General features: G+C 43.2%; 20 protein-coding genes across 20 annotated transcripts; all 20 read right to left on the minus strand.

Annotated features, from left to right (window-relative positions):
- Positions 1-15,803: 15,803 nt before the first annotated feature.
- Positions 15,804-19,699, minus strand: LOC115121599 (protocadherin alpha-3-like). Its single transcript, XM_065018182.1, has 2 exons — positions 17,336-19,699; positions 15,804-15,857 (listed from the first exon to the last, which is right to left on the minus strand). Exons 1-2 carry the CDS (start codon positions 19,697-19,699, stop codon positions 15,804-15,806), a joined length of 2,418 nt encoding a protein of 805 aa, XP_064874254.1.
- A 920-nt stretch (positions 19,700-20,619) lies between these two features.
- LOC115121598 (protocadherin alpha-3-like) lies at positions 20,620-23,125 on the minus strand. Its single transcript, XM_029650707.2, has one exon. The coding sequence runs from the start codon at positions 22,993-22,995 to the stop codon at positions 20,620-20,622; it is 2,376 nt and encodes a 791-aa protein (XP_029506567.1). The 5' UTR covers positions 22,996-23,125.
- A 651-nt stretch (positions 23,126-23,776) lies between these two features.
- On the minus strand, positions 23,777-26,315 carry LOC115121597 (protocadherin alpha-3-like). Its single transcript, XM_029650706.2, has one exon. The coding sequence runs from the start codon at positions 26,150-26,152 to the stop codon at positions 23,777-23,779; it is 2,376 nt and encodes a 791-aa protein (XP_029506566.2). The 5' UTR covers positions 26,153-26,315.
- Positions 26,316-26,874: 559 nt separating this feature from the next.
- Positions 26,875-29,346, minus strand: LOC115121596 (protocadherin alpha-8-like). The gene has a single exon (XM_029650704.2). The coding sequence runs from the start codon at positions 29,344-29,346 to the stop codon at positions 26,875-26,877; it is 2,472 nt and encodes an 823-aa protein (XP_029506564.2).
- A 7,351-nt stretch (positions 29,347-36,697) lies between these two features.
- LOC115121595 (protocadherin alpha-8-like) lies at positions 36,698-39,118 on the minus strand. Its single transcript, XM_029650703.2, has one exon. The coding sequence runs from the start codon at positions 39,095-39,097 to the stop codon at positions 36,698-36,700; it is 2,400 nt and encodes a 799-aa protein (XP_029506563.2). The 5' UTR covers positions 39,098-39,118.
- Positions 39,119-41,125: 2,007 nt separating this feature from the next.
- Positions 41,126-43,553, minus strand: LOC115121594 (protocadherin alpha-8-like). Its single transcript, XM_029650702.2, has one exon. The coding sequence runs from the start codon at positions 43,499-43,501 to the stop codon at positions 41,126-41,128; it is 2,376 nt and encodes a 791-aa protein (XP_029506562.1). The 5' UTR covers positions 43,502-43,553.
- Positions 43,554-44,408: 855 nt separating this feature from the next.
- LOC115121593 (protocadherin alpha-7-like) lies at positions 44,409-46,790 on the minus strand. The gene has a single exon (XM_065018222.1). The coding sequence runs from the start codon at positions 46,773-46,775 to the stop codon at positions 44,409-44,411; it is 2,367 nt and encodes a 788-aa protein (XP_064874294.1). The 5' UTR covers positions 46,776-46,790.
- Positions 46,791-47,309: 519 nt separating this feature from the next.
- LOC135571687 (protocadherin alpha-3-like) lies at positions 47,310-49,712 on the minus strand. Its single transcript, XM_065018183.1, has one exon. It carries the CDS (start codon positions 49,710-49,712, stop codon positions 47,310-47,312), a length of 2,403 nt encoding a protein of 800 aa, XP_064874255.1.
- A 687-nt stretch (positions 49,713-50,399) lies between these two features.
- Positions 50,400-52,784, minus strand: LOC135571688 (protocadherin alpha-3-like). Its single transcript, XM_065018184.1, has one exon. It carries the CDS (start codon positions 52,782-52,784, stop codon positions 50,400-50,402), a length of 2,385 nt encoding a protein of 794 aa, XP_064874256.1.
- A 765-nt stretch (positions 52,785-53,549) lies between these two features.
- Positions 53,550-55,925, minus strand: LOC135571726 (protocadherin alpha-3-like). Its single transcript, XM_065018223.1, has one exon. It carries the CDS (start codon positions 55,923-55,925, stop codon positions 53,550-53,552), a length of 2,376 nt encoding a protein of 791 aa, XP_064874295.1.
- A 953-nt stretch (positions 55,926-56,878) lies between these two features.
- On the minus strand, positions 56,879-59,263 carry LOC115121592 (protocadherin alpha-8-like). The gene has a single exon (XM_065018185.1). The coding sequence runs from the start codon at positions 59,261-59,263 to the stop codon at positions 56,879-56,881; it is 2,385 nt and encodes a 794-aa protein (XP_064874257.1).
- A 542-nt stretch (positions 59,264-59,805) lies between these two features.
- Positions 59,806-62,199, minus strand: LOC115121600 (protocadherin alpha-3-like). Its single transcript, XM_029650709.2, has one exon. It carries the CDS (start codon positions 62,197-62,199, stop codon positions 59,806-59,808), a length of 2,394 nt encoding a protein of 797 aa, XP_029506569.2.
- Positions 62,200-62,793: 594 nt separating this feature from the next.
- LOC135571727 (protocadherin alpha-8-like) lies at positions 62,794-65,217 on the minus strand. Its single transcript, XM_065018224.1, has one exon. The coding sequence runs from the start codon at positions 65,215-65,217 to the stop codon at positions 62,794-62,796; it is 2,424 nt and encodes an 807-aa protein (XP_064874296.1).
- A 16,711-nt stretch (positions 65,218-81,928) lies between these two features.
- LOC115121591 (protocadherin alpha-C2-like) lies at positions 81,929-98,777 on the minus strand. Its single transcript, XM_029650701.2, has 2 exons — positions 96,076-98,777; positions 81,929-83,667 (listed from the first exon to the last, which is right to left on the minus strand). The coding sequence occupies exons 1-2, from the start codon at positions 98,485-98,487 to the stop codon at positions 83,629-83,631; spliced, it is 2,451 nt and encodes an 816-aa protein (XP_029506561.2). The 5' UTR covers positions 98,488-98,777; the 3' UTR covers positions 81,929-83,628.
- Positions 98,778-98,994: 217 nt separating this feature from the next.
- LOC115121590 (protocadherin alpha-C2-like) lies at positions 98,995-101,578 on the minus strand. The gene has a single exon (XM_065018225.1). It carries the CDS (start codon positions 101,431-101,433, stop codon positions 98,995-98,997), a length of 2,439 nt encoding a protein of 812 aa, XP_064874297.1. The 5' UTR covers positions 101,434-101,578.
- Positions 101,579-101,866: 288 nt separating this feature from the next.
- LOC115121589 (protocadherin beta-16-like) lies at positions 101,867-104,490 on the minus strand. The gene has a single exon (XM_065018226.1). The coding sequence runs from the start codon at positions 104,357-104,359 to the stop codon at positions 101,867-101,869; it is 2,493 nt and encodes an 830-aa protein (XP_064874298.1). The 5' UTR covers positions 104,360-104,490.
- Positions 104,491-104,998: 508 nt separating this feature from the next.
- On the minus strand, positions 104,999-107,568 carry LOC135571728 (protocadherin alpha-C2-like). Its single transcript, XM_065018227.1, has one exon. It carries the CDS (start codon positions 107,423-107,425, stop codon positions 104,999-105,001), a length of 2,427 nt encoding a protein of 808 aa, XP_064874299.1. The 5' UTR covers positions 107,426-107,568.
- Positions 107,569-108,055: 487 nt separating this feature from the next.
- Positions 108,056-110,574, minus strand: LOC135571689 (protocadherin beta-16-like). The gene has a single exon (XM_065018186.1). It carries the CDS (start codon positions 110,516-110,518, stop codon positions 108,056-108,058), a length of 2,463 nt encoding a protein of 820 aa, XP_064874258.1. The 5' UTR covers positions 110,519-110,574.
- Positions 110,575-111,157: 583 nt separating this feature from the next.
- On the minus strand, positions 111,158-113,686 carry LOC115116363 (protocadherin alpha-C2-like). The gene has a single exon (XM_029644846.2). The coding sequence runs from the start codon at positions 113,564-113,566 to the stop codon at positions 111,158-111,160; it is 2,409 nt and encodes an 802-aa protein (XP_029500706.2). The 5' UTR covers positions 113,567-113,686.
- Positions 113,687-126,962: 13,276 nt separating this feature from the next.
- On the minus strand, positions 126,963-135,386 carry LOC115124720 (protocadherin beta-15-like). Its single transcript, XM_029654185.2, has 4 exons — positions 132,506-135,386; positions 128,546-128,604; positions 128,286-128,401; positions 126,963-127,896 (listed from the first exon to the last, which is right to left on the minus strand). Exons 1-4 carry the CDS (start codon positions 135,032-135,034, stop codon positions 127,523-127,525), a joined length of 3,078 nt encoding a protein of 1,025 aa, XP_029510045.2. The 5' UTR covers positions 135,035-135,386; the 3' UTR covers positions 126,963-127,522.
- Positions 135,387-142,442: the final 7,056 nt, after the last annotated feature.

Raw genomic sequence — 142,442 nt, forward strand, 5'->3', positions numbered from 1 at the left:
GAGGAGAGGATGGGGTGAGGAGAAGAGAGGACTGTCCCCATTGAGAGAGGAGAGGATGGGGTGAGGAGAAGAGAGGACTGTCCCCATTGAGAGAGGGGAGGATGGGGTGAGGAGAAGAGAGGACTGTCCTCACTGAGAGAGGAGAGGATGGGGTGAGGAGAGGAGAGGACTGTCCCCACTGAGAGAAGAGAGGATGGGGTGAGGAGAGGAGAGGACTGTCCCCACTGAGAGAAGAGAGGATGGGGTGAGGAGAAGAGAGGACTGTCCCCATTGAGAGAGGAGAGGATGGGGTGAGGAGAAGAGAGGACTGTCCCCACTGAGAGAACAGAGGATGGGGTGAGGAGAAGAGAGGACTGTCCCCATTGAGAGAGGAGAGGATGGGGTGAGGAGAAGAGAGGACTGTCCTCACTGAGAGAGGAGAGGATGGGGTGAGGAGAGGAGAGGACTGTCCCCACTGAGAGAAGAGAGGATGGGGTGAGGAGAGGAGAGGACTGTCCCCACTGAGAGATGAGAGGATGGGGTGAGGAGAAGAGAGGACTGTCCCCATTGAGAGAGGAGAGGATGGGGTGAGGAGAAGAGAGGACTGTCCTCACTGAGAGAGGAGAGGATGGGGTGAGGAGAGGACTGTCCCCACTGAGAGAGGAGAGGATGGGGTGAGGAGAAGAGAGGACTGTCTTCACGGAGAGAGGAGAGGATGGGGTGAGGAGAGGACTGTCCCCACTGAGAGAAGAGAGGATGGGGTGAGGAGAGGAGCGGACTGTCCCCACTGAGAGATGAGAGGATGGGGTGAGGAGAAGAGAGGACTGTCCCCACAGAGAGAAGAGATGATGGGGTTTGGTGAAGAGAGGACTGTCCCCACTGAGAGAGGAGAGGATGGGGTGAGGAGAGGAGAGGACTCTCCCCACTGAGAGAAGAGAGGATGGGGTGTGGAGAAGAGAGGACTGTCCCCACAGAAAGAAGAGAGGATGGGGTGAGGAGAGGAGAGGACTGTCCCCAAAGAGGAACAGAGAATGAGACTGGGTAGAAGGGAGGAGAGGGGAGGAGAGGGGAACTCCCACCATAGACAAACAGACAGACTGACAGGAATATAGATTTGGAAAAGTGAGGATGGGGTGAAGACTGTCCCTACAGACAAAGAGACAGACTGACTGAGACTTGGTAGGAAAGAGGAAAGGAAAGGACAAGAAAGATAAGAAAATAAAAGGAAAGGAAAAGGGACAGAAATGAGAGCAGATAGTGGGGCAATAAATTGAAGGAGGACAATGAAACAGAAAAGGGGAGAATATAGGAGAGGAGGAACCAATGGAGCAGACACAGGGAGAAAGGTGTCAGCCATTTTACATCAGACTGCACTCACACTAGGAGACAGAGGGGGGCATAAGAGAGAGAGAAGGATCGAGGGAGAAACAGGATGTGTGGGAGGAGGTGGAGATAGCAAGATCAGCTCTGTGTGAGAGAGAAGGGAAGATGGAGTGAGAGAAAGTAAGAAGCACAAACTAAGGAGAGAGCAAGTGGGAAATAGCTAAGAAACAGAGTGGCTGTTAGAATAAGGGAGAGGGGGGAGAGAAGGAGAGAAATGGGGAGAGAAGGATGAGAGAAGGGGGAGAGGGGGAGATAATCTTGGAGGGGAGAGAAGGAGGGAGGGGGAGAGAGTAGGAGGTTGAGGGGGAGAGAAGGATGGAGAGGGGAAGAGAAGAAGGGAGAGGGAGAGGGGAAGAGAAGGAAGGAGAGGGGGAAAAATTAGGGAGAGGGGGAAGGTGGGAGAAGGGGGGAGAAGGAGGGAGAAGGGGAGAGGAAGAGAGAAGGAGGGAGGGATGCGAGAAGGAGAGATAGGGGAGTGATGGAGAGAGAGGGGGAGAGATGGAGGGAAAGGGGGAGAGATGGAGGGAGAGGGGGAGAGATGGAAGGAGAGGGGGAGAGAAGGAGGGAGAGGGGGAGAGAAGGAGGGAGAGGGGGAGAGATGGGGGAGAGAAGGAGGGAGAGGGGGAGAGATGGATGGAGAGATGTAAGGAGAGGGGGAGAAGAAGGGAGAGGGGGAGAGATGGAAGGAGAGGGGGAGAGATGGAAGGAGAGGGGGAGAGATGGAGGGAGAGGGGGTAGAGAAGGAGGGAGAGGGGGATAGATGGGGAGAAGAGAGAGAGGGCTGTCTGAGTAATTTAGTCTCATAGCGTAATATTCCTCCATTACACCAACATCACACTGTTAATTCATACAGGACGCCCACTAGATAAGATGGTGGGAAAGAGAGTAGAGGAGAGCATTGACTGACAGAGGCAGAGGAACAACACACACACACACACACACACACACACACACACACACACAGCAAAGAAGGGTGGATAAATAGGTTTGACAGGCAAAGCTTGAGCAGGTCTGCCTCGCTGTGCAGATGGTTGTCTCACTGACGTTAAGCTATTATAATGCAGTTATTACCCACAATGCCCAAATCTCTGAAAAATCTTCTTTATGGCAGATGGTCTCCCTAAAAATAAACAGCCCACAGACAGAAACAGAGAGGGACATAAAAAACTACATGTGGGCTAGATGAGTCACTCACTGTCCAGGCCTCAAGTACTCTCAATCGTGGGCAGTTATTTCCAGGAAAGCAGGGCTCAAAATGTATCAAAGAGAGATTGCCAGCAAGGCTGGAACCCTTAAAAAGACACAGTTAGATAAAAGCAGCAAACACAGGAGCATCATCCTCCCATTAACCTGTGAATATAGAGTTGTAAACATATGTACAGGGAATAGAGAGAACAGTGGTCTTCTGAGACCTGGCCTGTTCACATATGAATGGAAATACACCGGTCAAGACGCATGCATTAACCAATGGTGTGTGTATGTGTGTGTGTGTGTGTGTGTGTGTGTGTGTGTGTGTGTGTGTGTGTGTGTGTGTGTGTGTGTGTGTGTGTGTGTGTGTGTGTGTGTGTGTGTGTGTGTGTGTGTGTGTGTGTGTGTGTGTGTGTGTGTAGCCTACGTGTGGGGGATCATGCAGGACGTCAACCCACCTGGGACATTTAATACACAACTGAAATCTCTCATAACGGGCACAGCCTTACCCAGGATGTGAACACACCAGGAAGGGCAAATGGCCACAGGGGAATCAAAACCCTGCAGTTGGTGACTCTGCTCTGCTATCTCCAACAGCCAGAAAAACACTTTCCATTCAGTCTTCTATCGGTGGATAAACGTCAACATTAAATGGATTTGTCAGTGAGGTGTCCATCAGCAACTGTGGCCACATTCAAGTGTAGGCGTCTTACATCTAGTCAGCCTGCAGTGGGCGTCGTTACAGTGTGTATGGACAGGCAGCTTAACAGGGCTGAGTTCAACATGATGAAAACATTTTGCAGTGTGGCACAAACATTTGTACAATCTTGAATGAAAGGTCACAGTAACATGGAAATATTCCTTTTCTTCAGCCATCATTCTGCAAGTGGACGTTCAACAAATGTGTTTAGGTCGTATAACTCTATACTGTGTGGCTCTTCTGGCTCAGTGACTTGGATGACCTCCTAGTGACGTCTATGGGAATACACAGGCTCCACAAGACTGGATAAGAGTACAGACAGAGTACTGTAAGATAAGAGGACTTGCTACTGTAAGATAAGAGTACTTGCTACTGTAAGATAAGAGTACTTGCTACTATAAGATAAGAGTATAGAGGACGGTAAGATGAGAGTATAGACTACTGTAAGATAAGAGTATAGACTACTGTAAGATAAGAGTATAGACTACTCTAAGATAAGAGAATTTGAAAATGTAAGATAAGAGTATAGACCACTGTAAGAGTATAGACTACTGTAAGAAAAGAGTATAGACTACTGTAAGATAAGAGTATAGACTACTGTAAGATAAGAGTATAGACTACTGTAAGATAAGAGTATAGACTACTCTAAGATAAGAGAATTTGAAAATGTAAGATAAGAGTATAGACCACTGTAAGAGTATAGACTACTGTAAGATAAGAGTATAGATTACTGTAAGATAAGAGTATAGACTACTGTAAGATAAGAGTATAGACTACTGTATAAGAGATAACTACTGTAAGAAAAGAGTATAGACTACTGTAAGATGAGAGTATAGACGACTGTAAGATAAGAGTATAGACTACTGTAAGAAAATAGTATAGACTACTGTAAGAGTATAGACTACAGTAAGATAAGAGTATAGACTACTGTAAGAATATAGACTACTGTAAGATAAGAGTATAGATTACTGTAAGATAAGAGTATAGACTACTGTAAGATAAGAGTATAGACTACTGTAAGATAAGAGTATAGACTACTGTAAGATAAGAGTATAGACTACTGTAAGAAAAGAGTATAGACTACGGTAAGATGAGAGTATAGACGACTGTAAATAAGAGTATAGACTACTGTAAGATAAGAGTATAGACTACTGTAGGATAAGAGTATAGACTACTGTAAGATAAGAGTATAGACTACACTAAGATAAGATAATTTGAAACTGTAAGATAAGAGTATAGACTACTGTAAGATAAGAGTACTTGCTACTGTAAGATAATAGTATAGACTACTGTAAGATAAGAGTATAGACTACTGTAAGAGTATAGACTACTATAAGATAAGAGTATTTGAAACTGTAAGATAAGAGTATAGATGACTGTAAGATAAGAGTACTTGCTACTGTAAGATAAGAGTACTTGCTACTTTAAGATAAGAGTATAGAGGACGGTAAGATGAGAGTATAGACTACTGTAAGATAAGAGCATAGACTACTGTAAGAAAAGAGTATAGACTAATGTAAGATAAGAGTACTTGCTACTGTAAGATAAGAGTACTTGCTACTATAAGATAAGAGTATAGACTACGGTAAGATAAGAGTATAGACTAATGTAAGATAAGAGTACAGACTACACTAAGATAAGAGAATTTGAAACTGTAAGATAAGAGTATAGACTACTGTAAGATACGAGTACTTGCTACTGTAAGATAATAGTATAGACTACTGTGAGATAAGAGTATAGACTACTGTAAGAGTATAGACTACTGTAAGATAAGAGTATAGACTACTCTAAGATAAGAGAATTTGAAACTGTAAGATAAGAGTATAGACCACTGTAAGAGTATAGACTACTGTAAGAAAAGAGTATAGACTACTGTAAGATAAGAGTATAGACTACTGTAAGATAAGAGTATAGACTACTGTAAGAGTATAGACTACAGTAAGATAAGAGTATAGACTACTTTAAGAATATAGACTACTGTAAGATAAGAGTATAGACTACTGTAAGATAAGAGTATAGACTACTGTAAGATAAGAGTATAGACTACTGTAGGATAAGAGTATAGACTACTGTAAGATAAGAGTATAGACTACTGTAAGAAAAGAGTATAGACTACGGTAAGATGAGAGTATAGACGACTGTAAGATAAGAGTATAGACTACTGTAAGATAAGAGTATAGACTACTGTAAGATAAGAGTATTGACTACTGTAAGATAAGAGTATAGACTACACTAAGATAAGATCATTTGAAACTGTAAGATAAGAGTATAGACTACTGTAAGATAAGAGTACTTGCTACTATAAGATAATAGTATAGACTACTGTAAGAGTATAGACTACTGTAAGAAAAGTGTATAGACTACTGTAAGATAATAGTATAGACTACTGTAAGATAAGAGTATAGACTACTGTAAGAGTATAGACTACTATAAGATAAGAGTATTTGAAACTGTAAGATAAGAGTATAGACTACTGTAAGATAAGAGTATAGACTACTGTAAGAGTATAGACTACTATAAGATAAGAGTATTTGAAACTGTAAGATAAGAGTAAAGATGACTGTAAGATAAGAGTGTAGACTACTGTAAGATAAGAGTATAGACTACTGTAAGATAAGAGTATAGACTACTGTAAGATAAGTTCATTTGAAACTGTAAGATAAGAGCATAGACTACTGTAAGAAAAGAGCATATACTACTGTAAGAAAAAAGTATAGACTACGGTAAGATGAGAGTATAGACTACTGTAAGAGTATAGACTACTGTAAGATAAGAGTACTTGCTAATGTAAGATAAGAGTATAGACTACTGTAAGATAAGAGTATAGACTACTGTAAGATATAGACTACTATAAGATCAGAGTATTTGAAACTGTAAGATAAGAGTATAGATGACTGTAAGATAAGAGTACTTGCTAATGTAAGATAAGATCATTTGAAACTGTAAGATAAGAGCATAGACTACTGTAAGATGAGAGTATAGACTACTGTGAGATAGGAGTATAGACTACTGTAAGATAAGAGTACTTGCTACTGTAAGAAAAGAGTACTTGCTACTGTAAGATAAGAGTATTGACTACGGTAAGATGAGAGTATCGACTACTGTAAGATAAGAGCATATACTACCGTAAGAAAAGAGTATAGACTACGGTAAGATGAGAGTATAGACTACTGTAAGATAAGAGTATAGACTACTGTAAGATAAGAGTATAGACTACTCTAAGATAAGAGTATAGACTACTCTAAGATAAGAGAATTTGAAACTGTAAGATAAGAGTATAGACCACTGTAAGAGTATAGACTACTGTAAGATAAGAGTACTTGCTACTGTAAGATAGGAGTATAGACTACTGTAAGAGTATAGACTACTATAAGATAAGAGTATTTGAAACTGTAAGATAAGAGTATAGATGACTGTAAGATAAGAGTACTTGCTACTGTAAGATAGGAGTATAGACTACTGTAAGAGTATAGACTACTATAAGATAAGAGTATTTGAAACTGTAAGATAAGAGTATAGATGACTGTAAGATAAGAGTACTTGCTACTGTAAGATAAGATCATTTGAAACTGTAAGATAAGAGCATAGACTACTGTAAGAAAAGAGTATAGACTAATGTAAGATAAGAGTATAGACTACTGTAAGATAAGAGTATAGACTACTGTTAGATAAGAGCATATACTACCGTAAGAAAAGAGTATAGACTACGGTAAGATGAGAGTATAGACTACTGTAAGATAAGAGTATAGACTACTGTAAGATAAGAGTATAGACTACCGTAAGATAAGAGTATAGACTACTCTGAGATAAGAGAATAGAAACTGTAAGATAAGAGTATAGACCACTGTAAGATAAGTATAGACTACTCTAAGATAAGAGACTTTGAAACTGTAAGATAAGAGTATAGACTACTGTAAGAGTATAGACTACTATAAGATAAGAGTATTTGAAACTGTAAGATAAGAGTATAGATGACTGTAAGATAAGAGTACTTGCTACTGTAAGATAGGAGTATAGACTACTGTAAGAGTATAGACTACTATAAGATAAGAGTATTTGAAACTGTAAGATAAGAGTATAGATGACTGTAAGATAAGAGTACTTGCTACTGTAAGATAAGATCATTTGAAACTGTAAGATAAGAGACTACTATAAGAAAAGAGTATTTGAAACTGTAAGATAAAGTATAGATGACTGTAAGATAAGAGTACTTGCTACTGTAAGATAAGAGTACTTGCTACTGTAAGATAAGAGTACTTGCTACTATAAGATAAGAATATAGAGGATGGTAAGATGAGAGTATAGACTACTGTAAGATAAGAGCATAGACTACTGTAAGAAAAGAGTATAGACTACTGTAAGATAAGAGTACTTGCTACTGTAAGATAAGAGTACTTGCTACTGTATGATAAGAGTATAGAGGACGGTAAGATTAGAGTATAGACTACTGTAACATAAGAGCATAGACTACTGTAAGAAAAGAGTATAGACTACTGTAAGATAAGAGTATAGACTACAGTAAGAAAATAGTATAGACTACAGTAAAGTAAGAGTATAGACTACAGTAAGATAAGAGTATAGACTACAGTAAGATAAGAGTATAGACTACAGTAGGAAAATAGTATAGAGTACTGTAAGATAAGAGTATAGACTACAGTAAGAAAAGAGTATAGACTACTATAAGAGTATAGACTACTGTAAGAGTATATACTACTGTAAGATAAGAGTATTTGCTACTGTAAGATAAGAGTATAGACTACTGTAAGATAAGAGTATAGACCACTGTAAGAGTATAGACTACTGTAAGAAAAGAGTATAGACTACTCTAAGATAAGAGCATTTGAAACTGTAAGATTAGAGTATAGACCATGTAATGGCTGATACTGTGTATCCACACTGACATTCCTCCCCCTTAAGAGCTCAAAATAGACAGCTGATTCAGAAAACCTTATGTTGTGCATGCGAAACTGTACAGTGCATTCAGAAAGGATTCAGACCCCTTGACTTTTTCCACATTTTGTTACGTTACAGCCTTATTCTAAAATGGATTCAATAAAATTAATTAATCTACACACAATACCCCATAATCAAATCAAAGTTTATTTGCCACGTGCGCCGAATACAAAAGGTGTAGACCTTACAGTGAAATGCTTACTTACAAGCCCTTAACCAACAATGCAGTTTTTAAGTAAATAATAAGTATTAGGTAAACAATAGATAAGTTAAGGAGGGGGGGGGGGGGGGGACGACGACACAATGTATAGTCCGGGGAGACATTTGATTAGCTTTTCAAAGTTGAAACAGCTGACAAAGCGAAAACAGGTTTTTATACATTTTTGCACATTTATACTTTTTTTTTAAATACCTTATTTACATAAGTATTCAGACCCTTTGCTATGAGACTCGAAATTCTACAACTTGATTGGAGTCCACCCGTGGTCAATTCTATTGGTTGGACATGATTTGGAAAGGCACACACCTGTCTATATAAGGTCCCACAGTTGACAGTGCATGTCAGAGAAAAAAACAAGCCATGAGGTTGAAGGAATTGCCCGTAGAGCTCCGAGACAGGATTGTTTCGAGGCACAGATCTGGGGAAGGGTACCAAAAAATGTCTGCAGCATTGAAGGTCAACAAGAACAGTGACCTCCATCATTCTTTAGTGGAATACGTTTGGAACCACCAAGACTCTTCCTAGAGCTGGTCAAACTGAACAATCAGGGGAGAAGAGCCTCGGTCAGGGAGGTGACCAAGAACCCAATGATCACTCTGACAGAGCTCCAGAGTTCCTGTGTGGAGATGGGAGAACCTCACAGAAGGACAACTCCACCAATCAGACCTTCATGGTAGAGTGGACAGACGGATGCCACTCCTGAGTAAAAGAGTTTGACAAAAGGCACCTAAAGGACTGTCAGACCATGAGAAACAAGATTCTCTGATCTGATTAAATTAATATTGATCTCTTTGGCTTGAATGCCAAGTGTCACATCTGGAGGAAACCTGGTAGCATCCCTACGGTGAAGCATGGTGGTGGAAGCATCATGCTGTGGGGATGTTTTTCAGCGGCAGGGACTGGGAAACTAGTCAGGATTGAAGGAAAGATGAACGGAGCAAAGTAACCTGATCCAGAGTGCTCAGGATCTCAGACTGGGGCAAAGATTCACCTTCCAACAGGACAATGACCCTATGCACACATCCAAGACAACACAGGAGTGTTCGGGACAAGTCTCTGAATGTCCTTGAGTGGCCCAGCCAAAGCCCAGACTTGAACCCGATTGAACATCTCTGGAGACACCTGGAAATAGTTATGCGGCGATGCTCCCCATCCAGCCTGACAGATCTTGAGAGGATCTGCAGAGAAGAATGGGAGAAACAGCTGTGCCAAGTTTGTACCATCATACCTAAGAAGATTCAAAGGTGATTTGAGAGAGAGAGAGAGAAAGAGATAGAGATCAGAGGGACAGAGTCAGAGAGAAAAGACCTGGAAAGGATCAGAGGGTCAGTGGAATGGATGAAAGGAGAGAGAAACAGGCAATATACTGATTAACAAGAGAAATGAGAGCAAGAGAGATCCAGAGATAATGATACCGTGAGAAAATGAGAGAAAGGAAGATATATAGATTGGAAAGAGGGACAGAGAGAAAGAAAGAGAGAGAGAGAGAGAGAGAGAGAGAGAGAGAGAGAGAGAGAGAGAGAGAGGAAGTTTGAGAGAGGGGGATAGAGAAAGAGAGACAGAGTCAGAGAGAAAATAACCTACAGAGTAGACCTATCCTCTGGGTGTAGGCTAACTGCAGAGAGAAAACAGGGTCAGGGCTCACTGGACTGGGACACAACCAGAACTGACATGACACTTCACAGCAGAACCAACCATGCCAGATAGAACCAGAACTAACTGGATGCGACCTACCCACTCTGAACCAAAGCAAAGGACATGGCATAAAAACGGCTTAATGGATCCCCTGGCCAACTGTAATCACTGAGATAATGAACCAACAATGATAATAAACCAACTCCGTTATTTATACTTAGCGTTTAACGCTCTTCCTTGTTGAGTCAGTGCCCAATACAATGTCAATGCAAGTCAAATCAAATGTTCTAATCAAATCAAATGGTATTTGTCACATTCGCCGAACATAACAGGTGTAGTAGAGTGTATCATGAAATGCTTACTTGCAAGCCCTTAACCAACAGTGCAGTTCAAGAAAATATAGTGAAGGAAAGATTTACTACGTAAATTAAAGTAACACAAGAAAATAACAACGAGGCTATATACAGGGGGTACCAGTACCAAGTCAATGTGCAGGGGTGCAGGTTAGTCAAGGTCATTTTTACATAGATAATAAGAAGCAAGTAGCAGCAGTGTAAAAACAAAGGGGGGTCAATGCAAATTGTCCGCACGGCCATTTGATTAATTGTTCAGCAGTCCTCACATATTGAGTGACATCCAGCTGTACTCGCTCTGTGTTCACAGTGAAGATGAATGCCTAGAGACAATACTAGTCCCCCATGACTGCGGTAGGGAACAACACACACACAGGGTCTGAGGGCCAACACCTAGCTCTGCCGCAGTTTCCATCTACGTCTGCTGACGTTAACACTAATACAGCCTGCTGATCCACTGTTGCCCACATCACCTGGATAGGACCATGATGTGCTGACTCTCACAGTAGCAGCCAGGGCGCCCTCAGAACTCCCTGTTCTCTCTGTGCCTGGCCTAACTCCAGACTCCACACCAACGTCCCCCCCCGGGACCGCTGCGCTAAAATAAATACCAGCCTACACAGACACAAGACTGAACTTCACTCAATTCTTTAGAGGTTAAGAGCGTGGGGCCAGAAACCAAAAGGTATCTGGATTGAATCCCCAAGCGGACAAGGTTAAAAAATCTGCCTCTCTGCCTTTGAGCAAGGCAGTTAATCCGAAACAACAACTGCTTCCAGGGCGCCGATGACGTGGATTAAGGCAGACCCCCCCCCCCCCACCTCTCTCTCTGGTTCAGTGGGTACAGCCATTTTCACAATGTTCAAGTTTGTACTCGGCAGACCTGAAATTTGCTCAGTGCTGAAGAAGATTTTAGGGAACATTGGTCCAGACACACTCACAGTGCCATTACCAAACCACATGCAAAGTTTTCCCTATAGCACCACAGCCACACCGAGATAGGTCTTATGTTACTAACGGTGGTGAAAACACCTTGTTAAATAAACTGGGACTTTGTGCGCTTACTAATGAGCTCAACAGACTGTGACAGACAGAGACAGAGATGGGGAGGAGAGGCAGACAGCAGTAGACAGATTGAAGGATGCTGAAGAGAGAAGAAGGACAGAGAAAACAGAGGACGATGCCACAGCAGATGAGATGAACATCTTGCAGAGGCACTCTGTGCAAAATCCCCTGATACGTGAGAAGGACAGAGTGGAATAAGCAGTCCTGATTCCAGTACCTGGCAGCTCCTCAGATACACTCAGATCTCGCTTCCCATAATCTGTCCTAGAGGATCAGGGGGAGGCAAGGGGGAGACAGGGGGAATCAATCTTTTCTTGGATTTTTTGGCTGGATGTGTCTTAATTTGGCATTAGGGTTGTTGCGTAACCTCCCCTCTGTCTCTCTGTGTGTGTGAGGCAGTGGGTTGTCTCAGAGGGTCTGTCTTTATTTAGATGGGTTCTCTGGTGCCGCGCAGAATGACTGAACAGCTGAGGGAGTGACGCTGGTGAGTGTGTGTGTGTGTGTGTGTGTGTGTGTGTGTGTGTGTGTGTGTGTGTGTGTGTGTGTGTGTGTGTGTGTGTGTGTGTGTGTGTGTACCTAGTGTGAGTGCTTGTGTATAAATTGGATGAACCTAATCATTGTAATGCATTTGTGAGTGTGTGTGTGCCTCTCTGAACAACACAGGACAGGAGTGTTTTGTCGTACACTGCTCTGGGTGGCTGTGTGTGTGTGTGTGTGTGTGTGTGTGTGTGTGTGTGTGTGTGTGTGTGTGTGTGTGTGTGTGTGTGTGTGTGTGTGTGTGTGTGTGTGTGTGTGTGTGTGTGTGTGTGTGTGTTTGTGTGTGTGTAAATTAGATTACCCTCACAGCTCTGACCTGGATGTGAGTGACGCTGTGTCCTACAAAGAGCAGCACAGAACGTGTGCCTTCCTGACACACAGCAGCTTCAACCACATACAGAGCAACATCCCCATTCACAGCCACAAGCACAACCCCACAGGGATAGCAGAGAGAAAGAGAGAGAGAGAGAGAGAGAGAGAGAGAGAGAGAGAGGGGCTGTGGAGGGAGGGAGAGGAACAGTAAATGGAGAAGGAGTGTGAGGAGAGATGGAGAGAAAGAGGACAGAAAGACAGTGGTAGAGAGGGAGAGGAGAAAGGGAGAGGTAGAAGACAGGAAGAGAGGGGAAGGGGACAGGAAGGGGGAAAAGAGGGTTAAGGGATGCAGGGAAAGTAGAGCAAATAGGAGAGGGTTTAACATACAGAAAAGAGTGGAGGGAGCTGAGCAAAAGGGATAGGCCATTGAATACCAAAGACGAAGCAGCAGGAACAAAAAAAGGGAGACAGAGAGAAAGAGAAAGGTAAAGAAGGGGTTGAAAAGGGGAGGTGAAACAGAGGAGAACCGAGTGCAGGGAACACAAATGAGGACAAAGACAGAGGATTCTGGGTAAAAAATTTAACAGAGATGAAGCAAAAGACCAGCGCTGAGAGAGAGAGAGAGAGAGAGAGAGAGAGAGAGAGAGAGAAAGGAAGGAAGATATATAGATTGGAAAGAGGGACAGAGGAAGAGAGAGAAGAGAGAGAGAGAGAGAGAGAGAGAGAGAGAGAGAGAGAGAGAGAGAGAGAGAGCAAGGGAAGAGGGAAGGGAAGGGAAGGGAAGGGAAGGGAAGGGAAGGGAAGGGAAGGGAAGGAAAGGAAAGGAAAGGAAAGGGAAGGGAAAAGGAAGTGGAGTTGGGGTGAAAGAAGGCGGTGTGTGTGCAGCCATCTAAAATTAGGCCCATTCTCCTCCTGTTGGAATTGGGTACAACACTGCTTAAAAGCTTTGGTGTCTGATTGTAATACTCATGCCTGTCTGCAGTCTCCCTGTGGCACTGAAGGCACACTGACAGAGAGAACCCTCTCACACAATTACTAAAGACAACTGACACACTGTCTGACACATCAGACCACAAAGGTGCATTACAGTGTGAGCAGTTCTGATCTCAGACACTTGGCAAGCTAACACAATTACACAGACTAACCAAGCACACACAAAGAGCCACTATAGCAAAGATAAACCACACCCTGAAAATGCAACAAACACTATGATTGAAGAACAAACGGTGCTATGATGAAAGAGGTTACACACTCAGACACATACTGTTGTGAATTTAGTACGGTTGCTTGCATATTTTCACAAGCACAGCCTTCTGTTCTAAAGATGACCTTGCCAAACACAGTCCCAATAGGTAAATGTACATGCAACGATAGTCCCCGAATACCTACACCACACAGACTAGGGATGAAGGGAGCAAATGTGGCCCAGTGTGTCAAGAGGGCCTGCAGAACACCAATGTGACCCACTGAAGTCATGACATCACTTGTTGGCTTAATGAGACACATACTGTCCAAGCACTCTCTTTCTACATCTACTCTCTCTCCATCTACTCTCTCTCCATCTACTCTCTCTCTATCTCTAAATCTACTCTCTATCATGACATCACTTGTTGGCTTAATGAGACACATACTGTCCAAGCACGCTTGGCATTGACCCTGTGCACGCACTGAAACACACAGAGACTGACACATTTTAATGGAGCACTTTACTGCTTTTCTATTCTCCTTCTACTCTCCATCTACTCTCTATCTACTCTCCATATATCTATCTCTCCATCTACTCTCTATCTACTCTCCATATATCTATCTCTCCATATACTCTCTATCTACTCTCCATATATCTCTCTCCATATACTCTCTATCTACTCTCCATATATCTATCTCTCCATATACTCTCTATCTACTCTCCATATATCTATCTCTCCATCTACTCTCTATCTACTCTCCATATATCTATCTCTCCATATACTCTCTATCTACTCTCCATATATCGATCTCTCCATCTACTCTCTATGTACTCTCTATATATCTATCTCTCCATCTACTCTCCATCTACCTTTCTCTCCATCTACTCTATATCTACTCTCCATATATCTATCTCTCCATCTTCTCTCTATCTACTCTCCATCTATCTATCTCTCCATCTACTCTATCTCTCCATCTACACTCCATCTACCTATCTCTCCATCTACTCTCCATCTCTCTATCTCTCCATCTACTATCCATCTATCTCTCTCCATCTACTCTCTATCTCTAAATCTACATCTACTCTATCTCCATCTACTCTCCGTCTCTCAATCTCTGACTTCCCCCCATATCAGTAATTGCAGTACTGATATCTACCTCTCTCTTCATCCTTGACTATCCCACCATCTCTCTTTGTCCATCTTCTGCATTGTTTCACATTCCTCTCAACCAATGTGTATACATGTCACTGAATAGGAATAACGTAGCAGTGCACTGCTGTTTTAACTAACCTCAGTCATACTATTACTGGCCTATAGAATTACCAAAGTGTGAAATCTGAAGTGACCTAGTAGAGTAAAATAGAAAATGAACACAATTCAATATATTTAACAACGTGTTGATGATGTATGTTCACATGTACTATTGCTTCTCTGTTGACACCATCAGTTGACCAACTTACAATGAGGATTGCGTTAACATAATCCATGGGTTCACAAAAACATGAACCAATTTTCATTAAATAATGTGCGAGAAGGCATAGCCCTAGAAAAGCCATCCCCTCCCCCTCCACTTCCACCTGCTCCCTCCCTTTCCCTCTCTCTCTCGTTGCTGAGACCGCTGCACTGCACGCGAGGCTCACCGACATGCTGTGGAAAACCAGCGAGGTAATTCTGCCAGTGTGTTGCTAGGGCAACACCACCATCCCCTAGACTCGACCTGGTTCAGCCACGCTCTCATAGCTAATGAGACACAACATCTGTGTTAGCTAATAGCATGAGACCATTTTTTGAAAATCAAAACAAAGGCCCATTACTATTTCAACCACACTGCATTAGAACACAGACTACGGGAACAGGGAAGGAACATTCGTCACTGGTTGTGTTCCAAGCCCCATGTAAATAATGAATGGCAGCTCCCTCGGGAAGCCAAGCAGCGCACCCCCACCCCAACCTACCCGGCTGGCTAGCAGTGCGCCAGAGGCGGGCAGCTCTCTCTCTCCCAGCCACAGGCACAGCTTCAGCAGCGCACGGCCCACATAATCAGTTACCACCACGGAGAGCAGGCCTTCAGACACATTCTCATTCAGACAAACAAGGAGGTGGAGTGGGTTCACACTCCAAAATATGTCGCTTAAAGTTTACTTCATTGTTCAATGTTTTAAATGTTTTACTACATCCGGGAGAGCGTACACAGATTGTTTTGTCTTAACATCCTTCTTCAGTGTGTAGGTACGATGTTCTTTCATTCAAAACAGTATTTGTGAAGAACAACAGATGGGCAGCAGGTGCTTCTAATCGGGGTTGTCACTCATCTGCCAATCAGAGACGCGGCCCCTCTGGTCTACCTGCTAACACATTTGTCACAAAAGAATACAGAATTATAGGGGATGGGAGCGGGCACGAAGGGCCCCTCACAAATCAATGGCCCCAGGTGTCCGCTCAGTCATACTCATTCACTCACACGCACACACACACCACTGTTGTCTTACGAAGTCACATGCCACATGATAAGACAGACTACTAACCCATCTTATTAAAACAACACACCACTGTTGTCTTACGAAGTCGCACGCCACATGATAAGACAGGCTACTAACCCATCTTATTAAAACAACACACCACTGTTGTCTTACGACGTCACATGCCACATGATAAGACAGTCTACTAACCCATCTTATTAAAACAACACACCACTGTTGTCTTACGAAGTCACATGCCACATGATAAGACAGGCTACTAACCCATCTTATTAAAACAACACACCACTGTTGTCTTACCACATGCCACATGATAAGACAGGCTACTAACCCATCTTATTAAAACAACACACCACTGTTGTCTTACGAAGTCACATGCCACATGATAAGACAGGCTACTAACCCATCTTATTAAAACAACACACCACTGTTGTCTTACGAAGTCACATGCCACATGATAAGACAGGCTACTAACCCATCTTATTAAAACAACACACCACTGTTGTCTTACGAAGTCACATGCCACATGATAAGACAGGCTACTAACCCATCTTATTAAAACAACACAACAACTGTCACATTGTTAGAAAGCAAAACAAGTGTCTGGAAAAGGGGCCGATATGATAGTGTCCTAGGTTTCAAGGCTGCGTTAGATCTCCAGTAGACTCTCTTTCTGAGGGGTCGTAGCCCCACATATGGATTATGAAAAGCCTTTGATTGCTGAAATAGCTCCATTCAAGGCAACAACACAAGCTGAAGACGGAAATGTGTGGACCAAGGACCTGTAAATGAGGCTCAACGTACGACTCTGTAAGTATGAGGCTGAAGTTAGCCCCATCCACTGACCTACAGCCAACATTATATTTGACCTATTTATAGTCGAAATAGTTATTGGCCCACATGTTGGCCTGAGCAGGTTCACTAATCTATGAATTACATGGATATTTTCTCTTGTTTTATTAACAAGTATCAATACAATAACAAGCCCAGGCTGACCCTCCTGAACAAGCAGACTGGAACCACCATGTATACCTGAGAAAACCATCCTCTTTCCTGCTCACCTCTAACCGTATAGGACCAGAGCAGCCTACACATCCAAAGTGAGTTGTTTAGTGAAAACAGATGGGTAGGTAATGGGCTGTCAGGTGACATGTCCAACTAAATAAAGTCTTATACTCCTTTACGTCTCATGTTACAGCATGACAGCCGTGTCACCAAAATATTACATAGGCCCGTCCACTCCGTAACACAGTCAGCTCGTTGAGATATCCATGACAGGACAAAACAGGCTATATTAGGCCACCCATAGCAGATTTTAATATATTTTAGATTGATGACCTCCTTACCTCTCCAGAAGCTCTCCTGCTGTGTTCAGGTACCACTAGAGTATTCCCATTGCTGCCCGGGACTATAGTAGAACCTATACTCATTCTGGGTCCAACTAACATGTACCGTTTGTCTCCGGATCGGTACTGGATGCTGTGGCACAGTGTCCCGTCGTAATTCACATCTTGTAAATACTTGGAGGAATCGACTGGGGCTTTGGAGCACTGCATTACAATCAACACGATGATACTGATGATAAAAAGTGCTGAAACTGACCCCAAAGTTACGATCAAATAAAATGTAATGCTGTTCTCCTCCTCGTCTTTTACTGCGCTTTTAACATCAGAAGCTGCAAAAGCCTCTTTGGGCTCCACAACGTTGATAATCACAGTAGCTGTTGCTGAGAGGGAAACGTTCCCATTGTCTTTTACCAGTATGACCAGTTTGTGCTCAGCCTCGTCTGTCTCTGTGAATGACCGAAGTGTCCTTATCTGTCCTGTATAACGGTCCAAAGCAAAGAGACTGTGGTCAGTAACTTCCTGCAGTGAAAATAATAACCAGCCGTTATATCCTATATCAGCGTCATAGGCTCTCACTTTAGTCACCAAATGGCCTGCGTTCACATTGCGGGGAATCTCCTCCACACCTTCAGCGGAACCATTAGCGCTGACTGGATACAAGATCACTGGAGCGTTGTCGTTCTGATCCAGGATGAACACATTCACTGTGACGTTGATGCTTAGTGATGGAGCTCCAGAGTCTGTAGCTACAACTTGGAATTTAAATGTTTTTAATGTTTCAAAGTCAAAGCTTTTTAGGGCCAAAATGTTTCCATTTTCTGAATTTATGTTGAGGAAAGATGCCCATTTATTATTGTCACCAACGTCTCTCAGAATATGATATGAAATAAGTGCGTTTTCATCTATGTCACGATCAGATGCACTCACACAAAATACTGAGGCGCCTGGTTCGTTATTCTCAGTGACATAGAAAGTATAGGGGCTCAGTGAAAACTCTGGACTGTTGTCATTCACATCTGATACTGCAACACTAATAGTCTTTACAGATGACAGAGATGGCTGGCCTTGGTCTGTGGCTACTATTGTTAGATCATATTGAGATACATTCTCTCTATCCAGAGGTGACTTGGTGACTACCGAGTACATGTTGTCATGTAGAGATGGCAATAGCGTGAAAGGTACGTCTTCCAATACATGGCAGAGAACTTTCCCATTGAGACCAGAGTCCAAATCAGTAACACTGATCAGTGCCACCGTGGTTCCGGGCCTAGAATCTTCGGGAATTGCCTTAGAAAATGACGTCACCTCTATCTCAGGTGCATTGTCGTTGAGGTCAACGATTTTAATTTTGAGGCTTTTGTCTGTTGTCAGAGGAAGTTGTCCTTGATCTGATGCCTGTATGTCAAGCAGATAACTGTCCCTTTCCTCAAAATCTATTGGCCCTTTTACAGTTATTTCACCTGTAATGGTGTCTACATCAAAACGTTTCCTTAACTTGCTGTTAATGTCATTGCCAAATGAGTAAATGACATTCCCATTCTGGCCACTATCTAAATCGGTGGCATTTACCTTGATGACCATAGTTCCCAAAGGAGCGTTTTCATTTACACTTACAGAATATATATCTTTAGTGAACACAGGACTATTGTCATTAACATCCAGTACATCCACTGATATTTCGAGAGTTCCAGATCTGGGTGGTTTTCCACCATCAATGGCAGTGAGGAGGAGTTTATGGCTTCTTACAGCTTCTCTATCTAACTGCTTCTGTAAAACCAACAACGGGATTTTACCGTCCTCACCTCGATCTTTAACCTCCAAACGAAAATGGTCATTATGACTCAGTTTGTATTGTTGAACGGAGAATGGACCTTCATCTGGGTCACGCGCTGCTTGTAGCTGAAATCGCGCCCCCGGTAACCTGGACTCTGAAATCTCTAACCGTTTCTCTTTCTCGGGAAAGCTGGGAGAATGGTCGTTAACATCTAACACCTCCACTGAGACATAATGGATCTCCAGCGGGTTCTCTAGAACGGTTTTCAGGTTGATCAAACACACGCTGCTCCGTTCACACACCTCCTCTCGGTCTATTTTTCGGTTCACGTATAAGATGCCGTTATTCTGGTTTAGCTGGAAAAGGGGCTCGGTCGAGCCAGACACGATTCGAAATCCCCTCTCCTTTAAGGTGCTGAGATCTATTCCCAAATCCTTAGCTATATTCCCCAGGACAGTTCCTTCCTTAAGCTCTTCAGAGATGGAGTATCTTATCTGTGCAGATGCCACGGTCCAAAAAAAAAACATAGCAACCATGAAAACGACCCTCTGCCGTCGCTCCCGCCATTCCCCGCATCCTCTTTGTTCCATGTTTTTAAGGTTAAAGAGAAATTCAGAGCAGTTTCACTGCGCCTCTGCCGGCAACGTCATCTTATTCACTGCACTCCCAAATATAATCACAGCTCGGTATCTTACAATACGTCAGCGTTGAAAGGTTTCAAATGACAATTTATCCTCGAAGCTCACGGCTGTAGTCTGCTAGCGACGAAATACCAAACCAGCTATAAAAGGAGGACTCAAAAGTATGACCAATAGAGTTATTTCATAACCCTTCTTCGACTTGCGCACTGACACCATGCGTTTCAGCCTCATATTGCAGGATCGAGTATAATTGGACCCTTTACGATATTTTACTACACGAATACCGAGTGCTATTTCGAAACAAAACATTGTACAAGAAAAAACAACATTACAAACCATGGTACGGGTTAGGCAAAGATGGGACATGCATGGGGAAGATCCTCATGAGACGTCAGGGTGTGCATGTTGGTTGATGTTTAGAAGTTTGCAACAAGTGTCCTACATAGAACTACATGGTTTGGACCATATGTCAATAAAGACTGAAAAGGCTTCTTCTATAGCCCAAGTGAAACTACAAAGCGTCTTAAACCATCTCAAGAGAGTTTTGTCACAACGAAGATGCCGAATGAACTCCACCAGGTTTCAGCACCATGGACAGCGGAAGTCCCTAGTACAGCGTCTTTTGACAAGAAAACCCCCGTGGGACAGCGCCCTCTGAGGTATACACAATATTTTTAATCGACCGATTCAGAAAACAACACAAACAAATGCGCGCTTTTGACACCTACAATGGTGGCTATCATATGTGCCACCCCATAGACAACTCATACATTCAGTCCCTGGGGCACGGATTCTGTAACCATCAGAAATAGTACTTAGATTGAAAATACTGAGAACTAACGAATAGTTAGTTCCTCATGACAATGGGGTCAACTTCTTACCTCTCCAGAAGCACTCCTCCTGTGGTCCGGTACCACGAGAGTATTCCCGTTGCTACCCGGGACTATAGTAGAACCTATACTCATTCTGGGTCCAACTAACATGTACCGTTTGTCTCCGGATCGGTACTGGATGCTGTGGCACAGTGTCCCGTCATAATTCACATCTTGTAAATACTTGGAGGAATCGACTGGGGCTTTGGAGCACTGCATTACAATCAACACGATGATACTGATGATAAAAAGTGCTGAAACTGACATCAATGTTATGATCAAATAAAATGTAACGCTGTTCTCCTCCTCGTCTTTTACTGCGCTTTTAACATCAGAAGCTGCAAAAGCCTCTTTGGGCTCCACAACGTTGATAATCACAGTAGCTGTTGTTGAGAGTGAAACGTTCCCATTGTCTTTCACCAGTATGACCAGTTTGTGCACAGCCTCGTCTGTCTCTGTGAATGACCGAAGTGTCCTTATCTGTCCTGTATAACGGTCCAAGGCAAAGAGACTGTGGTCAGTAACTTCCTGCAGTGAAAATAATAACCAGCCGTTATATCCTATATCAGCGTCATAGGCTCTCACTTTAGTCACCAAATGGCCTGCGTTCACATTGCGGGAAATCTCCTCCACACCTTCAGTGGAACCGTTAGTACTAACTAGATACAAGATCACTGGAGCGTTGTCATTCTGATCCAGAATGAACACATTCACTGTGACGTTGCTGCTTTGTGACGGAGTTCCAGAGTCTGTAGCTACAACTTGGAATTTGAATGTTTTTAAAGTTTCAAAGTCAAAGCTTTTTAGCGCCAAAATGTTTCCATTTTCTGAATTTATGTTGAGGAAAGATGCCCATTTTTTATCGTCACCACCGTCTCTCAGAATATGATATGAAATAATAGCGTTTTCATTTATGTCACGATCAGACGCACTCACACAAAATACTGAGGCGCCTGGGTGGTTATTCTCAGTGACATAGAAATTATAGGGGCTCAGTGAAAACTCTGGACTGTTATCATTCACATCTGATACCACAACACTAATAGTCTTTACAGATGACAGGGACGGCTGGCCTGCATCTTTCGCAACGATTGTTAGATCATATTCAGACTGTTTTTCCCTATCCAGAGGTGACTTGGTGACTACAGAATACATGTTATCCTGTAAAGACGGCGTTAGAGTGAACGGGACGCCATCGCTTATAGAACAGAGAAGTTTCCCATTGAGACCAGAGTCCTCATCACTGACACTGATTAGTGCTACAGTGGTACCGGGTCTAGAATCCTCGGGGATTGCGTTAGAAAAGGACGTCACCTCTATCTCGGGTGCATTATCATTCAGGTCAACTATCTTTACTGTTACGCTTTTGTCTGCTGTCAAGGGAGCAGATCCCTTATCCGATGCCTGTATGTCAATCTCATAGCTGTCCTCTATTTCAAAATCGATCCATCCTTTGACAATTAGCTCACCTGAGATAGCATCTACTTCAAAAAGTTCTCGTAACTTACTGTTCACATTACTACCAAAAGAATAAATGATTTCACCGTTTGAACCTTCATCCAAATCTGTAGCGTTGACTTGTATGACCGTTGTGCCAATAGGAGAATTTTCATTTAGCGTCACAGAGTATAACTCTTTAGTGAAAACAGGCATATTATCATTAACATCTAAAACGTCCACTAATATTTCTATAGTACCAGACTTGGGAGGTTTGTCTCCGTCAATGGCTGTGAGCAGTAATGTATGCCTTTTCAAAGCTTCTCTGTCTAGTGGTTTCTGGAGATTTAAGATAGGGATTTTACCATCCTTTCCACGATCTTTTACTTCTAAACGGAAATGATCGCTTTGGCTGAGTTTATATTGTTGAACAGAATATATTCCACCGTCTGGGTCCCGAGCAGGTTGTAGCTGAAATCGCGCCCCTGGTAAGGCTGACTCAAATATCTCTAACCGTTTCTCTTTCTCGGGAAAGCTGGGAGAATGGTCGTTAACATCTAACACCTCCACTGAGACATAATGGATCTCCAGCGGGTTCTCCAGAACGGTTTTCATGTTGATCAAACACACGCTGCTCCGTTCACACGCCTCCTCTCGGTCTATTTTTCGGTGCAAATACAAGATGCCGTCATTCTGGTTCACCTGGAAAGGGGGCTCGGTCGAGCCCGACACGATTCGAAATCCCCTCTCCTTCAAGGTACTCAGATCTATTCCCAAATCCTTAGCTATATTCCCCACGACAGTTCCTTCCTTAAGCTCTTCAGAGATGGAGTATCTTAACTGTGCCGACGCCCCGCTCCAAAAGAGAACCAAAGCAACCATGAAGACGACCCACTGCCGTCGCTGCCTCCATGCCCCGAATCCTCTTTGTTCCATGATTTCCAGATAAGTAAAAGCTGTACACAGTACTTCCGCTATGCCTCAATCTGGGGAAACGATCTATCCATTACATTCGTGACTATAACTTCAGCTAATTATCCAAAGTTATATTTATTCTGGCAATGTAAGATATTATTCTCCCCACGATGCTGCATGACTAAATTCCGCCATCAACTGAATAATCTACGAAACCAACAAGGGGGCGGACTCAAAATATGACGGGAGAAAATGTATCAGGAGTGTTATTCTAGTTGAGTACTGACACCTTGCGATACTACGTCACATTACAATATCATTTCAGAGTTTACATATTTATATTTCAATACTGAAAACTACCATGGCACAATACACAATTGACAAAACGTTACTGCAAAATGTGTATAGATATGGGAGTTCTGGTTGAATATGACATATCATGATGTATTTACAAGAACTAAAGCGTTACGCAAGAATGCAACAAGTGACGCACAAGGAAATAAAATTGAGAAACATTTACAGAGAAAAGGGGAGAGTTTATGTCATCACCTTTTGTCAAGCATTCATCAAATAGCGCTTTGAAGTGCCCAACTTTTCAGCACCACTGTGGCGATCAGCGCCCAGTGAGCAGCGGCTGTAAATGAATGAGCAACTTCTGTTGTGAGATCATGTGAGAATCAACAACCCTCTTACGTCAAAACAAAACAGGCCTATTTAAAATACTCAGAAATGGCTAAAAAATTATACTCGAAAATCAGCCTCAATAGAGGGTACGTGATGACAGTGAAATACAAGGTTGTTTTCAACTTCTTACCTCTCCCGAAACTCTCCTCGTGTGTTCAGGTACCACTAGAGTATTCCCATTGCTGCCCGGGACTATAGTAGAACCTATACTCATTCTGGGTCCAACTAACATGTACCGTTTGTCTCCGGATCGGTACTGGATGCTGTGGCACAGTGTCCCGTCATAATTCACATCTTGTAAATACTTGGAGGAATCGACTGGGGCTTTGGAGCACTGCATTACAATCAACACGATGATACTGATGATAAAAAGTGCTGAAACTGACCCCAGAGTTATGATCAAATAAAATGTAACGCTGTTCTCCTCCTCGTCTTTTACTGCGCTTTTAACATCAGAAGCTGCAAAAGCCTCTTTGGGCTCCACAACGTTGATAATCACAGTAGCTGTTGCTGAGAGTGAAACGTTCCCATTGTCTTTTACCAGTATGACCAGTTTATGCTCAATCTCGTCTGTCTCTGTGAACGACCGAAGTGTCCTTATCTGTCCTGTATAGCGATCCAAAGCAAAGAGACTATGGTCAGTAACTTCCTGCAGTGAAAATAATAACCAGCCGTTATATCCTATATCAGCGTCATAGGATCTCACTTTAGTCACCAAATGGCCTGCGTTCACATTGCGGGGAATCTCCTCCACACCTTCAGCGGAACCGTTAGCGCTGACTGGATACAAGATCACTGGAGCGTTGTCGTTCTGATCCAGAATGAACACGTCTATTGTGACGTTGCTGCTTAATGACGGAATTCCAGAGTCTGTAGCTACAACTTGGAATTTGAATGTTTTTAAAGTTTCAAAGTCAAAGCTTTTTAGCGCCAAAATGTTTCCATTTTCTGAATTTATGTTGAGGAAAGATGCCCATTTATTATCGTCACCAACGTCTCTCAGAATATGATATGAAATAAGTGCGTTTTCATTCATGTCACGATCAGATGCACTTACTGAAAATACTGAGGCGCCTGGGTGGTTATTCTCAGTGACATAGAAAGTATAGGGGCTCAGTGAAAACTCTGGACTGTTGTCATTCACATCTGATACTACAACACTAATAGTCTTTACAGATGAAAGGGACGGCTGGCCTGCGTCTTTAGCAACTATTGTTAGATCATATTCGGACTGTTTTTCCCTATCCAGAGGTGACTTAGTGACTACAGAGTACATGTTTTCTTGTAAAGACGACGTTAATTTGAAAGGATTGTCCTCGGTTAGAAGACAGACAACTTTCCCATTGAGACCAGAGTCCAAATCATTAACACTGATTAGTGCTACAGTGGTACCGGGTCTAGAATCCTCTGATATTGATTCAGAGAATGATGTCACCTCAATCTCAGGTGCATTATCGTTGACATCCACAATTTTAATAATTACAGTTTTGTATGTTGTCAAAGTAGCTGCCCCTTTGTCTGACGCTTGTATATCGATCTCAAACTTGTTATTTTCTTCAAAATCAATAAGTCCTGTTACAATTATTTCGCCAGTAATCGGGTCTAAATGAAAACATTCCAGGACCTCTCCTTCCACGTCACTACCAAATGAATAGACAACTTCACCATTAGAACCCTCGTCCAGATCAGTGGCGTTTACCTGTATGACTGTTGTTCCTATATTAGCGTTTTCATTCAGCAATACAGAGTATGAATCTACAGTAAAAACCGGGGGGTTATCATTGACATCGGATACATCTACAGTTATTCTCATGTCTCCAGATCTTGGAGGTTTTCCTCCATCAATAGCTGTGAGCAGCAATATATGGCTCTTTACAGCCTCTCTATCCAGTGGTTTCTGTAAAATAAGACTCGGGGTTTTACGGTCCTCACCTCGATCTTTAACCTCTAAACGGAAATTATCATTTTGACTGAGTTTATATTGTTGAACGGAATATATCCCACCGTCTGGGTCACGAGCTGCTTGTAGCTGAAATCGCGCCCCAGGTAACGCAGATTCTGAAATCTCTAACCTTTTCTCTTTCTCGGGAAAGCTGGGAGAATGGTCGTTAACATCTAACACCTCCACAGCGACATAATGGATCTCGAGCGGGTTCTCAAGAACGGTTTTCAGATTGATCAAACACACACTGCTCCGTTCACACACCTCCTCTCGGTCTATTTTTCGGTTCACGTACAAGATGCCATCATTCTGGTTTAGCTGGAAAAGGGGCTCCTTCGAGCCAGACACGATTCGAAATCGCCTCTCCTTCAAGGTGCTCAGATCTATTGTCAAATCCTTAGCTACATTCCCGATGACAGTTCCTTCTTTAAGCTCTTCAGAGATGGAGTATCTTATCTGAGCTGAAGCTCCGATCCAAAAGAAAACCAAAGCAACTATGTAGGTGACCCACTGCCGTGGATCTCGCCATGCCCTGCATCCTCTTTGTTCCATGTTTTAGAATAAATAACGAGAATTCACAGCACTTCCGCTATTCCTTCATTGGTGACAGTTGTCCATCCATTATATTAGCAAATATGACAAATGCTCATGATCCAATAGTGTTTTAAGAATGTCAATTCTAGACATGATTCTCCCCACGATCCTGCATAACTGCATTCCTCCAGCGACGGAATCATCTAAACAGCAAGTGGGCGGAGTCAAACGCATTATGGTAATTATTTCTATCAAGGTCGTTATTGTAGTTGGGTACTGACATCATGCGATTCTACCTGACATTACACTATCGTTGAAACTTAGTAATGGAATCTTGACACGATACATATCAGATAAAACATTACTGCAAAAGTTGTATTTTTTTTTAAGGAGGTATACAGGTTACAATACATTATGTACAATGCTTATTTTTGCTAACAAAAGCAACATTTACCCTACTCATGTATGCAACACGTGTCTGACATGGAAAAATAATGTTGAAGGATAAAATATCCACTATAAGAGCATGTATACGTCGTCACTTTCACCAGTTAAACAGCACATTAAACTGGTCAGCGTTTCAGCACCACAGTTGTGGACAGCGACCTGTCCTGAGAGCAGTGTCACTTTCAGCGATCATTTAACAGCTAACAAACCTCTTTAGCCTAATTAAAAACCTAAAATGGTTCATACATTCACACATACCCATTTCTTGGTCAATGAAATAACAGACAGACATTCTAACAAACATAATGAGAATAGTACGCCATCATCAAACTCATGCACAGGCTCACAGCACTGCATTGGTCAGTAGGAGATTCCTGAACGGGTCGTTTTAAACTCCTTACCTCTCCAGAAGCACTTCTCCTGTGGTCAGGTACCACTAGACTATTCCCATTGCTGCCCGGGACAATAGTAGAACCTATACTCATTCTGGGTCCAACTAACATGTACCGTTTGTCTCCGGATCGGTACTGGATGCTGTGGCACAGTGTCCCGTCGTAATTCACATCTTGTAAATACTTGGAGGAATCGACTGGGGCTTTGGAGCACTGCATTACAATCAACACGATGATACTGATGATAAAAAGTGCTGAAACTGACCCCAAAGTTATGATCAAATGAAATGTAACGCTGTTCTCCTCCTCGTCTTTTACTGCGCTTTTAACATCAGAAGCTGCAAAAGCCTCTTTGGGCTCCACAACGTTGATAATCACAGTAACTGTTGCTGAGAGTGAAACGTTCCCATTGTCTTTTACCAGTATGACCAGTTTGTGCTCAGCCTCGTCTGTCTCTGTGAACGACCGAAGTGTCCTTATCTGTCCTGTATAGCGGTCCAAGGCAAAGAGACTGTGGTCAGTAACTTCCTGCAGTGAAAATAATAACCAGCCGTTATATCCTATATCAGCGTCATAGGCTCTCACTTTAGTCACCAAATGGCCTGCGTTCACATTGCGGGGAATCTCCTCCACACCTGCAGCGGAACCATTAGCGCTGACTGGATACAAGATCACTGGAGCGTTGTCGTTCTGATCCAGGATGAACACATTCACTGTGACGTTGCTGCTTAGTGACGGAATTCCAGAGTCTGTAGCTACAACTTGGAATTTAAATGTTTTGAGGGTTTCAAAATCAAAGCTTTTAAGCGCAACAATGTTCCCATTTTCTAAATTTAGGTTGAGGAAAGATGCCCATTTGTTCTCCTCGCCACTGTCTCTAAGAATATGATATGAAATAAAGGCGTTTTCATCTATGTCACGATCTGAAGCACTCACAGAAAATACTGAGGCGCCTGGTACGTTATTCTCCGTGACATAGAAAGTATAGGGGCTCAGTGAAAACTCTGGACTGTTGTCATTCACATCTGATACTACAACACTAATAGTCTTTACAGATGACAGAGGCGGATGGCCTTGGTCTGTGGCTACTATTGTTAGATCATATTGAGATACTTTCTCTCTATCCAGAGGTGACTTGGTGACTACAGAATACATGTTATCCTGTAAAGACGACATTAGCTTGAAAGGCAAGTCTTCCATTACAGAACATAAAACTTTCCCATTGAGACCAGAGTCTAAATCATTAACACTGATTAGTGCTACAGTGGTACCGGGTCTGGAATCTTCGGGGATTGCCTTCGAAAATGATGTCACTTCTATTTCTGGCGCATTATCGTTCACGTCAATAATCTTTACAATTACGCTTTTGTCTGTTGTCAATGGAACGGGTCCCTTATCAGATGCCTGTATATCAATGTCGTAAATATTGTTTACCTCATAATCTATCAGACCTTTTACGGTTAGTTCACCAGTATTCGGATCCAATCCAAATAGTCGCAGTAACTTGTCATCTACTCCATTACCAAATGAATATATAATTTCACCGTTTGCATCTTCGTCTAAATCGGTTGCTTTTACTTGAATGACAGTTGCACCGACAGGAGAATTTTCACCAAGCATTACAGAGTATACGTCTTTAGTGAAGACAGGTGAATTATCATTAACATCCAATACCTCAACGATTATTTCGATAGTCCCAGACCTCGCTGGTTTTCCTCCATCAATGGCTGTAAGCAGTAATCTATGATTCTTAGCAGACTCCCTATCTAACTGCTTTTGTAAAATCAAAATAGGCATTTTACGGTCCTCACCTCTATCTTTAACTTCTATACGAAAATGATCATTGTTTTTCAGTTTATATTGTTGAACAGAGTATGGGCCACTATCTGGGTCACGCGCAGCTTGTAGCTGAAAACGTGCCCCAGGTAACGCTGACTCAAACATCTCTAACCGTTTATCTTTCTCGGGAAAGCTGGGAGAATGGTCGTTAACATCTAACACCTCCACCGCGACATAATGGATCTCCAGCGGATTCTCTAGAACGGTTTTCAGGTTGATCAAACACACCGTGATCCGATCGCACACCTCCTCTCGGTCTATTTTTCGGGTCACATACAAGATACCGTCATTCTGGTTTAGCTGGAAAAGTGGCTCGTTCGAGCCAGACACGATTCGTAAACCCCTTTCCTTCAAGGTACTCAGATCTATTCCCAAATCCTTAGCTATATTCCCCACGACAGTTCCTTCCTTAAGCTCTTCAGAGATGGAGTATCTTATCTGGGCTGATGCTCCGCTCCAAAAGAGAACCAAAGCAACCATGTAGGTGACCGACCGCTGTCGCTCGCGCCATGCCCTGCATCCTCTTTGTTCCATGTTTAAGAATAAATAACGAGAATCAACAGAATTTCACTATTCCTCAATTTGTGTCAGTTGTCTGTCCATTATATGAGCAAATATGACCCATGGTGACTATCCAATAGCGTTTTATTAAGAATATACATTTAGATCGTATCCTCCATGGATGGCTGTATTCCTCTAGTGATTGAATCAGCTGAGCAGCAAGGGGGGCGGACTCAAAAGTATGACGTGGTGAAAACTACCAGGAGCAGAATTCTAGTTGTGTACTGACACCCAGGGGCGAAAATCTGATATCAACCTTGAAGGGGACAATTACATGACATTTTCTCAAGAGCAATTCCCGAGGGGGACACCAAAAGTAGAGCTGTAACACTGCCTACGTTGTAATATGTTAAATGTATATTGTGGAACCATAATTACTACAACTGGATAAATCATAGGTACAGCAGTTAACTGAAGAGTTTTCCCAACTTGTTCAAATTTTTAAATCATAATAAATTTACTACTAATAATAGTTATTGCAGTGTTCCTTATCAGTCCTATATGTATGCAGGTATTTGTATTTACAACCAGCAATACCAAGCAAGGCCAGTAGGTGGTAATGGTACTGTACACTGTATGGGTGCAGGTTTCATAAATACAATGAACATGGTGTGATCTCGTCTAAAATAATCTCCATTGAGAACCATCGAAGTTGGTCTCCGCATTGAATTTACCTTTTTATTTGACTTTTTCTGATTAATTTTATATAATCATTAAATATGTGCCACTGGTTTGAGTCTATTACAACATCTTTACAAGCACAAAACACTCAGAATAAGTACAGTTCTAAAATCAAGATAACTACTTCAATGAAGAACCCAAACAAATCAACCAAAATATCCTTCAGAAATACTTAGTTATTGTTCAGTCAGTGTCTCAACTCTTCAAATAACAGCTATGGACAAGTATGTCACACAAAGTATGCCATTTTAAATTAAATAAATAATTAGTAAGTGTACTGTCATGTACTAAAAACTACTAAACAAAATAACATATATCATACTATACAGCAGGGGGTCTCAAACAGGGTAGGTGGAGCCCTAGGGGTCCCTGGTGTAATGGCAAGGGGTCCATGAAATAAAAAAGTGTAATGAACGTATTCAGCAGCACAAGGATTCCAGTAACTTTACATATAATATAGAGGGGTGGAGGTCCCTGAGGACCACTCAAAACCTTGCCTCATAATATGCAGGGGTTCCAGTACCTTTACATATATTATAGAGGGGTGGAGGTCCCTGAGGACCACTCAAAACCTTGCCTCATAATATGCAGGGGTTCCAGTACCTTTACATATAATATAGAGGGGTGGAGGTCCCTGAGGACCACTCAAAACCTTGCCTCATAATATGTAGGGGTTCCAGTACCTTTACATATAATATAGAGGGGTGGAGGTCCCTGAGGACCACTCAAAACCTTGCCTCATAATATGTAGGGGTTCCAGTACCTTTACATATAATATAGAGGGGTGGAGGTCCCTGAGGACCACTCAAAACCTTGCCTCATAATATGCAGGGGTTCCAGTACCTTTACATATATTATAGAGGGGTGGAGGTCCCTGAGGACCACTCAAAACCTTGCCTCATAATATGCAGGGGTTCCAGTAACTTTACATATAATATAGAGGGGGTGGAGGTCCCTGAGGACCACTCAAAACCTTGCCTCATAATATGCAGGGGTTCCAGTACCTTTACATATATTATAGAGGGGTGGAGGTCCCTGAGGACCACTCAAAACCTTGCCTCATAATATGCAGGGGTTCCAGTAACTTTACATATAATATAGAGGGGGTGGAGGTCCCTGAGGACCACTCAAAACCTTGCCTCATAATATGCAGGGGTTCCAGTACCTTTACATATATTATAGAGGGGTGGAGGTCCCTGAGGACCACTCAAAACCTTGCCTCATAATATGCAGGGGTTCCAGTACCTTTACATATATTATAGAGGGGTGGAGGTCCCTGAGGACCACTCAAAACCTTGCCTCATAATATGCAGGGGTTCCAGTACCTTTACATATATTATAGAGGGGTGGAGGTCCCTGAGGACCACTCAAAACCTTGCCTCATAATATGCAGGGGTTCCAGTACCTTTACATATATTATAGAGGGGTGGAGGTCCCTGAGGACCACTCAAAACCTTGCCTCATAATATGCAGGGGTTCCAGTACCTTTACATATAATATAGAGGGGTGGAGGTCCCTGAGGACCACTCAAAACCTTGCCTCATAATATGCAGGGGTTCCAGTACCTTTACATATATTATAGAGGGGTGGAGGTCCCTGAGGACCACTCAAAACCTTGCCTCATAATATGCAGGGGTTCCAGTAACTTTACATATAATATAGAGGGGGTGGAGGTCCCTGAGGACCACTCAAAACCTTGCCTCATAATATGCAGGGGTTCCAGTAACTTTACATATAATATAGAGGGGGTGGAGGTCCCTGAGGACCACTCAAAACCTTGCCTCAAAATATGCAGGGGTTCCAGTACTGAAAAAAGGTTGAGAACCACTGCTATACACACTACTGAACAAAACAACTGAACATATGTTTGAGGGTTTCAATGGATCCAACAAATTGCTGGCAGATATTTCCCTCAAGACTGTCCAGCCTGTCTTTATGTACATTACAGACAACTATGCCGTTCAGTCTCTCTTGGCCCATGCAAGCCCGTAAACAAGTCTTTAACCTGCGGAGTGCACTGAAACTCCTCTCAGCCTCACATGAAGACACTGGCACCACAAACAAAATTCTGATCAGCACCTCAACTTGGTCAACCAACTCCCGCACCTCCACTGGAAGCCTCCTGAGGACCTCTGCTGCCTCTCAACTGCTGCTACAGGGGTATTTGTTGCGAAAGAGATGCAACTGCACTGAAAGAGAATCTATGTTCAGCTCAGGGTACTGATCTAGAGACTCATCCAACTCCCCCGTGAGAAGTGCTCTTTCCAACTTTTGCAGGACGTTTAGACTGTCCTGGTCAAAACGGTTGCCAAACAACCTCCACACCATCCAACACTTAAAAACATTCTGCCCTATAGTGATGCACTGCTTTGCCAGCAAATCATCTTGAGTGTCTTTCAATGGAGTCAATCAATGTTGTTGCTTTCTCATACAGTGCAAGGTAGCTTTTGTCATTTCGTCACTGCTGTTTACCCCAAGCACTGGATAACTGGGGACTGATTGGATTTATCTGGTGTGCTGTTACAGTTACACAGTGGCGGTGGGTTTGGCAGTTTTGAATTTTTCAATGGCTTTTCTCCAGTTCCTAAATCCTGCACTAATGAAGGCAGCATCTGCTCTTTGGCCAAAAGATGGCTGGCTTGAAAACCCTTGGCTACAGTGAAAACACAACACTCCTTTTATTGATGGATTATAATGTAGCCAGGGGAAATCACCAAACCATCTCTCTTGAAACGTCAACACTCTGTTGGCAAGAGTTTACAGTTCTATAAATTGTGGGTGTGGCTGATATGTTTTTGTGCCATCACTGAGGTAACTGGACAATGCTGTGCCACTGTCCCCTATACTGGTGCTGCTGGCAACAAGGTTGACAGCTGGTCCTGCCGTGGCTGTGACACTGTCCCCTATACTGGTGCTGCTGGCAACAAGGTTGACACCTGGTCCTGCCGTGGCTGTGACACTGTCCCCTATACTGGTGCTGCTGGCAACAATGTTGACACCTGGTCCTGCCGTGGCTGTGCCACTGTCCCCTGTACTGGTGCTGCTGGCAACAAGGTTGACACCTGGTCCTGCCGTGGCTGTGACACTGTCCCCTATACTGGTGCTGCTGGCAACAAGGTTGACACCTGGTCCTGCCGTGGCTGTGCCACTGTCCCCTATACTGGTGCTGCTGGCAACAAGGTTGACAGCGGGTCCTGCCGTGGCTGTGCCACTGTCCCCTATACCGGTGCTGCTGGCAACAAGGTTGACACCTGGTCCTGCCGTGGCTGTGACACTGTCCCCTATACTGGTGCTGCTGGCAACAAGGTTGACACCTGGTCCTGCCGTGGCTGTGACACTGTCCCCTATACTGGTGCTGCTGGCAACAAGGTTGACACCTGGTCCTGCCGTGGCTGTGACACTGTCCCCTATACCGGTGCTAGTGGCAACAAGGTTGACACCTGGTCCTGCCGTGGCTGTGACACTGTCCCCTATACCGGTGCTAGTGGCAACAAGGTTGACACCTGGTGCTGCCGTGGCTGTGACACTGTCCCCTATACTGGTCCTGCCGTGGCTGTGACACTGTCCCCTATACTGGTCCTGCCGTGGCTGTGACACTGTCCTCTGAAGTCTCTCCCTGGCTCTTTCCCTTTCACCACCCTCACTGACTCACAGTTTGTCTCCTAGAAAATAAATAGTTGTTTGCTGTACTCCTAAATACCAGTACCCAAAACTACACAATTAATCACAACAGCAACACCATTGCCTTAAACAAATCTTAGTTCAGTCACTAGTTTAAGTTGAGAGTGGGGGAATCCATGGCATTTTCCAATTATGTCCCTATTTTACAAGTCTAAAAAAGAGAGAACCTTTCATAATGTTGCCAAACAAAGACTCAACAAACTTACCTGAGACTCCCTGTCTCTGCCAGTCTGTCCCTGCCTATCAGTCTCTGCCAGTCTGTCCCTGCCTATCAGTCTCTGCCAGTCTGTCCCTGCCTATCAGTCTCTGCCAGTCTGTCCCTGCCTATCAGTCTCTGTCAGTCTGTCCCTGCCTATCAGTCTCTGTCAGTCTGTCCCTGCCTATCAGTCTCTGTCAGTCTGTCCCTGCCTATCAGTCTCTGTCAGTCTGTCCCTGCCTATCAGTCTCTGTCAGTCTGTCCCTGTCTATCAGTCTCTGTCAGTCTGTCCCTGCCTATCAGTCTCTGTCAGTCTGTCCCTGCCTATCAGTCTCTGCCAGTCTGTCCCTGCCTATCAGTCTCTGTCAGTCTGTCCCTGCCCATCTGACCCCAGCTCTGCTGTCTGTGTGACATCTGTCCCCAGCTCTGCTGTCTGTGTGACATCTGTCCCCAGCTCTGCTGTCTGTGTGACATCTGTCCCCAGCTCTGCTGTCTGTGTGACATCTGTCCCCAGCTCTGCTGTCTGTGTGACATCTGTCCCCAGCTCTGCTGTCTGTATGACATCTGTCCCCAGCTCTGCTGTCTGTGTGACATCTGTCCCCAGCTCTGCTGTCTGTGTGGCATCTGTCCCCAGCTCTGCTGTCTGTGTGACATCTGTTGCCTGATCTGCCTAATGACATCATTGTGAAACGTTTTCATTATCATTTCACTTCTTTCTAATGAACATTTTATCAACTAGTCTTTGAGATATTAGGCTACTAGGGTTCTTACTTTGCGTTTTGGTGTACTGAAAAATACTCTGATATTAGTCTTTTTTCTGCCATTTTTCTACCTGGCTGGCTGGCTACAGACACACATAGTGTGCAGGTTATTTACAGTAGGAGATGGGCTTCTATCATCTATAATCTTCTACCATTCTATATGGGCTTCGATCTAGAAGGTAGGTAGCGAGTCAGATGTGAAACAGATTTGACAGCTGTGTGAGTTCACCATTTACACAACGTATGCTGCAAACTTTTGTCATTGTAATATAGTTTATGTTTTATATTGGTTGGCTTTCAACAATAGCTGAATTTGCCGAGCTAGCGAGCACCAATTCCGTTTCTGTGGTTTTTGCTATTATCTTTGCTATCGTCAGTTTACTCCAAGATCGGCAAACAGGTGCCTCAAAGTCCCCTAGCGAAAATGTAGCTTTTTGCAACGAGACCATTAAATATTTTTAATACAACGGTAGAAGAGAGTGTAGTTCTGTTCAGTTGGGAGTTCAGTGTATCTCTAACATGATCACAGGGACTTTGAAGCACTACAGCTGCATGCTGATCTTGGAATAAACTGACCATAGCAATGATTCCATTATTGACGACGCCACATAAATGGAATAGGTACTAGCTAGCTTGCTAATGTTTGCTTTGGTTTGAGCGCTAGCTCTGCAAATTCAGCTATTGTGTATGTGAACGCTGCCAACATAAAACAGCATCGCTATGGCGCGATTGACTGGATTAACCTCACGTTAGTTATGTGCATTGAGTGCTTTTCAGACGGTAGACACTAACCCTCTGTTACCTTGCCAGCTAAGGAACACTACATTGCATTGCTAGCTGCTTCTCTCATTGACTCAAATTCAAATAGCTGCAAACACTGGTTGATGTTACTGTAGCTAGCTAGCAAACATCAGCTAACCGCTAGCTAACATAGAGTGATATTAAATTTAATGAAGCGAAAATGAAGACTGGTGACGGTTATAAATGTGTTTTCTTGTATTGAGGGGTAGAAGTAAAGAAATGTCTAACATATCCTTTGTTTGAACAACTTACTGGAGGTCAGCCACCAACAACAGACTCTGTCAGATTCCCACACATGCACAGTACCTGCATCATGTGCCACTGCTGGGGGGTGGGAGGCAGTGGATCAAACCATTGTGAGACAAAGGGAGGGAGGTCGCACTCTTTTGGAACTTAAAAACGCGCTATTAAGTGTCTATAATCAGCACAAGTGCTTTCATTGCGTATTATTAATATTATTGAAATGACATAGTTATGTTTACAGTGATATATTGGGGGTCGTGTACCCCCTGTCCTCCCTGGGATGTCCGCCTATGCAAACACCACGTGATTCTACCCTTCATTACCCTATCCTTGAAGCTTTTTAGAGGCATCTTGACACAATATATCAGTAAAAATGTTATCAGTGAAGCAACATCTCAAGACATCAGGTTAAAGCTCGGTCACAAATGGGTCTTCCAAATGGACGTTGACCCCAAGCATACTTCCAAAGGTGTGGCAAAACGGATTAAGAAAAAAAATGGTCTTGGTATTGGAGTGGCCATCACAAAACCCTGACCTCAATCCCATAGAACATTTGTGGGCAGAACTGAAAAAGTATGTGCGAGCAAGGAGGCCTACAAACCTGACTCAGTTACACCAGCTCTGTCAGTGGGAATGGGACCACTTATTCCCACTTATTGTGGGAAGCTTGTGAAAAGGCTACCCAAAACGTTTGACACAAGTTAAACAATTTAAAGGCAATGCTATCAATTACTAATTGAGTGTATGTAAACGTCTGACCCACTGGGAATGTGATGAAATAAATAAAATCAGAAATAAATCATTCTCTCTACTATTATTCTGACATTTCACATTCTTTAAATAAAGTGGTGATCCTAACTGACCTAGGACAGGGAATTTTAACTAGGATTAAATGTCAGGAATTGTGAAAAACAGTTTAAATGTATTTGGCTAAGGTGGATGTAAAATTACGACTTCAACTTTATCTTCTTACCTCTGCCGAAGCTCTCCTGCTGTGTTCAGGTACCACTAGAGTATTTCCATTGCTGCCCGGGGCTATAGTAGAACCTATACTCATTCTGGGTCCAACTAACATGTACCGTTTGTCTCCGGATCGGTACTGGATGCTGTGACACAGTGTCCCGTCGTAATTCACATCTTGTAAATACTTGGAGGAATCGACTGGGGCTTTGGAGCACTGCATTACAATCAACACGATGATACTGATGATGAAAAGTGCTGAAACTGACCCCAAAGTTATGATCAAATAAAATGTAACGCTGTTCTCCTCCTCGTCTTTTACTGCGCTTTTAACATCAGAAGCTGCAAAAGCCTCTTTGGGCTCCACAACGTTGATAATCACAGTAGCTGTTGCTGAGAGTGAAACGTTCCCATTGTCTTTTACCAGTATGACCAGTTTGTGCTCTGTCTCGTCTGTCTCTGTGAATGACCGAAGTGTCCTTATCTGTCCTGTATAACGGTCCAAAGCAAAGAGACTGTGGTCAGTTACTTCCTGCAGTGAAAATAATAACCAGCCGTTATATCCTATATCAGCGTCATAGGCTCTCACTTTAGTCACCAAATGGCCTGCGTTCATATTGCGGGGAATCTCCTCCACACCTTCAGCAGAACCGTTAGCGCTGACTGGATACAAGATCACTGGGGCGTTGTCGTTCTGATCCAGAATGAACACGTCTATTGTGACGTTGCTGCTTAATGACGGAATTCCAGAGTCTGTAGCTACAACTTGGAATTTAAATGTTTTTAAAGTTTCAAAGTCAAAACTTTTTAGCGCCAAAATGTTTCCATTTTCTGAATTTATGTTGAGGAAAGATGCCCATTTGTTCTCGTCACCACCGTATCTCAGAATATGATATGAAATAAGAGCGTTTTCATCTATGTCACGATCTGATGCACTTACGTAAAATACTGAGGCGCCTGGGTCGTTATTCTCAGTGATATAGAAAGTATAGGAGCTTAATGAAAACTCTGGATTGTTATCATTCACATCTGATATAACTACGCTTATAGTCTTTACAGATGACAGGGACGGCTGGCCTGCGTCTTTAGCAACTACTGTTAGATCATATTGTGATGATTTCTCTCGATCCAGTGTTGACTTGGTGACTACAGAATACATGTTGTCCTGTAAAGACGGCATTAATGTAAATGGTATGTCCTCAACTAAAGAGCAGATCACTTTGCCATTAAGACCAGAGTCTAAATCATTAACACTGATTAATGCTACAGTGGTGCCTGGTCTAGAATCCTCGGGGATTGCGTTCGAAAAAGACGTCACCTCGATCTCAGGTGCATTATCGTTGAGGTCAATAATCTTTACTGTTATGCTTTTGTCAGTTGTCAGAGGGGCAGATCCTTTATCAGTTGCCATTATGTCAATCTCATAGCTGTCTTGTAGCTCGAAATCGACCAATTCTTTCACAACTATCTCACCCGTATTCGTATTTACATCGAAAAGTTTACGAATCTTGTTCTTTACCATTTTACCGAAAAAGTAAAGGACCTCGGCATTCGAACCCTCGTCTAAATCCGTGGCATTTACTTGCACGACTGTCGTGCCAATAGGAGCATTTTCATTCAATGTAACTGAGTATAACTCTTTGACAAAAACAGGCATATTATCATTTACATCTAAAACATCAATAACTATTTCCACAGTCCCAGACCTGGGAGGTTTTCCTCCATCAATGGCTGTGAGTAGTAATGTATGTCTTTTCATAGCTTCTCTATCTAAGGGCTTTAGTAGATTTACAACAGGAATTTTACCTTCCCTTCCTCGATCTTTAACCTCCAAACGAAAATGGTCATTATGACTGAGTTTATATTGCTGAACCGAGTACGGGCCACCATCTGGATCAACGGCAGCTTGCAGCTGAAATCGTACACCAGGTAAAGCGGACTCGTATATTTCTAACCGATTCTCTTTCTCGGGAAAGCTGGGAGAATGGTCGTTAACATCTAACACCTCCACTGAGACATAATGGATCTCCAGCGGGTTCTCTAGAACGGTTTTCAGGTTGATCAAGCACACGCTGCTCCGTTCACACAGCTCCTCTCGGTCTATTTTTCGGTTCACATATAAGATGCCGTCATTCTGGTTAACCTCGAAAAGAGGCTCGGTCGAGCCAGACACGATTCGAAATCCCCTCTCCTTCAAGGTGCTCAGATCTATTCCAACATCCTTAGCTATATTCCCCACGACAGTTCCTTCCTTAAGCTCTTCAGAGATGGTGTATCTTATCTGTGCAGATGCTCCGCTCCAAAACAGAACCAAAGCAACCATGTAGGTGACACTCTGCCGTCGCTCCCGCCATGCCCCGCATCCTCTTTGTTCCATGTTTTCAAGACAAAAAGCCCTCATCCACAGCACTTCCACTATTCCTTCATTTGTGACCGTTGTCTTTCCAGTATGTTCGTCAAATACCAAAACGAATAAACCAACAATAGTCTTATTTATGTAAATTCCAGATCTTATTCTCTCCACGAACATGCACGACTGTATAACTCCAGGGACCGATCAAACCTACCAAACCAGCCAGGAGGAGGGCTCAAAAGCATGACGATAGTATTTCTACCAGAAGCGCTATAGTTGGGTACTGACCCCATGCGATTCTAACTCGCATTGCGCTGTTGTTTAATAATGTTAGGCCTACTTTTACTAGTCCAACCCACCCAGAATGCTATAGTGTCACAACGCACGAGGGAGAAAGGTCAGCACAAGGTTAGAATAAAAATTGTCAAAGACTCCAGTCACCCAGGTCATAGACTGTTCACTCTGCTACCACACAGCAAGCGGTAGGAGAGCGCCAAGTCTAGGTCCATTCATCAAATGTCCACCCGGACTATTTACATTGCCACCCCCTTTGTTTTTACACTGCTACTCATCGTTTATTATCTATGCATAGTCACTTTACCCCTACCTACATGTACAAATGACCTCGACCAAGCCTGTACCCCGCACATTGACTCGGTACCGGTACCCCCTGTATATAGCCTCCACATTGACTCGGTACCGGTACCCCCTGTATATAGCCTCCACATTGACTCGGTACCGGTACCCCCTGTATATAGCCTCCACATTGACTCGGTACCGGTACCCCTGTATATAGCCTCCACATTGACTCTGTACCGGTACCCCCTGTATATAGCCTCCACATTGACTCGGTACCGGTACCCCCTGTATATAGCCTCCACATTGACTCGGTACCGGTACCCCCTGTATATAGCCTCCACATTGACTCTGTACCGGTACCTCCTGTATATAGGCTCCACATTGACTCGGTACCGGTACCCCCTGTATATAGCCTCCACATTGACTCGGTACCGGTACCCCCTGTATATAGCCTCCACATTGACTCGGTACCGGTACCCCCTGTATATAGCCTTCACATTGACTCGGTACCGGTACCCCCTGTATATAGCCTTCACATTGACTCGGTACCGGTACCCCCTGTATATAGCCTCCACATTGACTCTGTACCAGTACCCCCTGTATATAGGCTCTTTATTGTTATTTTATTGTGTTACTTTTAATTAAATGTTTTACTTTAGTTAATTTAGTAAATATTTTCTTAACTCTTCTTCTTGCTCTGCCTTGTGGGTTAAGGGCTTGCAAATAAGAATGTCACGGTAAGGTCGGCAACTGTTGTATTCTGCGCATGTGACAAATACAATTTGATTTGATTTTGATGACTGGACTGGCAGACCCATAATTCATATGTCGTAAAGGTTCCCTTAAATAAAATGTACTGAAGCATGCAACAAGTCTCCTATATTTAAATAAATCATGCTATTTATGCTGTCCTTTTTTGGGGACAACACTTCATTATGCAAACAGCGTATTAAACAGCGTATTGAATTCCTAGAGATAGATAGAGGACTGTTTTATATATCTGTGCCATTATAGCGTATGTGACAGCATGGGCAGCGCCATTGAAGCTACAACCTATAGGAATCTCCAGCTAGTTGACTACTTTGGCTACTTTAAAATGGCGGAAGCATGGTGGAAGCACTAAATGGTGCTGCCCATGCTAAAACGTCCGTTTGGCCACTAGAGGCCTCTATCATTCTCTATGGTTGAATAGCCCAACGTTTCAGCACCACCGTGGTGGACAGCGCCCTGCCTGGCCTGAGCGGCAAGTCCTGATTGTGGTGGTGGGGAATAAGCAGGTTAACCTACACGTGCCAAGCTCTCAGATCATGTTAGAGACACAACCCTTTGATTTTAAAACATCCTATTTGACCAACTCACACATAACCCTTTCAGTCAATTAAATATTAAATACATACAAATACAATGATAGCGTATGCAATTCTAAAACTCAAGCTTATTATCAGCACTACATGTCAATGGTCAGGTGTAAGAGCATTGTGAACTATAAATTCATTTTCATCTCCTTACCTCTCCAGAAGCTCTCCTCCTGTGTTCAGGTACCACTAGAGTATTCCCATTGCTTCCCGGGACAATAGTAGAACCTATACTCATTCTGGGTCCAACTAACATGTACCGTTTGTCTCCGGATCGGTACTGGATGCTGTGACACAGTGTCCCGTCGTAATTCACATCTTGTAAATACTTGGAGGAATCGACTGGGGCTTTGGAGCACTGCATTACAATCAACACGATGATACTGATGATAAAAAGTGCTGAAACTGACATCAATGTTATGATCAAATAAAATGTAACGCTGTTCTCCTCCTCGTCTTTTACTGCGCTTTTAACATCAGAAGCTGCAAAAGCCTCTTTGGGCTCCACAACGTTGATAATCACAGTAGCTGTTGCTGAGAGTGAAACGTTCCCATTGTCTTTTACCAGTATGACCAGTTTGTGCTCAGCCTCGTCTGTCTCTGTGAATGACCGAAGTGTCCTTATCTGTCCTGTATAGCGGTCCAAGGCAAAGAGACTGTGGTCAGTAACTTCCTGCAGTGAAAATAATAACCAGCCGTTATATCCTATATCAGCGTCATAGGCTCTCACTTTAGTCACCAAATGGCCTGCGTTCACATTGCGGGGAATCTCCTCCACACCTTCAGCGGAACCATTAGCGCTGACTGGATACAAGATCACTGGAGCCTTGTCGTTCTGATCCAGAATGAACACATTCACTGTGACGTTGCTGCTTAGTGACGGAGTTCCAGAGTCTGTAGCTACAACTTGGAATTTGAACGTTTTGAGGGTTTCAAAGTCAAAGCTTTTTAGCGCCAGTATGTTTCCATTTTCAGGATTTATGTTGAGGAACGATGACCATTTATTCTCCTCGACACCGTTTCTCAGAATATGATATGAAATAATAGCGTTTTCATTTATGTCACGATCAGACGCACTCACGCGAAAAAGTGAGGCGCCTGGTTCGTTATTCTCAGTGACATAGAAATTATAGGGGCTCAGTGAAAACTCTGGACTGTTATCATTCACATCTGATACTACAACACTAATAGTCTTTACAGATGACAGGGACGGCTGGCCTGCGTCTGTGGCTACTATTGTTAGATCATATTCAGAATGTTTTTCCCTATCCAGGGGTGACATGGTGACTACAGAGTAAATATTATCCTGTAGTGATGGCATTAGTTTGAAAGTTGCGTCTTCCATCACAGTGCAGAGAACTTTCCCGTTGAGACCAGAGTCCAAATCATTAACACTTATTAGCGCGACTGTGGTTCCAGATCTAGAATCCTCGGCGATTGCTCTTGAAAATGATGTCACCTCAATCTCAGGTGCGTTGTCATTGAGGTCAACTATCCTTATTACTACGCTTTTATCTGATGTCATTGGTGCAAGTCCTTTATCCGATGCCTGTATGTCGAGTTCGTACTTGTCTTTTTCTTCAAAATCTAGCAGTCCTCTCACAATGATTTCACCTGTTACTGGGTTCAGATCAAAGAGTTTGCGTAATTTACTATTCACGCTATTGCCAAACGAGTACATTACTAAACCGTTTGGCCCCTCGTCCAAATCGGTGGCGTTTACTTGTACAATTGTTGTGCCAACAATAGTATTTTCATTCACCAATACAGAGTAAGCATCTTTTGTATAGACAGGCGGGTTATCATTGATATCCAGTACATCTACAGTTATTCTCATGTCTCCAGATCTTGGAGGTTTTCCTCCATCAATAGCTGTGAGCAGCAATATATGGCTCTTTACAGCCTCTCTATCCAGTGGTTTATGTAATATTAATATCGGGATTTTGCCATCATCACCTCGATCTTTAACTTCCAAACGGAAATGATCGTTGTGACTGAGTTTATACTGTTGAACTGAGTATTGTCCACCATCAGTGTCGAGCGCAGCCTGGAGCTGAAATCGCGCCCCTGGTAAGGCTGACTCAAATATCTCTAACCGTTTCTCTTTCTCAGGAAAGCTGGGAGAATGGTCGTTAACATCTAACACCTCCACTGAGACATAATGGATCTCCAGCGGGTTCTCCAGAACGGTTTTCATGTTGATCAAACACACGCTGCTCCGTTCACACGCCTCCTCTCGGTCTATTTTTCGGTGCAAATACAAGATGCCGTCATTCTGGTTTACCTGGAAAAGGGGCTCCGTCGAGCCAGACACGATTCGAAATCCCCTCTCCTTCAAGGTGCTCAGATCTATTCCCAAATCCTTAGCTATATTCCCCACGACAGTTCCTTCCTTAAGCTCCTCAGAGATGGAGTATGTTATCTGTGCAGATGCTCCGCTCCAAAAGAAAACCAAAGCTAACATTGCCCAAAGCCTCCGTCGTTGCTCCCACCATGCTCCATGTCCTCTTTGTTCCATTTTTATCAAATATATTTAGTCCAAAAAGAATCCACAGCACGCGACACTATGCCTATATTATTAACGAAACCTTACCCATTGCATTCCCAAATAGAATCATAGCTCATTATTCTAAAAAAAAAAGCATTTTTAGTTCCGTTCAAGTGAGTATGAAATATCTCCTTGTTGCTTACGACCCTCGTCAGCTAGCTACTGAATGATAAACCAACTAAGGGGAGGATGCAAAAATGTGACGTGAGCGTTGCTTTCAAGAGCGTTATTCTAGTTAAGCACTGACACCATGCGATGCTACCACACATTGATTGCATGGTTGTGTAAAGGACATTGGCTACTCCAGCACCAGAAGCATGTTTGGCACAAACATACAGAGACAGACAATCATAAATATACACTGCGTGGAGGCAAATGAAGGCTAATATAATCTACCCAGCAACTGATACAGATTTACAAAAATATCAAATGAAGCATGTCGCTTTATCTGCATGGTATATGTTCTCCTGCAGAGCTGCGAGACATCCGAGCATTTCAGAAACACCCTAGTGCACAGCGACCCACCACGAGGGCATAACGCTGCGTCCAAAAAAGACAGCTCTATGGCGAAACCACTTTGAATTCCTTTTAGATTGATTTAACATGTCCCACACAAACTATTCTAAGGCAAATATATGGTATAAAAAGGACACTTGATGAATTACAAAACAGAAATGCAAGAGGATTCCCTCCATCCTGTCGTACATTACAATACTAAAACAAATACACCAGTACACAAACCTAAACAGCAAAGCAAGTGTTTTATTAAATGCCCAAGATAACATGATTGTATTGAGACACTCAATGCACTGTACAGTTCAGTCTACATGGTTTATGATGACCATGTGCGATGTATGTGACTTGTATAAAAACGTATTCATCTCCTCACCTCTCCAGAAGCTCTCCTCCTGTGGTCCGGTACCACGAGAGTATTCCCATTGCTGCCCGGGACTATAGTAGAACCTATACTCATTCTGGGTCCAACTAACATGTACCGTTTGTCTCCGGATCGGTACTGGATGCTGTGACACAGTGTCCCGTCGTAATTCACATCTTGTAAATACTTGGAGGAATCGACTGGGGCTTTGGAGCACTGCATTACAATCAACACGATGATACTGATGATAAAAAGTGCTGAAACTGACATCAAAGTTATGATCAAATAAAATGTAATGCTGTTCTCCTCCTCGTCTTTTACTGCGCTTTTAACATCAGAAGCTGCAAAAGCCTCTTTGGGCTCCACAACGTTGATAATCACAGTAGCTGTTGCTGAGAGTGAAACGTTCCCATTGTCTTTCACCAGTATTACCAGTTTATGCTCAGTCTCGTCTGTCTCTGTGAATGACCGAAGTGTCCTTATCTGTCCTGTATAACGGTCCAAAGCAAAGAGACTGTGGTCAGTAACTTCCTGCAGTGAAAATAATAACCAGCCGTTATATCCTATATCAGCGTCATAGGCTCTTACTTTAGTCACCAAATGGCCTGCGTTCACATTGCGGGGAATCTCCTCCACACCTGCAGCGGAACCATTAGCGCTGACTGGATACAAGATCACTGGAGCGTTGTCGTTCTGATCCAGAATGAACACGTTTATTGTGACGTTGCTGCTTAGTGACGGAGTTCCAGAGTCTGTAGCTACAACTTGGAATTTGAATGTTTTGAGGGTTTCGAAGTCAAAGCTTTTTAGCGCGTAAATGTTACCATCATCAGAATTTATATTTAGGTAGGATACAGTAGGAGCGTCGCCATCACTTTTCCAAATGTTATAAGACACACGAGCGTTTTCATATTGGTCTCTATCTGAGGCGCTCATGGAAAACACAGACGCGTGTGGAGCATTGTTTTCCGGTACATAAAAAGTATACTGACTCTGAGAAAACACAGGACTGTTATCATTAACGTCTGAAATATGGACTGTGATGGTTTTGTGGGAAGACAGTGATGGGAGTCCTTTATCTGTAGAAGTTATTGTCACTGTGTACATAGGCTCTGACTCTCTGTCCAATCTGCTTTTAGTAATCAACGAATACATATTTTTCTGAAAAGACGGTTTTAATTCGAAAGGGATGTTGTCTGAGATTGTACATATAACTAAGCCGTTTTCACCAGAGTCCATATCAAACACGCTGATAAGAGCTACCGCTGTACCGGGTCGTGAATCCTCGGGGACTTGGCTTGATAGGGACGTCACGTCCATCTCAGGTGCGTTGTCATTTACATCTTTCACGTTAATAACAACACTACAGTGACCAGTCAATGTAACCGGACCTTTGTCAGAGGCCTGCATGTCAATGTCATAAACGCTCTGCTCTTCAAAATCTATTAATCCTTTTACAGTGATCTCACCGGTAACATCATCTATCTCGAATAAATCGAACGCTTTGTTTTTAAGACTGTTATCAAAAGTGTATATAACCTGTCCGTTGGCGCCATCATCTATATCCGTGGCGTGTAATCTTAGGACTGAGGCACCTACGGGAGGATTTTCATATAAAGTTACCGTATACACCTGTCTGTCAAAGACTGGTGCGTTGTCATTGACATCAATCACATGTATTGTTATATTGACTGTGCCAGATCTTGCGGTCTCACCACCGTCAAACGCAGTCAAAATCAGTTGAATTTCAGGTTTCTGCTCTCTGTCTAGCGGCTTTTTCAAAATCAGAAAAGGAATTTTATCCTCACCGCGAGTTTTAACATCTAAGTCAAAGTTCTCGTTTTGACTGAGAGTGTACTTACGGAGACTATTCGCTCCAACATCAGGGTCACGCGCAGCGTCAAGAGGAAAGCGCGTTCCTTGGAGCACAGCATTCTCTGCTATCTCTAAGCGTTTCTCCTTTTCTGGAAAAATGGGAGAATGGTCATTTATATCCGTAATTTCAATCTCAACATAATGTATTTCCATTGGATTTTCGGCGACGGTTTTTAGGTTGATTAAACACACAATGTTTTTCTCACACAGCTCCTCCCTGTCGATGTGCCTGTTCACATACAACACGCCATTATCTTGGTTGATCTGTAAAAGACCTTCCTTAGAGCCAGATACAATCCGAAACCTTCGCTCCGCCAGTACATCCACACTGAACCCCAAATCCTTTGCTACATCTCCCACATAAGAACCTTCTTTCGACTCCTCCGCGATAGAATAGCGTATTTGACAATAAGCTCCACGGGAGAAGCACAACAAAAATACAAACGACAGCATCGCCCAGTGAGGCGCCTCTCTTCTCTGTTTGTCTATCATTTTGACAAGCCCTGTTATTTTGGAACCATTACAGTCCGCTTCATCCAGAAAAAGCAAGGTGCCAAGTTCATCCACGAAAAAGATTCAAGCAAGTATCCATGCGGATGGTATTCTCCATTCCAGAAAGCAAGTGCCCATTTCACTCGACTCGAATGATTTTTTAATGAGGCAACACGACAAAGGGAGGGAGGGATTCAAACTAAATGCATGTTTCTAACACTGAAAAGCAGCGACACCACGCGCATTAGGAGAATGGGTTTCATGCGCAGCAACTCAAACCGAAACATAAATATGTGACGCGTCAAATAACACTTTGAACTGAAAAGTGTTTCAGAACAATTGTCGTGGACAGCGACCACTTTCAAATGTGGTGTTGACGCCTGATCCTCTGATTTCAAGGACAGACCCTGTGAGAGGTGTAGGTTTGTTAAAACGCCAAAGCCATACTCCGAAAAAAAAACATATTAGACCCACTCAAACAAGACCCCGTAGTTCAATTAAATATATGAACTTTTTTTTAAATGGGACAATAATCTATGCGATTTCTATACAATTACAGAGAAATACATGTCTTACCTCTGCCGAAGCTCTCCTCCTGTGGTCGGGTACCACTAGAGTATTCCCATTGCTGCCCGGGACAATAGTTGAACCTATACTCATTCTGGGTCCAACTAACATGTACCGGTTATCTCCGGATCGGTACTGGATGCTGTGGCACAGTGTCCCGTCATAATTCACATCTTGTAAATACTTGGAGGAATCGACTGGGGCTTTGGAGCACTGCATTACAATCAACACGATGATACTGATGATAAAAAGTGCTGAAACTGACCCCAGAGTTATGATCAAATAAAATGTAACGCTGTTCTCCTCCTCGTCTTTTACTGCGCTTTTAACATCAGAAGCTGCAAAGGCCTCTTTGGGCTCCACAACGTTGATAATCACAGTAGCTGTTGCTGAGAGTGAAACGTTCCCATTGTCTTTCACCAGTATGACCAGTTTATGCTCAGTCTCGTCTGTCTCTGTGAATGTCCGAAGTGTCCTTATCTGTCCTGTATAGCGATCCAAAGCAAAGAGACCGTGGTCAGTAACTTCCTGCAGTGAAAATAATAACCAGCCGTTATATCCTATATCAGCGTCATAGGCTCTCACTTTAGTCACCAAATGGCCTGCGTTCACATTGCGGGGAATCTCCTCCACACCTTCAGCGGAACCGTTAGCGCTGACTGGATACAAGATCACTGGAGCGTTGTCGTTCTGATCCAGTATGAACACGTTTATTGTGACGTTGCTGCTTAATGACGGAATTCCAGAGTCTGTAGCTACAACTTGGAATTTGAATGTTTTGATGGCTTCAAAGTCAAAGCTTTTTAGAGCGGAAATATGTCCATTATCAGAATTGATATTCAAGAAAGATGTCATACCATTTTGAGTCCCTTCGCCTCTAACAAGGTGATATGAAATGGCTGCATTCTCATTCAAGTCTTTGTCAGTGGCGATTACAGAGAGTATGGATGCACCGGGGGCGTTATTTTCCACTAAGTACAGCTCAAGAGGGTCTTGGGAGAATTCTGGACTGTTATCGTTCACATCTGATATCTGGACGTTCAGAATTTTGAATGTGGACAGAGGAGGCTGACCACAGTCAGTGGCTGTTATTGTGATGTCATAATGGGATACAAACTCTCTGTCTAATCGTTGTTTGGTCACTAAAGAGTACATACTATCCTGAAAGGAAGGTTTTAACTCAAAGGGTACATCTCCTAACAGACTACACAACACTTTTCCATTGATACCGGAGTCTTTATCACTGACACTTATGAGAGAAATAACAGTTCCTGGTTTGGAATCTTCAGAGACCATATTGGAAAGGGATGTTACCTCTATCTCGGGTTTGTTATCATTTACGTCAAGTATTTTTATGATAACCCCGCATTCGACAGTCCATGGAGGCTGACCTCTGTCTGATGCTTGCACACTTAGTTTGTACACCTCGGTGTCATCAAAGTCTACCTGGGCCTTAACTGTAATTTCACCTGTAACGCTATCCAATTCAAACACGTCATAAACTTTGCTCTTGAGGTTTCTGCCAAGAGAGTATTCAACAACACGGTTTAACCCTTCATCTAGATCAGTAGCATTTACTTTTACAATGATGGTACCAATAGGGGCGTTTTCTTGTAAAGTTACAGAGTATGTGTCTTGACTAAAAACAGGCTTGTTATCATTTACGTCAAGAACAGTAACGGTTATATTTAGAGATCCTGATTTTGGCGGATTCCCTCCATCGATAGCAGTTAAAACCAATGAGTGGTTGATTCTGTTCTCCCTATCTAGAGATTTCTGTAATATTAAAAATGGTATTTTGTCCTCATCGCTATCTTTGATCTCAATGTCGAAAAAAATATTCTGACTTAATTTGTAAAAACGTACGGAGTTTACCCCTATGTCCGGATCACGAGCAGTCGGAATTTGTAAGCGAGTTCCCGGAGGGACGTGTTCTGCTATTTCAAAATGCTGCTCCTTTTCTGTGAACATAGGTGAATGGTCATTGACATCTTTGATTTCTAACTGAACATAATGTATTTCTAGAGGATTCTCAACTACAATCTTCAGGTTCATCAAACACGCGCCAGTGCCTTCACAGAGCTCCTCTCTGTCGATATTCTTATGAACATACAAGACGCCATTGTTCTGATTAACCTGGAAAAGAGCGTCCTTAGATCCAGAAACGATACGAAACCGCCTCTCCACCAAAGTACTGACGTCAAGACCCAAATCCTTAGCAACATTTCCAACAACGGATCCCTCGTTCACCTCCTCTGGAATAGAGTACCTTATCTGAGCCGAAACCTGCTCCACGAAGCACAGCAGCAAAGAGAAACGCAGAGCAACACACCAGTATTCCCATCTGCGCCTTTGTCCTCCGTCTCCCATCGTTAAACAGCGGAACAAAAACACTGTCCTCAATGAAAAAATACAATCCTAATGATCAGATGATCAACTTGCAATGATCCATACTGAATTCAACTACTCAGTCAGTAAACAATTATAGCCTTCTCTGACATGGCAAGTCTTGTTCTGATGTCTGGACCACTCTCTCGGTATGTGTAGAACAAAACAGCCCAGAGAGGGGCAGAGCCTACTCTAAGAGTAAATACCTGACAGTCTCCTTATGTTATACTGACACCCTGCGGTCCAAGCACCTGTCTGCTGCGTAAACCACACGAGAATATAGTATTGCAAAATAAATTCGTTTTTCCGCTTTTTGTATTGCTAGAAGGCCCGGTTGCACTGGGTCACTTTAATTAAAGGCATAATCAAAGGATGAAGAAAGGTTGAGGAAGAATACAACTAAATGGAACAGTAGGATACGAAGTTGATATAGAGGAGAACACATTCAAATAGGATGGCAGAGTCGAGCTTTCAACAAAAACAATTACTGTTTAATTCAGCACCACTAGAGTGGACAGCAACCACATACAATATACATTATGCACAGAAAACCTGTTTGTAGACAATTGAGTCATGTTGGGACCTGGTTTTGACTACTCAACTACTTGAAGGGAGAGATCAGCATATCTCACAAACACACCCATATAAGCGACCAACAAACACAAGAGATTATGCATGCACATAGCTCACCTCTCCAGACGCACTTCTCCTGTGGTCAGGTATCACTAGAGTATTCCCATTGCTGACCGGGACTATAGTAGAACCTATACTCATTCTGGGTCCAACTAACATGTACCGTTTGTCTCCGGATCGGTACTGGATGCTGTGACACAGTGTCCCGTCGTAATTCACATCTTGTAAATACTTGGAGGAATCGACTGGGGCTTTGGAGCACTGCATTACAATCAACACGATGATACTGATGATAAAAAGTGCTGAAACTGACATCAATGTTATGATCAAATAAAATGTAACGCTGTTCTCCTCCTCGTCTTTTACTGCGCTTTTAACATCAGAAGCTGCAAAAGCCTCTTTGGGCTCCACAACGTTGATAATCACAGTAGCTGTTGCTGAGAGTGAAACGTTCCCATTGTCTTTTACCAGTATGACCAGTTTATGCTCAGCCTCGTCTGTCTCTGTGAACGACCGAAGTGTCCTTATCTGTCCTGTATAACGGTCCAAAGCAAAGAGACTGTGGTCAGTAACTTCCTGCAGTGAAAATAATAACCAGCCGTTATATCCTATATCAGCGTCATAGGATCTCACTTTAGTCACCAAATGGCCTGCGGCGTTCACATTGCGGGGAATCTCCTCCACACCTTCAGCGGAACCGTTAGCGCTGACTGGATACAAGATCAGAGGAGCGTTGTCGTTCTGATCCAGTATGAACACGTTTATTGTGACGTTGCTGCTTAGTGACGGAGTTCCAGAGTCTGTAGCTACAACTTGGAATTGGAATGTTTTGAGTGTTTCAAAGTCAAAGGTTTTTAGAGCAGAAACGAGTCCATTATCAGAATTTATATTCAGGAAAGATGTCATATCATTCTGTGTCCCTTCACCTCTAACAACGTGATATGAAATCGCAGCATTTTCATTCAAGTCTTTATCTGTTGCGGTTACAGAGAGTATGGATGCACCAGGGGCGTTATTTTCCAGTAAGTACAGCTCAATAGGGTTTTGAGAGAATTCTGGACTGTTATCGTTCACATCTGATATCTGGACGTTCAGAATTTTAAATGTGGACAGAGGAGGCTGACCACAGTCAGTGGCTGTTATTGTGATGTCATAATGGGAGACGAGTTCACGATCCAAGGGCTTTTTGGTCACTAAAGAGTACATATTATCCTGAAAGGAAGGTTTTAACTCAAAGGGTACATCTCCTAACAGACTACACAACACTTTTCCATTGATACCGGAGTCTTTATCACTGACACTTATGAGAGAAATAACAGTTCCTGGTTTGGAATCTTCAGAAACTAAATTAGACAGTGATGTCACCTCTATATCTGGCTCATTGTCATTAATATCGATTATCTTTATGATCACTCTACATTCCACAGTCAGTGGAGGTTGTCCTTTGTCCGAGGCCTGAACATCTAGTTTATACACCTCTGTGTCCTCAAAGTCCACCTCACCTTTAACTCTAATGTCTCCAGTTAGCCTATCCAGTTCAAACATATCATAGACTTTTCTCCTTAAGGTTTTACCCAGGCTGAACTCAACCTCACTATTACTTCCTTCATCTGCATCAGTTGCATTTACTCTAATAACAACTGTACCAACTCCAACGTTTTCTTGTATCCTAACATTATATGTATCCTGACTAAAGACGGGACGGTTATCATTACTATCTAGAACAACAATTGTAACATTTAGGGTGCCTGATCTTTGAGGAATACCTCCATCTATCGCTGTTAGGAGAAGCGTGTGTTTCATTTGTTTTTCCCTGTCCAGTGACTTCTTTAAAACTAAAAATGGTATTTTGTCCTCGTCGCTTTGTCTTACATCGATTTCAAAATGATCATTTGATGTTACTTTGTAAGCCCAAATAGAATTTTTTCCGACGTCAGGGTCACGCGCTGCATGTATTTGGAAGCGCGTCCCCACAGAGGTGTGCTCGGCTATATCAAATTGCTGCTCCTTCTCTGGAAAACTGGGAGAATTGTCATTCACATCAGTTACTTCTACACCTACATAATGGATTTCTAAAGGGTTTTCAACAACGATTTTCAGGTTTATTAAACAAGCGCTGTTGCCTTCACAGAGCTCCTCTCTGTCGACATTCTTATGAACATACAAGACGCCATTGTTCTGATTAACCTGGAAAAGAGCGTCCTTAGATCCAGAAACGATACGAAACCGCCTCTCCAACAAAGTACTGACGTCAAGACCCAAATCCTTAGCAACATTTCCAACAACGGATCCCTCTGTCACCTCCTCTGGAATAGAGTACCTTATCTGAGCCGAAACCTGCTCCACGAAGCACAGCAGCAAAGAGAAACGCAGAGCAACACACCAGTACTCCCATCTGCGCCTTTGTCCTCCGTCTCCCATCGTTAAACAATCAAACCCTGTTGTCAATGAGAAATTACAATCCTAATGATCAGATGGCAAAGTCGTAATGATCCATACCGAATCCAATCGTTCAGCAAACCGGGGAAAAAGTATTTGCCTGAAATAGCACGCCTTGATTTGATGTCCCCAAGACTCTCTCTGTATCTGCGGGGAACTAAACAGCACAGAGAAGGGCAGGGCCTAGTATAACAGTACCAGAAAGTCTCCTTGTGTTATACTGACACACTGCGGACCGATCTACCGTTGACCATGAGTACATACGGCTCGAGAACGAAAATACCTTTCTGTATTAGAATCAGCAAATGAACCAGCACTATATTACAGTTACAGGCGTGTGACGATGAAAGGTTTAGTGGGAGTAAAATGAAAAGGACTGGGACTAAATGAATGTGGAGGTCTACAGATGTAAAAGACAGGCATGGTACATACACGATTGCAAAGAAAAACAATGATCTTGTAAATCAGCACCACAGGGGGTGGACAGCAATTGCATGAACGAGTTCAGTTCTCCATTACGCACAGAAAGGCAGTTTGTAGACCGGGAAATTACACTCACGTGTCATGTTGGGACCTAGTTTTTGACTAATCAGTCAACGTTTTCAAATATCAGCATATCTCATGCCCATATAAACAAAAAACAATTTCAAGAGACTTCAAGGTAGATAGTTAGCGCTTAATCTTCCGTCATACATTTCATTACGCACGATAAATACATTAAAATAACCAGCCATATGCTTTCAACGTTTAATGCTCAAAGACAGTTCTTACCTCTCCAGAAGCTCTCCTCCTGTTTTCAGGTACCACTAGAGTATTCCCATTGCTTCCCGGGACAATAGTAGAACCTATACTCATTCTGGGTCCAACTAACATGTACCGTTTGTCTCCGGATCGGTACTGGATGCTGTGGCACAGTGTCCCGTCGTAATTCACATCTTGTAAATACTTGGAGGAATCGACTGGGGCTTTGGAGCACTGCATTACAATCAACACGATGATACTGATGATAAAAAGTGCTGAAACTGACATCAAAGTTATGATCAAATAAAATGTAACGCTGTTCTCCTCCTCGTCTTTTACTGCGCTTTTAACATCAGAAGCTGCAAAAGCCTCTTTGTGCTCCACAACGTTGATAATCACAGTAGCTGTTGCTGAGAGTGAAACGTTCCCATTGTCTTTTACCAGTATGACCAGTTTATGCTCAGCCTCGTCTGTCTCTGTGAATGACCGAAGTGTCCTTATCTGTCCTGTATAGCGGTCCAAGGCAAAGAGACTGTGGTCAGTAACTTCCTGCAGTGAAAATAATAACCAGCCGTTATATCCTATATCAGCGTCATAGGCTCTCACTTTAGTCACCAAATGGCCTGCGTTCACATTGCGGGGAATCTCCTCCACACCTGCAGCGGAACCATTAGCGCTGACTGGATACAAGATCACTGGAGCGTTGTCGTTCTGATCCAGAATGAACACATTCATTGTGACGTTGCTGCTTAGTGACGGAGTTCCAGAGTCTGTAGCTACAACTTGGAATTGGAATGTTTTGAAGGTTTCAAAGTCAAAGCTTTTTAGAGCAGAAATATGTCCATTATCACAATTGATATTCAGGAAAGATGCAAAAACATCACCTCTAACAATGTGATATGAAATTGCTGCATTTTCATTTAAGTCTTTATCAGAAGCGATTACTGAGAATATGGATGCACCAGGGGCGTTATTTTCCACTAAGTACAGCTCAATAGGGTCTTGGGAGAATTCTGGGCTGTTATCGTTCACATCTGATATCTGGACGTTCAGAGTGTTGAATGTGGACAGAGGAGGCTGACCACAGTCAGTGGCTGTTATAGTGATGTCATAATGGGAGACGAGTTCTCTGTCTAAACGGCCCCTTGTGACGACAGAATATACGTTTTCTTTATATGATGGCTTTAACTCAAATGGCACGTCTTCAGATATACTAGCAAGCACTTTACCATTAATACCGGAATCTTTATCTGTCACACTGATGAGAGAAATAACAGTTCCTGGTTTAGAAACTTCAGACACCGTCTTAGAGAGGGACGTAACACCAATAGATGGTTTATTGTCATTTACATCAGTTATCTTTATAATAACTCGACAGTCAACAGTCAGTGGAGGTTGGCCTTTATCAGACGCCTCTATATTTAACCTGTACACCTCATTATCCTCGAAATCTACTGGACCTTTAACCCGAATTTCTCCAGTAAGGCTATCCAGTTCAAATATGTCATATACTCCACGCTTTAAATTCCTACCAAGTCTATATTCAACTTCTCCATTTGATCCATGGTCTGTATCAGTTGCGTTAACCCGTACTACAATCCTACCGATATCAGCATTTTCCTGTAACTTCACTGAGTAGACGTCTTGGCTACATACAGGTTGATTATCATTTGTGTCAAGGACTGTGACAGTGATGTTCAGAGTACCTGTTCCAGGTGGATTCCCCCCATCTAATGCTGTCAATAGTAATACATGTTTGGTCTCCAGTTCCCTATCTAAGGCTTTCTGTAAAACCAAAAAAGGGATTTTATAACCTTCCCCGCTATCTCGCAGCTCTAAATCAAAATGCTCGTTTTGATTTAATTTATAGGTACGTACTGAATTTATGCCATAGTCCAAATCACGCGCAGCCTGGAGTTCAAAACGAGCCCCTGGCAGTTTATTCTCAGCTATGTTGATGTGTATATCTTTCTCGGAGAAGCTGGGGGTATGGTCGTTTATGTCTGTTATTTCTACACCTGCGTAATGGACTTCTAACGGGTTTTCAACAATGATCTCTAGATCTATCACACATGCAACATTTCCGACACAAAGCTCCTCTCTGTCAATATTCTTATAAACATACAAGACGCCATTGTTCTGATTAACCTGGAAAAGAGCGTCCTTAGATCCAGAAACGATACGAAACCGCCTCTCCAACAAAGTACTGATGTCAAGACCCAAATCCTTAGCAACATTTCCAACAACGGATCCCTCTTTCACCTCCTCTGGAATAGAGTACCTTATCTGAGCCGAAACCTGCTCCACGAAGCACAGCAGCAAAGAGAAACGCAGAGCAACACACCAGTATTCCCATCTGCGCCTTTCTCCTCCGTCTCCCATCGTTAAATATAAAATGAAACACAATCCTCAATGAAAAAATACAATCCTGAAGATCAGATGGCAAACGGGGTTCTATCCACACTTTATCCAATGTTTCATCAGCGAAATAGAACACAATCCTTTATGTCTATCGTCTTGTTCTAATGTCCACCCCGACCTATGTACGGAACAATATAACCCAGAGAGGGGCAGGGCCTATTCTACAAAGCACCAGTCAGTCACCTTGTGTTATACTGACACCCAGCGCTCCGAGCTCCTGTTTACCACTGTAGACTGCATTGTTTTGTACATACATTTGCTTGTGACTATTTGTATTGATAAAAGCCCCAGTTGCAATGGGTCCATTTTTTCATTTAACCTTTATTTAACTAGGCAAATCAGATAAGAACGAATTCTTAATTACAATGATGGCCGACCCCGGACAACCCTGGACGACGATGGGCCAATTGTGCGCCGCCCTATGGGACTTCCAATCAAGTCCGGATGTGATACAGCCGGGATTCGAACCAGGATGCAGTGCCTTAGAACGCTGCGCCATTCGGGAGCCCTTAAGAATAGCAATGTAAAAGGGTGAGGAAAGGTCGAGGAAGAATATAAAATGGTATGGAACAGTAGGCTACTAAGATGATGTAGAGGATTGGCCAACACACTTAAAAAAGAAGATAAGGCAACAACACCCGTTCAAGGGAAAACAATGAATGTACAATTCAGCACCACTAGAGATGACCTCAAGCGCACCAGCCATTATGCACAGAAATGCCGTTTGTAGAAAAATGAGTGTTGCTGGGGACTGGTTATGACTCGTCAACTATTTTAAGGGATGTGAATGCACCAATTTGTAAGTCGCTCTGGATAAGAGCGTCTGCTAAATGACTTAAATGTAAATGTAATGTAAAATGGATGTATCATCTATTTCCCAAACACCCATATAGGCCAAAAACAAGCACATAAGATTATAAATGTGCATTTCTTACCTCTCCAGAAGCTCTCCTCCTGTGGTCAGGTACCACTAGAGTATTCCCATTGCTGCCCGGGACAATAGTAGAACCTATACTCATTCTGGGTCCAACTAACATGTACCGTTTGTCTCCGGATCGGTACTGGATGCTGTGACACAGTGTCCCGTCGTAATTCACATCTTGTAAATACTTGGAGGAATCGACTGGGGCTTTGGAGCACTGCATTACAATCAACACGATGATACTGATGATGAAAAGTGCTGAAACTGACCCCAAAGTTATGATCAAATAAAATGTAACGCTGTTCTCCTCCTCGTCTTTTACTGCGCTTTTAACATCAGAAGCTGCAAAAGCCTCTTTGGGCTCCACAACGTTGATAATCACAGTAGCTGTTGCTGAGAGTGAAACGTTCCCATTGTCTTTTACCAGTATGACCAGTTTGTGCTCAGCCTCGTCTGTCTCTGTGAATGACCGAAGTGTCCTTATCTGTCCTGTATAGCGGTCCAAAGCAAAGAGACTGTGGTAAGTAACTTCCTGCAGTGAAAATAATAACCAGCCGTTATATCCTATATCAGCGTCATAGGCTCTCACTTTAGTCACCAAATGGCCTGCGTTCACATTGCGGGGAATCTCCTCCACACCTGCAGCGGAACCATTAGCGCTGACTGGATACAAGATCACTGGAGCGTTGTCGTTCTGATCCAGAATGAACACATTCACTGTGACGTTGCTGCTTAGTGACGGAGTTCCAGAGTCTGTAGCTACAACTTGGAATTGGAATGTTTTGAAGGTTTCAAAGTCAAAGCTTTTTAGAGCAGAAATATGTCCATTATCAGAATTGATATTCAGGAAAGATGCAATAACATTTTGTGTCCCTTCACCTCTAACAATGTGATATGAAATTGCTGCATTTTCATTTAAGTCTTTATCAGAGGCGCTTACAGAGAATATGGACCCACCAGGGGCGTTATTTTCCACTAAGTACAGCTCAATAGGGTTTTGGGAGAATTCTGGGCTGTTATCGTTCACATCTGATATCTGGACGTTCAGAGTGTTGATTGTGGACAGAGGAGGCTGACCACAGTCAGTGGCTGTTATAGTGATGTCATAATGGGAGACGAGTTCTCGATCTAATCGCCCTATTGTGACGACAGAATACGCATTGTCCTGAAATGATGGTTTTAATTCAAATGGGACGTCCTCGGATATTGTTAATAGGACTTTGCCGTTGTTACCGGAGTCTGTATCCGTTACGCTAATGAGAGATATGACTGTTCCAGACTTTGAGTCCTCGGATATCATGTTAGACAGTGATGTCACCTCTATTTCTGGTTTATTGTCGTTTACATCCATTATCTTGATGACAACTCTACAGTCGACTGATAGTGGGGGTTGTCCGTTGTCAGAGGCTTGCACTGTTAATTTGTAAACCTCATTCTCTTCAAAGTCTACTGGACCTATGACACGAATTTCACCAGTAAGACTGTTCAAATTAAATATGTCATGGACTTTGCGCTTTATGTTTCTACCAAGTGCATATTCAACTTCACCATTTTGACCTTCGTCTGTGTCAGTGGCGTTTATGTTTAAAACGGTTGTTCCAATAGGTGCATTTTCCTGGATAGTAACAGAATAGATATCTTTACCACAAACGGGTCGATTGTCATTGACATCAACAACTGTAACCGTAATATTTAGTGTACCTGATCTCGGAGGATTGGCTCCATCTATTGCTGTTAAAATGAATGAGTGGTTTGTGTTTTGTTCTCTATCAATAGCCTTCCTTAAGATTAAAAACGGAACTTTGTCTTCGTCTCCATTATCAATTAATTCCAACTCGAAATGAGGATTACTACTTAATACGTACATGCGCACAGAGTTCAATCCAACATCTGCATCCCGTGCGGTCTGGAGTTCAAAGCGCGTATCAGGAAGGGTATTTTCCGCTATCTCTAAGTGCAGATCCTTTTCAGTAAAACTGGGCGAGTGATCATTAACATCCGTTATTTCTACACCAACATAATGAATCTCTAAAGGGTTTTCAACAGCGATTTTCAGGTTTATCAGACAAGCGCCAGTGCCATCACAGAGCTCCTCTCTGTCGATATTCTTATGAACATACAAGACGCCATTGTTCTGATTAACCTGGAAAAGAGCGTCATTAGATCCAGAAACGATACGAAACCGCCTCGCCAACAAAGTACTGACGTCAAGACCCAAATCCTTAGCAACATTTCCAACAACGGATCCCTCTTTCACCTCCTCTGGAATAGAGTACCTTATCTGAGCCGAAACCTGCTCCACGAAGCACAGCAGCAAAGAGAAACGCAGAGCAACACACCAGTATTCCCATCTGCGCCTTTGTCCTCCGTCTCCCATCGTTAAACAGACAATTATGCACAATCCTCAATGAAAAAAAATAGTATCCTAATATTCAGATAGACAAGTCGTTATCATCCATACTGTATCCAATATTTCAGCACCGGAAAAGAATACGGTTCTCTCTGTCCAACATATCAGGGTTTTCGGATTTCTGCTCAGCTCTCTCTAGAACAAACCAAATGAGATAGAAGCAAAACAAAACAGCCCAGAGAGGGGCAAGGCCTGTAGTACATAGCACCAAACAGTATCATTGTGCTACACTGGCACCCTGTGGGCTGGGATTCCATCCACAATATATGAGCTCCGAGAGATTTACATACCGATAAATATGCATACATTAGCTATCAAATAACGAGAACAAACAAATTGAGATGGAAGGTGAGCAGATACATAGCAAAATAACAGAAAACGCAGGTATGGTAGTAGTCTAGCATGCTCTCTCCAACTAATTAGGGGAGCTTGAAGTTCAGCACTATGGACAGCAACCACTTTGCCTACGTACATTAGCCACGGACCAAACATGATCAAAATAAAATACATTATGGAGAGTAAAGGTTAGGGTCATTTCTTACCTCTCCAGAAGCTCTCCTCCTGTGGTCAGGTACCACTAGAGTATTCCCATTGCTGCCCGGGACTATAGTAGAACCTATACTCATTCTGGGTCCAACTAACATGTACCGTTTGTCTCCGGATCGGTACTGGATGCTGTGGCACAGTGTCCCGTCGTAATTCACATCTTGTAAATACTTGGAGGAATTGACTGGGGCTTTGGAGCACTGCATTACAATCAACACGATGATACTGATGATAAAAAGTGCTGAAACTGACATCAAAGTTATGATCAAATAAAATGTAATGCTGTTCTCCTCCTCGTCTTTTACTGCGCTTTTAACATCAGAAGCTGCAAAAGCCTCTTTGGGCTCCACAACGTTGATAATCACAGTAGCTGTTGCTGAGAGTGAAACGTTCCCATTGTCTTTTACCAGTATGACCAGTTTGTGCTCTGTCTCGTCTGTCTCTGTGAACGACCGAAGTGTCCTTATCTGTCCTGTATAGCGGTCCAAAGAAAATATACTGTGGTCAGTAATTTCCTGCAGTGAAAATAATAACCAGCCGTTATATCCTATATCAGCGTCATAGGCTCTCACTTTAGTCACCAAATGGCCTGCGTTCACATTGCGGGGAATCTCCTCCACACCTTCAGTGGAACCGTTAGCGCTGACTGGATACAAGATCACTGGAGCGTTGTCGTTCTGATCCAGGATGAACACATTCACTGTGACGTTGCTGCTTAGTGACGGAATTCCAGAGTCTGTAGCTACAACTTGGAATTTAAATGTTTTGAGGGTTTCAAAGTCAAAGCTTTTTAGAGCGGAAATAAGTCCGTTGTCAGAATTGATATTCAAGAAAGATGTCATATCGTTCTGTGTCCCTTCTCCTCTAATTGTGTGATATGAAATAGCAGCATTTTCATTCAAGTCTTTATCAGAAGCGATTACAGAGAATATGGATGCACCAGGGGCGTTATTTTCCACTAAGTACAGCTCAATAGGGTTTTGGGAGAATTCTGGACTGTTATCGTTCACATCTGATATCTGGATGCTCAGAGTTTTGAATGTGGACAGAGGAGGCTGACCACAGTCAGTGGCTGTTATAGTGATGTCATAATGGGAGACGAGTTCTCGATCTAAACGTCCCTTTGTGACGACAGAATATACGTTTTCTTTATATGATGGCTTCAATTCAAAAGGTATATTCTCCGACATACTTGAAATCACTTTACCATTAATACCAGAGTCTTTATCTGTGACACTGACGAGAGAAATAACAGTTCCTGGTTTGGACTCTTCAGAAACTGTATTAGAGAGGGATGTTACATCAATTTCTGGCTCATTGTCATTAATATCGATTATCTTTATGATCACTCTACATTCCACAGTCAGTGGAGGTTGTCCTTTGTCCGAGGCCTGAACATCTAATTTATACACCTCTGTGTCCTCGAAGTCCACCTCACCTTTAACTCTAATGTCTCCAGTTAGCCTATCCAGTTCAAACATATCATAGACTTTTCTCCTTAAGGTTTTCCCCAGGCTGAACTCAACCTCACTATTACTTCCTTCATCTGCATCAGTTGCATTTACTCTAATAACAACTGTACCAACTCCAACGTTTTCTTGTATCCTAACATTATATGTATCCTGACTAAAGACGGGACGGTTATCATTACTATCTAGAACAACAATTGTAACATTTAGGGTGCCTGATCTTTGAGGAATACCTCCATCTATCGCTGTTAGGAGAAGCGTGTAGTTGTGGTTTTGTTCCCTATCTAGCGACTTCTTTAAAACTAAAAACGGTATTTTGTCCTCGTCGCTTTGCCGCACATCGATTTCAAAATGATCGTTAGACGTTATTTTATAGGTATGAACTGAATTCATCCCAACATCAGGATCACGAGCTGCATGTAATTGGAACCGTGTACCTGGAGGGGTATGCTCAGCTATCTCAAATTTATGTTCCTTTTCTGGAAAATTAGGTGAATTATCATTCACATCTGTGATTTCTACACCTACATAATGGGCTTCAAGCGGGGTTTCAACTACAATTTCAAGGTCTATCAAGCACACGCCAGTGCCTTCACAGAGCTCCTCTCTGTCGATATTCTTATGAACATACAAGACGCCATTGTTCTGATTTAACTGTAAAAGAGCGTCCTTAGATCCAGAAACGATTCGAAACCGCCTCTCCAACAAAGTACTGACGTCAAGACCCAAATCCTTAGCAACATTTCCAACAACGGATCCCTCTTTCACCTCCTCTGGAATAGAGTACCTTATCTGAGCCAAAACCTGCTCCACGAAGCACAGCAGCAAAGAGAAACGCAGAGCAACACACCAGTATTCCCATCTGCGCCTTTGTCCTCCGTCTCCCATCGTTAAACAGACAATTAAGCACAATCCTCAATGAAACAATACAAACCTACTGATCAGATGGCCAACTCGTAAGGATCCATACTGCATCAAATGCATCAGTACCGAAAAATAATACACCTATTATCTGACTATCTATACACGTCTTGTTCGGATGTCCACACCAGTCTCTCAATGTGTGAAACAAAACTGCCCAGAGAGGGGTAGGGTCTAATCTACAAAGTACCAAACAGTCTCCTTATGTTACACTGACACCATGTGGTCCGGGATACTTGTCCACTCAACCGGCTACGATGAGCTCAGTGTGTGTCGTCTGTATCGAGTCCAGTAAATTCGCCTATATCAGTAAAAATACACAAAAAAAACGAGTAAAGATAAAGGGGTGTTTAGATAGGGGAGGAAGAGAAACATACTAAATCGAAGGAGTGCACAGTTAAATAACAGATAATACACCTCAGGCAGTAGCCTAGCATGCACTCACCAGCTAACCTAAGAAGTGAGCTTGGAATTCAGAACCATGGACAGCGCCCCCCACAGCGAGTTTGCGTGTGGACATTACGCACAGACGACAACAAGACAACATGCTCGCACACACATTCACTCAAAACATGTCTCTTTCTCTGATTTAATAGGCAGTAACGGATAAAAAACAGTTCTTACCTCTCCTGAAATTCTTCTCCTGTGGTCGGGTACCACTAGAGTATTCCCATTGCTGCCCGGGACTATAGTAGAACCTATACTCATTCTGGGTCCAACTAACATGTACCGTTTGTCTCCGGATCGGTACTGGATGCTGTGGCACAGTGTCCCGTCGTAATTCACATCTTGTAAATACTTGGAGGAATCGACTGGGGCTTTGGAGCACTGCATTACAATCAACACGATGATACTGATGATAAAAAGTGCTGAAACTGACCCCAAAGTTATGATCAAATAAAATGTAACGCTGTTCTCCTCCTCGTCTTTTACTGCGCTTTTAACATCAGAAGCTGCAAAAGCCTCTTTGTGCTCCACAACGTTGATAATCACAGTAGCTGTTGCTGAGAGTGAAACGTTCCCATTGTCTTTTACCAGTATGACCAGTTTATGCTCAGCCTCGTCTGTCTCTGTGAATGACCGAAGTGTCCTTATCTGTCCTGTATAACGGTCCAAAGCAAAGAGACTGTGGTCAGTAACTTCCTGCAGTGAAAATAATAACCAGCCGTTATATCCTATATCAGCGTCATAGGCTCTCACTTTAGTCACCAGATGGCCTGCGTTCACATTGCGGGGAATCTCCTCCACACCTTCAGCGGAACCATTAGCGCTGACTGGATACAAGATCACTGGAGCGTTGTCGTTCTGATCCAGAATGAACACATTCACTGTGACGTTGCTGCTTAGTGACGGAGTTCCAGAGTCCTTGGCAATGATGTGAAACTGGAATGTTTTGAGGGTTTCAAAGTCAAAGCTCTTTAGTGCATAAATGTTACCGTTGCCTTCATTTATGTTTAAGAAGGATGTCACGCTTTGTCCCGTGCTCCCACGGTCCAGTGAATATGTAATGGCTGCATGTTCTCCTTCATCCAAATCAGAAGCACTTACAGAGAAAATAGGCATGCCGGGCTTATTGTTTTCAACTACATAAAATGTGTACGGGTTTTCAGTGAAAAGAGGATTGTTATCGTTAACATCTACTACCTCCACTTGAATTACTTTAGTTGATGTCAAAGGAGGGGTTCCTAAGTCTTTAGCCGTGATGGTAATATCATACCGAGCCACAGACTCTTTATCAAGGAATTCATTCGTGACTAACGAATAGAAATGCCCATCCGGAGAAGGCTTCAGATCAAACGGTAAATCCTTCGGTAAAGAACAGACTACCTGTCCGTTCACACCCGAGTCCAGGTCGGTCATCCCCATTAACGCTACCACCGTACCGGGAGATGCGTCCTCAGGGATCCGGCTGGACAGAGAGGTGACGTCAATCACGGGCCTGTTGTCGTTCACGTCTTCAACTCTGACCAGCACGTTGCAGTGTGTGGAGAGAGACACTGCTCCTGTATCCGCTGCCAGTACCTTCATCTCATACACTTGCTTCTCCTCGAAATCAAGGCCTCCCTTCACTTTTAGCTCTCCTGTTTTACTGTCCAACTCAAAGGGCTCAGCACCCATAGGTCTAAATTTGCCTCGCAAAGAGTACTTGACCTCGCCATTTAGACCCTCGTCCGTATCAGAGGCATTCAATCGAATTAAAAATGTCCCCGCAGGTGCGCTTTCCTTTACGGTTACTGTGTATTTCTGCTTGTCACACACTGGTGCATTGTCATTTATATCAGACACAATAACTGTGATATTAAGGGCTCCTGTTTTGGGTGGCTTGCCCCCATCTAACGCTGTTAACAGCAACGTGTGTTGAGAAATTATCTCCCTATCCAATTGTTTTTGTAATACTAGAAATGGGATTTTACCGTCTTCACCAAATTCTTCTGTTTCCACACGAAAATACTGGTTGTGGCTTAAGGTGTAAGACTGCAAAGCATTTAAGCCTACATCTGAGTCGTGTGCTCCCTCCACTTGAAACCGTGTCCCTGCCAATGCGGACTCTAGTATTTCCAAATTATATGTTTCCTCGGGGAATTTAGGGGAATTATCATTTACATCTATTATCTCTACTGTCACTTGGTGCATTTCTAGCGGATTTTCTATCACCGCTTTTAGGTTGATGAAACACGGCATATTTTTTACGCACAGTTCCTCTCTGTCTACTCTGTGGTTCACTAACAAAGCACCATCTCTCTGGTTAACCTGGAAGAGCTCGTGCTTTGTTCCAGACACAATGCGAAGATTCCGGTCCGCTAGTCTCGAGGTGTCGAATCCCAAGTCTTTAGCTACATTCCCAACTGCCGTTCCCACTTTCAATTCCTCTTGAATGGAGTATCGTATCTGTCCGGAGATTCCTTTCAAATGAAGAAAAAGAAGAGCAAAATAAGGAAATGCCCATCCACCTAACCACCGTCTTTTTCGGGTTTGTATCGCCATTGTATGCTAGAAAAACTAGGCTATAGGCCTAACGCAGTAATGCTTAAATATGAAAGCACACAAATAAATTCCGTATCAGTGATTCGCACTACAAGTGTTTGTTATTTATATCGTCTTTCCATTTAGAATAGCGCTCTTTAACGTCCGCCCTGATGCTGCTGTCTCTCTGCAGCTACTGAATGTCTCATCCCTTCAAGAACGGCCCTCTTACGCGCCTCTATTACCCGTTTATGATGTAACAGCACCATCATGCGTCTGGGCACCTTGTGGTTCTTAAAAGGAAATCACCTGGCCCTGATGGCCTGTCAGTTGAATTCTATAGACAGTTTTGCGAGTTACTAGAAGATCCGATTTTTAATATTCCAAGATTGCATTAAAAGTGGGGAAATGGTCTCCACTATGAAACATTGCCATATTTAATTGATTCCGAAGCCCGATAAAGACCCTTCTCTCATTGACAATTGGAGACCAATTACTTTATTAAATATTGATTACAAATTGATTGCTCTGGTTTATGCCAAAAGATTAAAGAAAGGAATAGATACCATTATAAATGAGACTCAAACAGGATTGTGTCACATAAATTCTAACATTCGTTTAGTCTTGGACCTTACAGATTATTCAGATGCAATTGACTCAGATGCGGTTGTCTTATTTTTGGACTTCTGTAAAGCCTTTGACATAACTGAACATGAATTTCTCTTTAGGTTCTCTTAAACTTTTTGGATTAGGGGGGAAATGTTATCAAAGTAATTCGCATGTTTTACGAAGTTATAAATTGTTCTGTGTTACTAAACCTTAATACTTCCAAAATATTCAGTATCAACAGAAGTGTACGACAGGGATGCCCAATTTCGCCATTTTTATTCATTTTGGTTGTTGAACTTCTATCTCTAGATATTCTGAATAATGCAAATTTGTATGGCTTAACCATTTTTAACAAAGAAATCAAAATGTCCCAACTGGCTGATGACTCTTTTCTTAAGAGACAAAGACCAGGTCGACCATGCCCTTAATGCTATAACTGCATTTTCTATTGCATCAGGATTAAAACTGAATGTTTCTAAATGTGAAATCTTATGTTTATTTGACTCTGATGATAAAGAAATAGAAAATATTCCTGTAAAGGACTGTGTTCAATATTTAGGAATACATCTGTCAAAAAAAACACTTAGTCAGACAACATTTGAATTTCTCTCCTAAAATTAAGAAAATCAAAAAAATATATTTAAAAATAGGCTACAAAGAGATCTTTCTATACTTGGGAGAGTACTTCTGTCCAAGGCAGAGGGACTGCCTTGTTTGGTGTACCCCTCATTATCTTTATGTGTAAATCCCTCTACATATTGAGAGATAAGTCGTTTCTTGACTTCATCTGGAAAAACAAGTCTCACAAACTAAAAAAGTCAGTCCTTTCTAATAAAAGAGCTGAAGGAGGTCTGGAAGTGTTGGATTCTGTTGACATAAATAACACTTTCAAGATCAACTGGTTGAAAAGATGTTTGATCAATACTGATTCAATATGGTATTTCATTCCAAATCATGTGTTTAATAAGTTGGGAGGTCTTCAATTTTTACTAAATTGGTTAGGTTTCATCAACAAGCTTTAATGGCCTGGAAAATAACCCTTTTATGGAATAATTCAGACATAACTGTAAGGAATAAGTAATTGTTCTACCCCAGCTGGCATGAGAGGAATATTGACTTTGTTCTTGATATTTTCGACAACAAGGGTAATATTCTCACATATGAACAATTTATAACATTGAAAGAGCTTCCAATACCTTTCAGAGAGTTTATTTCTGTGATCAAAGCCGTTCCCAGTGGTCTAACTACACGAATGAAAACTCATCTTAGCTTTGGTAACGATCACAAAGTGTATCCAGAACTCAGATTGGAAGGCGTGGGCTTACTTGAGAGAGCTTGTTGTGATAAATATATATAAGACAAATTCTTCATTCTTCAACTTACACCGAGAGGAAAGTTTTTCTGGAACATGCTTATTCCTGACATAGTCTGGAAAAATGCATGGTTAAGACCTTACAAATACTGTATACCAAACAAAGTTAAGGAAGTGCACTTTAAAATATTACATAAGATATATCCATGTAATTCTATGATATCCAAAGTTGTGGCTATTGATGATACCTGCGTTTTCTGTGGAAAAAGAAGGTGAGAATCTGTCTCATTTGTTCTTTGAATGTAAATTTGTGTCAGAATTTTGGGAAAACCTTGCAAAATACTTATTTACCAATATGAACACTGCCTGTGTTTTTGACATGAAATATATAATATGTTACTATTGCAATGATAACAAGACCACTGAAATGATTGTTCTTTTTTAAATTCTTGTTGCCAAATACTTTATACACAAACAAAAAATTCCAAAATTCTACACCAAAATTACACATTTATATTTGATTAAAACATTAACCCTAGTGAACAATAACAAGAATAACATTTTCCTAAATCATTATAATAACATTTTTTCAGATTGATTACGATTGCACTATAATTATTTATTTATTTTATTTCTTGTTTGTTTTAGTATTTTCTCGTTAATACCTGCGTTCTGTTTTGTATGATGTAAGAATGTAAATTGTTTATCTGTATTTTGATTTATTTTTTTTGATTAAAAACTTGTGGTTCCCTGTAGGCCAACACCGTCATGACCTGGCTTTGAAGTAACTGTCTTTCGGATCAACCTAATTGTATCACCTCTTACAATATACTGTCCTTATTTTATGAGCAAAATACTGTCCTTATTGAAACATATTGAACATTATATACATAAAGGGCATGGGTGAAATAAACAGTACACTGGGATTCACAGAACATGTTTCCAATGGCACAGTTAAGAAAAAACAATCATTACAAAAAACAGGCTGTTTTACATGTATACTTTGTCACAGCAATATACTGTCCTTATCAGTGGTGGAAAAAGTATACAATTGTCATACTTGAGTAAAAGTAAAGATACGCTATATATACAAAAGTATGTGGACACCCCTTCAAATTGCTGGATTCATTTTTCAGCCACACATTTGTTGACAGATGTATCAAATCAAGCACACAGCCATGCAATCTCCAGAGACAAACATTGGCAGTAGAATGGCCTTACTGAAGAGCTCAGCTGCAACGTGGCACCGTCACAGGATGCCATCTTTCCAATAAGTCAGTTCATCAAATTTCTGCCCTGCTAGAGCTTCCCCTGTCAACTGTAAGTTCTGTTACTGTGAAATGGAAATGACGGCTCAGCCCCAAAGTGGTAGGCCGCACAAGCTCACAGAATGGGACCGCAGAGTGCTGAAGTACGTGGTGCATAAACATCGTCTGTCCTCGGTTGCAACACTCACTACCGAGTTCCAAAATCCCTGTGGAAACAACGTCAGCACAATAACTATTCGTCGGGAGCTTAATGAAACACAAACCTAAGATCACACAAGCCTAAGATCACCATACACAATGCCAAGCATCAGCTGGAGTGGTGTAAAGCTGGCAGTTATTGGACTCTGGAGCAGTGGAAACATGTTCTCTGGAGGGATGAATCTGAGTATGGTGGATGCCCGGAGAACGCTATCTGCCCCAGTGCATAGTGTCAACTGTAAATTTTGGTGGAGGAGGAATAATGGTCTGGGACTGTTATTAATGGTTTGGGCCCCTTAGTTCCAGTGAAGGGAAATCTTAACACTACAGAATACAATGACATTATAGACGATTCTGTGCTTCCAACTTTGTGGCAACAGTTTGGGGAAGGCCCTTACCTGTTTCAGCATGACAATGCCCCCTGGGCACAAAGCGATGTCCATACAGAAATGGTTTGTTGAGATCGGTGTGGAAAAACTTGACTTCCCTGCACAGAACCCTGACCTCAAACCCATCGAACACCTTTGGGATGAATTGGAATGCTGACTACAAGCCAAGCATATTTTCTTTTAGCAATATACTGACCTTATTTTATCAGTTATACTTTGAGTTGGAAGCCTCTATAATACCACGACTTTCAGCTTACTCACCACTATTTTTAAAATGATTACATCCTCTATTCAATTACATTAAACATTTAGATGTGATAGATATCACAAGTAATGCAGTCAGTGTGTCACAGTATTAAAATGATAGATATCTACATTTTTGTCACTTCAGCTTTCCTAGGCTTGTCTTGTGTAGGTCTATAATGGGTTATTTGAACAACCCATCCTGTTCTGCTATTGTAACAGTAAACAGCGACATCCTATGGCTGAGAATGAGGTTCATTCAGTAGAGACAATTGAATGTCTTCCCCGACACATGCGTGATAGATAGCATGGTAACTGGCTGCATGGCCGACCAGTAAATTGTGTTAAGACCATAACAGTCTGAGTAACACAAATTCATGACCCCCCCCCCCCCCCCCGTGTCTACATATCTCTCTCCAATTCTGATTCCATGTCTCTCCCCCTCCACCAGGTTATCTCGAAGATTACTGCCATCACATGTGTATTGTGGAACGGTGAGATAACTCATTTACCTACTTTTCAACGGTGCTTTATTTAGCCTAGATCACTGCACTGAATGCTTTGCAGATGCTTTATGCGTTACCCGTATGCTGCATCCGGAGCTGAGGGTCTTGTCAGAATATACAATTACAGCTGCTTCAAAGCGCACCAGGAGCCACTGCAAGCAGGCAGCGCGTTGCCCTGGCAACGGAGCTCCGCGAGGCATGTCGCTATCCGCGGTTCTGAAAGAAAGCAGGCGCAGAGAGAGAGAGGGGAAGAGGAAGAGATCGGGGGGGCAGTGCCTGCTGTAGACAATGAAATCTCGGGGAAATTGTATTTCTCCCGCTTTCCTAATTTGTTCTCAATTATGTTACAAGGTTCACGTAATGTTTTCTCCCCGTTTCCCACCTTCTTAGGTCTATACCCCCTCTTATCGCCTTGGCTTTGTCACAATGAGAGGCATACTGCTCTGCGGTCATCTGGATACAGGGATGAGGAATCCTCTCTCCACAGAGGTGACAACATATGTCCCAGAGTGGTGTGGCAAAAAGAAATCTGGGGCCCATATTTTCCTTATCTGGTAACCTAACTAGGTAAAACTCTGGTAGAACGTGGTTCATCTGTTGTAAACACGTGTAAAATGGGCTATGATGGGATCAGACTTTTTTAAATCAGGTCACATGGTTTAAAAAATACCCCTGCAAAAACTCCTGGCCTTGGGAGGATGAGAACCCTGTCAAACTGCAGCAACCTTGTACTTCTTCATATGAATTATATTTTAAAGAACGACTAAGGGAGTTTCCTATACAAATACACAGAGAAAGCAAGATGATTTGACAATAAAACTCACAGGGCTGAGTAAGCTTTACGCAGGTTTGCATCGCGTAGTCCAGCCCTATGCAACTGTAGGCCTAATAAAACATTACCTGGCAGTTATTGTGTTTATTGATTCATTACAGATAAACGTTTCTGATTGTAGCCTAGTCAGTCCAATTTTGAATGTAAACCAAACTTGATCCTATTCACATTTTCTCACAAACAAATGGGCTATAAATACTTCCTTAACCCTGGCCAGAGGGACAGGGCGCGTAGTAGGCTAGACTAGGAAGCTGCTGATGTTAGTAGCCTACAGTTGATCAGACTGAACACAGACTGAACATTCCCATGTTATCACGCTTACTAAATAAATACTGTCTTGTTCAGGGAACTAGCAACCTTTCTGGCTCAATTCCGTGAATGTGATTGGTCAAGACACGCAAAGAGCATGCAGCAGAACTCAGTTGTGAAAGACATGAGGCATCGGTCTAAAAAACAGCACCTTGCTCCTCTTTAAACAATTTGCGTCACTACATTTAAAAAAAAAAAACTAAATCAAAAGTGGTACACCTGATTGAAAAGTGCTGAGGCAAATGTCGCCTAGCCACAGGTTTTGTGGTAGCCCTGCCTCACTGCTATTGTTTAGCCAAGGGAAGATAAAGACGTCCTTGTGTGAATATACTGGAAGATTTCAGCACAGTACATGCCTAGATTTATGATAGTATTGGTGTGTCTATGCATGTATAAAACAAAAACCACATTCAACCTAATCTTCTACCAAACACTAGCCTCACACCAGACAAGAATATCCCCCTCTCTCTCAACCGAACAACACACACACACACACTTACCGTAAACCCCCTAAAACATATCATTCTGGGCTATGTAATTCTATCCTGCACTACCCCACCTTCACTTTCACTCTGTCACTTGATCACAATGGGCCTATTGTGACGGATGTCGCAGCGAGGGACAGGAACGGTGGATGGAGGCACAATGGGCCTATTGTGATGGATGTCGCAGCGAGGGACAGGAACGGTGGATGGAGGCACAATGGGCCTATTGTGACGGATGTCCCAGCGAGGGACAGGAACGGTGGATGGCGGCACAATGGGCCTATTGTGACAGATGTCACAGCGAGGGACAGGAACGGTGGATGGCGGCACAATGGGCCTACTGTGACGGATGTCACAGCGAGGGACAGGAACGGTGGATGGCGGCACAATGGGCCTATTGTGATGGATGTCACAGCGAGGGACAGGAACGGTGGATGGAGGCACAAGGGCCTATTGTGATGGATGTCGCAGCGAGGGACAGGAACGGTGGATGGCGGCACAATGGGCCTATTGTGATGGATGTCGCAGCGAGGGACAGGAACGGTGGATGGAGGCACAATGGGCCTATTGTGATGAATGTCGCAGCGAAGGACAGGAACGGTGGATGGAGGCACAATGGGCCTATTTTGATGGATGTCGCAGCGAGGGACAGGAACGGTGGATGGCGGCACAATGGGCCTATTGTGACGGATGTCACAGCGAGGGACAGGAACGGTGGATGGAGGCACAATGGGCCTATGTGATGGATGTCGCAGCGAGGGACAGGAACGGTGGATGGAGGCACAATGGGCCTATTGTGATGGATGTCGCAGCGAGGGACAGGAACGGTGGATGGCGGCACAATGGGCCTATTGTGATGGATGTCGCAGCGAGGGACAGGAACGGTGGATGGAGGCACAATGGGCCTATTGTGATGGATGTCGCAGCGAGGGACAGGAACGGTGGATGGAGGCACAATGGGCCTATTGTGATGGATGTCGCAGCGAGGGACAGGAACGGTGGATGGAGGCACAATGGGCCTATTGTGATGGATGTCGCAGCGAGGGACAGGAACGGTGGATGGAGGCACAATGGGCCTATTGTGATGGATGTCGCAGCGAGGGACAGGAACGGTGGATGGCGGCACAATGGGCCTATTGTGATGGATGTCGCAGCGAGGGACAGGAACGGTGGATGGCGGCACAATGGGCCTATTGTGATGGATGTCGAGCGAGGGACAGGAACAGTGGATGGAGGCACAATGGGCCTATTGTGACGGATGTCGCAGCGAGGGACAGGAACGGTGAATAGTGTTCAATGTGGTTTCTGGGGTCTCACATTCGGAAGGATTACCGTTTAGTTTGGTGCAGTAGAAGGGGAAGAAACTAGGCTCTTAAAAAGAGACAAGGCAACACCGGGAAACATTCTGCACTTAGCTTATGAATTCTCCTGCGGGTTGTGTGTTGTTAGGGTGTTAGTCTGTCAGTGGCTCACAGCAACACAGCAGCAGTGTAGTCATATACAACAAGTACAGACAAGCTGGGAGTATCCAATCTGGGTCAGAAGGAAGGAGAAGGAACACTCTGTGACACACAGAGGGGGTTTGTTTATCTGGCCCAGGTTAACCAGGTGGGAGCAGTTTAAACCGGGTGAAAAGTTGTTGCATTGGTTTTGGACCCGGGGTGCCTCCCCAGCGTAAGCCTGCTGCCCCACTCTGGCCGTAGGCTGAAAACAATAGTGATGTAATCAAGCACGTGGAGTGATGAGTAGGATTCTGTTTTCACATGCTAAAGGGGTGGCAGGTAGCCAAGTGGTTAGAACGTTGAGCCAGAAAGGTTGCTAGTTCCCTGAACAAGACAGTTAATTCACTCTTCCTCAGCCATCATTGTAAATACAAATTCGTTCTTAACTGACTTGCCTCGTAAAATAAAGGATACATTAATAAAAGGGATTTATGGAGATAAAAACACTTTGTCTGCCTTCTTAATGAAAACTAGTTTGAAAAGTAAAACGTATTTTATGGAAAATAGATGTTGTATGTTTCTGGACGATGCACCAGGCTGCCTTGTTGACAACATGACAGAGCGGCGCAGATTACTGTTTGATTTGAGAAGGGCGCTCTTCCCTCCCCGTGTTCACCCGATGATGTGATGGGCCATTGCCCGGTTCAACTTGGGCCAGCATAATATAACTCCCTCACTTCTAAGCGCCAACCTTCTCAAGCCATTCACATCGCAGCAGTTAACACCAACTCAAACCCAGCTCCTTTTAAAGCTTTTATTTACACTGTAGAATTTACAAGCAGAACATCCAAACACAGAAAATTACTATCAGGACATTTTGTTGTGACATCACATTTTTTCAACAACAAATAAGGGAAATCAGTGATCTGTCCCTCATGCATGACCTCAACTGTCTGTGGGAATGACCTCATCTCACAGCCATCTCTGTCCACCCAAACACGCACGCACAAACACACACTCAAATGGATTTAAACTACAAGTAGAAAGCAATGTGCATAAACACAGCAGCAGGAGAATATGAACCATGTCATCAAGTTAATCAGTCTCTCAGACTCTTTATAACCACAACACTGTTTTTTTGTCAATCACATAACCACGTGAACTATGACCTTACAGAGCCATTCTCTTGGTTTGATAACGAGCAACAACTGCTATTTACACAAATCAAGTGCATATAGTAAATACATTGAAAAGACAAAAAGCTCATACTATGTCATTGTACAAAAACACACTTATCACAGTTCAGGCTAATCCAATTCAGCTTGCTGAAAATATCCTCCATGAATTAGATGTTTGCATTGTCTCTTAAATTATTTTAAACTCTGGACCACTCATCTTATCTTAGCGTATGAAATTGCAGATCAATATGGCGGCACAAAGATTATAATAGGCCTAATACATGACAAGATCACGATTTCATACCACTGATGCTCTACTGCAGAGCATCGGGAAACAGGTTACAGGTTCCTGCTGTTTCATTTGCTTGTTTGCTTGTCTCACATGTAGAACCGTAACTACAACACACAGAGATGCTAACAGCTGGAGCCCTCACAGTACAATTAGCTGTCTTCGAGGCAGGGCCCAGATGTGGTGTTTTAATTCAGGCTGAAACAAAAACCCTGGCCTCAGCAGTCAGTGGCGAGCAGATTGGCTAGCATGTTACTGTTGCTACAATAATTAAGCTTTAAGAGCTATTAGATCCATCAGAATCAGGTTAATACTCTTACTCGTAAGCCTGTCTGCTGCTGCTAAATCACACTGGTGGCTAAAACACCAGCACAGACATACACACACACCCTCAATCGCACCCCTTACGCACACACATGCACAGTCGCACACATGCACGCACACATGCACGCACACATGCACACACACTATGAGAGGGATTTTTGGTGGCATCTCCAAGACTAAAAACAAGGAACAGCTCTGTCCTGTCCTGTCCTGTCCTGTCTGAGAAAGGAAGGTTGAGCTAAAAATAAGCGTCAACGCTCTGTTCCTCCAATAGACATGGTTCTTTACTGCGTTAATAATTGGGTGTTTCGTAAGCAGAGTAAGTGACCTACATAAAGCAATATCCGCCTGGGTAAAGTACAGTAGCACTACCTTTGTGACAACCTGATCTGGTTTACCTGTCCTTGTGATTGTCTCCACCCTCTCCAGGTGTCACTTATTATCCCCGGTGTATATATCCCTGTGTTTCCTGTCTTTCTGTGCTAGTTCGTCTTGTTTGCCAAGTTGACCAGCGGTTTTCCTTGCTCCTATTTTTCCCAGTCTCCTTTTGTTTCTAGTCCTCTTGGTTTCGACCCTTGCCTGTCCTGACTCTGAACCCAACTGCCTGACCACTGCATATTCTGACTACCAGCCTGCCTATCCCCTTGTACTGTTTTGGACTCAGATCTGGTTTCTGACTCCTGCCTGGCCTGCCTAGAGTCTGCCTATCTTCTGGTACTGTTTGGACTCTGACCTGGTTTATGAACTCTCGTCTGTCCCCGACCTGCCTTTGCCTGCTTCCTTTGTTATAATAAATATCGGAGCGCTATCAATATAGTGGAGAGGAGTGGTTAACCAGCAATACAGTGGAGAGGAGTGGTTAACCAGCAATATAGTGGAGAGGAGTGGTTAACCAGCAATACAGTGTAGAGGAGTGGTTAACCAGCAATATAGTGTAGAGGAGTGGTTAACCAGCAATATAGTGGAGAGGAGTGGTTAACCAGCAATATAGTGTAGAGGAGTGGTTAACCAGCAATATAGTGGAGAGGAGTGGTTAACCAGCAATATAGTGGAGAGGAGTGGTTTTCCAGCAATACAGTGGAGAGGAGTGGTTAACCAGCAATACAGTGTAGAGGAGTGGTTAACCAGCAATATAGTGGAGAGGAGTGGTTAACCAGCAATATAGTGGAGAGGAGTGGTTTTCCAGCAATACAGTGGAGAGGAGTGGTTAACCAGCAATACAGTGGAGAGGAGTGGTTAGAGGAGTGGTTAACCAGCAATACAGTGGAGAGGAGTGGTTAACCAGCAATATAGTGGAGAGGAGTGGTTTTCCAGCAATACAGTGTAGAGGAGTGGTTAACCAGCAATATAGTGGAGAGGAGTGGTTTTCCAGCAATACAGTGGAGAGGAGTGGTTAACCAGCAATACAGTGTAGAGGAGTGGTTAACCAGCAATACAGTGTAGAGGAGTGGTTAACCAGCAATACAGTGGAGAGGAGTGGTTTTCCAGCAATACAGTGGAGAGGAGTGGTTAACCAGCAATACAGTGTAGAGGAGTGGTTAACCAGCAATATAGTGGAGAGGAGTGGTTTTCCAGCAATACAGTGGAGAGGAGTGGTTAACCAGCAATACAGTGTAGAGGAGTGGTTAACCAGCAATACAGTGGAGAGGAGTGGTTAGAGGAGTGGTTAACCAGCAATACAGTGGAGAGGAGTGGTTTTCCAGCAATACAGTGGAGAGGAGTGGTTAACCAGCAATACAGTGTAGAGGAGTGGTTAACCAGCAATACAGTGGAGAGGAGTGGTTAACCAGCAATACAGTGGAGAGGAGTGGTTTTCCAGCAATACAGTGGAGAGGAGTGATTAACCAGCAATATACATTTACATTTAAGTCATTTAGCAGACGCTCTTATCCAGAGCGACTTGTGGAGAGGAGTGGTTAAGCAGCAATACAGTGGAGAGGAGTGGTTAACCAGCAATACAGTGTAGAGGAGTGGTTAACCAGCAATACAGTGGAGAGGAGTGGTTAACCACACTGTAAAAAAAATAAAAAAATAATTGTTGGGATAAATTTATATTTAACTTTCATTGTGTAGAATAATAGAAAATGTCAGTAAATGCGAAATACATTACACTTCCTGTATTTTTACAACCATACATCCCCTTTTCACAACAATAAGCTGTAAGAAATACAATAATATACATTATAAATAAACAACTATTCTTACCATTGCTTTATGGATATTTACTTTAGTTTTACATTCTAAATGCAGATAATTACAGTAAAAAAAACGATTTCTGATGTTTATAAACAATATAAAACGATGCAAGGGAATGTACAAAGAATGCTTTCATGTGTGATTGTACTGATATTGATCACTAATTTACAAATATTAACTGTACAATTATGAGTATTTACAATACCTCAATGACAGGGAATGCATATTCAGACTGTTATTTAAATTATTAAGCCAGTTATTTTAGTATTTATTAATAGCAAAGTTTTTCAATGTTAATGAACAGCATGAAGCATTGAAAGAAAATGTAAAGATAATTACATTGTCTGTGATTTTAAAGATATTGTCTGTAAAAAAAAAAAGTAATCTTACATTAATATACTTTAAATGTTACATGTCATTCTCTTTATTTGAGAATAATGGTCAGATGTTGCTCAAATTAAAAAGGTAAATCTACGTCGCGGGTGGTCTAAGTCTGCGTTAGTTCGATTCCTGTTCGCGTCATTTCTAGAACACTTATTTAAACTATTTACGTTAAGTATTTAAGGTTGCCTACTTTTACCAGTGTGTGATTGTGCTTACATGTTTCTATGTAATGTGGGTAGAATGCATTCTACCTCGACTCTCAGGTAGAAGACCATGCTATATTGCTTCTTTTTTTTTTTACATTAATGTCAGCACTTAAGCAATTTCGTCCTCACCAGAGTAGGATTCATTATGATCCAACATTCTCTTCCATATCAGACACTTCCTCCTCTATTTCAAAGTCACCATCCTCTACATCACTCTTCGGAACTATTTAAAAAGTCAGTGAATATTTCACATTGAATGGAGTCGTTTCGGCTAGAAACCATTTGACAAGGAGTCAGGAACACGTCGGAGGCGTCATTCAAACGGCAGCAGTTTGGCACACGCAGTGATAGGGAGAGCGGATATCTAGCATACCAAGGGGAGCATTTACCACTAAGCTTTGGCTTAATTGTTTAACATGACGTTTAAATATTTGACGACATTGCTAGATGTGCGGCTCATTAACTTTGTGTTGTATATGCTAGCTAATGTCGTGGAGTTTGTGGTTGGCTGCTCACACGTCGTTAGCAAGATAGCTAAGATAAGCACACGTTTTTTAGCTAAGATAAGCACACGTTTTTTTATAACATATCATATGTTGACATTTAACGTTTTATTAGTTCTGAATTTGAGTTCTGAAGCGTTGACATTTAGCTAGATCGATAGCTGCATTTCATAACCTTGTTAGCGCGCTAATTGCTAGGTTACGTTAGTTTGCTGTAAACCAATCCCACCCGATGACATATTTTTCTCTTTCCTTCAACAGTTGCATGAATTGGAATTGAGGAAATGACATGCAATCCTCAAACTGAAGTAATATTCATAGATAGTTTAGTTTCGCAAACTGAGTAGCTGAGCATGGAAATAAATACTCGCTGTTGTCCCCTTTAAGTGCATTGTCATTGTAATCAAACAAACCAGAAAGATGCACTTCAGTAGTTAATTGGAACCTAGATTAAAATCTACAAGCTACTTTTTTGTCTTTGTTACAAGCAAGTTAGATATATAGAAATTGGGAAGATGTAAGGTCTTTCCAAAGAATGGGCATTTCTTTCCTGTGGCCTCACTGTTAAAACGTTGAGTTTATGTGGATCATTAGTCATTACACAACATTAAGCAAATGGACAATATGTATGCTGCATGGTTAGTTGCAAATCTCAGTTTACATAATATATTGCTTTTTAAAGTCATGCGTCATCATCATAGTCTGCTGTATCACAATGTGACACGATACAAGGGCCGTTTACATGCGAAAATCATCATTGTCAGAAACAATGCCTTGATCTGAAGGATCTTGCTCATTAAAGGTCACATGTTTCAAAAAGAGAAAAGGTCAAATGCCCATTCAGAGACTGTGGCAAAGCCTTTACATTAAAATCCTCTGTTATCTCCCACATTTCAAGGCATCATAGGTGTGCTACAGCTGCGCATGTGTCCAACTATTCAGTGAGTTCTCATGATGATGCTGAAAGTCTGTTCGGTGTAGATCTTATTGATGAAGTGCCAGAGGATATACTGAACCCAGCTGTTATGAAAAGTCTGTATATAAAACATCTGCATGTTTTACATTAAGTTACAGGCCAAGTATCTAATTCCCTCTATGATACAAATGATTTTTGATTTAGTGTAATAGTCTTAATGGACTTTGTCATCAGCACACTCAACATCAACTCCTGGTTGCCCTTCAGTCTAATACTAACTTGACAGAGTCAGAAATTGAAGGTGTTGTAAAGACCTTGGAGGACACCGATCTGCATGCATCCTGTAGCTCTACTTAATCACCAGAATACATGAGAAGGCAGTATTTCCAGAGGAACTTTTCCTATGTGCATCCGAAAAGCTGTTGTTTGGCAGGAAAGCCAGTAAAAGACGCAAATTATGTTTGTGATGGATCTGTGTTCAAGTCTAATGCCGTATTTATGGACTCGGGTGTAACTAAAGCTTGTATTGTATCAACATGCTTTTGATGTTGTTAACCCTCTTGGATCAGCAAGTAAGAAACCTAAGATTGTGGGGGTCTACATTACACTGGCAAACTTTGATCCATGTTATCGCTCCAGTATTGATCATTTACAGCTCATGTTATTGTGTAATAATGAGAGAGACTTTAAATATGTTGGCCATGATTTGTTTGAGAGGATAGTGGCATATGACCTAGCCATTTATATCATGTACTTTGTTGAAGTAAATACATTCTTTACACACTCAGAGCTTAACCGCAGCATCAGGCAGTTGAGCTACCAAGGATCTCCTGCCAATTCCACACCCTCAGAAGTTGGTGAAAAGGGAATTCAACTAGGTGGTCAGGCAACAGAAAACGGGTCTCTTTTGAGGCTCCTCCCTGTTATAATAGGCAAAAAGATTGCTGATATAGAAGATTGGGTATGGCAACTAACAATCCTACTTAAAGAACTTGTGAAATGAATCTGTGCCCCCTCCATTTCTGTGGCTCAAGTTACTTTGCTCAATTTTCTGATTCCTGAGTATACAGACAAGAAACAATCTGTTTCCTTTCACAAACTGAAACCAGAGCACCACTCTCTGATCCACTATCCTGCTCTGATACTGATGTTTGGCCCACTCATAAGGCTGTGGACAATGAGGTTTGAAAGTAACAATTCATATTTCAAAAGATATGTCCATATTTGATTCCATTCAACTGTTTCCGCTCCAGCCATTACCACAAGCCCCTCCTTCCCAATGATGGTGCCACCAACCTCCTGTGATAAACACAGACTCAAGCATCAAGACCCCTCTGGCCATCAGAGAGGGGTCAAGGAATTGGTCACATATGGTCATGAGCCATGGCCTGTCTCTCACTGTAAATCTACACTGTCATGTGGTGAATAGCAGGATAAAACCACATTTACGTGAGCATGTATGTAAATCAAATCTGACGTGCCATTTCACCAGTAACTATCCAGCTCCATCATATTTAAAGTGAAAATGTATCTGCCTCTTCCTCACGACTAGGCCTACAGAACATTTTAGGCCACAAAGTGAAATAGCAAATATCCGCTAGCTAACGCCACTCGTTTTGCCATCAGAATAAACAGACCTGGACATATCACGATAACTGTATTGTTGACATATTCTCTGCGCTGAATTGATGTTTTGAAACAATATCACATTGGTCACTGTTGGCCTAAATGAACAACGTTCCTGTTTACCTTTGTAATAAAATCGTGTTGTTTTCCTCATTTGCCCGAACTCACAGTTCAATTAGGTTAATATCCGGCAGATATTGTTCAGTTTTCCACTTATTGCGTGCATAAACACTCATTAGAATTACGGAAATCAAGGAACAATTGAGGTCTGGACATGTTGGGGAGTAGGCCCACCTCTTTACATACCAAATGTGTTATTTCAAACATCCTTTGTGATCAATATGATTTCTCTGTATGTATTACTTACTTTTGGGGGGGGGGGGGGGCAGCCTATGGGTACATGTGGTATAAACTAACTATAGCTGTAAACCCCCCAAACAAAAAAATTGTTGAAGCAAAAAATGAACCATAATGGATTTCTACCAGTCACTTAAAGCGAAATTCCACCCAATAACTATCTTTTGGTATTTCTTTCATTAGTCCATTGTTGACATAGTCCCAAATTTTTTTGCTTGTCAGCAATCAAGTTTTCAACATATGTAACTATCAAAATACAGAAATCAGCCTTGTATGATGCATTTGCATAATCGGATGCAAAACGCCGCATGATAAGACGCAAAATGCACCATCGAGGCCTTCCACCATGCCAATTTAAAGTAGTCCAAGTGTCAACTGGGTGGGGATTCCTATGGGTTGTAACCTCAATGGTGCTGCCCATGCTGTCACAGATGCCATAATGGCACAAATGTAAAGATGAGTGAGTCTTTTGTCACTTTACACACCTTCCATATCCACCTATCACGTTTCATCAATCGGTAAAGTATTAACCAATGAGATTCAATCATTTTAAAAATACTTTCTTCATATCACTTTCCTGTTGTTGCTTCTGTTTTACAGATCACCACCTACACCCCAGCACCACCAGGTTAGGCCAGTGTTTCCCAAACTTGGTCCTGGGGCCCCGCTGGGTGCACGTCTGGTTTTTGCCCTAGCACTACACAGCTGATTCAAATAATCAACTCATCATCAAGCTTTGATTATTCAAATCAGTTGTGTAGTGCTAGGGCAAAAAAACTAAATGTGCACCCAGGGGGCCCCAGGACCAAGTTTGGGAAACACTGCGTCAGGCTATTGATTTGTTTATTAAAGATTTCAAATAAACAGTTCAACCGTGAAGCTTTAGTCTGGTAGAACTGCTAATGTATAGTTACTTCAAAAGTTGAATTGAGTAGGCTTCAGTAGCTAGCATGTCAACCAATGAGCTGCTGTGGAACTGCTCAGCTGACCTAGCAAAAGCTGCCCCTACACCACAGATCCAGGATCAGATACCTACCAACCTTGACCGTAACCATATCTGAAAAATATCTGACCTCGCATCAGCGGTTAGGGGCATCTTTTGTGTCCTACGGATGACTGGGCCCACCTTGGAGAGCTAAAAGAACCAGAGAGCAAAGAGGTAATTCATCATGAATGTAATAGTCTTATACATCAGATCAACATGGCATGCAGTACAATACATAAAGACTGACTACATATTGCACCATCAATAGATACTACAGGCTACACAAAGCACATATATACTTGCCTTGATCAGAACTAAAAGCAGGAATAGTAGTTACTGTAGTAATATTTTAAATACATATTGGAGTTTCATTTTGTTTAGCAGTCACATTTTGTACATAGTTAAAAATAAAGAAATGTCAACTTTAAAAACAGATTCATTTGGCCAGTGTATTGTTTTCTTTGTTTACTTCAATACTAAAGCATTGGCATCAAATACATCCAGCATTACACATAACATAACACAGTCATTCATTTCAGTGATTAAAATGAACTTATTCACTGATAAAGGTTTAAAGCGAACGTATAAGGCAGTGAAACAATATTAAAAAATGTTCTTATTATATTTGGATGAAACTGTATTTGCCATAGGGCCTAATTCAAAATGATACCAGATACTTCCAATACTTCCCCTCACTGGCAAAGCCCAGACATCCTCCATCCTCACATAGGGGTAGACCATGGATGTTTTTAGGAGGGAACTATGTGCAGTTTGCTCTGCTCTGGAGTGGAGGAGGAGGGTGAGAGGAGCTGTGCAGGGAGAGAGCATAGGCCGATGACCTCTGACCCCTCCTCCAGACCAGCAGTCTTTGATGTCAGAAGGGTGTCTTTGTCATTGCACCGTCATCAGAGAGGTGTCATAATTGTGACTTCATCAGAGAGGTGTCATAATTGTGACTTCATCAGAGAGGTGTCATAATTGTGACTTCATCAGAGAGGTGTCATAATTGTGACTTCATCATAGTGGCTAACAGTATTCTTTGTAATGACACTCTTGTTATGAAAAGTGAAAAATAAAAAAAACGGAATAAACAGTGATGGTAGAGTGACACCTTGGTAGACACTGTGAGTCACTTCAAATATCCCGGACCACATCTAACACATTTCCTAACAAAGCAGTTACATTGAAATCTCCATGCACATGACGGAAAGGGCTGATATACGTACATATACAGTATTGATAAAGAAGGGCTCACTCTTTGCTGTTTGATAAATGGATTGATGAAAGTATTCTAAATTCCTTTTTAGGATATACTGGTTTGTTTGATTCTACATTTACACACGTGTGCTCTGACCGAACAAGGACAAATACTTAAGTAAAAACCTAACATCCAAGGTCTTTCCTTTTGGAAAGGGGGTACAGTCTTTGAAGGCAATTCCTCATTCCTATGTCTGTCTCTGTATATTCATAGTGGCTGTTTGAACTCCTGCAGTATGTACTGTAGTACCCTCCTGCATTCTGTCTCTCTAGTGTATGTTCTCTTCACTGTGGTTAGTTGAAACGTGTGGGGCCCTCAGTGATGGGCCACAGCCATGCAGAACCATGTGTGTTGAATGGACGTTGAAGTTGATTGGGGCTAGTGTGTGCTTATATAGAGATCATGGCTGGGGGATAGGGGGGCAGGGGACCATCAGAGTGTCCTTTAGGTCCTTGGGATGACAGTCATTGTTTGGCAAAGGGGGTGTAGGTGAAGTGTCACTATGGGCCTGGTCGCTTAGGGGAGGGGGCTGAGTAGGGTAAGGACGGGGGTTCCTTTCATCAGTGGACGCGGGGTTCCTTCTGATGTAAATCTGGTGGACCAATGGGGATGGGGCCTTATGAGGAACTGCTGCCACTGCCGGTGGTGGTGGACCCCTGAGAATGAGAGAAGAGGATTAGACAAAGGTGGGAGGGATCTGGGACAATCACAGCCTTGTGATTGGCCAGACTATGACACGTCTCATGCAGCCGAGGTCTGTCAGTCTGACAAGGCATCAGGCAGAACGACAGAGTGGAGGATTCTGGTGGTGGTGGGGCTATCGATGTACACCATGCTCCAAGATTACGTGAGGGAGAGAGTGGTTGCTAAGTAACTGGGTGATACATTTCATTTTCTGTCCCTCTGCACAAAGAATTAGGTCAGGCATCACATCGCAGTGAAGACGAATTCACAAGGATCATTGTGTTATTGTGAACTCATCAACAGTCAGTCAAACAATCAAACAGTCAATCATTCACACTTCAAACAGTACAGTCCAATCCACCAAACAAACAGTCTAAGATACAGTAGAACATGTCCCTGATCTGCATTAGTGATGGGAGTGAAGGACATGAACACATATTAATATTACATGCAGAGGACAGTATAGTTCTGTTTAGGGTTGCAGAAATCCAGGAACTTTCCCCAAATCCCCTGTCTTTCCAGAATCCCAGGTTGGAAGATTACCTGAATCAAGAGGGAAAAGCAGGAAATCCATCATCTTCCAACCAGGATTACTGGAAAACCTAGGGATTTGGGGGAAGTTCTGCTACATGCTAACATGTATGTCAGCCTGGGTTGTAATGTGTCTGTGGTGGTTGCAGGGAGGGCCTGGGAGGGCCGGGGTAGGATGCTGTGAGATGCATCAGTCAGGGATCAGTTGTGGTGTGCAAGAGAGGGCCGGACAATTGTCAGATTTCCATTTTTTTTTGTCTGTCATTCTGCGGGACCCGGGGGCCAGATGCAGGGTTGAGTGCTCAGTAACTGGTTGCAATCAGAAGTTACACACAGGTGTGTGCCCTAAACAAAAAAGGAATCGCAGGAGAGAGGGCATACCGTCATCCATCCCCCTCTGTAATCTGGATTACAACTAAAGCCAGAGTTTCTGCCAAATAGATCACAGATTATTATTATTATCAGCAGCATTATGATTATCACAACGTCTCTGTCTGATGTCCTCTGAGGTCAATCAATGCCATTAGTTTGTTTCCCTGATAGGAAACCGTCCAAAGGTCACTGTTCCGCCAGAGATGAAAAACCAAATGTACCTTAGAGTTAGGAAACTAGGGCAGCAGAACCTAGATATCAGCATTATAATAGTAGCATTGCTACAGGATATCATTATGTAGTCAGAGCTGAGACAGGCCCAATAGGAGGAGGATATCATTATGTAGTCAGAGCTGAGACAGGCCCAATAGGAGGAGGATATTATTATGTAGTCAGAGCTGAGACAGGCCCAATAGGAGGAGGATATCATTATGTAGTCAGAGCTGAGACAGGCCCAATAGGAGGAGGATATTATTATGTAGTCAGCGCTGAGACAGGCCCAATAGGAGGAGGATATCATTATGTAGTCAGAGCTGAGACAGGCCCAATAGGAGGAGGATATTATTATGTAGTCAGAGCTGAGACAGGCCCAATAGGAGGAGGATATTATTATGTAGTCAGCGCTGAGACAGGCCCAATAGGAGGAGGATATTATTATGTAGTCAGAGCTGAGACAGGCCCAATAGGAGGAGGATATTATTATGTAGTCAGCGCTGAGACAGGCCCAATAGGAGGAGGATATCATTATGTAGTCAGAGCTGAGACAGGCCCAATAGGAGGAGGATATTATTATGTAGTCAGCGCTGAGACAGGCCCAATAGGAGGAGGATATTATTATGTAGTCAGAGCTGAGACAGGCCCAATAGGAGGAGGATATCATTATGTAGTCAGAGCTGAGACAGGCCCAATAGGAGGAGGATATTATTATGTAGTCAGAGCTGAGACAGGCCCAATAGGAGGAGGATATTATTATGTAGTCAGAGCTGAGACAGGCCCAATAGGAGGAGGATATTATTATGTAGTCAGAGCTGAGACAGGCCCAATAGGAGGAGGATATTATTATGTAGTCAGAGCTGAGACAGGCCCAATAGGAGGAGGATATTATTATGTAGTCAGAGCTGAGACAGGCACCAATAGGAGGAGGATATTATTATGTAGTCAGAGCTGAGACAGGCCCAATAGGAGGAGGATATCATTATGTAGTCAGAGCTGAGACAGTCCCAATAGGAGGAGGATATTATTATGTAGTCAGAGCTGAGACAGGCCCAATAGGAGGAGGATATTATTATGTAGTCAGAGCTGAGACAGGCCCAATAGGAGGAGGATATTATTATGTAGTCAGAGCTGAGACAGGCCCAATAGGGAGGAGGATATTATTATGTAGTCAGAGCTGAGACAGGCCCAATAGGAGGAGGATATCATTATGTAGTCAGAGCTGAGACAGGCCCAATAGGAGGAGGATATTATTATGTAGTCAGCGCTGAGACAGGCCCAATAGGAGGAGGATATTATTATGTAGTCAGAGCTGAGACAGGCCCAATAGGAGGAGGATATTATTATGTAGTCAGAGCTGAGACAGGCCCAATAGGAGGAGGATATCATTATGTAGTCAGAGCTGAGACAGGCCCAATAGGAGGAGGATATTATTATGTAGTCAGAGCTGAGACAGGCCCAATAGGAGGAGGATATTATTATGTAGTCAGAGCTGAGACAGGCCCAATAGGAGGAGGATATCATTATGTAGTCAGAGCTGAGACAGGCCCAATAGGAGGAGGATATTATTATGTAGTCAGAGCTGAGACAGGCCCAATAGGAGGAGGATATTATTATGTAGTCAGCGCTGAGACAGGCCCAATAGGAGGAGGATATTATTATGTAGTCAGAGCTGAGACAGGCCCAATAGGAGGAGGATATCATTATGTAGTCAGAGCTGAGACAGGCCCAATAGGAGGAGGATATTATTATGTAGTCAGAGCTGAGACAGGCCCAATAGGAGGAGGATATTATTATGTAGTCAGAGCTGAGACAGGCCCAATAGGAGGAGGATATTATTATGTAGTCAGAGCTGAGACAGGCCCAATAGGAGGAGGATATTATTATGTAGTCAGAGCTGAGACAGGCCCAATAGGAGGAGGATATTATTATGTAGTCAGAGCTGAGACAGGCCCAATAGGAGGAGGATATTATTATGTAGTCAGAGCTGAGACAGGCCCAATAGGAGGAGGATATCATTATGTAGTCAGAGCTGAGACAGACCCAATAGGAGGAGGATATCATTATGTAGTCAGAGCTGAGACAGGCCCAATAGGAGGAGGATATTATTATGTAGTCAGAGCTGAGACAGGCCCAATAGGAGGAGGATATTATTATGTAGTCAGAGCTGAGACAGGCCCAATAGGAGGAGGATATTATTATGTAGTCAGAGCTGAGACAGGCCCAATAGGAGGAGGATATCATTATGTAGTCAGAGCTGAGACATGCCCAATAGGAGGAGGATATCATTATGTAGTCAGAGCTGAGACAGGCCCAATAGGAGGAGGATATTATTATGTAGTCAGACGCTGAGACAGGCCCAATAGGAGGAGGATATCATTATGTAGTCAGAGCTGAGACAGGCCCAATAGGAGGAGGATATTATTATGTAGTCAGAGCTGAGACAGGCCCAATAGGAGGAGGATATTATTATGTAGTCAGAGCTGAGACAGGCCCAATAGGAGGAGGATATTATTATGTAGTCAGAGCTGAGACAGGCCCAATATTATTATGGAGAGCTGAGACAGGCCCATTATATATTATGTAGTCAGAGCTGAGACAGGCCCAATAGGAGGAGGATATTATTATGTAGTCAGAGCTGAGACAGGCCCAATAGGAGGAGGATATTATTATGTAGTCAGAGCTGAGACAGGCCCAATAGGAGGAGGATATCATTATGTAGTCAGAGCTGAGACAGGCCCAATAGGAGGAGGATATTATTATGTAGTCAGTGCTGAGACAGGCCCAATAGGAGGAGGATATTATTATGTAGTCAGAGCTGAGACAGGCCCAATAGGAGGAGGATATTATTATGTAGTCAGAGCTGAGACAGGCCCAATAGACAGAGGAGGATATCATTATGTAGTCAGAGCTGAGACAGGCCCAATAGGAGGAGGATATTATTATGTAGTCAGAGCTGAGACAGGCCCAATCAGGAGGAGGATATTATTATGTAGTCAGCGCAGGCCCAATGAGACAGGCCCAATAGGAGGAGGATATCATTATGTAGTCAGCGCTGAGACAGGCCCAATAGGAGGAGGATATCATTATGTAGTCAGAGCTGAGACAGGCCCAATAGGAGGAGGATATTATTATGTAGTCAGAGCTGAGACAGGCCCAATAGGAGGAGGATATTATTATGTAGTCAGAGCTGAGACAGGCCCAATAGGAGGAGGATATTATTATGTAGTCAGAGCTGAGACAGGCCCAATAGGAGGAGGATATTATTATGTAGTCAGAGCTGAGACAGGCCCAATAGGAGGAGGATATTATTATGTAGTCAGAGCTGAGACAGGCCCAATAGGAGGAGGATATTATTATGTAGTCAGAGCTGAGACAGGCCCAATAGGAGGAGGATATTATTATGTAGTCAGAGCTGAGACAGGCCCAATAGGAGGAGGATATCATTATGTAGTCAGAGCTGAGACATGCCCAATAGGAGGAGGATATCATTATGTAGTCAGAGCTGAGACAGGCCCAATAGGAGGAGGATATTATTATGTAGTCAGCGCTGAGACAGGCCCAATAGGAGGAGGATATCATTATGTAGTCAGAGCTGAGACAGCAGAGCTGAGACAGGCCCAATAGGAGGAGGATATTATTATGTAGTCAGAGCTGAGACAGGCCCAATAGGAGGAGGATATTATTATGTAGTCAGAGCTGAGACAGGCCCAATAGGAGGAGGATATTATTATGTAGTCAGAGCTGAGACAGGCCCAATAGGAGGAGGATATTATTATGTAGTCAGAGCTGAGACAGGCCCAATAGGAGGAGGATATTATTATGTAGTCAGAGCTGAGACAGGCCCACAGGCCCAATAGGAGGAGGATATCATTATGTAGTCAGAGCTGAGACAGGCCCAATAGGAGGAGGATATTATTATGTAGTCAGTGCTTATGTAGTCAGAGCTGAGACAGGCCCAATAGGAGGAGGATATTATTATGTAGTCAGAGCTGAGACAGGCCCAATAGGAGGAGGATATTATTATGTAGTCAGAGCTGAGACAGGCCCAATAGGAGGAGGATATCATTATGTAGTCAGAGCTGAGACAGGCCCAATAGGAGGAGGATATTATTATGTAGTCAGCGCTGAGACAGGCCCAATAGGAGGAGGATATTATTATGTAGTCAGAGCTGAGACAGGCCCAATAGGAGGAGGATATTATTATGTAGTCAGAGCTGAGACAGGCCCAATAGGAGGAGGATATCATTATGTAGTCAGTGCTGAGACAGGCCCAATAGGAGGAGGATATTATTATGTAGTCAGAGCTGAGACAGGCCCAATAGGAGGAGGATATCATTATGTAGTCAGAGCTGAGACAGGCCCAATAGGAGGAGGATATTATTATGTAGTCAGAGCTGAGACAGGCCCAATAGGAGGAGGATATTATTATGTAGTCAGAGCTGAGACAGGCCCAATAGGAGGAGGATATCATTATGTAGTCAGAGCTGAGACAGGCCCAATAGGAGGAGGATATTATTATGTAGTCAGTGCTGAGACAGGCCCAATAGGAGGAGGATATTATTATGTAGTCAGAGCTGAGACAGGCCCAATAGGAGGAGGATATTATTATGTAGTCAGAGCTGAGACAGGCCCAATAGGAGGAGGATATTATTATGTAGTCAGAGCTGAGACAGGCCCAATAGGAGGAGGATATTATTATGTAGTCAGAGCTGAGACAGGCCCAATAGGAGGAGGATATTATTATGTAGTCAGAGCTGAGACAGGCCCAATAGGAGGAGGATATTATTATGTAGTCAGAGCTGAGACAGGCCCAATAGGAGGAGGATATTATTATGTAGTCAGAGCTGAGACAGGCCCAATAGGAGGAGGATATCATTATGTAGTCAGAGCTGAGACAGGCCCAATAGGAGGAGGATATCATTATGTAGTCAGAGCTGAGACAGGCCCAATAGGAGGAGGATATTATTATGTAGTCAGAGCTGAGACAGGCCCAATAGGAGGAGGATATTATTATGTAGTCAGAGCTGAGACAGGCCCAATAGGAGGAGGATATTATTATGTAGTCAGAGCTGAGACAGGCCCAATAGGAGGAGGATATCATTATGTAGTCAGAGCTGAGACATGCCCAATAGGAGGAGGATATCATTATGTAGTCAGAGCTGAGACAGGCCCAATAGGAGGAGGATATTATTATGTAGTCAGCGCTGAGACAGGCCCAATAGGAGGAGGATATCATTATGTAGTCAGAGCTGAGACAGGCCCAATAGGAGGAGGATATTATTATGTAGTCAGAGCTGAGACAGGCCCAATAGGAGGAGGATATTATTATGTAGTCAGAGCTGAGACAGGCCCAATAGGAGGAGGATATTATTATGTAGTCAGAGCTGAGACAGGCCCAATAGGAGGAGGATATTATTATGTAGTCAGCGCTGAGACAGGCCCAATAGGAGGAGGATATCATTATGTAGTCAGCGCTGAGACAGGCCCAATAGGAGGAGGATATCATTATGTAGTCAGAGCTGAGACAGGCCCAATAGGAGGAGGATATTATTATGTAGTCAGAGCTGAGACAGGCCCAATAGGAGGAGGATATTATTATGTAGTCAGAGCTGAGACAGGCCCAATAGGAGGAGGATATTATTATGTAGTCAGAGCTGAGACAGGCCCAATAGGAGGAGGATATTATTATGTAGTCAGAGCTGAGACAGGCCCAATAGGAGGAGGATATTATTATGTAGTCAGCGCTGAGACAGGCCCAATAGGAGGAGGATATTATTATGTAGTCAGAGCTGAGACAGGCCCAATAGGAGGAGGATATTATTATGTAGTCAGCGCTGAGACAGGCCCAATAGGAGGAGGATATTATTATGTAGTCAGAGCTGAGACAGGCCCAATAGGAGGAGGATATCATTATGTAGACAGTGCTGAGACAGGCCCAATAGGAGGAGGATATTATTATGTAGTCAGAGCTGAGACAGGCCCAATAGGAGGAGGATATCATTATGTAGTCAGTGCTGAGACAGGCCCAATAGGAGGAGGATATTATTATGTAGTCAGAGCTGAGACAGGCCCAATAGGAGGAGGATATTATTATGTAGTCAGCGCTGAGACAGGCCCAATAGGAGGAGGATATCATTATGTAGTCAGAGCTGAGACAGGCCCAATAGGAGGAGGATATTATTATGTAGTCAGAGCTGAGACAGGCCCAATAGGAGGAGGATATTATTATGTAGTCAGAGCTGAGACAGGCCCAATAGGAGGAGGATATCATTATGTAGTCAGTGCTGAGACAGGCCCAATAGGAGGAGGATATTATTATGTAGTCAGTGCTGAGACAGGCCCAATAGGAGGAGGATATTATTATGTAGTCAGAGCTGAGACAGGCCCAATAGGAGGAGGATATTATTATGTAGTCAGAGCTGAGACAGGCCCAATAGGAGGAGGATATTATTATGTAGTCAGAGCTGAGACAGGCCCAATAGGAGGAGGATATTATTATGTAGTCAGCGCTGAGACAGGCCCAATAGGAGGAGGATATTATTATGTAGTCAGCGCTGAGACAGGCCCAATAGGAGGAGGATATTATTATGTAGTCAGAGCTGAGACAGGCCCAATAGGAGGAGGATATTATTATGTAGTCAGCGCTGAGACAGGCCCAATAGGAGGAGGATATTATTATGTAGTCAGCGCTGAGACAGGCCCAATAGGAGGAGCCTTGAGGATAAGAGTCTAACATGGGCAGCATTGGCTAGTTTGGGGATGAGGTTCTGTTAAAAAGGGGCAAAAGGTTGATGCTGGACAGACCCAATCTGGTGCTTTTCATGGATGAAGCCATTAGGAACGGGGCAGGGGTATCACCAGAGTGACATTTGTGATCAAAACCACCGCTCCTCTTAACGAGAGGGGAAAGACACAGAACGAGAAGAACTCCACTGAAACAAAACCAGACACGAAAAAGAAAACACATCATTTCTGTAAGGTCATTTAAAAAGGGTTCCCGGGGCGGTTGAGTGAGACTCCTCCATACCTCCAGCTGCACAGTGGACTTCCCTCATTTAGGGTACTTAAGAACAGGGAGAAAAGAAAGAAGCATTTCAATTGTCAAGACATTGCAGAACACAAGGAATCTTTCTGTATGCATGGTTATGGCCTATGGCTATACTCTCATTTTGTCATATTAATCACTCCATTTCTACTGAAGCGATTATCTGATAAATCTTGGGGAAAGTCAATATTTCAAAAATATATAGCCTACAGCTCAAAACAGACAAAACAGGGTAGAAGGAAAAATCTCATGGCAACCTGAAAAGGGTAACATGAGTTGGATAGGCTAAGGCTGGAATTTGAGAAATGACAGTGCACATTATTAGGTATAGAGAGAGTGGTGCACAGCAAAACAAGTTCACTACAACCCTGACCCCTCTCTTGCTGCAGACCTCCTCCTGCTCTCTCTTCCCTACTGAGTGACGTAAGAGGAGGAGAGACAACCTCTGCAGCATGGAGGAGGGAGTGGCCTCATTGAGGCGTTCAGCTTGACTGGGCTCACTGGGAGAGAGAGGGGGGGGGGGGTTATTCTGATGCATTTTAAATCAGGGGATGGAGATATTTGATGAAATGAAAGTCTATAAACAAATACCGAATTAGAATAGATCATGTGATGTCAATAATGAGAGGAAGCCATTTGGTCCATCTAGACTCATAAAGGACAGGAAGTCTAATGTGAAACCGTAACCTTGTTTGTTTTGAAAGCTCAAGGGGTTTCTGCCTCATTGTCTTGTAGGCTGTACCATATATAAACAACATTGCTGCTGGCGCTGTGTAATCTCCATCACGGTGTGTTAGCTCTACAAGGATGCAGTATGCAGGCACTGTCAGTGCGGTGAAACATAAGCCACACGCCATTCAACCTGTCAGACCAAATTAGAGAGGCCTTTTCCCCAGCAGGTGCTGCAGCTGTTTGTTGAGGTGCTGGAGGGAGAAAATATGAATTCATAACAGATGACTGAATTTCAGAGATAAAGGAACTAGGCCTGATTACCTGGCAGAAGGGGACCTGTTTTTAGACTGTTAATGTGGTGGAAGGTGGAAATGTAACACCTGCCCTCTCAACACCTGACACTTTGTATACGGTATAACTGGGTAAACAGTAGGCAACAAGTTTGTGTGAATAGGTTATATGATGCCAAAAACATGATCAAATTTGATCTTACACATTTTAAGTTTCAGTAATTTTCCAAGATGCTGTTATTGAACAGTATTTTATAAAATCATCATTGCTTCTTCTCAGAAATAAACAGAACTTTTGCCCAAAGTATTATATTTGTGTTATTCACGATGCCATCTTGGATTTACTTGTTGTTCTTACACAGTAGTGTGGTTCTAATGAACATTTGGTGATGCTCTCTCATTACTGTAACTTCCCAACAACTTCACTGGGTTCACGCTACTTTGCTTGTTGTGGAACTGGAGGCGTATGCGTTGCCAATACAGTCATGTCCATAACAGCACCCTTGATAAAGATGAGCAAAAAAGACTGTATAAAATAAATAATACAAATATAGAGATATATTGTATGCCCCAAAAATATAGATATTGTTGTAACCCAATGATAAAATGTATAGAATTGCAGGAAATAAGCTGCTAAATTATTTTCAGGAACAAGAGGGGTGTGAACAGTTTGTGTCATGAACTGTGCTTGTGCCCGTAGAAATAGACTTGGCGTGCGTGGGGGGGGATGCAGGATATTCCCCAATGTTTGGGCCCCGAGTAAAAGAGTTTGGGAACCTCTGTTTTAGGGCACATACTCTTAGAAAGAAATGTGACGGAAACTTCCGTTCATATGGTCTCCAACAGCTGACCGGACGTTCTGAGACCTCAAGCAGTGATTCACTACAGCGTCCATCTTAATCCATCCGGACCCATCCCGTCAGTTCGTGGTGGAGGTCGACACCTTGGACGTCAGACTGGGGGCTGTCCTATCCCAGCGTTCTGCCCAGTACCAGAAGCTGCATCCCGGCGCCTTCCTTTCCCATTGTCTTAACCCCGCTGAGAGGAACCACCTCAACTCCAGGCAGGCGAGATAGGGAAAAGGAAATGAGTGAATAAAAAGGACTATCTCCTACCGCCCGGGGTCCAAGAATGTGAAGCCTGACACACTTTCAAGTCTGTACAGCCCTGCTACTACACCATCTGACCCCGAGACCATCCTCCCTACTTCCTGCACCGCAAGACGCAGTGTTCCCAGCCAACTGGATGTTTGTTTCCACACTCACTTGTCATCCTGGCTCCCATCGAACCTTGGCTTTCATCCAACAACATTTTTGGTGGCCCGCCATGGTTCCTGACATCTCCTCGTCCGTTGCCGCCTGCACTGTGTGTGCGCAGAACAAGACTCCAGGGGAAAACTCCAGCTGTCCTCCTTCAACCACTCCCTGTCCCTCACCGCCACTGGTCCCATATATCCTTGGACTTCATCACAATTCTCCCTCCGTCAGATGGCAACACCACCATCCTTACGGTGGTGGATAGGTTTTCCAAAGCCACGCTAAGTTGCCCTCAGCTAAGGAGATGGCCCAGCTCATGGTGCAGCACTTCTTACGGATCCATGAACTTCCGGACGACATTGTCTCTAATCACGGAGTTCTCATCCCGGTTCTGGAAGGCGTTCTGCACCCTCATTGGGTAGTCGGCCAGCCTGTCTTCTGGTTTTCATCCATCCCCATTTTAACGACCAGTCGGAAGCGAGACAATCAGGACCTGGAGACGACTCTTTGTTGCCTCGTCTCCACCAATCCCACCTGGAGCCAGCAATTCGTGTAGGTGGATTATGCCTGCAGCACCCTTCCCTGTTCTGATACTGGTCTCTCGACTTTTAAGAGTTCCCTGGGATATCAGCCCCGCCCTTCCCAGAGCAAGAAAATTAAGACTGACATACCTTCTGCCCAGATGTTTGTCCGTTGCTGTATCTGGAAGAGAGCCCAGGCCGCTCTTCTCAAGACCACCTCCAGGTATCGATGACAGGCGGACCGCCAACAGATCCCTGCCTCCCGCTACCGTCTTGGGAAAAGGGTATGACTTTCCACTCGGGATCTGCCCCTCCGGGTGGAGTTCCGTAAACTTTCCCCCCATTTTATTGACCTTTTCCCCATCTCTAAGATCCTTCTGTTGCCCCGCACCCTCCGTATACATCCAACTTTCCATGTATCTAGAATGAAACCCCTGTCTCACAGCCCTTTGTCTCCTGTTTCCAGGCCCACCCCTCTCCCCCGTCTCATTGATGGCCATATGGCATACACAGTTTGGCAACTCCTGAGTGTTCGACCGCAGGGCAGGGGATTCCAGTACCTGGTTGACTGGCCCGGAGGAGAGGTGTTGGGTCCCCACCAGGAATATCCTAGACCCAGCCCTCATCTCGGACTTCCGCCGTCGACAACGCGGTCAACCAGGTATGTCACCGGGTAGGACATCAGGCGGTGCTCCTGGGTGGGGTGGGGGGGGAGACTGTCACACCCTGATCTGTTTCACCTGTCTTGTTATTGGCTCCAACCCCCACCAGGTGTTTCCCATTACCTCATGTGTATTTATACATGCGTTTTCTGTTTGTCCGTTGCCAGTTCGTCTTGTCAAGTCTTACCAGCATGTTCCTGTGGTTCCTATGCTCTACTTTTTGTTTTTCCTAGTCTTCCCAGTTCTGACCTTTCTGCCTGTCCTGACCCTAATCCTGCCTGCCGTCCAGTACCTGCCTGACTCTGATTTGGATTACGACCTACCGACTGCCTGCTCCTTGAACTAATAAACTCTGAGACTCACACTCTCCACCTCCTGTGTCTACATCTGGGTCTTAGCCTGAGCCGTGATAATTATTGCGTATTGTGTGTAGATTGATGAGGAAATTAAAAATATATATTTAGGAACAAGGCTGTTACGTAAGGGGGTCTGAATACTTTCAGGTGGCACTGGAGAACCTAAAAGGGTTATTTGGCATTCCCCATAGGAGAATCCTTTGAAGAACTAGTTTTGGTTCCAGGTAAAACCATTTGGGTTCCAGGTAGAATCATTTTCGGTACCATGTAGAACCCTTTCCAAAGAGGGTTCTACATGGAAACCAAAAGGGTTCTACCTGGATCCAAAAAGGGTTCTCCTATGGGAATATCTGAAGAACCCTTTTGGAACCCTTTTTCTAAAATTGCAGTGACTCAGTCATATTGTTGTTGCATTGTGCTTTGCTGTGGAGGTCATTCAGAGGTGGAGGTCCTTCTTACCTGCAGAGTAGAGGCTGCTGATTCGCTGGTCTCTGTCAGGCCAGTGCTCCTGGGTAAACTGGACACAATGTATCTGGAGCCCGCCTTTGGCACAGGCTGTCTGACTACCAGCTTTCCTTTCCTGGTCTCTGCTAGAAACATACTGTACCAGTAGGCATCGTTGGAGACCAGAGTGGAATCTGCGATGGTTGAGTTCCTATCACTGATCACGCTGTTCCTACTAGGAGGAGCCGCTTTGCTGGGCATCGGTTTCTGACACTTCAGCACACAGGTGACCAATATGGTGATCAATAACAGAAAGGACACCGAGCCCAAGCCGATCACCAAATACAGGTTTAAGTCTGAAAATATGTCATATTCTAGAGGCACTTCAGTCATGTCAGAGTAGGCTTTAACGGCAGTCTCCACTGTTGACAGCTTGATGGTAACTGTAGCAGACAGAGCAGGTTCTCCGTTGTCCTTGGCGATGACAACCAGCCGTTGATGACGCGGATCTCTGTAACTGAACATTCTCATGGTCCGGATATCTCCATTGTATTGGTCCAGACTGAACAAGGTGGCGTCAGTAACCTGTAGAAACTGGTATGTAATCCGAGAGTTCTGGACCGAGTCCGTGTCTATGGCTATCACCTTGGAGACCAGGGATCCTTTATCGGTGGATCTGGGAATCTTTTCCTCCACCACGGAGCCGTGCACGCGCCACGGAGAGACTATGACCGGGGTGTTGTCGTTCTGATCAACAATGATGATGTGGACAGTCACATTACTGCTGAGCGGAGGAACACCAGAGTCTCTGGCCTCAATGTGGAAAAGGAACTCTTTCTCTATCTCATAGTCAAACGTCTTTAGTGCGTAAAGATTACCGTTCTCCGGATTGATGGAAAACAGCATGGAAATGGAGGTGTTCACTATCTCCTTCTCTATGATGAAATAAACTAGATACTGGTTTTCATGGAGGTCTGGATCAAACGCAGTGAGGGAACTTAGCAAGGCCCCAGGCGCGTTATTCTCCATAACGGGCATAGTGTAGAACGACTGGGGGAACTGTGGAACGTTGTCGTTAACGTCTAGTAGTTCTAAAGTCATCGTTTCATTGTCAGATAGCGGAGGGGAACCCCTGTCTGTTACGGTAAAAGTTATGTCATATTCTGGGACCTTCTCACGGTCGAGAGGTTCTGATACTACTAACTCATAATAGTTATCGGAATTCTCTCTTAGTGAAAAAGGTAATTCATCCGCAATATGGATATCGACAATACCATTTTCCCCTGAATCTTTATCGCTGACACTGACAACTGCTATCACCGTGTCTACGGCTATATCCTCCTTTATGGGACTTTGATATGATTTGATTGATATTTCAGGATGATTGTCATTCATATCCGTCACTAGAATAGTTATTTTACACTGACCTGACAACGAGTTGGTCCCCTTATCAGTTGCTATGACTTCCATATCATATATCCTGAAGTCTTCATAATTGATCATTTCTTTCACCGTTATTTCTCCGTTATTAGGGTTTAAACTGAACGTTTCATGTGTTTTCTCTGATGTATACAAACTATATGAATATACTATTACCGAATTGGTTCCCTCATCTAAGTCTGTTGCATTCAATTTAACCACAAGGCTTCCGATTGGAGAGTTTTCCATTATATTTATATTATATGAATCTTTGTCAAACTGAGGGGCATTATCATTTGTGTCCAGGACACGAACAATTATGTTGGCTGTACCAGAGCGCGCGGGGACTCCACCATCTACAGCGGTGAGTATTAGGTTATGAACGGCGTGCTCCTCTCGGTTTAAAGCCTTTTTCAGTATCAAATCGGCAAACTTCGATCCATCCCTTCCGGTCTGAATTTCAATATCAAAATGATCACTTTCACTGATGTGGTACGTTTTTACAGAATTCGTGCCCACATCGGGGTCAATTGCATTGCTTAGAGAAAAACGCTCCCCGGCTGGGGTCGATTCAGAAATATCTAGGTTTATGATATCTCTACGAAAACGTGGCGCGTTGTCATTTATATCAACGATTTCCAATTCTATGTTAAATATCCGAACTGGATTTTCAATGATTACCTCCATTTTTAGAAAACAAGTTGTAGCTGTTTTAGAACTACAGAGGTATTCCCTGTCCATATTTTCAACAATATACAGCTCCCCCGTCTCTTTGTTCACGTCAAGATATTTCTTACCGGCGATGACATCTAACCGCATCTTGCGTTTGCTCAAGGTTTTCATATCTAGTCCCAAATCAGCAGCTAAATTAGCAACAACGGATCCTTCCTCCATTTCCTCGGGAATAGAATAGTGAGTAACAGCAGACGCCGTATTCATGGCTGCAGAGAGAAGAATAAAGGCCGAGACGTACCTTCTCCAGGACTGTCCATTAATACGCGAATCCATTGTTATAAATAGTTTGCTTTACTCCCAGTGTGAAGCAATTCCAAAACATACAATTGAACAGTGAAAATATTGAATCAGACAACACAACGACTGTTTCTAATAAGTGCCAGGTTGTGTTTCAAATGATCCGTTCAAACGTGGTAGTTTCAGCACCATAGAGCTGTCCATATCACAATGCTCCCCTCGTCCCTGTGACGCAGCTGCCATGGAGACTATTACATCACAAACTAATGCTTTTCACTGGTGAACAGCGACGCTTTCCGTGTTTAACAAAACTTTGCACCTTTCATTTTAAAGTACCACAGACCTCATAGTATTACTGTATTACCAGTTAATTAAAAGTGTGCACATATAGATAGAAAATGAGGTGTCAAGTATATAAATTCAAACGTTTACATCTCAGCAACAAGGAAAACATGTCAGAGCAAAGAAGTTCCAACATTTAAGGTTGTATAAAATGGAGTAAGAATCTACCTGGGGAACACACACTGACAAAGTTATAGCAAATTATGTTGAATTCGAGGTGAAGATATTTCTTACCTGCAGAGTAGAGGCTGCTGATTCGCTGGTCTCTGTCAGGCCAGTGCTCCTTGGTAAACTGGACACGATGTATCTGGAGCCCGCCTTTGGCACAGGCTGTCTGACTACCAGCTTTCCTTTCCTGGTCTCTGCTAGAAACATACTGTACCAGTAGGCATCGTTGGAGACCAGAGTGGAATCTGCGATGGTTGAGTTCCTATCACTGATCACGCTGTTCCTACTGGGAGGAGCCGCTTTGCTGGGCATCGGTTTCTGACACTTCAGCACACAGGTGACCAATATGGTGATCAATAACAGAAAGGACACCGAGCCCAAGCCGATCACCAAATAGAGGTTTAAGTCTGAAAATATGTCATATTCTAGAGGCACTTCAGTCATGTCAGAGTAGGTTTTAACGGCAGTCTCCACTGTTGACAGCTTGATGGTAACTGTAGCAGACAGAGCAGGTTCCCCGTTGTCCTTGGCGATGACAACCAGCCGTTGATGACGCGGATCTCTGTAACTGAACATTCTCATGGTCCGGATATCTCCATTGTATTGGTCCAGACTGAATAAGGTGGCGTCAGTAACCTGTAGAAACTGGTATGTAATCCGAGAGTTCTGGACCGAGTCCGTGTCTATGGCTATCACCTTGGCGACCAGGGATCCTTTATCGGTGGATCTGGGAATCTTTTCCTCCACCACGGAGCCGTGCACGCGCCACGGAGAGACTATGACCGGGGTGTTGTCGTTCTGATCAACAATGATGATGTGGACAGTCACATTACTGCTGAGCGGAGGAACACCAGAGTCTCTGGCCTCAATGTGGAAAAGGAATTCTTTCTCTATCTCATAGTCAAACGTCTTTAGTGCGTAAAGATGACCGTTCTCCGGATTGATGGAAAACAGCATGGAAATGGAGGTGTTCACTATCTCCTTCTCTATGATGAAATAAACTAGATACTGGTTTTCATGGAGGTCTGGATCAAACGCAGTGAGGGAACTTAGCAAGGCCCCAGGCGCGTTATTCTCCATAACGGGCATAGTGTAGAACGACTGGGGGAACTGTGGAACGTTGTCGTTAACGTCTAGTAGTTCTAAAGTCATCGTTTCATTGTCAGATAGCGGAGGGGAACCCCTGTCTGTTACGGTAAAAGTTATGTCATATTCTGGGACCTTCTCACGGTCGAGAGGTTCTGATACTACTAACTCATAATAGTTATCGGAAGACTCTCTTAGTGCAAAAGGTAATTCATCCGTAATATGGATATCGACAATACCATTTTCACCTGAATCTTTATCGCTGACACTGACAACTGCTATCACCGTGTCTACCGCTATATCCTCCTTTATGGGACTTTGATATGATTTGATTGATATTTCAGGATGATTGTCATTCATATCCGTCACTAGAATAGTTATTTTACACTGACCTGACAACGAGTTGGTCCCCTTATCAGTTGCTATGACTTCCATATCATATATCCTGAAGTCTTCATAATTGATCATTTCTTTCACCGTTATTTCGCCGTTATTAGGGTTTAAACTGAACGTTTCTTGAGTTTTCTCTGATGTATAGAGGCTATATGAATATAATATTTCCGAATTGGTTCCCTCATCTATGTCAGTTGCATTCAGTGTAACCACAAGACTTCCAATTGGAAAGTTTTCCATCACATTGATGGTGTAGCTTTCTTTATCAAATTGAGGGGCGTTGTCATTCGTATCTAGAACGCGAACAATGATGTTGGCTGTGCCTGTGCGCGCGGGGACTCCGCCGTCTACAGCCGTGAGTATTAGATTATGAACCTCCTGCTCCTCTCGGTCTAAAGCCTTTTTCAGAATCAAATCAGCAAACTTTGACCCGTCTCGTCCGGCCTGAATTTCTATATTGAAATGATCACTTTCTCTTAGATGGTAGGTTTTCACAGAATTAGTGCCAACGTCAGGATCCACGGCATTGTTCATTGAGAATCGTTCTCCTATTGCAGTTGACTCGGATATATCCAAATGCATTTCGTCTCTTCGAAAATAAGGTGAATTGTCGTTGATATCCATGATTTCTAGCTCAATATTAAACATTCGTAATGGGTTTTCAATTGTAGCGTCCAGTTTAAGAAAGCAATTGGTTTTAGAGCTGCATAGATGTTCTCTATCCATTTTCTGTAAAATGTAAAGCTCTCCAGTTTCTTTGTTAACCTCCATATATTTTTTATTGGCGACAACATCCAATCGCATCTTGCGCCTATTCAATGTTTTCACATCCAGTCCCAAATCAGTAGCTAAATTGGCAACAACGGAGCCTTCCTCCATTTCCTCTGGAATAGAATAATGGGTTACGGCAGACGCCGTGTTCATGGTGGTAGAGAGAAGAAGAAAGACCGGTACGTACCTTCTCCACCGTTGAACGAGGCAATGCGACTCCATCGCTTGATTGTTGTTATCCGTGGGTAATGCAATACAAAAATCGGGACCTGCTGATGATGATTTGAGAAGCCAAACGAGTCGACTATTGTACCGATGTGTATTTTAGATCATCGTTTTCCAGCGATGGATTCAGCACCAGGTAGATGTCCACATACATTGCTTTGCTTTCTTCGCTGTGACGAACTGTCCTGGCAACTGTTACTTAACTGAAGAGTGCCTTTTATTGGTGAGCAGCGACACTTTGCGCATTTTACCAGCATTCACACATGCGAATTAAAACCTTGCAGGCAAGTTTTAATTGCCTAAAATAGGTAGAATAGAAGAGAGAGTAGGCCTGTGCTCAGTTTTTTTCTTCGGTGATCATACTTGTTCACAACTACCCCAATATTATATGCATCAATGTCTCACCATGCCTTCACTTTGTACCCTGGTTTTACACGAAGAGATCCAGCACATTATTGTCAAAGCGATTGATTATAAGTAATTTGGTTAAAACAGATGGAGATTGTTTTCTTACCTGCAGAGTAGAGGCTGCTGAGTCGCTGGTCTCTGTCAGGCCGGTGCTCCTGGGTAAACTGGACACAATGTATCTGGAGCCCGCCTTTGGCACAGGCTGTCTGACTACCAGCTTTCCTTTCCTGGTCTCTGCTAGAAACATACTGTACCAGTAAGCATCGTTGGAGACCAGGGTGGAATCTGCGATGGTCGAGTTCCTCTCGCTGATCACGCTGTTCCTACTAGGAGGAGCCGCTTTGCTGGGCATCGGTTTCTGACACTTCAGCACACAGGTGACCAATATGGTGATCAATAACAGAAAGGACACCGAGCCCAAGCCGATCACCAAATACAGGTTTAAGTCTGAAAATATGTCATATTCTAGAGGCACTTCAGTCATGTCAGAGTAGGCTTTAACGGCAGTCTCCACTGTTGACAGCTTGATGGTAACTGTAGCAGACAGAGAAGGTTCCCCGTTGTCCTTGGCGATGACAACCAGCCGTTGATGACGCGGATCTCTGTAACTGAACATTCTCATGGTCCGGATATCTCCATTGTATTGGTCCAGACTGAATAAGGTGGCGTCAGTAACCTGTAGAAACTGGTATGTAATCCGAGAGTTCTGGACCGAGTCCGTGTCTATGGCTATCACCTTGGAGACCAGGGATCCTTTATCGGTGGATCTGGGAATCTTTTCCTCCACCACGGAGCCGTGCACGCGCCACGGAGAGACTATGACCGGGGTGTTGTCGTTCTGATCAACAATGATGATGTGGACAGTCACATTACTGCTGAGTGGAGGAACACCAGAGTCTCTGGCCTCAATGTGGAAAAGGAACTCTTTCTCTATCTCATAGTCAAACGTCTTTAGTGCGTAAAGATGACCGTTCTCCGGATTGATGGAAAACAGCATGGAAATGGAGGTGTTCACTATTTCCTTCTCTATGATGAAATAAACTAGATACTGGTTTTCATGGAGGTCTGGATCAAACGCAGTGAGGGAACTTAGCAAGGCCCCAGGCGCGTTATTCTCCATAACGGGCATAGTGTAGAACGACTGGGGGAACTGTGGAACGTTGTCGTTAACGTCTAGTAGTTCTAAAGTCATCGTTTCATTGTCAGATAGCGGAGGGGAACCCCTGTCTGTTACGGTAAAAGTTATGTCATATTCTGGGACCTTCTCACGGTCGAGAGGTTCTGATACTACTAACTCATAATAGTTATCGGAAGACTCTCTTAGTGCAAAAGGTAATTCATCCGTAATATGGATATCGACAATACCATTTTCACCTGAATCTTTATCGCTGACACTGACAACTGCTATCACCGTGTCTACGGCTATATCCTCCTTTATGGGACTTTGATATGATTTGATTGATATTTCAGGATGATTGTCATTCATATCCGTCACTAGAATAGTTATTTTACACTGACCTGACAACGAGTTGGTCCCCTTATCAGTTGCTATGACTTCCATATCATATATCCTGAAGTCTTCATAATTGATCATTTCCTTTACAGTTATCTCACCGCTATCAGGATTTAATTTGAACGTGCCCTGTGTCTTTTCTGATGTATAAAGACTGTATGAGTATATTACTTCTGCATTTGACCCTTCGTCTAAGTCTGTTGCGTTTAACTTCACTACAAGATTTCCGATTGGGGAGTTCTCCGGTACGTTTATACGAAAGCTTTCCTTTTCAAAATAAGGGGCGTTGTCATTTGTATCTAACACATGAACAATGATGCTGGCTGTACCGGAGCGCGTGGGTACCCCGCTGTCTACAGCCGTGAGTATTAGATTTTGAAACGCCTGCTTCTCTCGATCTAAAGCCTTTTTCAGAATCAAATCAGCAAACTTCGATCCGTCTCTTCCAGTCTGAATTTCAATACCAAAATGGTGGCTTTCGCTAAGATGATAGGTTTTCACCGAGTTCGCACCAATATCAGGGTCAACTGCATTGCTTAAAGAGAATCGCTCACCTAACGGTGTCGACTCGGATATATCTAAATGTATCGTATCTCTTCGAAATTGTGGCGCATTATCATTGATATCCATTATTTCTAACTCTATGTTAAATATCCTCAGTGGGTTCTCAAGGACAACTTCCATTTTTAGAAAACAAGTAGCTGTCTTCATGTTGCAAAGCAGTTCCCTGTCTATCTTCTCAGCGATATACATTTCTCCTGTGTCCTTATTTACCTCCACATATTTCTTATTAGCTATGGCATCTAACCGTATCTTGCGGTTGCTTAAGGTTTTCATGTCCAGTCCCAAATCAGTGGCTAGATTAGCAACAATAGAGCCTTCCTCCATTTCTTCGGGAATAGAATAATGGGTAACGGCAGAGGCCATGTTCAGGACTGCAGAGAAAAGAAGAAAGACCGAGACGTACCTCCTCGAGGGCTGAATGATCCGATGTACATCCATTGTTTCAAATGATTGCTTACCATGCGCTGCGCAAAATAGAAAACGTGAGGATTGTGATAATATGGAAATAGTCAACCGTTTGGGAGTAGAAGCGAGACGGGTTTCAGATAATCCTTTGTCAAAGAGATGGTTTCAGAACCAGGGAGCTGTCCATATATAAAAAAATACCTTGCTTTCCTCCTTGTTACAAACTGTCATTGCGACTCTTACATCACAAGAGGTGTGTTTTATTGGTGAGCAGCGACACTTTGTGCATTTACCAGCATTTACACATCTCTACATTGAAAACGGTCCACTTTTTTTGTTGTCTATGAATGGTGTATAATGAGAAAGAAAAGTTTACGTCGTTATTTTTAATAAATTGTTTTTAAAGGGCATGGGAATATATATATATTGTCCATTTCGCTATGTTTGTCAAATATAATGTTGCCATCATTTTTATAAACATTGCATGGCATTGTATAGTTTAAACGTTTGGTAGAGGGAGTAAAGCTTTATCAGTTTGTTGTTTTGGTCATTCTTGTTGCTCACAGCTACCCCTTATCAGATTTTATTTTTGTACCATATCACGCCCTAAATGATGGCTTTTACGCATTATGATTATCAAAAAAAGGATGTAGGTGATATGTTTAAAACAGATTAAGATTGTTTTCTTACCTGCAGAGTAGAGGCTGCTGATTCGCTGGTCTCTGTCAGGCCCGTGCTCCTGGGTAAACTGGACACAATGTATCTGGAGCCCGCCTTTGGCACAGGCTGTCTGACTACCAGCTTTCCTTTCCTGGTCTCTGCTAGAAACATACTGTACCAGTAGGCATCGTTGGAGACCAGAGTCGAATCTGCGATGGTCGAGTTCCTATCACTGATCACGCTGTTCCTACTGGGAGGAGCCGCTTTGCTGGGCATCGGTTTCTGACACTTCAGCACACAGGTGACCAATATGGTGATCAATAACAGAAAGGACACCGAGCCCAAGCCGATCACCAAATAGAGGTTTAAGTCTGAAAATATGTCATATTCTAGAGGCACTTCAGTCATGTCAGAGTAGGTTTTAACGGCAGTCTCCACTGTTGACAGCTTGATGGTAACTGTAGCAGACAGAGCAGGCTCCCCGTTGTCCTTGGCGATGACAACCAGCCGTTGATGACGCGGATCTCTGTAACTGAACATTCTCATGGTCCGGATATCTCCATTGTATTGGTCCAGACTGAATAAGGTGGCGTCAGTAACCTGTAGAAACTGGTATGTAATCCGAGAGTTCTGGACCGAGTCCGTGTCTATGGCTATCACCTTGGAGACCAGGGATCCTTTATCAGTGGATCTGGGAATCTTTTCCTCCACCACGGAGCCGTGCACGCGCCACGGAGAGACTATGACCGGGGTGTTGTCGTTCTGATCAACAATGATGATGTGGACAGTCACATTACTGCTGAGCGGAGGAACACCAGAGTCTCTGGCCTCAATGTGGAAAAGAAACTCTTTCTCTATCTCATAGTCAAACGTCTTTAGTGCGTAAAGATGACCGTTCTCCGGATTGATGGAAAACAGCATGGAAATGGAGGTGTTCACTATCTCCTTCTCTATGATGAAATAAACTAGATACTGGTTTTCATGGAGGTCTGGATCAAACGCAGTGAGGGAACTTAGCAAGGCCCCAGGCGCGTTATTCTCCATAACGGGCATAGTGTAGAACGACTGGGGGAACTGTGGAACGTTGTCGTTAACGTCTAGTAGTTCTAAAGTCATCGTTTCATTGTCAGATAGCGGAGGGGAACCCCTGTCTGTTACGGTAAAAGTTATGTCATATTCTGGGACCTTCTCACGGTCGAGAGGTTCTGATACTACTAACTCATAACAGTTATTGGAAGACTCTCTTAGTGCAAAAGGTAATTCATCCGCAATATGGATATCGACAATACCATTTTCCCCTGAATCTTTATCGCTGACACTGACAACTGCTATCACCGTGTCTACGGCTATATCCTCCTTTATGGGACTTTGATATGATTTGATTGATATTTCAGGATGATTGTCATTCATATCCGTCACTAGAATAGTTATTTTACACTGACCTGACAACGAGTTGGTCCCCTTATCAGTTGCTATGACTTCCATATCATAGATCCTGAAGTCTTCATAATTGATCATTTCTTTCACCGTTATTTCTCCGTTATTAGGGTTTAAACTGAACGTTTCATGTGTTTTCTCTGATGTATACAAACTATATGAATATACTATTACCGAATTGGTTCCCTCATCTAAGTCTGTTGCATTCGGTTTCACCACAAGACTTCCGATTGGAGAGTTTTCCATTATTTCTATATTGTAGCTTTCTTTGTCAAATTTAGGGGCGTTGTCGTTTGTATCCAGCACTCGAACAATTATGTTGGCTGTGCCCGAACGCGCTTGTACTCCGCCATCTACAGCGGTGAGTATTAGATGATGAACCTCCTGCTGCTCGCGGTCTAAAGCTGTCTGCAAAATTAGATCAGCAAATTTTGACCCATCTCTCCCGGTCTGAATTTCTAAAGTAAAATGATTACTTTCGCTCAGGTGGTAGGTTTTAACAGAATTGTCTCCGACATCAGGGTCTATGGCATTGTTCAAAGAGAAGCGCTCTCCAACTGCAGTTGACTCCGATATATCCAAATGCATTTTATCCCTTCGAAAATGAGGTGCATTGTCGTTGATATCCATGATTTCTAGTTCGATATTAAACATTCGTATTGGGTTTTCAATTGTAACATCCAATTTAAGGAAGCAAGATGCCGTTTTGATGGGGCAAAACAATTCTCTGTCCATCTTCTCTAAAATGTACAGCTCCCCCGTGTCTTTGTTAATCTGCAAATACTTCTTATTTCCAACAACATCTAACCGTATCTCCCGTTTACTCAAAGTGTTTACATCTAGTCCCAAATCAGCAGCTAAATTAGCAACAACGGAGCCTTCCTCCATTTCTTCGGGAATAGTATAATGGGTAACGGCAGACACGACGTTCAGGGCAGCAGAGAAAATAAGAAAAACCGAGACATACCTTCTCCATGGCTGTCCGCGTCTGTGCGCCTCCATTGTTGTCTTTGTAAACTCTGTTTACAAGAAAGTAATCTCAAACACAATGTCAACCAGCAGAAAACATAGGTAAATTACAATATCGCAAGGCCTTAAGCGTTTTAGAGCGAACAGAGCAGAATAATATATTTGTTGACGGATTCAGCACCAGGAGTAGGTTACACTGCCTTCCTAATGACGAACTGTCATGGCGACCACTGCATCACAAACGTATGTGTTTAGCTAGTAAACAGCGACGCTTTGCGCATATTACGAGCTTGTACATATCTACTGCTGTCAATGTTGTTGGGCTGTCTTCGCAATATAGCTGAATGTCGACGCAAATAAGAAAACATCTGGAGCACTATTGCCTGTAAGATTTTTATCGATATCAAGATTGAAACAAGACCAAGGTAGCTGGTGGGATTTCATTTGTTTTGCCGAACATATCTTTGAATTTATATTAGACCTGAAAGGTAGGCATATTAACACGATGACCCCAGAAGTGTCTTCCATTGAATGACGAAGAAAAAAGGCATTTACGCATAAGGTGAATGCGTAAAGAGTCACACACGGACAAATACCACTGGTCACAGAGGTCAATTCAACGTCTTTTCCACGTTGGTTTATGTGGAAACAAGGTTGATTCAGCTAGTCGGCTATAGAAACATTTGAGAAGATCTGAAATGAATGATCAAGTCTTACCTGCAGAGTAGAGGCTGCTGAGTCGCTGGTCTCTGTCAGGCCGGTGCTCCTGGGTAAACTGGACACAATGTATCTGGAGCCCGCCTTTGGCACAGGCTGTCTGACTACCAGCTTTCCTTTTCTGGTCTCTGCTAGAAACATACTGTACCAGTAGGCATCGTTGGAGACCAGAGTGGAATCTGCGATGGTCGAGTTCCCCTCGCTGATCACGCTGTTCCTACTGGGAGGAGCCGCTTTGCTGGGCATCGGTTTCTGACACTTCAGCACACAGGTGACCAATATGGTGATCAATAACAGAAAGGACACCGAGCCCAAGCCGATCACCAAATACAGGTTTAAGTCTGAAAATATGTCATATTCTAGAGGCACTTCAGTCATGTCAGAGTAGGCTTTAACGGCAGTCTCCACTGTTGACAGCTTGATGGTAACTGTAGCAGACAGAGCAGGTTCTCCGTTGTCCTTGGCGATGACAACCAGCCGTTGATGACGCGGATCTCTGTAACTGAACATTCTCATGGTCCGGATATCTCCATTGTATTGGTCCAGACTGAACAAGGTGGCGTCAGTAACCTGTAGAAACTGGTATGTAATCCGAGAGTTCTGGACCGAGTCCGTGTCTATGGCTATCACCTTGGAGACCAGGGATCCTTTATCGGTGGATCTGGGAATCTTTTCCTCCACCACGGAGCCGTGCACGCGCCACGGAGAGACTATGACCGGGGTGTTGTCGTTCTGATCAACAATGATGATGTGGACAGTCACATTACTGCTGAGCGGAGGAACACCGGAGTCTCTGGCCTCAATGTGGAAAAGGAACTCTTTCTCTATCTCATAGTCAAACGTCTTTAGTGCGTAAAGATGACCGTTCTCCGGATTGATGGAAAACAGCATGGAAATGGAGGTGTTCACTATCTCCTTCTCTATGATGAAATAAACTAGATACTGGTTTTCATGGAGGTCTGGATCAAACGCAGTGAGGGAACTTAGCAAGGCCCCAGGCGCGTTATTCTCCATAACGGGCATAGTGTAGAACGACTGGGGGAACTGTGGAACGTTGTCGTTAACGTCTAGTAGTTCTAAAGTCATCGTTTCATTGTCAGATAGCGGAGGGGAACCCCTGTCTGTTACGGTAAAAGTTATGTCATATTCTGGGACCTTCTCACGGTCGAGAGGTTCTGATACTACTAACTCATAATAGTTATCGGAAGACTCTCTTAGTGCAAAAGGTAATTCATCCGTAATATGGATATCGACAATACCATTTTCACCTGAATCTTTATCGCTGACACTGACAACTGCTATCACCGTGTCTACGGCTATATCCTCCTTTATGGGACTTTGATATGATTTGATTGATATTTCAGGATGATTGTCATTCATATCCGTCACTAGAATAGTTATTTTACACTGACCTGACAACGAGTTGGTCCCCTTATCAGTTGCTATGACTTCCATATCATAGATCCTGAAGTCTTCATAATTGATCATTTCCTTTACAGTTATCTCACCGCTATCAGGATTTAATTTGAACGTGCCCTGTGTCTTTTCTGATGTATAAAGACTGTATGAGTATATTACTTCTGCATTTGACCCTTCGTCTAAGTCTGTTGCGTTTAACTTCACTACAAGATTTCCGATTGGGGAGTTCTCCGGTACGTTTATACGAAAGCTTTCCTTTTCAAAATAAGGGGCGTTGTCATTTGTATCTAACACATGAACAATGATGCTGGCTGTACCGGAGCGCGTGGGTACCCCGCTGTCTACAGCCGTGAGTATTAGATTTTGAAACGCCTGCTTCTCTCGATCTAAAGCCTTTTTCAGAATCAAATCAGCAAACTTCGATCCGTCTCTTCCAGTCTGAATTTCAATACCAAAATGGTGGCTTTCGCTAAGATGATAGGTTTTCACCGAGTTCGCACCAATATCAGGGTCAACTGCATTGCTTAAAGAGAATCGCTCACCTAACGGTGTCGACTCGGATATATCTAAATGTATTGTATCTCTTCGAAATTGTGGCGCATTATCATTGATATCCATTATTTCTAACTCTATGTTAAATATCCTCAGTGGGTTCTCAAGGACAACTTCCATTTTTAGAAAACAAGTAGCTGTCTTAATGTTGCAAAGCAGTTCCCTGTCTATCTTCTCAGCGATATACATTTCTCCTGTGTCCTCATTAACGTCCACATATTTCTTATTAGCTATGGTATCTAACCGTATCTTGCGGTTGCTTAAGGTTTTCATGTCCAGTCCCAAATCAGTGGCTAGATTAGCAACAATAGAGCCTTCCTCCATTTCTTCGGGAATAGAATAATGGGTAACGGCAGAGGCCATGTTCAGGACTGCAGAGAAAAGAAGAAAGACCGAGACGTACCTCCTCGAGGGCTGAATGATCCGATGTACATCCATTGTTTCAAATGATTGCTTACCATGCGCAGCGCAAAATTGAAAACGTGAGGATTGTGATAATATGGAAATAGTCAACCGTTTGGGAGTAGAAGCGAGACGGGTTTCAGATAATCCTTTGTCAAAGAGATGGTTTCAGAACCAGGGAGCTGTCCATATAAAAAAAAATACCTTGCTTTCCTCCTTGTTACAAACTGTCATTGCGACTCTTACATCACAAGAGGTGTGTTTTATTGGTGAGCAGCGACACTTTGTGCATTTACCAGCATTTACACATCTCTACATTGAAAACGGTCCACTTTTTTTGTTGTCTATGAATGGTGCATAATGAGAAAGAAATGTTTACGTCGTTATTTTTAATAAATTGTTTTTAAAGGGCATGGGAATATATATATATTGTCCATTTCGCTATGTTTGTAAAATATAATGTTGCCATCATTTTTATAAACATTGCATGGCATTGTATAGTTTAAACGTTTGGTAGAGGGAGTAAAGCTTTATCAGTTTGTTGTTTTGGTCATTCTTGTTGCTCACAGCTACCCCTTATCAGATTTTATTTTTGTACCATATCACGCCCTAAATGATGGCTTTTACGCATTATGATTATCAAAAAAAGGATGTAGGTGATATGTTTAAAACAGATTAAGATTGTTTTCTTACCTGCAGAGTAGAGGCTGCTGATTCGCTGGTCTCTGTCAGGCGGGTGCTCCTGGGTAAACTGGACACAATGTATCTGGAGCCCGCCTTTGGCACAGGCTGTCTGACTACCAGCTTTCCTTTCCTGGTCTCTGCTAGAAACATACTGTACCAGTAGGCATCGTTGGAGACCAGAGTCGAATCTGCGATGGTCGAGTTCCTATCACTGATCACGCTGTTCCTACTGGGAGGAGCCGCTTTGCTGGGCATCGGTTTCTGACACTTCAGCACACAGGTGACTAATATGGTGATCAATAACAGAAAGGACACCGAGCCCAAGCCGATCACCAAATAGAGGTTTAAGTCTGAAAATATGTCATATTCTAGAGGCACTTCAGTCATGTCAGAGTAGGCTTTAACGGCAGTCTCCACTGTTGACAGCTTGATGGTAACTGTAGCAGACAGAGCAGGCTCCCCGTTGTCCTTGGCGATGACAACCAGCCGTTGATGACGCGGATCTCTGTAACTGAACATTCTCATGGTCCGGATATCTCCATTGTATTGGTCCAGACTGAATAAGGTGGCGTCAGTAACCTGTAGAAACTGGTATGTAATCCGAGAGTTCTGGACCGAGTCCGTGTCTATGGCTATCACCTTGGAGACCAGGGATCCTTTATCGGTGGATCTGGGAATCTTTTCCTCCACCACGGAGCCGTGCACGCGCCACGGAGAGACTATGACCGGGGTGTTGTCGTTCTGATCAACAATGATGATGTGGACAGTCACATTACTGCTGAGCGGAGGAACACCAGAGTCTCTGGCCTCAATGTGGAAAAGGAACTCTTTCTCTATCTCATAGTCAAACGTCTTTAGTGCGTAAAGATTACCGTTCTCAGGATTGATGGAAAACAGCATGGAAATGGAGGTGTTCACTATCTCCTTCTCTATGATGAAATAAACTAGATACTGGTTTTCATGGAGGTCTGGATCAAACGCAGTGAGGGAACTTAGCAAGGCCCCAGGCGCGTTATTCTCCATAACGGGCATAGTGTAGAACGACTGGGGGAAGAGTGGCGCGTTGTCATTGACGTCCAACAGATGTAAAGTTATCGTTTCATTATCAGACAAGGAGGGCCTTCCTCCGTCCGTCACAACGAGCGTGATATCATATTCTGGAACTTTCTCACGATCTAATGTTTCCGAGACAATGAGCTCGTAAAGGAAGTCAGACGACTTGTCCAAAATAAATGGCACCTGTTGGTTTATAGATAGGTTCATTTTGCCATTGTCACCTGTGTCCCTGTCGCTTATACCCACGATTGCTATGACCGTCCCAACTGGAATGTTCTCATTAACTGTACTCTTATATGATTTAACGGTTATCTCTGGATAGTTGTCGTTTGTATCTGTAACGCCAACTACAATTTTACATTGACCCAATAGGGGATGCTGTCCTTTGTCCTTAGCCTCAACATGCATCTCGTAAAACTTCATATCTTCATAATCAATAGTTCCTTTCACTGTTATCTCCCCTGTGTTTGGATTCAGTGCAAATACGTATTGTGTTTTCTCTGACGTGTAAAGTGTGAATGAATACTTGATGTCTGCATTTGACCCTTCATCTAAATCTGTGGCGTTTAGCTTCATTACTAGCGTTCCAATCGCGGAGTTTTCTGTCACATTAATGGAATAAACCGAACGGTCGAATCTAGGGGCGTTGTCGTTTGTATCCAGCACTCTAACAACGATATTAGCTGTACCAGATTGCGATGGGACCCCGCCATCTACAGCCGTGAGTATTAAGTTATGAACGGCTTGCTCTTCCCGGTCTAAAGCCTTTGTCAAGACCAGGTCAACATATTTAGTACCATCACTCCCAGTCTGGATTTCTATGGTAAAATGCTCGCTAGCACTGAGCTGGTAGGTTTTGACTGTATTTATACCAACATCCGGGTCCACTGCATTAGGAAGGGAGAATTTCTCTCCTGCTGTAGCTGATTCTGAAACATCAAGCTCTATTCTGTCCCTGCGAAAATGAGGTGCGTTATCATTAATATCTGTTATTCCCAATTCTATGTTAAATATGCGTAAAGGGCTTTCAATGATAACGTCCAATTTTAAAAAACAGTCGGTAGTCTTAGTAGTACAAAGATACTCCCTGTCTATTTTCTCTACAATATACAGCTCACCTGTCTTTTTGATGACGTCCAAGAACTTCTTGCTATGGAAAATATCAAGTTTTACCTCGCGATGAGCCAGACCTGCAAGTTCCAGTCCCAAATCTGCGGCTAAATTGGCCACTACAGATCCTCTCTCCATCTCTTCGGGTATGGAATACCGCGTCACAGACAAAGCGCTGCCCCATAACGCGCAGAGCACAAAGACAGCCGAGAAAACCCTTCTCTCCCGATGCATCCTGGACGTTGAACTCCAGTCAGATTTAGCTAGACTCCTTATATTCGGATGCTATTAAGGCTTGTATAAAATCCTATATAGTAGCCTGATGTTCAGACCAGTGTTGTTGTTGTAAATTAAATAGCCATGTTTGTTTAAGCTAAACCAGGTCTGTCCTACAGCAGAGATGGATGAGAATGTCATGGCTCCCTCTAAGCAGAGCTGAGATATTTACTGGTGAACAGCGACACCATCTGGCTAACGCAGAAGGGGAGTCAGGGAGAGGCCACGGATTGTTGTGATGTTGCAGCATTGGCTACTTAAGCAAGACAGTATTGATAGATATATAAAGAATAGTAAATATTGTGCTGTATTACTAAGTAGGCTGTTGATATTCATTTTACTAAGAACGAAGGGCATGTTAACACAGTTGATGTGATAATCACTGAATAAATCAAAAAGAGTGAAATCAAAACCCCACTTATTTTTCATAGTCCTAGTCCAAATCTAATATGTATTTAGCATCTAGCCCACAATCATTATTTTATCTTCCTAGACGTTTTTATTGCATATAGTTGTATGTTTTTCAATATAACTCTGTAATGAAAGCGCAATACAAATTACATTTATTATTATTAAATCTGGCACCAAATCCATGTGATTGAAATTATCTGACTTCCATTCACTGATTATGACATCACCAGAGATGTTTTTTTGAATGAAATACCTTTTTGCTGTCTAGAATCTTATAATATGACGCAACAATAGACCATTGGCTTGAATTTCAGCACTGCGCCAGTGGACAGCTCCCGGAGAACACGTCATAATCACAAGCTAGGGTTCCATCCAATTTGTGATAGATTTTCAAAAATCTGCCTAAAACAATATGCGCATTTCCCCACTAGAGATGTGTTTCCATTGAACTGACTTATTGCGGATTAAAGACTGTGCATGATGACATTGTGCACCGGATGAAAAATACAAGTTAAATGGGTTTCCATCGCATTTTCAACTCTACTGATGGTTTTGTCACAAAAACGGTTGCATTAAATAGAAAACATGCCCACTCTGGTCTAGGCACGTGCGCTCCAGCTGACACCTTGCAGATACAGTGCTGGTAGGCTACTTGCATAATGAGATTATTATGGATAAGAGCTATTCAAATGTTTTTTTAAATAATAGTTGTCAAACGGCAGCCAAGCATCGATCATCATGTCACCAGAATAAGATATTTATTGGCAAGGAGCATCAAGCTCATCACGTGCACTTTCACCACCCTGTGAAGTTCAACATTATGTATTTAATCTGTGGCCTAATAAATCCTTTTTGGGATAGGGGGCAGCATTTCCACTTTTGGATGAATAGCATGCCCAGAGTGAACTGCCTCCTACTCTGTCCCAGATGCTAATATATGCATATTATTATTAGTATTGGATAGAAAACACTCTGAAATGTCTAAAACTGTTCAAATGATGTCTGTGAGTATAACAGAACTCATATGGCAGGCGAAAACCTGAGAAAAATCCAACCAGGAAGTGGGACATCTGAGGTGTGTAGTTTTTCAAAGCTTGGCCTTCCGAATACACATTGAGATATGGATAAAGTTGCACTTCCTACAGCTTCCACTAGATGTCAACCGTCTTTAGAAACTTGAGTGAGGATTCTACTATAAAGGAGGGGCTCATGAGACCTCTTTGAGTCAATGGTCTGGCAGAGTGCCTTGGTCTCATGACGCGCGCTCCCGACAGAGTTATCTCTCTTTCCAGTGCTTTTCTGAAGACAAAAGAATTCTCCGGTTGGAACATTATAGATGTTTTGTGTTAAAAACATCCTAAAGATTGTTTCCATACATCGTTTGACATGTTTCTAAAGGACTGTTACGGAACTTTTAGAGTTTTTGTCTAGATGAAGTGCCTGCGCCTCATGAAGATGTATTACTGGGCTGAACACACTAACAACAAGTGGCTATTTGGACATAAATGACGGGCTTTATGGAACTTTATGGAACAAATCAGTCATTTATTGTCGACCTGGGATTCCTGGGAATGCCTTCTGATGAAGATCATCAAAGGTAAGTGAATATTTATGGTGTTGTTTCTAACTTTGTTGACTCCAAAATGTTGATATTCCTCTGGCTGTGTTGGGTTCTGAGCGCCGTTTTCAGATTTTTTTGAAATCTTACACAGCGTGTCACGCCCTGACCTTGGTTATCTTTGTTTTCTTTATTATTTTGGTTAGGTCAGGGTGTGACAAGGGTGGTTTGTTTAGTTTTTGTTCTGTCTAGGGTTTTTGTATATCTTTGGTGTTTTAATATGTCGCTGCGCCTTGGTCTCCTCCTTATGACGACCGTGACAGAATAACCCACCAAACCAGGACCAAGCAGCGTAAAAAGGAGGAACAGCGCTTAATGGGGAAATGGTCCTGGGAGGAGATATTAGATGGAGCAGGACCCTGGACACAGCCGGGGGAGTATCGCCGTCCTAAGGAGGAGTTAGAGGCAGTGAAAGCGGAACAGCGATACTACAAGGAGAAATACCGGAGAATAGAGGAACAGCACATGGAGTTTCCAGTGTGCTATTCTAGCCCGGTGCGCTCTATTCCAACTCCTCGCATTGGCCGGGCTAGAATGGGCATCCAGCCAGGAATGAGGGTGCCGGCTCAGTGCTCCTGGTCTCCAGTATACCTCTTTGGACCAGGATAAGAGCGTCTGCTAAATGACTTAAATGTAAATGTAAATATCCTGCGCCGGCTCTGCATACTGTGTCTCCGGTGAGTCTGCACAGCCCAGTGCGTCCTGTGCCAGCGTGTCCGATTTAAAAAATGCTTTACAGCGAAAGCACCACATATGATTATGTTAGGTCATAGCCAAGTCGAAAAAATACACAGCCATTTTTCCAGCCGAAGATAGGAGTGACAAAAAGCACAAATATAGATAAAATTAAATCACTAACCTTTAATGATCTTCATCAGATGACACTCATAGGATATAATGTTACACAATACATCTGTGTTTTGTTCGATAATATGCATATTTATATCCAAAAATCTCAGTTTACATTGGCGCCTTACGTGCAGTAATGTTTTGATTCCAAAACATCCTGTGATTTTGCAAAAATACTCATAATAACATTGATAAAAGATACAAGTGTTATTCACAGAATTAAAGACAGACTTCTCATTAATGCAACCACTGTGTCACGGTTGTCATAAGGAGGAGACCAAGGCGCAGCGTGATAAGCGTAAATTCCATTTTATTAAACGAATGCAACACTGAACAAAACTATACAAAATAACAAAACGAACCGTGAAGCAATATGACTAGTGCGAACAGGCAACTAAACATAGAATAATAACCCACAAAACCAGTACGCCCTGTTCCTGAGTCTGATAATTATCTGTACAAAACAGTTACTCTGATAATATTTGTGGATTATTAAAAAAAACTTGATATACATTACTAGTCAAAAGTTTAGACACACCCACTCTTTCAAGGGTTTTTCTTTATTTTTACCATTTTCTACATTTTAGAATAATACTGAAGACATCAAAACTATGAAATAACACATATGAAATCATGTAGTAACCAAACAATTTTTTAACAAATCAAATACAGTTGAAGTCGGAAGTTTACATACACCTGAGCCAAATACGTTTAAACTCAGTTTTTTCACAATTCCTGATATTTAATCCCTGCCTTAGGTCAGGTAGGATCCCCACTTTATTTTAAAAATGTGAAATGTCAGAATAGTAGTAGAGAGAATGATTTACTTCAGCTTTTATTTCTTTCATCACATTCCCAGTGGGTCAGAAGTTTACATACACACAATTAATATTTGGTAGCATTGCCTTTAAATTGTTTAACTTGGGTCAAACGTTTTGGGTAGCCTTCCACAAGCGTCCCACAATAAATTGGGTGAATTTTATCCAATTCCTCCTGACAGAGCTGGTGTAACTGAGTCAGGTTTGTAGGCCTTTTCAGTTTTGCCCACACATTTTCTATCGGATTGCAGTCAGGGCTCTGTGATGGCCACTCCAATACCTTGACTTTGTTGTCCTTAAGCCATTTTGCAACAACTTTGGAAGTATGCTTGGGGTCATTGTACATCTTGAGATGTTGATTCAATATATCCACATAATTTTCCTACCTTATTATGCCATCTATTTTGTGAAGTGCACCAGTCCCTCCTGCAGCAAAGCACCCCCACAACATGATGCTTCACGGTTGGTATGGTGTTCTTCGGCTTGCAAGCATCCCCATTTTTCCTTCAAACATAACGATGGTCTTTATTGCCAAACAGTTCTATTTTTGTTTCTTCAGACCAGAGGACATTTCTCCAAAAAGTATGATCTTTGTCCCCATGTGCAGTTGCAAACCGTAGTCTGGCTTTTTCATGGTGGTTTTGAGCAGCGTTTTTTCCTTGCTGAGCAGCCTTTCAGGTTATGTCGATATAGGACTCATTTTACTGTGGATATAGATACTTTTGTACCTGTTTCCTCCAGCATCTTCACAAGGTCCTTTGCTGTTGTTCTGGGATTGATTTGCACTTTTCGCACCAAAATACGTTCATCTCAGAACGCGTCTCCCTCCTGAGTGGTATGATGGCTGTGTGGTCCCATGGTGTTTATACTTGCGCACTATTGTTTTTACAGATGAACGTGGTACCTTCAGGTGTTTGGAAATTGCTCCCAAGGATGAACCAGACATGTGGAGGTCTATAATTGTTTTCTGAGGACTTGGCTGATTTCTTTTGATTTCCCATGATGTCAAGCAAAGAGGCACTGAGTTTAAAGGTAGGAATTGAAATACATCCACAGTTACACCTCCAATTGACTCAAATGATGTCAATTAGGCTATCAGAAGCTTCTATAGCCATAACATAATTATTTGGAATTTTCCAAGCTGTTTAAAGGCACAGTCAACTTTGGTGTATGTAAACTTCTGACCCACTGGAATTATGATACAGTGAAATAATGTTAACAATTATTGGAAAAATGACTTGTGTCATGCACAAAGTAGATGTCCTAACCGACTTGCCAAAACTATAGTTTGTTAACAAGAAATGTGTGGAGTGATTGAAAAACTAGTTTTAATGACTCCAACCTAAGTACAGTGCCTTGCGAAAGTATTCGGCCCCCTTGAACTTTGCGACCTTTTGCCACATTTCAGGCTTCAAACATAAAGATATAAAACTGTATTTTTTTGTGAAGAATCAACAACAAGTGGGACACAGTCATGAAGTGGAACGACATTTATTGGATATTTCAAACTTTTTTAACAAATCAAAAACTGAAAAATTGGGCGTGCAAAATTATTCAGCCCCCTTAAGTTAATACTTTGTAGCGCCACCTTTTGCTGCGATTACAGCTGTAAGTCGCTTGGGGTATGTCTCTATCAGTTTTGCACATCGAGAGACTGAAATTTTTTCCCATTCCTCCTTGCAAAACAGCTCGAGCTCAGTGAGGTTGGATGGAGAGCATTTGTGAACAGCAGTTTTCAGTTCTTTCCACAGATTCTCGATTGGATTCAGGTCTGGACTTTGACTTGGCCATTCTAATACCTGGATATGTTTATTTTTTAACCATTCCATTGTAGATTCTGCTTTATGTTTTGGATCATTGTCTTGTTGGAAGACAAATCTCCGTCCCAGTCTCAGGTCTTTTGCAGACTCCATCAGGTTTTCTTCCAGAATGGTCCTGTATTTGGCTCCATCCATCTTCCCATCAATTTTAACCATCTTCCCTGTCCCTGCTGAAGAAAAGCAGGCCCAAACCATGATGCTGCCACCACCATGTTTGACAGTGGGCATGGTGTGTTCAGGGTGATGAGATGTGTTGCTTTTACGCCAAACATAACGTTTTACATTGTTGCCAAAAAGTTCAATTTTGGTTTCATCTGACCAGAGCACCTTCTTCCACATGTTTGGTGTGTCTCCCAGGTGGCTTGTGGCAAACTTTAAACACTTTTTATGGATATCTTTAAGAAATGGCTTTCTTCTTGCCACTCTTCCATAAAGGCCAGATTTGTGCAATATACGACTGATTGTTGTCCTATGGACAGAGTCTCCCACCTCAGCTGTAGTTCATCCAGAGTGATCATGGGCCTCTTGGCTGCATCTCTGATCAGTCTTCTCCTTGTATGAGCTGAAAGTTTAGAGGGACGGCCAGGTCTTGGTAGATTTGCAGTGGTCTGATACTCCTTCCATTTCAATATTATCCCTTGCACAGTGCTCCTTGGGATGTTTAAAGCTTGGGAAATCTTTTTGTATCCAAATCCGGCTTTAAACTTCTTCACAACAGTATCTCGGACCTGCCTGGTTTGTTCCTTGTTCTTCATGATGCTCTCTGCGCTTTTAACGGACCTCTGAGACTATCACAGTGCAGGTGCATTGATACGGAGACTTGATTACACACAGGTGGATTGTATTTATCATCATTAGTCATTTAGGTCAACATTGGATCATTCAGAGATCCTCACTGAACTTCTGGAGAGAGTTTGCTGCACTGAAAGTAAAGGGGCTGAATAATTTTGCACGCCCAATTTTTCAGTTTTTGATTTGTTAAAAAAGTTTGAAATATCCAATAAATGTCGTTCCACTTCATGATTGTGTCCCACTTGTTGTTGATTCTTCACAAAAAAATACAGTTTTATATCTTTATGTTTGAAGCCTGAAATGTGGCAAAAGGTTGCAAAGTTCAAGGGGGCCGAATACTTTCGCAAGGCACTGTATATGTAAACTTCTGACTTCAACACTATATTTTATATTTGAGACTCTTCTAAGCAGCCACCCTTTGCCTTGATGACAGCTTTGCACATTATTGGCATTCTCTCAAACTGCTTCATGAGGTAGTTATCTGGAAACCTTTTCAAAAAAAGGTGTGCCTTGTTAAAAGTTAATATGTGGAATTTCTTTCCTTCTTAATGCGTTTGAGCTAATCAGTTATGTTGTGACAAGGTAGGGGTGGTATACAGAAGATTCGGTAAAAGACCAAGTCCATATTATGGCAAGAATAGCTCAAATAAGCAAAGATAATCAACAGTCCATCATTACATTTTAAGACATGAAGGTCAATCATTCCGGAATATTTCAAGAACTTTGAGCATTTCTTCAGTCGCAAAAACCGTCAAGTGCTTTGATGAAACTGGCTCACATGAGGACCGCCACAAGAAAGGAAGACTCTGGGTTACCTCTGATGCAGAGGATGAATTCATTAGAGTTACCAGCCTCAGAAATTACAGCGCAAATAAATGCGTCACAGAGTTTAAGTAACAGACACATCTCAACATTACTGTTCAGAGGAGACTGCGTGAATCAGGCCGTCATGGTCGATTTTCTGCAAGGAAACCACTACTAAAGGACACCAATAATAAGAAGAGACTTGCTTGGGCCAAGAAACACGAGCAATGGACATTAGACCGGTGGAAATCTGTCCTTTGGTCTGATGAGTCCAAATTTGAGATTTTTGGTTCCAAACGCCTTGTCTGTGAGACGCAGAGTAGGTCAGTGGATGATCTCAGCATGTAAAACACACCTCCAGGCTGTGTAAAGGCTATTTGACCAAGAAGGAGAGTGATGGAGTGCTGCATCAGCTGACCTGGCCTCCACGATCACCCGACCTCAACCCAATTGAGATGGTTTGGGATGAGTTGGACCGCAGACTGACGGAAAAGCAGCCAACAAGTGCTCAGCATATGTGGGAACTCCTTCAAGGCGGTTGGAAAAGCATTCCTAATGAAGCTGGTTGAGAGAATGCCAAGAGTGTGCAAAGCTGGCAAATGATGGCTACAATGAAGAATCTTAAATATGACATATATTTTGTATTTATTTAACACTTTTTTGGTTACTACATGATTCCATGTATGTTATTTCATAGTTTTGATGTCTTCACTACTATTCTTCAATGTAGAAAATAGTAATAATAAAGAATACCCCTTGAATGAGTAGGTGTGTCCAAACTTTTGACTGGTACTGTGTGTTTTCCAGTTTTCTATGATTAAAATGAAATGGTCTATTAATTCCTTTTCAGTAGACACTTATCCAGAGCTGATTACAGCAGTGAATGCTTAGATCCTCATACTTTTTCATACTGCTCCCCCTTGGGAATGGAACCCACAACCCTAGCATTGCAAGTGCCATGCTCTACCAACTGAGCCTCATTATCACATCAACGCAAACAACTTGCTGTCTCAATGTATTCAATGCCTGTATTGTGCATTGTTTTGAATCATGTTGATGGAAAGTCTACAGGTACAAACCTAGATGTACAATACGGTAATGTACATTCGGGAAGTATTCATACATACCCCTTGTCATTTTCCACATGTTGTTACCTTGCAGCTTTATTCTAAAAATAGATTAAATGACATGTTCCTCATCTATCGACACACAATACCCCATAAGGACAAAGTGAAAACTTTTGGCAAATTAAATTTTGGCAAATGTTATTAAAAAAAGGCATTTAAAAACCTTTATTCAGACCCTTTGCTATGAGACTCGAAATTGAGCTCAGGTGCATCCCGCTTCCATTGATCATCCTTGAGGTGTTTTTACAACTTGATTGAAGTCCACCTGTGGTAAACTCTTTTGATTGGACATGATTTGGAAAGGCACACAACTGTCTATATAAAGTCCCGCAGGTGACAGTGCATGTCAGAGCAAAAACCAAGCCATGAGGTTGAAGGAATTGTCCGTAGAGCTCCGAGACAGAATTGTGTCGAGGCACAGATCTGGAAAAGGGTACCAAAACATTTCTGCAGCATTGAAGGCCCCCAAGAACACAGTGGCCTCCATCATTCTTAAATGGAAGTAGTTTGGAACCACCAAGACTCTTCCCAGAGCTGGCCGCCCGGCCAAACTGAGCAATTGGGGGAGAAGAGACTTGGTCAGGGAGGTGACCAAGAACCCGGTGGTCACTCTGACAGAGCTCCAGAGTTCCTCTGTGGAGATGGGAGAACCTTCCAGAAAGACAACCATCTCTGCAGCACTCCACCAATCAGGTAGAGTGGCCAGACAGAAGCCACACCTCAGTAAAAGGCACATGACAGCCCACTTGGAGTTTTCCAAAAGACACCTAAAGACTCTCAGATCATGAGAAACAAGATTCTCTGGTCTGATGAACCCAAGATTCAACTCTTTGGCCTGAATTCCAGCATCATGCTGGGGGGATGTTTTTCAGAGGCAGGGACTGGGAGACTAATCAGGATCGAGGGAAAGATGAACGGAGCAAAGTCTAAAGAGATCCTTGGTGAAAACATGCTTCAGAGCGCTGAGGACCTCAGACCAGGGTGAATGTTCACCTTCCATCAGGACAACGACCCTAAGCACACAGCCAAGACGACATAGGAATGATTTTGGGACAAGTCTCTGAATGTCCTTGAGTGGCCCAGGCAGAGCTCGGACTTGAACTAGATCAAACATCTCCGGAGAGACCTGAAAATAAATGTGCAGCGACGCTCCCCATCCAACCTGACAAAGCTTGAGAGGATCTGCAGAGAAGAAGGGGAGAAATTCACGAAATACAGGTGTGCCAAGATTGTAGAGTCATACCCAAGGAGACTCAAGGCTGTAATCGCTGCCAAAGGTGCTTCAACAAAGTACTGAGTAAAGGGTCTGAATACTTATTTAAATGGGGCTGCTGAGAGGAGGACGGCTCATAATAATGGCTGAAACGGAGCAAATGGAATAGCATTGACCACATGGAAAACACGTGTTTGATGTAGAGTATGTCAATTTGATATTTCCATTTTTTATTTGTAATACATTTGCAAAAATGTATAAAAACACGTTTTTGCTTCGTCATTATGGGGACTTGTGTGTAGACTGATGAGTAAAAAAAAACAAATGTAATCAATTTTTGAATAACTCTGTACTGTAACAAAATGTGGAAAACGTCCAGGGGTCTGAATACTTACTGAATTGACTGTATATCAGGAATTTAAAAGTTCAAAAATGGCTGTGGCAATTGCAGATTGCCCCTTTCATTAATATAATGTATTGCAATGCTGTATATATATATATATATATATATATATATATATATATATATATATATATATATATATATATATATATGCACAGCTTTCTTTTCCACTCTGTCACTATCTAACTTGCGCTGTATTCTGTGTTATTTTGTCATCACAGGTCACTTCCTGATGAACCAGAGGATACCTCAGTCAACAGATGACTCTACAGACGACCTCTACAGATTACCGCTACAGATGACTAGGAAGCCACCAAATCCACAAACTGATATCGCCTTTCTCAAACCACTATCCAACACGTGTTAACTTCAGCAAACATATCTGTAATTTCTGAAACACAACTAGGCCTTATGTGCTGTCTGAGAGTTATCCATGTTTGTTATGTGATCTGTTCCGTTATTATATTGAAGGTGTACTTTACGTGATTAAATCTGGATTGTGAAATGCAACAAGCTCTCCTATTCCATCATGTCTGCTCCTTTTCCATCTTTCTCCCTCTGTGACTGAATGGTGCCCCCTGGTGGAGATACAGCAGGTAGACCACACATACAGATCTACTGTCTTTACACTATACAGATACTGTATGTCTAGATACATACTGTGCCGTGCCTGAACACATTGGTCATGCCTTGTGAAACCACAATGTGTTTCATTCAGTTCTCTAAATGGTTTACTATCCTTGTATTCAGTCACAATAACACATATCTAGGTCATGGTGTTCCCTGCTGGTTTGAAATAGCATTTTTGCATTTACTTTAACTTTATGTACGTGTTTTGCTTACATAACTCACGTTGTGGTCTCTGTCCCTATGGTTCTCCTCCTCCTCTCCAGCCCTGCTACACTGTCCCTATGGTTCTCCTCCTCCTCTCCAGCCCTGCTATACTGTCCCTATGGTTCTCCTCCTCCTCTCCAACCCTGCTATACTGTCCCTATGGTTCTTCTCCTCCTCTCCAACCCTGCTATACTGTCCCTATGGTTCTCCTCCTCCTCTCCAGCCCTGCTATACTGTCCCTATGGTTCTCCTCCTCCTCTCCAGCCCTGCTACACTGTCCCTATGGTTCTCCTCCTCCTCTCCAGCCTGTTATATTGTCCCTATGGTTCTCCTCCTCCTCTCCAGCCCTGCTACACTGTCCCTATGGTTCTCCTCCTCCTCTCCAGCCTGTTATACTGTCCCTATGGTTCTCCTCCTCCTCTCCAGCCCTGCTATACTGTCCCTATGGTTCTCCTCCTCCTCTCCAACCCTGCTATACTGTCCCTATGGTTCTCCTCCTCCTCTCCAGCCCTGTTATACTGTCCCTATGGTTCTCCTCCTCCTCTCCAACCCTGCTATACTGTCCCTATGGTTCTCCTCCTCCTCTCCAGCCCTGTTATACTGTCCCTATGGTTCTCCTCCTCCTCTCCAACACTGCTACACTGTCCCTATGGTTCTCCTCCTCCTCTCCAGCCCTGTTATACTGTCCCTATGGTTCTCCTCCTCCTCTCCAGCCCTGCTATACTGTCCCTATGGTTCTCCTCCTCCTCTCCAGCCCTGTTATACTGTCCCTATGGTTCTCCTCCTCCTCTCCAGCCCTGTTATACTGTCCCTATGGTTCTCCTCCTCCTCTCCAGCCCTGCTATACCATCCCTATGGTTCTCCTCCTCCTCTCCAGCCCTGCTATACTGTCCCTATGGTTCTCCTCCTCCTCCCCAACCCTGCTATACTGTCCCTATGGTTCTCCTCCTCCTCTCCAGCCCTGTTATACTGTCCCTATGGTTCTCCTCCTCCTCTCCAGCCCTGCTATACTGTCCCTATGGTTCTCCTCCTCCTCTCCAGCCCTGTTATACTGTCCCTATGGTTCTCCTCCTCCTCTCCAGCCCTGTTATACTGTCCCTATGGTTCTCCTCCTCCTCTCCAGCCCTGTTATACTGTCCCTATGGTTCTCCTCCTCCTCTCCAGCCCTGTTATACTGTCCCTATGGTTCTCCTCCTCCTCTCCAGCCCTGCTATACTGTCCCTATGGTTCTCCTCCTCCTCTCCAGCCCTGTTATACTGTCCCTATGGTTCTCCTCCTCCTCTCCAGCCCTGTTATACTGTCCCTATGGTTCTCCTCCTCCTCTCCAGCCCTGCTATACTGTCCCTATGGTTCTCCTCCTCCTCTCCAGCCCTGTTATACTGTCCCTATGGTTCTCCTCCTCCTCTTCAGCCCTGTTATACTGTCCCTATGGTTCTCCTCCTCCTCTCCAGCCCTGCTACACTGTCCCTATGGTTCTCCTCCTCCTCTCCAGCCCTGCTATACAGTCCCTATGGTTCTCCTCCTCCTCTCCAGCCCTGCTATACAGTCCCTATGGTTCTCCTCCTCCTCTCCAGCCCTGCTATACAGTCCCTATGGTTCTCCTCCTCCTCTCCAGCCCTGCTATACTGTCCCTATGGTTCTCCTCCTCCTCTCCAACCCTGCTATACTGTCCCTATGGTTCTCCTCCTCCTCTCCAGCCCTGCTATACTGTCCCTATGGTTCTCCTCCTCCTCTCCAGCCCTGCTACACTGTCCCTATGGTTCTCCTCCTCCTCTCCAGCCCTGCTATACTGTCCCTATGGTTCTCCTCCTCCTCTCCAGCCCTGTTATACTGTCCCTATGGTTCTCCTCCTCCTCTTTAGCCCTGTTACACTGTCCCTATGGTTCTCCTCCTCCTCTTCAGCCCTGTTATACTGTCCCTATGGTTCTCCTCCTCCTCTCCAACCCTGCTACACTGTCCCTATGGTTCTCCTCCTCCTCTCCAGCCCTGCTATACTGTCCCTATGGTTCTCCTCCTCCTCTCCAACCCTGCTATACTGTCCCTATGGTTCTCCTCCTCCTCTCCAGCCCTGCTACACTGTCCCTATGGTTCTCCTCCTCCTCTCCAGCCCTGCTATACTGTCCCTATGGTTCTCCTCCTCCTCTCCAGCTGGACAGAAGGTTTCATCTGTTGACATTGGGAACTCATTCCCCGGGATTTTAAAAGGAAAAGTGCATGGAGAGAGGATTGAAGAACTGTTGGCAGATTTCGTCCAGGTGTGGCATTTAAGCTCCCAGCCCAGTCGCACTGTCTTTATTTAAAATGATATTCTGTTTGTTCAGTTAAGGAACCTCGACCATTCTCTGAGGCCAAATGGAAATGCAAGCACTCCAGTGGGCATGTACTGGCATTTTACTAGGTTTATTCCTTGCCACAGCTGACCGTGACAGAAAGCTTTCCCCGGTGTTAGTGCGTCTTGCATCTTTTTTTACCCTAAAACAATTTCCCAACTTTAAAGTGGATGTGTGACTGATGCTCATTGACATTGAAAATGTTTCTCAATCAATTTATCCCATCCTCAGAATGAAACCTGTTTGGGGGAAGCTGGCGATGACATGAGCATCATCGGCTCAACAGAGCAGGATCCATACTTGATACATGAGGAAGAAGAGCGTATTATGAGAAAAAACACTTTATTCTCAGAAATGTATATACAATATATGTGTTGGGGAGATGACTGCTTAAGCATGTGTGGATCACCTGCATCACAAATGCAGTTTGCATATCTACAGGTATATTCATACATATTCTCACAAGTTCCGCTGAACAGAACCATACATTTCAAACCGTTTTAGATGAATAAACGCAACCTGGTTGTTTGTGTCCGTTTTTGTAAACATTCAAAACTAGAATTGATATTTATAACAATGTGAAAAGCGCTGTCCAATCTTAGGCTAATTGGATATTTCTCATCATTTTTCTTTGCTCCAGGCTGATTGTCAAAACAATAAATAATAATAATAACAATAATACATATGACAGTAATGTATACAAAATAACAATGGCCAACAGAGGCAGATCTTAAACGGTTTAATGATCACTCTTCTTGGATTCATCCATCCATCTCCCTCTTCCCATTAGCATGGAGGTCGAACGTTGATTTATTCATTCCTCCGTTTGTACACATGTTTCATGAATTCAGCCATGAATGAATCCTTTTCATGTAACTCTCTGTCCCTCCCCCTATTAATCGTTATACAGGTCGTTGTTGATGACGGCTGCTGCTGCTTCTGTCCGGGGCTCGTAGTTGTGGATGAAGCGCCTCTTCTTGCCGAAGGTGGAGAAGGAGTTGTGGACATCCAGCTCGCTGCGGTGGTGGGTGCCTGCTGGCCTCAGGGTGCACAGAGCCGACGGCGTGCCAGGGATGTACACGTTGTGTTGGTAGTCTGGAGGTGGCTGGGGGTGAGGGTGAGGATGGGGGTGAGGATGGGGATGAGGGGGGAGTGGAGGATGCTGAGGCTGCTGGGGTTGGGGTTGGGGCTGTTGCTGGGGTGGAGGGGTGCACCGAGGGGTGCAGCAGCGAGGAGGAGGGCCAGTGGCAGGAGGAGACATCTTGTAGTCTATGGAAGAAGAAACATAATATTGATTAATATACTGTATGACTGAAATCAAGGATAGTACAGACACACACGTAAACGCTGTGGAAGTAGTGCTTATGTAGTCATAACGTTTTTTTTTTTTAATATAGGAGAGTCGCACATTCTAGGAGCTCAGATGCTAAAATATTTATGTCCAACGTTTCAACAGACAAGCTGTCTTCATCAGGGTATAACATAACTGCTCATAACATGCTCATTGTCTGTTTGCTATTATCCAGGGAGAGGCATTAGCTCTCTCTCTCTGTGTGTGTGTGTGTGTGTGTGTGTGTGTGTGTGTGTGTGTGTGTGTGTGTGTGTGTGTGTGTGTGTGTGTGTGTGTGTGTGTGTTTCAAGCCCAGGCCCTCACGTGCCCCTCATGTGGGTGCCCCAAGTCCAGTACTGGCCCGTCATGGGTGTCATGTAGTTCTCTGGGTCTGCATGCATGGCCTTCCTCATCAGAGTGCCGTCCATGTTGATAGAGTTATAGCTGCGGAGGATATAGATCCATCCATGAAGAATCACATAATATGTTCTGGCATGACCACACACAAGTCATTCATTAATAACATTCTGTCTCAAAGACCGGTATGCTGAGGTAGTTGGAAGTGTACATGTCAAAGGTGACTGTTACCTTTTCAGAGAGGACTTCTGGTTCTTTGGGAGGGTCCAGTCGGTGTTTGGTTGCTTGAGCTATAGATTAAGAGAGAAAATAAGATCTTAAAACCACATGTCTAAAAACATTGTTAAAGAGATGAGCATTGACACTAATAGGGATTCAATGTTTGCATATTCTACATTATATTCATGTCACTTTAAAGGATCAGTGCAGTCAGAAACGTGATGTTCCTGTGTTTTATATATATTTCCACACTATCAGGTTGGAATAATACTGTGAAATTGTTAAAATTATGATAATGTCCTTTTAGTGTAAGAACTTGTTTGTGGTGGGATGGTTTTTGGCCTGCCAGGTGACATCACCATGTAATAAATGAGTTAATAGACCAATAAGAGAGTTCCAAACCTCTCTGCTGATAACATCTAGTTTTTAGTTTCCCCCTCCCCAGAAATGTATCTTTGCTAAAAAAGCTATTTTTGTCTCCTTTTGACCATTTTAATTTAAACAATCAGAGTAAGGTACTTAATTGTAACCCAGAAATTACGTGATATTGAATTTGAATGCTGAATTGGACATTTAAGGAACGGATGTCTAAATTAATTCGGGAAATTATATTTTTTCCATGGAGCTTGACTGCCTCCCTGTGGTCTTTTTTCAGAAGGCAGCGAGGATGTGCGCCTTGAGCAATGACTCGCCTGTCATTTATTTCGCTTTCATCCACTGCAGCACAACACAGCAGGGGAGGGGACGGGCACTCCGGAGTGATATGTATTCCGGGAATAAGTCTCATAGTGCGGATTCCATGCTCTATTAATTCACTATTATTAGAATCGGTATTGAAAATACATTCCGCGCCAGCTCTGCACAAAAAACAATTAGAACCCAACCGGGATGAAACGAAAACACCATTTTAATATTCAAAGGAAACCGTGGGACTCAGGGAATTCTCAGGAAATTAATACAATTATACAAGTAATTGTTTTTTGTGTTTTATGTATGTATAATTTCACATGAATATTGCCCTGATTCTCCGAGAAGATCAGCTTTGAATTATGTATTGCTGAGAGGCGAGAAAAGTTGTGCCGTCCTTGCAGCTTTACCCACTTATCTAGGTCATCTGATCTGATCAGTCTGTTTCACAGAACAGTTGACCTGTGAGTAGGAGAGGCCTAATCTGTCTCCTCTTTCACCTTCAATGTATGTATTTTTATCACCCTGCTGAGATTACACTATGCCGACATGTAGGTCTACATACAACATGGATATGGTTGTCAATAGGCTATATAACTATCTCACTGTTTAGTTGGTAAGTCTTTGAGCTGGTATCGTGTCATCCGCAGATCCGCGGCATGCTGTGCACCCATACAATTTGACTCATATGGGAGAGTGACTCTCGGCGAACTCAGGGGTGATTTAAGGGAACCAATTAACGCCATCAAGGACACCAAGCCCCTGGAGGGCCATAGCTAGGAGCAGAACAATCAGCATGACCTCGAATCAAGCTCTTTATATGGCCAGAGGTGTTCCTGCAATGAATGGGACTGACATTTTTAGTCTTCAGTCTATACGGAGATGGGATATTCTAGGAAGAACGGAGATGGGATATTCTAGGAAGAACGGAGATGGGATATTCTAGGAAGAACGGAGATGGGATATTCTAGGAAGAACGGAGATGGGATATTCTAGGAAGAAAAGGGTCCCTTTATCCGTCACTGTCTGCACACATTGTGCCAGATTAGAGCATCCTGTTGGGCTGTATCACCGCCTGGTACGGCAACTGCTCCACCCACAACCGTAAGGCTCTCCAGAGGGTAGTGAGGTCTGCACAACGCATCACCGGGGGCAAACTACCTGCCCTCCAGGACACCTACACCACCCGATGTTACAGGAAGGCCATAAAGATCATCAAGGACAACAACCACCCGAGCCACTGCCTGTTCACCCCGCTATCATCCAGAAGGCGAGGTCAGTACAGGTGCATCAAAGCTGGGACCGAGAGACTGAAAAACAGCTTCTATCTCAAGGCCATCAGACTGTTAAACAGCCACCACTAACATTGAGTGGCTGCTGCCAACACACTGACACTGACTCAACTCCAGCCACTTTAATAATGGGAATTGATGGGAAATGATGTAAAATATATCACTAGCCACTTTAAACAATGCTACCTAATATAATGTTTACCTACCCTACATTATTCATCTCATATGCATACGGTATATACTGTACTCTATATCATCTACTGCATCCTTATGTAATACATGTATCACTAGCCACTTTAACTATGCTACTTTGTTTACATACTCATCTCATATGTATATACTGTACTCGATACCATCTACTGTATCTTGCCTATGCCGCTCTGTACCATCACTCATTCATATATCTTTATGTACATATTCTTTATCCCCTTACACTGTGTATAATACAGTAGTTTTGGAATTGTTAGCTAGATTACTTGTTGGTTATTACTGCATTGTCGGAACTAGAAGCACAAGCATTTCGCTACACTCGCATTAACATCTGCTAGCCATGTGTATGTGATGCATTAACATCTGCTAACCATGTGTATGTGACCATTAACATCTGCTAACCATGTGTATGTGACCATTAACATTTGCTAACCATGTGTATGTGACCATTAACATCTGCTAACCATGTGTATGTGACAAATACAATGTGATTTGATTTGATAGAGATGTACACTGGGCAATACGCACACATCACATTCACGGTTTTCCGGTCCAATCTAGTGACTCCGACAACAGCAGTCTCGCCTTCCTCTCTCTCTCTCCGTCCCTCCCTCGGTCCCCCCCCCCACCCTTCCTTCGCTCAGGACAAAACACCGATCCACATCTCTCTCCTCGCCGGGGCAATCTACAGGCGCGCCACGTCCCAGCCAGCCCCCCCCATCCCCCTACCCCTTCTCCTCCCCAGTACCCCAGAAACCAGCCCTTTGCCATTTTTCATCAATAATGGACGCGACCCCCTTTCGTATGCTCCGCGTTGTGTGCAATATAACGGCTCGACCGTGTCTGTGCCCTTGAGGCATAGTCAGTGAGGTGATCTGTCCAAACAAATGAGAGGTGGACGATTCTCCAGAACGGTCGTTGACAGCATACTTAGAAAAGTGGAGTTCTATTTCCGAGATGGTCTATCATTCACCTTGTCTGTCAGCCGTTAACCTTGTACTTATGGTAAAAACTCTATTCGCAGACAAAAAAAAAATCAATTCCAACTGGTGGTTTGTGAAGGAAAAGTATGGGCGATGTCTTTCTCGTCGTATCACATAGCAGGAGACATGCAATGACATTGATTGTATGCTACCACACCAATACACAAGCATAGAAACGTTATGGGATTTGTCATTTACTATATTACTCGGAAAATGTTTTCAAAATAACAATGGACAAATCATGATCGTAGACAGCTCAAATAGCTTATAAACATTAAATTGATTAGGGGTCGATGTATAAGCATCGAAACAAACAGGACTGAGGTTGATTCATCTCCGTTGCTCTGTGAAACGGATATTTCTGGCAGACGGTTCTGTTCTGTGCGCGACGTGAGAGAGATAAGACACAACTAGCTCATTCATATTCCTTTCATAGCCTCTGTGAATAGAATATCCACTCTCTTATTATAAAAACAAAATATTTTATCGCGTCATTACTGTAGGTCTATAACTAAGGTATAAACACTAACAGGAATGGAAGATAAACATGTGTAGGTTGCATTAGTAGAGAATTTTACTCCGCCTGATGAATATTGACCTCTGAATATTGTGTCGTTCAAGTTCACTCAGATAAAGTCTCATTGCCGCATGTATGATTTCCCCTTTATTCGATATAATGTGAAGTACTTGATTATGTTTTAAACAAAAATGGGCATTATACCACACAGTATACATGGAAGTATAAGTGAAGGGGATAAATGATTTATATAAATGTGCTAACACATTCACTTTCACTTTACCTCATTCGGAGTGGTGGCTCCGGAATTGTTATTCGCGGATGCGCTCCGGTTGTGCGCGCTCCAAGCAAAGTTGTCTGCCCCCTTCGTCTCGTTGTTCCTCCAGGTCCTGCTGGGGCTGCACGGCTTCAGGAACATAAAGTCACTCTTATCTGACTCGGGGGTCAGACACACTTTATAGCAGTAGGCTTGGGACAGAGTGCCGCTGCCATTTACCTCCATGCAGTTGGTAGGCACTTTAGCCCCGGTGGAGATTTGCAGGTTCAGGTTAGATTTTTTGAATACCTCGGGGGGTGGCTCTGGCTGGAAGCCCCCGCAGCAGCAGGCGAAGGGAGGGAGGCTGTACCCGCTGAGTGTGTCTTTGTCCTTGTAACATTTGACCGCAGCCAGCACAATAATAGCCACCAGGAAGATTAGCGAGATGGTGCTCAGTGACACGATCAAGTAGAGGGCGAGGTTGGAGGGGGGCTGCGGGCTCAGAGTGAGGTCGCCGAAATCAGACAGGGACTCGGGCACGTTCTCGACCACGGAGAGGAGGATGGAGACGGTGGCGGAGAGAGGCGGCTGGCCGTTGTCCTTGACTAGGATGACGAGTCTCTGCCTCGTAGCGTCCTTATCCACGATCCGGCGAATTGTCCTGATTTCTCCTGTGTAGAGGGCGACACTAAACAGCCCCGGGTCCGTAGCCTGGAGCACCTGGTAGGAGATGCGGGAGTTCTGTCCTGCGTCCGCATCTAGCGCAGTGATCTTGATGACTAGGTACCCCGCATCTACTGACCTCGGGACCACCTCTGTTGCTACAGTCCCGTTCTTGGGCAAGGGGGACACGATGACCGGAGAGTTGTCGTTCTGGTCCAATACGAACACATTTACTGTGATATTACTGCTGAGTGGGGGGAAACCGGCGTCCTGCGCCTGCACCCGTATCTGAAAGTTCCTTAGCTGCTCGTAGTCAAAGGAGCGCAGCGCGTAGATGTTTCCGTTGTCCGAGTTGATGGAGACGTAAGTGGACACGGGCATGCCATGGATCTGACCCTCTAGAATCGAGTAGGACAGATAGGCGTTCTGATTAGAATCGGGGTCGAAAGCAGTGACTGAGCAAATGGATGCGCCCGGGGCGTTATTCTCGGTCACGTAAACTGTGTATGATGGCTGGGCGAAGCGCGGGGGGTTGTCGTTAATGTCAGACACTTGGACGAGGATGGTTTTCCTCGTGGAGAGCGACGGGGAGCCCAGGTCCCGGGCCGTGAGGGTGATGTTGTACTCGGAGAAAGCTTCTCTGTCGAGAAACTCACTAGTCATCAGAGTATAGTAGTTCTTAAAGGAGGAGTGGAGCTGGAAGGGGACGTTGCTGGGGATCTGGCAATGCACATTCCCGTTCTCTCCCGAGTCCCGGTCCATGACGCTTATAACGGCTATCACCGTTCCCGGTGGCGAATCCTCCTGGACAGGCGTGGACACGGAGGTGAGGATGACTTCCGGCGCGTTGTCATTCACATCTAAGATATCCACCAGTACCTTACTGTGCACGGCCACTGCGGAGGGACCCCTGTCTTTAGCCTGCACATACAGCTCATACACACTCGCTTTCTCATAGTCCACAATCCCCTTCACTCGGATCTCACCTGTGTACTGGTCTACGCTGAACAGCTCGCGCACTTTGAGTGGTGCGTGCCCACTGAATGCATAGGACACCTCCCCGTTCGCACCCTCGTCCAAATCAGTAGCATTTAGCTTCAGCACTAATGTCCCTCTCGGTGCGTTTTCTACCAGGCTCGCCCGGTAAACAGACTGGTCGAAAACGGGCACGTTATCGTTGGCATCCAGCACCGTGATGGTGATGAGAGCTGTGCCCGAGCGCTCAGGCGAGCCCCCGTCCACGGATGTGAGCACCATCTCTTGCGCCTTCTGCTGCTCCCGGTCCAGTGGGGTCTCCAGAACGAGCTCGGCAAACTTGCTCCCATCATTACGCGTCTGGATGTTCAGCACAAAGTGTTCGTTGGAGCTCAGCTGGTAGGAGCGGAGCGAGTTGGTGCCCACGTCCTGGTCCTGCGCACTTTCCAACGGGAACCGAGACCCGGGCGCCGCCGACTCTGTAATCTCCAGATTAAACTCGCTCCATGGGAAATTGGGAGAGTTGTCATTCACATCCAAAATCTCCACCTCCACTCGGTACAGTTCTAACGGATTCTCGATCACCACTTGCAAGTGCAAGAAGCAGGTCGGACTCCGTTCACACAGTTCCTCGCGGTCAATCTTCTCGTTAACGAACAAAATACCGTTTTCCAGATTCACTTCTAAGTATTGTTTTTTGGCCCCGGATACAATCCGAAACCGACGAGAGGATAGCTTGGCTACATCCAAGCCCAGGTCCTCGGCGATATTACCGACAAAAGCTCCGTGCTCCAACTCCTCGGGGATAGAGTACCGAATCTGTGCGAGAACCAGGTCCACCACACAATTGCACACCAGCAGGCACCCCACCAGCCCGGTTAACGGTGTCCACCGGGTGCTCACGAGCCTGTGCGCCATCTCAAACGCGCACCAGAAAATCGTCAAGAGTAAAAACAGCACAGAATGAGTTTACCCGTCACTGACATTATGCACTTTATAAAATAATTTGTCGATTTGTTTCCAGTTGTTGTAGAAACAAATAAAAAGGCCAAACTTCCTATCAGATTACTCCATTGCGCAAGTACAATATACTTTCATCAAATTATTGCATTTTAGAATAATATAAAACGGGAACGTAAACTTGGATGATATGAGTAAAGCGTCTCTGCTCCACGCGCGCAGTAGCAGTGTGTGAGCGGGGGAGGCTCGCACTATGATTTCCCAGTGTATTAGATATTCCGAGAAGCCGATGGGGAGGTGTGTGTGTGCGTGTGTGTTTAGGAGAGGTAAGGGTCCGTGGCTACGCCCAGCACTATATTGGAGGACGACGACATGAGAGCAGCGACTAATTACAGTAGCACGGTTAACCCTTTATCTGGCGCGGCTCCTCGGAGCGATTAGAGACGCGACAACAGCGTCACTTTCATTCGAGACATCAGGGGCAGATTTGGATTAGGGGTAAATCACTTTCCATCGAGGGTGTCGTTTTCTAGTTATTTCACGCAGATTTCAAAGGTCTCGTCCGACACATGGTCCTTCAGGCCTTTCAAATAAAACAATTTATAAAAACACAATATTGGGAATACAACTATAACAACAACTAAAAAGGCTCTTCTTGTATCATATAGCTTTTGGCCACTGTAGGTATACATGGGATTGCAAATAGGGTTTCTTTGAAAATTTATGACCAAAATTACCCCATGGATTTATCATCATAGAGTATTTGGGGTTTACAAAAAGAATCCTTAATGGGTTATTCAATTTTAATGATTGTTTGTGAGCATATATTTTCCAGCTAAAAATAATGAAGGCAACAAAAAAAAAAGAGGCACTGGTACAAACAAACGCATTACAACGATGTCTCTGTATCCGCAGACCTGAACACGTTTCAACTCAATCAACATAAAAACCATCATCACACCGTTTAATCACAGGAAGGTATTACTGTTGGGATTATATCATAGTCACATTTGACATGATTATTTACAGGGATACTTGCGATCATTTTACGGAGATAACATAAAAACGGGGCAAAAGACAGGAGGTTATTTGTACAGACAAGAGGCACAATCTTAGCCAAGGTCATTTGAACAGATGTAAATATGATGGAATAACTTTAGAAGATTATGGAGATGGCAGTTTTGGCTCTGAAAAGACAAAGAGGAAAGCCCGGGACACTTAGAGTGTGGCACATGTTTGCTCAAATCTAATCTTTCGCATTTAATCCTGGTCAGTCAGTCAGACATCAAAAACACACACACATTAGGCAGACGGAATACATCGGCTCGCTCGGCGTCTTCTCTTGACAGACTCAAGTCACATTCCAATTAAACCCCGTGGCTCGAGCTCAAATTTCTCCACTTGAGCTGACGACACAGCCACCGAGACCAAAAAAACATAAAAAATCCCCACACCCTCTCTTAGCGACGACCCCCTTCACCCCCAGAGACCACCCACCCCACCCGCCTCTTCTTCTAGTAGAAAAAAAGGGAAATCCACGGGTTTAAATAACCAGAAAACACAATCTGCTCACAGACTTAACCTCCAGCAGATGGTTAAGCTTCTCCAGAAATGATTACATTTCTGAAAGAACACCAGTTCCATTGGTTTCCTCGTCTTTTTAATTAACGGAGTGGGGGATTAGTGTGTAGCTATCCGGGATCAACCGGTTCCCCAACAGAACAATACACATGTTTTGTGATAAATAATCCCAAAACACTCCGTTGGATGCACCGACAGTCCCTCGGTGCCTGTTACATGAACATGCATTACAGGGCGCATTAAGATCGTGTCATCCCTCGCCTCTCCTCCCACTTGCATTGTCCGATGGCAAAAGCACCACGGCATTCTCTGAACTGCTCTCACACTCAACAATCACCTTAACCGTGACCCGGCCGAGCACACACAGATGTCATTAAATTGCTTTCTCTGTCTCTACCGTTCCCTCCCCCTATCTCACGTACACACACGTACACGTACACGCACACGCACAAACACGCACACACACACACACACACACACACAGGAGAGAGCGGAGAGACGATTGGCGGCAGTCCGGTGATAGGCTAACTAAACCGAGAGTTAACCGGCTGAACGGCAGTTCGTTCTTATCTATGTTGACAAAGAGGCAAGATGTGCCATCACTGAGTGGGCTTGGAGTTCAATGAACAACAATCTGTGACAGCAACTATACTTGTTATAAACATTACACGAAGCTGAAGATAATTTGTTTGCAAAGATTTCTAGAACGAGAAAAAAAAACATGTTAATGTGTATAGTCTACTATATAGCCTCTCCCCCGTTGACATCCTCCCTCTGCTCAAGTCATTTAACATTTTAACATTTAAGTCATTTAGCAGACGCTCTTATCCAGAGCGACTTACAAATTGGTGCATTCACCTTATGACCTCCAGTGGAACAGTAGTGCATCTAAATCTTTTCAGGGAGGGGTGAGAGGGATTATTATCCTATCCTAGGTATTCCTTAAAGAGGTGGGGTTTCAGGTGTCTCAAAGGTGGTGATTGACTCCGCTGTCCTGGCGTCGTGAGGGAGTTTGTTCCACCATTGGGGGGCCAGAGCAGCGAACAGTTTTGACTGGGCTGAGCGGGAACTGTACTTCCTCAGTGGTAGGGAGGCGAGCAGGCCAGAGGTGGATGAACGCAGTGCCCTTGTTTGGGTGTAGGGCCTGATCAGAGCCTGGAGGTACTGAGGTGCCGTTCCCCTCACAGCTCCGTAGGCAAGCACCATGGTCTTGTAATGCGAGCTTCAACTGGAAGCCAGTGGAGGGAGCGGAGGAGCGGGGTGACGTGAAAACTTGGGAAGGTTGAACACCAGACAAAGCTTATGAGTTGTAGGGGTTTAATGGCACAGGCAGGGAGCCCAGCCAACGCGAGTTGCAGTAATCCAGACGGGAGATGACAAGTGCCTGGATTAGGACCTGCGCCGCTTCCTGTGTGAGGCAGGGTCGTACTCTGCGGATGTTGTAGAGCATGAACCTACAGGAACGGGCCACCGCCTTGATGTTAGTTGAGAACGACAGGGTGTTGTCCAGGATCACGCCAAGGTTCTTAGCGCTCTGGGAGGAGGACACAATGGAGTTGTCAACCGTGATGGCGAGATCATGGAACGGGCAGTCCTTCCCCGGGAGGAAGAGCAGTTCCGTCTTGCCGAGGTTCAGCTTGAGGTGGTGATCCGTCATCCACACGGATATGTCTGCCAGACATGCAGAGATGCGATTCGCCACCTGGTCATCAGAAGGGGGAAAGTCATGTTGTTCCATCTTGACTCTCTCAATCTGCTTGAGGCTTGAAACACACAACGTTCAACTCTGTCGGAAAATCATAGTCCAGACCTGCTCTATCATATCGTATTACTTGATTCTTGTTTGTAGAAGTTGAGTACATTATTATTTAATTAGCCAAATGTCAGTAAAGTAGGCTATAAATCATTTGTCATAACATTACAAATTAATAAGAATATTAACTGAAAAGACTGAAAATCTTAAACTGCGGCTCATTCACTTCCTAAATTCTGAATTGCACTGAAATGGACTTGACCTGAAGCCATGTGGAAAGTCTAACACAGTTAATGTACAGGTTTACTGACATGCGTTTTTATTCGTGATCCGAGAGCGCCATCTGCCGGATAATTGTTTGAGGAGAAATGTTAGAGTAGACAGTACTGCAATACTGTAGCCTACAATCATAATCTTTTGTTTTCTTTACATTGAAACAACAAAAACTCTTCAATTTCATATTAAACTATATCCTCAAAACAAAGCTTAAATGTGTATTTTTAAAATACGGCAACGTACAACGTGAAGGCAACGTACAACGTAACAACTCTCGAAGGGGAAGTTATTTTGGTGGTTCGTATGTGGGCCCACATGAGGTCCTTTAGATGGTTTTACAGCTGAAGTAACCTCTGTAGTAACCCAGCGCCGAGAGGGGAGCCTGCAAAATGGCGTAAGACCTCCGCTATGATTTAGGCGACGTTAATCAATAAGTTAATCAGTAAGTCTTCCCTAACCCATAGGTCAATGGGGGACTGCAGGTTCCCAGTGAACGAGATAGAAACTATACTGGGGAAAAAAACTCTATGATTATAAGATTTCAATAATTTGGTAGACCTAATCAGAAATATCCGTTTATTATGCCCCAGGCCAGGAAAAGTACGTTTAACAAAATAAAGATCCCCACAGGGTCACTATGTATTGCTGTTAATTCAGTTACTCCTATTGATTTAATGTTATTACTAAATGTCCATAGTACAAATGGAAAATGTAACCTATAAACTGAATTGTAATAGTCTACTTTAAATTGAATTAACATATTTGTTTTGGAGACATTGTTTCGATATCAAAAAATAAAAAACGCAGGACAGCGCCCGTGGTTCGTACTTCTGGCCCGCGGACCGTGAAACAGGATTTTCGATTGAAGTAACCACTGAGCTAAACCAGCGTCGAGAATCTCCGGCTGCAGAAGGACTTTTGTATGAGATAGAGCCTATGTCATGATGATCCTCTGCGCCATCTACTGGTTAAACAGCTTACATTCATAAAGACTGCAAAAACAATCTAGTGCTGTACTTAGGCCATGAGGAAGAAGCAGAAACTAAGGCAACCAAACTTGACAATAAAAACAAGAATTTCAGACTTGAGACTCCATTCAAGTCATAATAAACAGAGTAGGCCAAGGTGTTGAAGAGTCTTAGGCTATAGTTATCACAGTGCTATAAAGTTTAGTCAAATTCGTCATTCATCTATATGGCTTAAGCATTGTTCCTTGGATCAATAGTTTATGTAATTCTCTTGATATAACGTCATATGCTAACTTTTGTGAACAAAATTGAATTGCAATCGAAAAACTCCAGGCAGGCCTGTGGGTTTGAACCATCACAGGGAACATTGAGAAGAAGACAAATATCTATATATAGTCTTGATGTGCATAGTACAATCAGTCAGAGTAGACATGAATTAATTACTATATATACATTTATTGAGGTCAGATAACCAACGTGTTTAAATCCATGTGCTGTTAAGCAAGTGCCCAAATCACTTAGGCATATGACAGTATACACATCACTTCTATCATACACATCATTTACATAGGAGAAACTCAATACATAATACTCTCTTCATTTTGACCGTTTATAGTTTATTTGCCATTAGTCAGCACCTCCACATAAACACATTTTTCTGGGTGTGCGACAGCTCATGTTTTTTAATCTACATATCATTTCTCAAACAATGTCAAAAAAAAAATATAGAATTGAGTTAATAAAGCCGCATACAAACATGGTCTCGTTTTTTGATTTCTGGAATAAGGCTCCAAAACGCAGGTGTTTCAGCCTAGCTCAGTGCTTTCTGTGTTGGTGGGGCAGCCAGCGGAAAATACAGAGCGGTGCACACTGAGTGTTCTGTCACTCACTGGGTCACTACGTCACTGCCAAGTCTAGGGGTAGTCTTGATGTGAAAACATTCAATAGGGATTATGGATTACAATTCTTTAAAGATAAATACATTCAACATAATAAAGATACCACAGGATCACCATCTATTGCTATTAATGTATTGCCTTACCTCCCTAATCTTACTACATTTGCATACACTGTATACAGATTTTTCTATTCTGTTATTGACTGTATGTTTTGTTTATTCCATGTGCAACTCTGTGTTTTTGTCGCACTGCTTTATCTTGACCAGGTCGCAGTTGTAAATGAGAACTTGTTCTCAACTGGCCTCCCTGGTTCAATAAAGGTCAAATATTAGTATTATTATATGTTGTTATTAAATGTACAAAATACAAATGCAAAATGTAACCTATCAACTGAATTGTAATTGTCTACTTTAAATGGAATTAACATATGTGTTTGTAGACCTTTTTCGAAAAAAAAATAAAAAACGCGTTGGACAGCGCCCGTGGTTCGTACTTCATAGCCCGCGGACCGTGAAACAGAAACCAAGTTGAAGTAACCACTGAGCTAAACCAGCGCCAGAAATCTAGGGCTGCAGATAGACCTTTGTATGAGATATAGTTGACGTCACAGAGCTCTCCAATAACACGGAACTGACAGGTCCTTGTGTAAAGCGTTGGTGCTCTTACCTGTGCATTACTCATGCTATGAGAAAAAAACTGAAACTAACGCGGCCAAAATTGACAATAAAAATAATGATTAAGATTGGATTCAAGTTTACTGAGTTCAAGTAACCAACCTGTTTAACTCCATGTGCCGTTAACCAAGTGCTTAAATCACTTAGGCATATGACAATATAAAAATAATTTCCAATATACATATCATTTACATTGGAAAAACTCAATAAATAATTATAATAATTATGTTTTAATTGTGTTTGCAGGTTTCATTATTACTAGGCCCTATATATCTAAAGCTGGTTGCCCAATGGCCTCTCATTTAAAATGCAAGAAATAATTGCAGTTTGTTCATGTTTATTAGGCCTATCTGATATTCCGTGGTCTCAGAGCGCCTCCTGCTGGTACATTCAGGTAAATCAGGCAGCCTACACAGGACAATGTACTGTAGATTCTGGCAGTGCAGATAAGCACAGACTATGTTTCGTTCAAATGGTTTAGACGGTTTTGTAAAGAAGTGAAGGATGCAGTGTAATTGTTGGACTAGATAGTCTACTGATATATCACAAACTTTTCAGAATGTATTTATTTATTTAAAAATAAAGATACCCACGGGGTCACTATGTATTTCATTATTAAATGTCCATAATACAAATGAAAAATGTAACCTGAATTGTAATTGTCTACTTTAAATGGAAATGAAATATTTGTTTGGGTGATCTTTAAAAAACAAAACAATAATAAAACGCAGGACAGCGCCCGTGGTTCGTACTTAAGGCCCGCGGACCTTAAAACAGGATTTCAGTTGAAGTAACCACTGAGCTAAACCAGCGTCGAAAGTGTCGGGCTGCAGATTGACATTTGTATGAGATAGAAAATAGGTCAGCTAGATTTTCAATAACAAGGAATTGACGCCACACAACTGGGCTCCAAAACGCAGGTGTTTCAGCCTAGCTCAGTGCTTTCTGTGTTGGTGGGGCAGCCAGCGGAAAATACAGAGCGGTGCACACTGAGTGTTCTGTCACTCACTGGGTCACTACGTCACTGCCAAGTCTAGGGGTAGTCTTGATGTGAAAACATTCAATAGGGATTATGGATTACAATTCTTTAAAGATAAATACATTCAACATAATAAAGATACCACAGGATCACCATCTATTGCTGTCAATTCAGTTAATGTTATTAATGTATTGCCTTACCTCCCTAATCTTACTACATTTGCATACACTGTATAC

Source organism: Oncorhynchus nerka, linkage group LG5, assembly GCF_034236695.1.
Source record: "Oncorhynchus nerka isolate Pitt River linkage group LG5, Oner_Uvic_2.0, whole genome shotgun sequence".
NCBI classification, from domain to species: domain Eukaryota; kingdom Metazoa; phylum Chordata; class Actinopteri; order Salmoniformes; family Salmonidae; genus Oncorhynchus; species Oncorhynchus nerka.

What these genes read in the sequence shown, in the direction of transcription:
- LOC115121599 (XM_065018182.1), bottom strand. Translation starts at nt 19,699, where the DNA reads ATGGAACAAAGAGGATGCGGGGAATGGCGGGAGCGACGGCAGAGGGTC. An exon ending in GCAGGAGAGCTTCTGGAGAG is followed by an intron (nt 15,858 to 17,335) that starts GTAAGGAGGTCA and finishes ATGTGTTAGCAG; the next exon opens with GTAGACCAGAGGGGCCGCGT.
- LOC115121598 (XM_029650707.2), bottom strand. Translation starts at nt 22,995, where the DNA reads ATGGAACAAAGAGGATTCGGGGCATGGAGGCAGCGACGGCAGTGGGTC.
- LOC115121597 (XM_029650706.2), bottom strand. Translation starts at nt 26,152, where the DNA reads ATGGAACAAAGAGGATGCAGGGCATGGCGAGATCCACGGCAGTGGGTC.
- LOC115121596 (XM_029650704.2), bottom strand. Translation starts at nt 29,346, where the DNA reads ATGGAACAAAGAGGATGCAGGGCATGGCGCGAGCGACAGCGGTCGGTC.
- LOC115121595 (XM_029650703.2), bottom strand. Translation starts at nt 39,097, where the DNA reads ATGAGGGCTTTTTGTCTTGAAAACATGGAACAAAGAGGATGCGGGGCA.
- LOC115121594 (XM_029650702.2), bottom strand. Translation starts at nt 43,501, where the DNA reads ATGGAACAAAGAGGACATGGAGCATGGTGGGAGCAACGACGGAGGCTT.
- LOC115121593 (XM_065018222.1), bottom strand. Translation starts at nt 46,775, where the DNA reads ATGATAGACAAACAGAGAAGAGAGGCGCCTCACTGGGCGATGCTGTCG.
- LOC135571687 (XM_065018183.1), bottom strand. Translation starts at nt 49,712, where the DNA reads ATGGGAGACGGAGGACAAAGGCGCAGATGGGAATACTGGTGTGTTGCT.
- LOC135571688 (XM_065018184.1), bottom strand. Translation starts at nt 52,784, where the DNA reads ATGGGAGACGGAGGACAAAGGCGCAGATGGGAGTACTGGTGTGTTGCT.
- LOC135571726 (XM_065018223.1), bottom strand. Translation starts at nt 55,925, where the DNA reads ATGGGAGACGGAGGAGAAAGGCGCAGATGGGAATACTGGTGTGTTGCT.
- LOC115121592 (XM_065018185.1), bottom strand. Translation starts at nt 59,263, where the DNA reads ATGGGAGACGGAGGACAAAGGCGCAGATGGGAATACTGGTGTGTTGCT.
- LOC115121600 (XM_029650709.2), bottom strand. Translation starts at nt 62,199, where the DNA reads ATGGGAGACGGAGGACAAAGGCGCAGATGGGAATACTGGTGTGTTGCT.
- LOC135571727 (XM_065018224.1), bottom strand. Translation starts at nt 65,217, where the DNA reads ATGGCGATACAAACCCGAAAAAGACGGTGGTTAGGTGGATGGGCATTT.
- LOC115121591 (XM_029650701.2), bottom strand. Translation starts at nt 98,487, where the DNA reads ATGGATTCGCGTATTAATGGACAGTCCTGGAGAAGGTACGTCTCGGCC. An exon ending in CAGCAGCCTCTACTCTGCAG is followed by an intron (nt 83,668 to 96,075) that starts GTAAGAAGGACC and finishes TCTCATTCTCAG; the next exon opens with GGGTCCACCACCACCGGCAG.
- LOC115121590 (XM_065018225.1), bottom strand. Translation starts at nt 101,433, where the DNA reads ATGGAGTCGCATTGCCTCGTTCAACGGTGGAGAAGGTACGTACCGGTC.
- LOC115121589 (XM_065018226.1), bottom strand. Translation starts at nt 104,359, where the DNA reads ATGGATGTACATCGGATCATTCAGCCCTCGAGGAGGTACGTCTCGGTC.
- LOC135571728 (XM_065018227.1), bottom strand. Translation starts at nt 107,425, where the DNA reads ATGGAGGCGCACAGACGCGGACAGCCATGGAGAAGGTATGTCTCGGTT.
- LOC135571689 (XM_065018186.1), bottom strand. Translation starts at nt 110,518, where the DNA reads ATGGATGTACATCGGATCATTCAGCCCTCGAGGAGGTACGTCTCGGTC.
- LOC115116363 (XM_029644846.2), bottom strand. Translation starts at nt 113,566, where the DNA reads ATGCATCGGGAGAGAAGGGTTTTCTCGGCTGTCTTTGTGCTCTGCGCG.
- LOC115124720 (XM_029654185.2), bottom strand. Translation starts at nt 135,034, where the DNA reads ATGGCGCACAGGCTCGTGAGCACCCGGTGGACACCGTTAACCGGGCTG. An exon ending in CAGAAGTCCTCTCTGAAAAG is followed by an intron (nt 128,402 to 128,545) that starts GTAACAGTCACC and finishes TATCCTCCGCAG; the next exon opens with CTATAACTCTATCAACATGG. An exon ending in TTGGGGCACCCACATGAGGG is followed by an intron (nt 127,897 to 128,285) that starts GCACGTGAGGGC and finishes CTTCTTCCATAG; the next exon opens with ACTACAAGATGTCTCCTCCT.